General features: G+C 41.4%; 1 protein-coding gene across 3 annotated transcripts; it reads left to right on the top strand.

The window, feature by feature from the left end:
• Nucleotides 1–34,677: 34,677 nt before the first annotated feature.
• Nucleotides 34,678–143,443, top strand: pdzrn3b (PDZ domain containing RING finger 3b). Of its 3 annotated transcripts, none has more exons than XM_083892877.1 (10): nt 34,678–35,425; nt 45,415–45,495; nt 47,519–47,626; nt 135,857–136,110; nt 137,711–137,798; nt 139,696–139,794; nt 139,964–140,026; nt 140,156–140,257; nt 140,663–140,779; nt 141,381–143,443. In XM_083892877.1, exons 1-10 carry the CDS (start codon nt 34,712–34,714, stop codon nt 142,890–142,892), a joined length of 3,138 nt encoding a protein of 1,045 aa, XP_083749003.1. In that variant the 5' UTR covers nt 34,678–34,711; the 3' UTR covers nt 142,893–143,443. The 3 variants fall into 3 exon arrangements, with proteins under 3 accessions (XP_083749003.1, XP_083749002.1, XP_083749001.1); XM_083892876.1 differs by having other exon boundaries at nt 45,415–45,498; XM_083892875.1 differs by having other exon boundaries at nt 45,415–45,501.
• The last annotated feature ends 736 nt before the right edge of the window (nt 143,444–144,179 follow it).

Here is a 144,179-nt window from a genome sequence, read left to right as displayed (position 1 = left end):
AAACAACTACGTTTCAATAACAACACCAGGGACAGCAGATACAACGGAAATAAAATAGGCCCCAGAATGGAGCCTTGGGGTACTCCATGTACCGACAGTAACCAAATCTGAATGTTTTTTGGTTTGGAAGCCAGTATACCAGGAGAGAACCCACATGGAGTGGACTCCATGGAAAGTTGTGCCTATTTAGAGTCCAAGATACAAAACGTCATCCTTGTGAGTGACAGCTAGTACCACCCAATAATTGACTGGCTGCATATGTAGGAAGACATGCAGTGGATGAGCTCCCCTAATATTGTTGCTTGTTTAAAAAACCCAAGATGATACTGACGCAAAATTGGAGATGTTGGAGAATCCAGCAGAGGACAGTTAAACTGTCAACTGGTGCTGAACAATTTTGGGAAACTATCTCTTTACAATTATTCTGATAGTTATTGGAATTGTGATTTAAATATGTGCTCCCATTTCTTACAATTGAGCTTCCGTTTAATATTTACTCCATACAATTTTGCATGTGGTGAGCATATTAGCTGCTCCATATTCTTAAAGATATTGTTCAAGAAATGTAAATATTTCATTTTCAGTTTTCTAAATTATTGCAGCCTTTGCAGTTTACTGTTTGCATTGTTTCAAATTGCAATTTTGGAAAAGAATGAACTGTATGGTCCTATCAACCAGTGGGTGATGTGACAGTGGGCTGAAACTAAATGTTAGCTGATCTCCCGACCTTTTCTTGTTCTGTCACAAAATTGTCTTTTATGCAGCATCTGTATCTGACATAGTTAATTATGTGAGCATGACCTTTCAATATAATTGCCCTGACATACCTGAGTACAACCTGAATATTCCCTAATGAGACGTTAGATGAGGTTATATGACATTACAGATCCCTGTGTCTTTATCCCCTCACCATCATCTCAGCTGATTGTTGTAATACTGGTAATCATCATCATTGTCCTCATTATCCTAATCAGTGATTTTAATCACCACCACTGCCATGGCCTCCACCTCTGCAGTCACACTACAATTATTATCACAACTGCAATTGTCATCACCCTGTCATTAGCATCATCAATATCTTTCCAAACAATGCTAAATCTCCAGAGCGGCTTCTGAAAACAGCAGCAAACTGAGTTTGCTTATGACTTAAGTGTTTGTTGTTGTTCTTTCTCGCATGGACGGTCATGAAACCAGTCTTGCAATCAGCTTTTTTAGGAAGTTGCAAAAGTAAATAGATGGTAATGCGCTGTCATTAGTGTCACTGATGGGGAAGGTTTCCCTCTTGTTTAACTGCGCAGACCTGATTTTAATTTGGAGGAACAACAAAATAGCTGGCTGAGTGCCAGAAGCAGGCTTTCATTCTCTGTGCCTCCTCGTCTTCATCATCCCTGAGGCTTCTTGTCAATGTAACCTGGCCCAGATAAGATTGAGAGTGCGTTTGTCGACTTCAGTTTGAATGCACAAGCGGATGCTCCCCTTTTAAAAAAAAACCATTGTCTTCTCACTTAACATTTCTCCATTGTGTTGAGCTGTATCACTTATATCGTCTTTATTGCAGCCCTGAGGCAAGAGACACCTCTACAACAACTGTGTGTCTTTACCTCGAACACTCCAACTGCTGTTCAAACATGTTGCTATTATCTGTCTCTATGCTGGATGTGTGCATTAAGAGATTCCAGCATTCCTCACAATCCTTCCTCTTTTTTTTTTCCTCCTCTACTTTTATGGATTCCGCCTTCCTGTTCACTGGGTTTTTCTGCCCAGACTTAGGTCAGAGAGATGGATGTTGTGTAATGAGTGTAATTGCTCTAATCCTTCCGTTTTCACAGCACTTTAATTTGTTCATGCTGTTACCTAATCTTTATAGGGCCATAATTTGTATTCTGTATATGATTACATTTCCTCTTCCAGTGGTTTTGGCAATTATGGGGCTTGCGCTTTCATGCTGCCTTGTGCGAAAACTTGTTGTTACTTTGACACCAACTTGTAAATAACAACATGAAGGTGAAAACCTGTGCATAGGATCCATGTTAACAAGCAAATGTGGCCATTCCAGATGTTCCCCTTTTTAACACTCAAAGTTTTTCAGCTACTAACCTCCACTCACACATTTAATTGAGCGGTGTGACGTTCAATTATTTGGTGCCTGCTTGTCTCAGACTCAACATTTGGATGATTTTTCACTCACAACACATTCACGTCGTCCAGCAGAGGAAATATTCGCCATGTACTTCTGCTTTGGCTTTGTCTTGTACTGTCTGTGAAAGCCAAAGGAGTGATTTTAGGTCAGTACTTGTTTATTTTGAGGACTTTCAGACGGGGAGAAAACAAGCTCCATCACTATCACATAACATTTCCTGATAAGCTTCACTTACCATTGTGTCTTTTTTTCTTTCACCCTCCTCTGCATTTCAGATGTGCTAATAATGTCTTAGAGGTGTCAGCCTCATCCTGTTTGAGTCCAAGTCAATATGTTTTCCCATGCACAGTTACCGATATATTATGTAATATCCAAACACTACTGGTTAGCCACTGTGCTGACTTTTTATTGTGTGAATTAGTCACTTATAGGTTATGGCAACTTATCACTGCCAAAGATCTCCCCTGACATCTATTCCCATGATTCCATGCTGCTAATTGGTCTACTCTCCTCAGTGTCTCAGTGTTCAAGCAAGTGATTTATTGAGTAAAATGTGTCTGCCTCTGCTACACTTGGTAGCGATACGCCCCCTTTTCTACTTGTCAATATTAGGTGTTTTCCAGTTGACCTATTACATAACAGACCAAAATAAATTTGGCTGGCGGCTTGTTGTTAACATGTCATGTACCACTCTGTCTTCCTACCATTGACTTCAAAATGTTGTGGGGTCCGGTTAAAAGTCCAGTCTAGTTTTGACTCTCAACCGCAGTATCTGGTTGTATTTTTCCAAGTTTGATTTAGTTCTGTCACACAAACATGTTATGTCTTTTGAAAGTCCTGTTTTAGTCCAGACTAAAACAATAATTAGAACATAATGCCTGACTGATTCACAGAGATGTCTCTGCGCTCAGCTCGTTTTTGCAGCACAAGTAGCAGCATGACTCCATCATGATACAGTTTTGATCCCCTCGCGACTCTGTCAGCACCATTTGAGGAGGCAATGCGGCAGCGAGGGTGTAGTGGATGCCCTGTTAGACTCATTATCATCAGAGGCACATTTTTTTCCCTCAGTCACACTGGCTTCAGAACCACAAATCCGCTCCATCGGAATTCTCTGACTCCTCATTTCCTTGCTGATCCTGCAAGGAAAGTCCCTACACCACTATCTGCAAGCTCTAATTTAGCTGTCGTCCCTCTGTCCAGTCTCTGGTCAAACGCTCAGGCCACATGGCTGGAGCCCTGATTAGCGGAATTGCTTGACCTGGGTGTCCATGTACAAGCCTTGGTTGGGTAACAACAGTTAATCTTCTTTGATTAAGGAGCTCAGTTTATTAAAAGCCCTTCAAAGAGTTTCTCATAAATGCGTCTGTTCGGCTCATTAAGAAAGCTTATTTGTCTCAAATGTGCATTCATGCTGTATATGAAAACCATGTTAACATAGATTGAAGCCAGCCTTCCACAGATTATCATGTTACAAAATACGACATGTACTAAACACAGTGGCTTTCATCCACCTCCCTGTAGCATGTCAGAAAGTCAGTGAGGACACAGACCAGGTGGCGTCTGAGAAGGAGTTGTCCTTTTTTGAGATGCGCATGGCAGAATCAGTCCCCAAAGTCAAGGGCAGATGCATTTTAGAGTCCATCACCCTGGGACTTTCTTTTTTTTCCCTCCTGCTGCCACTGACTCATCAGCAGTGTGACCTGCAGTTAAACGTGTCAGGTCAGACTAAGCCAAAGAGGCATTTTGGGCCACGGTCACTGCAGTTTCTGAAGTAATTTCACTCATTGTTATGCTCCCAGTGGGTAGGATAACTGACCTGAAGTGCGAGCGATACAGAATGACATTTCCACACATGACCACAAAATAACAGAAAAGCAGTTTGCATTAGTGTTTTACCCATTTGATTCCTGAGAGGCCAAACCAGTGTGTGTGTTGACAACTAGAATATCGTGCAGCAGGGACCAGAGTAGTAGTTCAGTGTGGTTAAGAGCTTTTAAAACAAAGCATGAGTGTAACCCTTAATATTGTCTGTCAGACTTAGAGAGCCTGCTTTCAAAAGAGGAAAAAATAGAAATCTAATCCCTTGCAGTCAGGTAATAGCTGAATGTAAATGCTCACATTCTCTGACCTCATTGAAACCTGAAATGTGATATAAAACAATGGTCTGGAGCTGTAAAAGTAGCCAGCAGTCTGATACTGCTGCTGCTGCTGCTGCTGCTGCTGCTGCTGCGAGCCAGCTAGTGTTGATGCTAAACAGGAACAGATGCTGAGGAGCTGATGCAGGAAGCAGAGTCATACTGGTGTTAATCCCAAGGGGATCACATCACCTTGCATGGGTAAAGCTGCCCAGTCGGGGTCAACACCCTCAGCATCTGGTCTCCGATGTTTCACACTTAAAAGCAAGGTCAGTTCATTTTTAGGATGATTCTCTGCTTAGTGCACATCAAAGAAACTCTTTAACATATAGATCCCGGTTCTTCATTCATACATACATACTCTTTTCAGGTGAAACACACATGCACACCACATCTAATACAGTGTACAGTAGACTGATAAGGTTACACGAGTAATGCTGTCCTGAGAGGTTCCAAAGTTAACTGTGGAACTGGTAAAGGTATTACAGTGAGCAACTGACAGGCATTTCAAAGACAATTTTTCTCAGAGCAAGATTGCAAACAATTTAAGTTTACAGTCCATCTAGAGTAAATAATATATAGTGAAAAGATTCAGGGAGTCAGGGGAAATCTCAGTTCAGCATGGCCAAGCGCAGAAAAAAGTGCTTAATGTGCATGAACATTGAGCCCTCAGGCAGTACTGTATGCGAAACAATTATGCTACAGTGATGGACATAATCGCATGGCAAAATGTTAAATGTTCCTCGATGGTTCTCGACATTCAGTCAAATACAAGCGGTCAAATACAGGTTGCAAACCATTAGTGGTTGAGAGAACTCAATGTTAACCCCCACCAGTAATATTAGACATTTCTTTAGATTGAACTGTCATCATGGTTGATTATATTAACTGTCATTTTACATATTTTGGTATTAGCAATATGTCATGAAACAATAAATTGGCCCTTTTTATGGTTAAAATAAGCCAAAAAGTCTAGACGGACATTTTGATGCTAAGTTGTTAAAGGGTTAATTAATAAGAGGAAAAAAAACTCAGGACACATCATCAGTATTGCACCCCATGATTACATGTCCTCGCCTGAGGACAAGTAATGTGTGCTATCGTGGTACCATTGATGAAGTGTGTAAAACCTAGATTACAATGCATGCTGGGAGGCTTTACCCAAAGCAAGGTTTACATGACATGATTATTACATGATTATTTTACATTGTGCATTACATCCTTCATACACATTTCCTCCGTGTCTTTGTTTGCATGTAATTACGCCTTCACTGCGTTTTACTGCCACCAACTGTTTTGTCAGCAGAATTAATGGGCAGATTTGTAATTGGCTTTTGCTTTCATACGTGATGCAAGAAGAGCCTCTTAGAAAAACATTGCTTCACAGTGTTACTCGTGGTCAAAAAAACCCGCAAGGCACCTTTGAGTCTATAATAAACAGAGCAAACATGTCAAGTGCCCATAATTAGAGAGTGGAAGAAAAAGTGATGAGAGTAAAGGGAAGACACCTCGTGGTTGGCTTCACTGTTCACAATCTATGAGCGATTTTAGCCATTTTAAAAGTAAAGGAGTAAAATGGAACAGTTTTTGAACAATGTTACAGCAGTCAGCATCCACAGAAGGCTTACAGAATATTTTTGGAGAGTGTCCATATACATTTGTAGAATTATTTTCCAGCCTTTTCCCTTTTGCTATATCTGCAGTAAATCCTCTGATCCACACGGGGGAGCTTGTTCATTTTTCATCATTGGTTTCTGCCATAATAATCCACTATTCAGCAACCATGTGTTAAGACTTATGATTAATTGATCAAAAATAGATCTCTTGGAATACGAAATAGGAAATAGCTGCTTTAAAATAATATTGGGTGTTACAGAGCTGGCAGTAAAAATAGACAGAAACATTATAGTATGCACACAATTAGCTCCTGTCACAAGACATATTGTGAACTGGGTTGTGGAAAGTTTGAAAAACACTGCTGTAGAGATCATCTGCTTTTGCTTTTGTAAACTTAGTTTACTCCATCAAGACAGTGTTCAAAAGCAGCCAAAATAACACCCATGTGTATATTTAATTAACTGAAAATACTCCCCAACAACAACAACAACAATGTTTCATTGGTACATGTCCTAATATTTATGTAGTCGACTAAATAACATCGTAATGCCTGGTTAAAATAGTCATGTTTGAATGATGGGTTATGCTCCACATGAGGGTCGCAGGATAACTGGAGCCAATCCCGCAAGTCCATCGCAGGGCAGACAAACAAAGACACACAGTAGATTAACTGATGAATATCCATGCAATTGAGTGACTGGAAAAACATGTAAAGCAATTTGAGTGGTTTTCAGTACTAGAAAGGCAGTACTGTGCATTCTGTATATACAGATAAAGATACGATACGATTAGATATTGTGGGAGAGGAAGAAGTCAAACACTTCACAAACCAAACTCACTACATCTGTTTTCCATCCGTTGTCTTCTTTCTCTTCTGACACAGGAGATTTTGTTTGCATTTGTGATGTTAGTTGCACGCTGTTAGAGTTATGGATTTTGGAGGAGACTGATTGGGACAGGTCCAAAATAGAAAAAGGAAACAGTTGAAGAGCTGACCAAAAAGAATGTTTTTTTATAAGCATAAAAAGATTGATTTTCTTTTTGCTGGCTTCCATCCTTCACCTCACCTTTTACTGTATCTTGCATGTGTACAATGGTTGAATAGACTTTACATGTTGAGGTCAAGAAATATGAGCTGTGTGACCCACAAGACGTTATTGCAGAAATCAGAAGGCAAAAAAAAAGAGGTTGTCTGGCAAATACTCAACATTTTTTTCTAGAGGCGAAGTTGATGTGTGCTCCTGCTGTGCAACACAATCTGTGAGATGAGTGTGTCGCCTATGCAAATCTGAATGAAGGATTAAGAAAGGTCACAAAATAACTAATTTGAAGTCACAAATGGAGACATAAGGAGGATTTTTATTAGGAGAGACTTTTGTTAAGTTCCTGAAATGTGTTTTTGGCAGCCATTTTTACACCACGGCACACTTAAAAACTATCCCTCTGATTTTCATTGTGTTGATCTCTCATGGCCACCATTATTTTAAGTTTAAAAAAACTCTGCTTTGTTGATGATAGAGAATTCTCTGTAAGGAGGTCAAGTGGGGGGGACTGGAAATGGCTTGTCCAATTTTACATGGAAGCTAACATCCTTTTCCATAATTGTTATCACTGTAGAAAAGTACAGCTGAGTTCAAAGTAAAAAAAGAAATCCCCAACAAACACTCTGTCAGTGTCCCTGCTATTTGTATGTGGACCAGCTCCAGGTTTTGTCTCACAGATAACAGCCTGGGCTTTCTGGTTTCTAATTTATGGAGTGAGTTGTTTATTTTGTAAAGCATTGAGTGGAAAAGGAAAAATAACAATCGTGACTTGTTGAAAGAGCAACTGCAAATGTGAGTTGTGCCCAAATGTGCCTCTGGGGATAATGTGAGACATAATGCAAACGGCACAATGTCATATGCAAATGTTAAATTACGGTGCTGTTGGACAATACAATCAGCAGAAAAAAACACATTTCCCAACTATAGCTCTATCATTCGTGTCCATAATGTTCGATAATGTATAAAATAAACATTTCCATTCAAAATGTGAACATAGCTCACATTATTATATGTACTACAAGGCCAGCCAAACAGGTCAGTGACACTGAACATTATTCATCATTCATGTGAGTGACACGTCTCTGGAGCAGAAAAGTCTCATTAGGCAGGTCAGGACCTGAATGATGGCTCCTTGTTTCCCCACATCTCTCTTACCTGACAAGCAGCTCTCAGGCTGCAGGAGCAGACGTGCCTCAGTTGTCCCGCATACATCCATCCCTGCATCTGTGTGTGGATAGTGTACAGCCAACACACAGATAAGACATTTGATTTTCTGGCTTGGGAACAAGAGAGTGTTGATCTTTTTGAAAAAAAACAAAAAAAAAAACTTGCTGCGATAAGAAGACATGATAACAAGCAGCCAGATTTAAAAAAAAAAAAAAAACTAATAGATTCCTCTCCATCATGCTGCTTTCACCTGAGGTTGACGACATCCCGAGGTTAAGATCTTGCGTCACCCTGTGAACCTGTTTGGATCTGGATGGGAAATCTGCTTTTGACATGAAAGCTCATCTAACCATGTAAATAGCTCCCAGATAAAGATAAAGAGATAAATGTGTACCTGCATAAATTCACATTTTAATGAGAGGCTGCTTGACTAGAAAGACAAGTTTGTACTTTCAAGCAGCTGAAAGTTTCCAGGGATATGTAGACAATGCTTAAATTCTGATGTTTAACAGCTCCACTTTCATCATGTTCAACATCTTGACAGTCCAGCATGATAACATTTGCTATTTTAGCATTAGTCTTTCAAAAGAAAATGTATTCTTTAATCCTAGACAAGTAAAAGATGGATTTACAACACATGACTTAGCAAAGTACTGTAGAAACAACATCAGAAGACAGCATCACCTTTGTCTATGTGTGTGTGTGTGTGTGTGTATGTGTGTGTGTGTGTGTGTGAGAGAGAGAGAGAGAGAGAGTGGGTGACGCAGGTGAAAGAAAACTGGGCCATATAGAGTCTACAGGGACGATAGCGGTTCAGCAATGTAGCTTTAAAGGTGCATTATGTAATAAATCTAAAGCAATGGCCATAAAATCCTCCTAATATGTCACAGAGACTCAGGAATAATATTCATATAACAAACTGAACTCACCAACAACAACAGTACAGACAAAATATTCACATTAAAAAAAAATGTTTATGTTTTGAAATCATGTTTTGACATGTGGCGCCACCTACTGCCGTCTACCAATCATTGCACTCAGTAGAGTCTCAGCTGCCAAGCAACCACGGGTTGCCAGTTACGTCAAAAAACGAAACCTAAAAGACCTCAGTATTTTTAATTTGAATGTAGTAACCGTTTTTGGCCACATTCTTTCATATGGCACCTTTGATGATGGCTCCCATCAGTTCATATGAGTCAGGACAGTGTGAAAGTGAACCAGCGACTTTTTTTTCCTTCCATGCATATTAAACAGAATTTTTGTGGCCAAAGAAAGAAAAATGATGGGGCTACTTTGTAGTTTAGGGTTTTAATATTATGTCACCAAAGTCACTTGGTTAAGTTTGAAGAAAGATCCTGAGTAAAAACATGTTTACTGTTATGGTTGTGGGGTTATACGTTTTGAAATGGTAGCCATCCTTTGAATACAAAAAAAAGAAAAAGAAAGCGTTGGTAGAAATCAATATTTGAGACAAATTTCTGCGAATCACCTGTCCACCCTGCATCCTTTTCTCTGACCCCTATGTTGTCCTCTTGTCTTCTTCATAGTTGGTATCAACAAAACGATAAATATGGCATTTGAGACAAGTTCAATTTGTGATTTAGAGATGGATGACCTAAGATATTTAACCTTATATAAAAGTCCTCCTGGTGGAAATAGGTATTCATTCATTCATTCATTCATTCATTCATCCATCCATTGTCTACAGCTGTATCCTCCACATAAGGGTCGAGGGGCCACTGGAGCCAATCCCAGCTGGGACAGGTCACCAGTCCATCGCAGGGCAAATGGGAATATGCATGTCTTTGTCCATTTTCATGACAGTCCATTAGTTAAAGATATTTCACTCAAAGCCAGAAATATAAAACGTGTAGCAGTTGAGGAAATGTCAACAGATTCAAAGAATTCACTAAGATCTGGGGAACTGTGAATGTCTGTATGAAATTTCATCATAGTCTGTTATTGAGATGTTTTCGACTGGACCTCAATGACTGAAGCATTGAAATCCCAGTCTACAAATATAATAATAATTTACCAGACTGAAAATGTGTTCTTGACACATCTGTGATACAAGTGTGGCTAAAAAATATGAATCCTGGCTGAAATTGCAACTATTAAACCTTTACATGGAAATATAAATAAAACATACCGAGAAATCATTTCATGTATATTGTTATGTTCACTTTATATTATTTTGTCTGGACGTTGATTTATGTGCATATTTTATTTCTCCTGCTTTTACCGTCCAGTAAAATGTTACCAAATGGTCAACACCTGTGCATTACTTTGATTTCCTTTCATTTTTATAACATAGTTTGTGCTCTTTGAAGCTGCTTTTGTTATTTTACAGTACTACAAACACATTTGAATTGTCCCTTTTTTATCATTACATATTCCCATCCATCATTTCCAACTTGGCAATAGGCTCAAATGACGCCGTTATTTGACTTAAGTCCCCTGGCAGTTGCCTTCAGCAGGGCTAAGTGAGGTAAGCTTTTGAAATACACTCTGCAAAAAGGAATGCTCTGTTTGAACATTACTTGTACTTAATCTACAAACTCAGCGGCATGCAAGGCAATAGGTCACAACGTCAGGGAAGAGAAGCAACGGGGCAAAACTTCAGATGTGACTTTGATACACTGTAAGAGCGCAGCACGAGGAGAAGAATGCTCTCCCCAGTGTAGAGATCCCATTTCCACATAATCTCGGGCCTGTTAGCGGGGGTCCTGCAGCTCCCTACCAGACTTCCTCAGGACAACAGAGAGGTTTACTGACCCATCCATCAGGCCTGTTTACATTCCATCCTGTAAACTCTCAACTAATTCTGTCTCAACTGCCTGACTCTCTCCTTTGAATTCCTCGCATTGGTGGTGGTACCCATCCCCCCGGCACAGCTCTTTGTTTATGTATTCCATAGTTGTTCCAGATGTTGGAAATGATTGAGAGTCAGTGTTCTGAGAAATCACTTGCAGCTCAGTTATGTGAGGAGCTTTCATCAATGACACAGATCATTACAGTTTCACTTTTCTACTGTGTCAGAGGCGGTAGTGGAGGCAGTCGACTAAAAAGGCATAAAATGGTAAATTAGATAATGATGATGGATCAGGATATACCGCAATGATTCTCTCCTGCTGGGTCCTAATGGTATTTATTATCAGGAGAAGTTGAATGTGACTTTCTTGGGGAACTCTTCAAAGGGTAAGAACATCAGCTAATTCTGACCACATCAGAACAGCGAAGAGATTATCTAGAAGATATGCTGTCTCTTCGCTCGTGTGTCCTAATTGCAGATTTAAGACCAAAGCGACAATCCAGATCTATTCTGCTATCACCTTAAAAACTCAACATGGTTCAGCTCAAGTGTGAGACTGGGTGAAAATTGAAGAGAGGGTGGAAATAGTTTTGAAAGAGTTTTTCTTTTTAAGTTAATTATTTTTATATACATATATATAAGGTGAAGGTCAAAAGAAGACGCGGTCTTACTGCTTGTCACTGGCACCAAACATTTCAAACCACCCAACCAGTAAAACACAGGACTGAACAACTTGCCAGCCACAATTAGACTGTGATATATACAAAAGTCTACTGAGACTCTCTTCCTCCAAGTACAGAAATCGATATCTTAAAAAAGTAAGCACCTAAACAACATCAAAAGTGTAATTCATCACTTTCACTGCAGCTACGTCTAGTTACCAGGAGTAGTGTTTGCTAATCAGTGCTGCCCTTCTGTAGCTTGACTCTCTTTCTCCTAATTTGACCCAAAAGGAACATTAGCTTTCATCAATCAGACAACACCCAAAGCCCAACAATCTATGCAACCTTAACCTCAGTGTTGGGCAGGTATTGCTAATGGTCCACAGCCTTTTAAAGATAGCCTTGTCTTCTGCTGCACTGCACGCTTCACATAATAGATAGGACACACACACAGGAGAAAGTGAGTTATTCTTTCTAACAGTTGTATTGAAGCAAAAGTTTACTTTCCGACACAGAGATTCCCCAAGAGTGGGCAGTAAAAGTAAAACAGGGGCAGTGGTGGAGCTAAACTTTTATCTTTGGGGTGGCCATGGGGTGACCAAGGCTATTTCAGGGGGTTAGGGTCATTTGGCAACCACCATTAAAACTTACTTGAGAACGAAGATTTCACTGTCCATCAAAGCTGTTCATTCTTCTTCTTCTTCTGTAGCGATTCTTCTTCTTCTTCCTAGTAAGGCGGATAACAACTCTTTCCAGGAGGATTCGAAATGCAACTGGCTCCTTTCGACAAGACGTGCGTTGCTGTGACATGTCAATCGACTGCTGTGGCACCTGGGGTGGCCAATCAGATTTCAGGGGGGGTCCAGTGCCACCTCTGCCTCCCCTCTAGCTCCGCCACTGTACAGGGGGGTATAGGTTATTCATTATCAAAATTTTGCAAATAGCTACACTCATGTGGATTAATTCCAAGAGAGCGCTGCATACAGATCGAAGAACGACTGAAAACTGTCACGAGGCGTCGAGTCTGTTACTGTTTATTTGTATAAGTCAGTTATTTGTGTTTAGTTTATGTTAAAAGTCACGTTAAATTCATGTCACTTTTGGTGTTGGGTTTTGATTTTCATTTCCCCTTTTATTTTGGTAAATGTTCAGGGTTTCCTGTTATACTGACACTTCATCCAGCTTGACACATCTCACCTCATAATTCCCTCATGAGCTTCACCTGGTGATCCTTAGTCAATCACTCACACCTGCCCTTGATTCCCTCGCCCTTATATAGTGTTCCCAGTATCCCTTGTCAGTTGCCAGTGCGTCGTTTTTGCTACCGGAGGTTATGTCAGTGCTCTTGTCTGAATTACTCCAAGTTTGTTTCATTACTAGTATAGTTGCTCCTTAAGCTTTGTTTTTGTTTTGCCTTCTCTAGAAGAAGTGATTTTGTTCTTTGCCTTCTTTAGAAGAAGTGATTTTGTTTTGGCCCTAGACGGCTCTCTTAAAGTGTAGTTAGACCACCTGCTAATTTTGTTTTGTGCTTTCCTTCTCGTTGAGAAGTGATTTTGATTTGTTGCCTGGCAAAACATTCAACGTGCCTTCTGTCTCGTGCACTTGGATCCAAGCAGTATACCCGCATTCTTAACAAAAACACAAAGAAGCACAAAGTTTCAGAAGTGGTCTACTGCTCAAAAAAACTTGTCTTTCTGCGGTTTGACTGGATAAATGCTTCTCGTCTCTTGTCTGTCCCTGAGCTGCCGCTGCGTATTGCCCCATCATTTCTGTTCACAAAGACCGAAGAGGCAGAATAATGACAACATCAACAATACAAGTCACCAAAAGTAACACACTGCGGCTTCAAGTTTGTAAATGGCTGTTCTACAAATACATAATAATTCATGAGTTCTCTCCTTGTGTTGGAAAACATGGTGCCGAAGGGTTAACAATCAACACAGGAAATGTATCGACCAAATGCTTTGTTGCAGTGACACAATTGTGCAGTTTGAGATTTGCCACAGGTGAAAGAGAAGGATATCAAGCTAAAAGACAAGGTTACGTGGTTCAAGTGCTGCGGTGGGAGGAGCCAAAACTGATCAACAGAAGAGAGGACATCTTTGGATTGAGCTCTCAATGAAGTCACTAAAACAAATACCCCACTTGTTTTGGGGCAGAGTCACCAATTTTTGTAAGTGGTCATATTTTTAAGTGTTTGCTCAATTTATGTAGTTTGTTTTATTATTATTATTTTTTTTATGTCCCAGTGAGCATCAAACGTGAAGTTATGGTTCTCTGCACATTGATTTAGATTGGAGTCTGGTCTTGTTTGTCCAAAATAGCTGCCTGGGTGCCTTAGCAAGATGGCTGCCAAGTGGCAAAACTTTTCGTAAAAAGGACTTTTGTTATTGCAGCTCACAAGGTAGTGGCTGAACGTGGTTCCATTTGTTTTCATTTTGTTGTATTTTTCTCTCAAAACAATTCCAACTTTCTTCACTTCTACACAAACCATCGCATTGTGAAATTGAATGTGTATGTGCAACAGACCAAAACAGCTATGGGAATGCGAAAAAAAAATAATATATATATATATTTGTGTGTGCGTGGGTGTGTGTGAAACAGAAAGAGACAGCAAGTGTCAATGTTGTTTTTGTTTAAAGGTAAGAAAAAAAAAAAAAATTGTCCAAAAATCAGCCATTCCGCATTGTTAGTCATTTACGTGCTGTCAGTGTCTTTTCTTTCTTCATTTCCTTTGACAATCCACCAAAAGCTGTGTTTGGAAAGTAATAACAATTAAGTGTTTTGACATTCAAACATCAGAAATGAGAATGGTAAGAACATTAATTGATTTTCTATATGTTTTTCTTTTTGCTGTTGAAAGACAAAACTATTGATTCAACTTAAACTGTCAGCTTACATCATGAAGAACAAAAATGCTCTTCGCTCTTCTGCATCTGTGTGGCATTTAAAAGGCACCAAAACATTGGGCCTACGTCTGTTTTTAGACACAGATAATGGCAATCAGACCACCGGGGCTGCGACACAGTCTGGGAGCTGATATGGTTGATGTCAGTCAGATGGGATCTGTTCCTGCCTCAAGTCCAGTTGTCACTGTTACGCAAAACAGAACTTTTGTGGCTTTTCGTGAAATGAATAGTTCATAAAAGCAGAAATCTGATATATTCCCCATGAAACCCAACGATGATGGATTTACTGCAAGAAGCTGAGAAATTTCATATTGAACATCAAGGAGGAATTTGCCTATTTTAGGGAGCTGTTTTTTTTTTTTTTTTTTTTTTAAGCACTGTATGAGCCTTGTATTTTACAGAGACATCTTACCATATTTATTATGACTTTGGCTCTAATTAATCCTGCAGCCACCAAGTGTGGTAGTTTAAGTGGTTGAAATATGACCTGTTTTTTGCCTCCCAGTCCAGCCTCTAACTAAGACATTCTTTAGATAAATAGCTTCTCAAAGAAAGCTCCCCTTTCTTGCGGTACATGTAGCAGCCCCCCCTCCCCCTCCTGTCTGTGACAACTTTGATGGTCAATTATATTTAATAAACAGTTAGGGCACGGAAATAAATCAATTTCAGGAGGGCCTAATCCTCCTTCTCAAGCAGACTGTGAAGCCGCAAGTCCTGAAGAAATGTTTGAAAATGAACTGTAATGGAACACATATGTCATGCAGCGAAGGTCCCTGCATGGTAGCCCCACATCCCCACATCCCGTAGCCTGCCGCTGCCTCCATACCAGCCCCTTCATCAAGGAGTTACATGCAAAGCAAAGGCGCTGTTCCTCATCCATTCAGTGTATTTTTCCAACAGATTTGTGGATGATATTTGGAACCGATGTCATCTGTTCATCAGGGCCCCTTTTAATTATGCTATCACCCTGGGGCTTTACACATGACAGGGCCCAACTTTCTGCAGCAGATGCCCAGCTCCACACGTGTGGTTGGGATAGTTTACAAACTCTCGGGCTGGAGGTTTGCTGCTTTCACCAGTCTGGTTAACCCGGAGTATATCTGAGAGACACTCCAGATGCTGCTGGTGGGACTGCACTTACACAAACAAGTCGTTTCTGACTACCATTTTAAAGAAATGACTGTTTGGAAAGTGCCTCTTGCTTAATGACTTGAGCACATACACATCAGCGGCAGCTGCTCTAAGATGTTTGGCCTTGACAGTTCTTTATTAATTTAACTCTTTAAACATCTCACTCAAAAGCCTTCTTGGTTATAAAAGATCTCGTGGAGCTGCTCGATCGCAAATTTGGGACCAGCTCCTGTTATTGAGTTGTGCGTCTGTTTTGAGCAGCTCATTGTCCATCGCCTAGCAACAGTGGACAGTTGGGGTGGCGATCAGTTGTTGCTGGTGCTGCTCCAGAAGGTTAATGATGACCACGGGGACGCCACATGTTTCCTGCTCATCCTCCATGGTTTGGTGGTTTCAGCAAGCAAGAAAATGAGGGGCTGGTGGGGTGTAACCACACATCTGCTAAATCAAAAAAAAAAAGAAAAGAAGAAGAAGAAGATTCCTGTAAGAATATTACAGTGATTGCAGAAATCCTGTCCACAGCTTGATTGAGGTGTGAGTGAAGTGTGGAAATAAGTCATTTTCTGACTTTTATATGATAATAATAATAACAGCAATGAAACTGCTGTTGATGTTTGAATGGAGGGGGTTGTTAAAAGAGTGGATCTGTTGACGGTCTGTTGCATCTGTTTTACCACAGGCATGTTCAACATGTACCAATTTACTATTAATAGATTTCCATATTAATAGATTTTCATGTGTCCCATGTGTGGAAATGTGTAAATAATGTTTATGGCCTAATTAGGATTCTGCAAAGTGAATCCTCGCTGGTGCAAGGAAACACTGATTTGCATCCTGCAGGTATACAGTAGGAGACAGACTGCAAATCCTACAGGGAGGAGTGTGCTTAGGTCAGGCTCACATTCATTTATATCATGTAATGAGAGGCTTTATTCAGGCTTGTGAATGTCTTCATATCTGTGTCCTAAGCTGAGCTGAGCTTAACGCTCTCTGCAGGGAATCAGTAAAAGCCTGAAATCACTGGAAAAAAAACATCATCCCTTGGTTCTGGCACTGAAACGCAAACATCATATGATATCTCACTTGCATTGCTTACTCTATCACATACAGATGTGTCTTCTCTATGTTTTTGGTCAGCTCATCTATTTGTATTGATGATAGTTTGTGTGGTGCATTTGATTATGACTCCTTTTTTCTGTCAGAGGCACAGAAGTTTATCTAAACAGTGCTGGAGTAATCACAGCCACAGTTTGTGATGAGTAATATTAGATTTTCTTTGGAAGAGACTTAGTTTGTGCAAGTGAGGTTGATTTTTGCCACATCAGCTGCTTTTTTTCACTTTTTAACCTCATGAGGTTGGAGACATTTTCACAACGACACACAGTATAACCACGTTTGACTATGCTTTCTTTGTGCAATGTATTAATTGTAATTGTTATAAACATACATGGATGTATGGTGCTATCTGTTTTAGGTATTTTCCTTAGCAAATGCATATTACGTATCTCAACTACTAGTTAGTTACTATTTTACTGTTTTCTTCTGTTTTTATTGATTTTATGTGTTATACCTTTTACGCCTCTGTGCCTTTAAATCTGTAAAGCACGTTGGTCAACCTGGCTGTTTTTTGGTTTTTTTTGACATGTTTAATGACCAATCCACAATTTTCATGTCGAACCAGAGTCCACCAAGACTGCATGTAAAAAAATACAAAACAATTCTTCCATAGCTGTTGAGACATTTCATTTTGAAGTGAAATTATTTTCCTGCAAATCAGAGATGAAACCTCAAGCTCTGGGTTAATCACACCAAAAATTCAGTTACCAAAGCCACCGTTATGTATTGTAGAAATGGTGACATTTCCACCTGCAGCATTTAACAGTGGGTTGTTTGTGTTCTTGTGGATGAAGATGAGTAGGAAAATACCCACCTACTTGTTGACTAGACCAGGTCAACTTTATTCTGATATTTTGTCCTTAAACTGAGGAGATTCAAATAACAAGGATATCAGGTGGGCTATTTTCTCAGACATTACCCAACTGTTTCTACAGGTAGCGCTTCAAAATCTGTGTACTGCTCCTTTAATCTGATGTTCTAGTCTCATCATAGCGTCATCATATTTGCACCCCCACAAAAAGGTCACAAATATGATTTGCTAAGAGGCTAACTCGTCACCTATTATACTGGTCAGTCATGATGATTTAATGATGTGAAAACTTTCCATCTTATATGGGCCCGATAATTCAAATTTATTACAGCTGTTGTTGATTTTTTTTAGCACAGCAAGTGGTTCTCTGCTGCTCTACTCGAAGAACAAAGTCAATGAACTTAAGCAGATTTGTAAGGAGAAATGGGAAACTGTTCTGCTCTGTAAGAGAAAACGTGGTTTTATGTCAGAGCCATGCCTTTCTTGAGGTTTTCGCTGTGTTCTCATGAGCAATGACGCTGACATGGCTCTTTATAACAAACGCTCGTCTGGCCGCAACACTGAGAAGCATGACATCACGGACTAACTTTGAGCTATGCTGGAGAACATCCAGATAAAAGTGGCAGGATATGCAAGCTATTTAAGCCCCATCTGGTATGCGGACTGTGTTCGCAGCCTCAGAGCTTTATTACATGTGGCATGAAAGGATTACAGCACAACGCCTTATTTAGTCTCCCTTGAAGATCACTGACTTGGACTCGCTGCATAGTCAACATTTGACCCGGAGGGCATCAGGGCAGCCAGATGGACAGCTCACACAGACCAGAAGACACATCGCTGCTGTGTATAAACTGCTAATTCTTGGCTTCCACAAAGTAACAGCGCATCAGATGTTCCGCATATCATGTCACTTCACAGATAAAAACAAGGCAAGTTAAAAAAAACATCATGAATATGAATGTGTTGGTAGCACAACCGAGATTAAAACAAAAAGAAGTCAGATGGAACTTTAATTTCAGGTGCACAGAATGCAAAGAAAAATTCTCCTTAAGAGTAGAGATTGTTTCCATCAATGATTAATATCAATCTCATTACATGCCTGTAATGATTCTTACAAAAACAAAACCACTGGAGTCTGTCCACACAGGTGTCATCTATATTAAAGTGTCATGAATACTGTTATCGATCAAAAGGCACGCACATCATTTTGAAATAAAAAAGGGCTGGTTTTGATAAGCATCACCGTATGCGAGCTGCCATTCTCAGAGTTACTAATGATGTCCTGATGGACCTGTGATTGCGTGAGAACGCATTAGTTCTGCTTGAGTTCAACATTCATTAATCTGACACTCACATATCTCCACTCCCAAACAAACTTTTATTAAATGTACCACTTGTCCTTCATTTGCATACCAGTAAAAATTGATTAACCCAAATTTGAAAAGAAATAATTTCACCTGGACTAGTTTCCTGTTTGAGATTTGAAGGTCCAGTGTGTTTTGGATATTCCAAAGAAAGCACTATTAACAGTTTAGCTTGGACAGTTTCTTCTGGAAAGTTTGCACAGGAAGGTGTGCAGTATTAAAGTAGTATCGATTCTGAGGCAATAAAAAAGCACTTTCCAACTTTTTTAAAACTGTCATTCCTCATTTTTTTCTTTCAGGAACACACGTACATTATAATGCGCATGACCATGTTGACACTAGTGACCCTTTCAACTTTTCACATCAGTAAGCTTGTATTTAAATAGCTGAGAAGCATTCAACAAATCAAAAGCATGAGGAATAAAACAACATTTCTTATGATACATATTAGGTCATGGGCCAAATATCATAATTTTAAGATACAGGTCATCGCTGTTTGAAAAGATGGATGTACAATGACGTACCAGACTTAATTATGCTTTCACTTCTTCCATCATGGGATATATTAATGTCACCTGGATTGTGGATTATTATTATTATTGGAGTATTGAATGACTTGTGTAAATAACCATTTAGGGGTCATGAATGCATAATGGCATGTTTTTATGTGTTCATTGGACAAGTTCAGTCAAAAAGCTCCCTGATCTTTGAGTAAATATTAGAAGTGTGTCCAATATAAGCAGTATGACTATTTTCTGTTTAGATTAAACTTGAAATGTTTTTGTTTATACCTTGAAGGGATAGGTTAGGTTATTTGAAATGTCACTGTATGACACACTGACACATTGTCAGCTTGCTGTCACTGAAAACATGGCTGGAAGCCACGAACAAAATGAAAACCAAATATAGCCATTTAGCAGAAGGCTTAACTAATAAAATCAATACCTGTTTTATGTCTATGAGATCCTAAGAATATGTTTGCCACCTTATCTGGCAGTTGGAAAGCCTGGAAAACTGACATTATGTAAACCTCTCACTCTCCAGTACCAAAGTCCACAGAGTCACATGAGCTGCTGGCAGTGCATCAGCAACTCCTGTGTACCATGATGTTGAATATTGCAGTGAAATTTTGTGTGGAAGTGAATCTTTGCTTAAAGATTACACATTGGTTTTCACCTAGATACATGTTTTCATGAAAACAACTTATTCTACAACTGTGTAATCCCTGACATTACTAACAAAATCAGTGGTAGCTTCATGGTCATTGGGAAGGACTTCACAACTCTCTGAAGTTGAGCGGGTCAATGGGAATGAATGGAAAAGATGATCAATTTTGTTATGTTAATGTTTAGTGTTTCACGTTTTGTCATGTCTTGATTATAGTTTATAGTACCTTTGTGTGATTTTTTCCCTCCATTGAGATTGCAAACCCCGCCCCCTCATTGGTTTCACCTGTGTTCACCGACCTCATGTCATCGCCTTGTGTCAGTTCGTTTTTGTCTGTCTTGCTTCACAGTCCTGTCATCCAAGAACCACGTCAGCAAGTAAAAGTTAGCAGTATAGATTCTGATCCTCCATGTGAGCGCATGTTTGTTCTTCTTTTGCCTTCTTCCTTGAGCGTGTCTTTTTTTGTGGAATAAATTCAATTTTTTGCCCTCGGAGTTGAGCATCTGAGTCCTCCTTGTTGCATTTAAAGCCATAACAAATTTATCGATTTGACCTATTTGATGTTGTGAGACAGTTGCCTCACTACTGTTTGTAAAGCACTTTGTGATATTTACATTACATACTGTCACTGAACAGCATTTGAATGAGATGTATACTATCTACAGAGAGAGAAACCAGGACGCTTTACGATTTACATTTCCATATTATTTTACAGGTTATCCAAACCATGCTCATTTGTGCGTAACAAGTAGGTCAGAAACCAGAATGCACAATAGGATATTTGTGTTATGTACAATGCATTAACATATTTTTGCACATAATATTTTGAACCAAAGCTGCACTGTGTTATTTTGGGCCCAGCCCACACACTGCTCCTTTGTGAGATTTATCACAGACCATGATCCACAGAAGAGCAACCAGCATCTAAAATATCCAAATAGGGAGTGGGCACATTTTTTTTGTGTGTTATGAACAGTGTTTACAGGAAGCTTGTCCTCAGCTGTGGAGTGGAGATGTTTGCTTTCACATAGCTCCAGAGAACATAAGCAGTGATGTTATCTCCATTCCCATCTGATCTGTCCAGGTAGAGCAGCAGCAGCAGCAGCAGCAGCATTGGCAGGCAAATGTTCCTCTGGACCAAATGAAGTTGAGGTATTTACCTCTCAGGCATGTGAAGTAGGACAGTGGGAGGTGTGTGAGCAGCACTGCAAAAAATGTGAGCGTGACAGGGTCTCTCACACACACATATATATACAGTACAGTCATTTTCTTAGGTGGATTTTCCTCAGAAAACTCCCCTTTTTGCATGTGCAGGTGTGCATTTGTTTGTTTATGACTGCAAATACAGCGTTTTCTTTGATGAGAATAAACAAAGGAACGACTGCTGCGGCCATATGTGCTTCTGTGGTTAAGATCAGCTGCTCTTAATTGTTGAAAAATCACAGCTGAAGCTCACAGGGGATCAGGCTTTTACAGTTGCAGCCCCTGAGAAATCTCTTCTAAAGACTTCTCCTTTCCAATTGAGACAGTGTCTGTTGTTCTGCATTTTCTACTCACATGCACGTTGGTCAACTGCTGTTGTATATCACTGTGACAGCATGAGTCGGCTCTTCTTTCTGTTTCTTTCTTACTCACCTTTAGGGAAGTTAAATAAAGTTGTAGAGCATCCTGCATGTTTTTGTATTGAGGGAAGACTCGTTTGTGGGACAAAGACATTATCAGTTAGCTCGCAAATCAAAGGCAGTAGTATAAGTGCAGGTGCAGTATTTCACATGTGAACAGAGGGTTGAGGGTTTCTCTCCTATTATAGCACTTGAGGTGCAGATATGCCCATTATAGCTCCAGTGCATCATCAATTAGAGTTTTTTTCTGCAGTAGTTTGGTAAGTTATGCGTTCTGTCTTTTACTGTCATATTATTCATCAAGATTGCATCCAGAGTGAAAGTTGGAACTGTGCGGTGGTAGCGCGTGAGGCAGATTAGCACTCGCAGACATATTGTCAGGCATAAGTATCGGAAGATCAATTTTTTGTCATGCGATTGTGAAGTTCGACTGAACGTCAAGGTATATGTTTAGCTGCAGGATCCACTTCTGAAACTTGTTGGGGCCGCTAATTGCTATTTCCAGCCATATGAACCTGTCTCACTTCGCGCTGTATGCTGTTATGTTTCGTGGAAAAGTCACCTGAGACATGAAAGCAAAACACCATTAGAATGAGAAACACTGAGAGAGGGGAGCTGACAGACTTAATCAGCATTGTGTGAACTCATTTGACAATAGTTTGAATGTACCAGACATTTGTTTGTATAAGTTACGCACTGCAGCTGTTTTAATTGAGGCAGAAGACTGTGTGTTCCACATCGCTCATAGGAAAAGACTTTTTGGGAAAATGGGTTCTTGGGGCCTTTTAAAGAGCTTAATTGCTTAAAAACTCACAGGGTTTTTTTTTTCAAAGCTGAAAATATTAATTGCCTCACAGCTGATCCCTCAAATTACTGCAGATACACTTACGCTAGAGACAGAGGACGGAGCAAAAAAAAAACCCCACAATAATTAACAAAGATTTGTATTCATAAAACTGACGTGACAATCCATAACATCTGAGAGAATGACAACAGTCACTTGATTATAGGGACATCTGTTCAGATGAGGACTGCAATTAAAACATTGAGTCTAAAAATATCTCAATTCAGCAACTGTTCAAATTGAGTCAAACGCAGAACAGTGCTCTCTGTACGGGAAAGCAATAACTATGACCTCAGTCTGTTATTTTGGTAATGGCTAATTAGAGGGGGCTTGTTTCCGATTAGCTCCTAATGTTACTTACACAGACCATTGCCTTGTTTCCGTGTATATTGAGTTATCCCTCAGTGAGCCCCTCGCACTGCTGCACTGCTTGAATAACTGGTTTGGTGTTTCCAATCAGACTGTTTATTTTTTGTCCTTGATCACATACGCCTGTCATGACACTGTAGGTCCATTATTCTCGGTGGTTTTTAATCCCAGCATTTGTCACCTAATGTGTGTTTAAATAATCACTAGTGTGAACAAGGACTGAGAGAAACAGCCTGGAGAAACAACTGATATTTAGAGGAATGGTTTTAATTATTCTCAGAAGACGTGTCTGTGGTCACACTTGCTGACCTCCCTGAATGATGGAGTGTGTAATTTCACTGATTTCCTCTCATCATGTTTTGTTTTATTAATAAGGATTAAAGGATACTCATTGTGTTCCTAGAATGATGACAGTGGACTGTTTATAAGGGATAAAAATCAATGCAGCAGAACCAGCGATATGGATTTTTTCTTTCATTGCATTTTCTTGGGTTCTCGATTATCCACAGCGCAAACTAACATAAATGTACACCTGATGTCTTTATTGCCTTCTAGTTTTACACTTGTCCCCAGAATTGCCCTCACACTGTCAGGGGCTACGTTGACAATGCTGTTGTTTTATTTAAAAACACATGAAATCTGCTATGGATTAGCCTGCCTTCCACTGGATGACGGCATTTTCGAGCCGTCATCAGAATTGAAAATTCTGCTGGCTATGTTTTTTTTTTTTTTTTTACAGTATATAGCTTTGCTATGGATTTAAATGAATTCTTATATTTGTGGATTGTTGTGTGACTTTAGGCTCTTAATGAGATTATCATTGCTTGCATGGATGTAGCCATAGAATCAAAGAGGCAGCAAAGTTACTTGAAAGTAATCTAAGTTTCAATGATTCATTTAGGGGAATTCTTGTCATGATCCGGTCTTTTCTGTGTGGAGTTTGCACATTCTCCCAATGTGTCTTGGTTTCCTCCGAGTACACCAGGGCACCCCCAAAGTCCAAAGACGGTAGATTAAGTTAATTGGAGAGTCTTAATTGATCGTAGGTGTGAATGGTTGTATGTTGGTTCTGTGACAGGCTAGTGACTTGTCCACGACTGTATGAATAACTGAATGATCACTCATTGAAAATGACAAAACAACACACAGGCTGAAAATATTCTATGAATTATATGTAAGAGAGCACAAACGATAATCCTGAGCTCAACTATTTTGAATATGAATATGAAAGTGTTGCAGGTGAAAGTTGTTGTTATTTTTATCTCATTGCATAGTCAAATGCAGTGTCATTCATATGATGAGTCACTTTCAGGCTTATAAATAAAATAATGGCAAAAATAACGTTGACAGTCATGTGTAATTACCTTCAGATTTTGACCATGTTTGCTGAGGGAGAAAAAATGCAAGGCAGAGCTGAAAGAAAAAAGAGGAAAAAAAAAAGACAATCAATGTTGTCTGCTTTGCAGAGAGGATCTACTGTCAAATTCATCGACAGTTGCACTCATATGATGTGACACAAATGTAGGCAGAGTGCCCACTGAACAGCTTGTGGCAAGTGAGTGGCATAGAAATGTTACTTCCTGTGCAGTCAAATCATCTGTTTCTGTTGAGTTGCAACCCAGCTTTGCTTCCTGCACGAGCTCATGAAAACCTTTCTGGGTCACTTAAATGTGCTGATAAGAATTCCACTCTCATCACAGAAGACACAACAAATACGAAGATTAATTGAATGTGATGTGTATCTCGACTACCTGGATTTGTGTGTAAAACTGTAGTGCATGTTAAATGTCTGTTTGATTCAAATGTCAAATGTTCAGTGTTTAGATTTTGTGTTGCCCAGCAACATTCCTGCACTGTATACAGGGAGTGATTTGTTTTAGACAGACAAAGGCAACATTGCACGAATAAAGCAAGACGACTGCAAACTGGTTGGAGTATGACTGAGGATGAAAGAGGTGTATTCTACTCCTCAAACCATTCAGCAGTTTGACCAGATAAACACCTCGTCACCTCTGGGAGTCGACAGTGAGCATCCCTGTCTGAAGCTGCTTCTCAGCATAACGGGCATGCCCAGTGTAGTAATGAAGAAACTCATACAACCAAACTTAAAAAAAGAAAACATATATAAGCAATCAACTGTGGTTTGGTTGTGTTTCCAGAAGTGAAAGGACTCAAGCTCCTATCGCCCTCATGTGCAAGCCTGAACCATGGCTCTTGGATAAGCTGTCAGCACTATTGTCACAGCTTGCCGGTTCATCGCTGCTCTCATTTTCAACAAGCTTTCATCATAGCAGCTTTTATCTGCAGTTCCAATCCTGCTGTCACCCTGCTTCAGGTGTTAGACAAGAGCAAAAAAACAACTTCTCCAACACCTCTGACTGTTCACTGAAGAGGTAGGAGCTGTTCAAACAAAAAGCCCAATATGATGATAGAGAATCAGAGTGCACCGTTCACATAGATGTAAAGATCCAATTAAAGCTGCCACACTGGATTGTGTTTGGCCACATGGGGAATCAAAAATAAGTTGTGAACATATCTTTGCCTTTTTTAGAATAATATTGTGAACTTGATAGCGTGCAGTTTCTTATTTGCATATGCAGCAGCTACATTAAAATTCATTTGGAGTCACAATTTTTGCTGACTTGCACCATAGTTATTATTCACTCTCTGTTTAGATCTTTTCTTGCTTTCCATGAAGTGTGAAAATTATTTGATTGATTAGCAAAGTTCTCCATTCTGTGCAGTTTTAACTGTCTTTTGTGCAGGGGTGAAAGTTGTTTTGCATTCTTGCTGATTCTACTACCACAACCTTTATCATCTTATATATCCATCAGATTCATGCATTCTTGAAATAAAGTAAATATTGGAATACTGAAAATATTAACAGGAAGCTAAAGCAGCAACGATATTCTTAACCCTTTAACACCAAGCATATCGCACACCCTACGTTTGCACATGCAAACACTGCATTACCATAATTACGCAACAGTTTGTGCTATTGGAAAAATTCCAATGGGTTCTGAAAGCTGAGAAGTTGCATGTCCAAGCCAACAACTATGAGTCTTTATTACCAGAGTGGAAAAAAAAAGTCAATTTTTCCAATTTTTGGCCTGTTTTTGGACATTGAGACAAAAACAATTTTCTAAATTTCAAATATGTGCTTTTCTGTTAAACACAAAATATGGTGTTTGTGTACTACAGTGTTTTTACTCAATAAAACGTTTTGTTTTTCTTTTTTTAAATTATTAATACATCATCTGTATTTGCATAATGTAGTAAATTGTAAATAACTGTCAGATATTGAAAGTTATTCTGGAAAAATGGGTAAAAGCACTTGTGTTAAGTAACACTGACAGTCATGTTTTTCGTGAGCACAAGGCTCTTGGTGCTTCCTATGGCCCCTTCAGACCTGGTATTAACATCCGCCCTGAGTGATGCGGTAACATACAGACATCAGATACAGATCCGATCACAAGAACCACATGCGGAGGTGGTTTGGGAATGTGTGTGGCCACATTCTTGAGCATGAATGAGTACAGTCCATCCTCGGGATGAATTAGAGAGACTGCCTTCTCAGCTGTCGTCCTCTAACCTGCTGAAGTTTCAAAGTGAACTGATTTTTTTTTTTCACGCTAATCAGCGCTGTTACATTATTTTCTGTCCGTGTGTTTGAATACAGTGCGCGTAAAGGAAACGAAAGGTTCTTTATTGTGATTACACAACTGAAATTGCAAGGTCAAATGGAGGGTTGATCAGAGCCACTGCCTCTAAGCACGCCACCGCAAGGGACCAACCTGACCCAATGTGTGTCTAACATTTATACATGATTTGATGGTGGAAGGAAACAGGAGAGCCTGGAGGAGACACACGGGAGAACATGCAAACTCCACACAGAGCGGTCCCAAACTGGGAATTTAACCTAGCATCTTCTTGCTGTGAGGCAACAGTGCTAACCTCTACTCCAACGTGAAGCCAGATGCATTCAGAGTGCATTTTAATGCTAGATAGGAACCGTTGCACTATCCACTTTTGATGGATGGATGTTACACCAGCTCTCAATAGAGCCTCTGTGACAACCACACTTGAAAAAAAAACTGAACTTTCCCTTGGCATTGACCTTTGTGTGGCTAATGGGTCACATGTCTCATGCTAGTCTAACCATGAAAAACACATGGCAAAATTGTGAATCATCATGTTAGTTCTGCCGAGCCTGGCATACAGCTATAAAAAATAAAATGAGACAAACAGTGTATAAATAAAAGGTATTAAGCATGAAATGTGCCTTTTATGAATGAGGAGATGAAACACTTCCATATGGTTTATCTTTAAATTTCTCTCGCTCAATGTTTTTTTCTTTCATAAGCCTCAGAGATAAGATGTGCCAAGTATGGAGGTTATTTATGGAGCCAGTGAGAACTGAGCTTCTAGAAAATCAGCAGCTTCACAGGCTTCAGAGAGAAACTTTTGATTGGAGATTTTCAAGTGCTTTCCTCCCTTCCTCCACCCCTCCCTCCGTCCCCCTCCTACAGAGAGAATCATCTGTTCCTAATATTACACACTTGTGCCTTGAAAACCTCTGTAACGAATGCATTGTGCTTGTCCATCCAAAAAAAAATGCTGAAGTTCTTTGTACAAGCTCTGAAGCACACCACAACCTGCTGTTAGTTTCAGGTGGAAAATGCTTTATTTTTTTATTTATTTGAGCATACGGTGTCAGACACTGCTTATCACAGTGAGCAGTTACTCAACCATGAGCCGTAGTCTTTTGGTCATAATTGTTCCATCAGGTCCATATGTTTTGTTCTTTTAAGAATAAAACGGATTTAGCAGCGCTGTGGGACAGATGTGATCAATAGATTCTTCACACAGAAGAAAAAAAAAAACAGTGAGTCACTTTATTTATGGATGAGTCAGCTGTTGGCAAAAGTAGAAGCTGCTCCAAGAGGCTAAAGCTGTGTCATATGTACTGGGCTTTCCTGCACTTTATCATTCAAAACACATGATTATCTCCAGTAGACTTATGAAAACTCATGCAGAGTTTCAAAATAAACTATGAAATGAAACAGTTATGCTTTCCATCCAGGGGCTATGCAGTGTATATAAATACAATACACGTTACAAAAATAATAAGTCAGTCATTCATTATCTTATACAAATTGTTGACTGTGTTTTTCTTGTTTTCATCACTGTCCTGGAAATGCCTTTACACATCACTTAAGTGAAACAATGATGCTCCAGTTCAGTCGGGAAGACTGATTTATGCTTTAATCATATTTTCATTCTCATGCAAGTGCTGTGTCACATTTTCACTGCAGTGTTAATTCTGGGATCAGCTGGTTTGATCTGCCCCCATCGTGCTGCAGACACACTTAACTCGTTATCCAATTGACTCTTTGCTGCCTTTGTAATTACATATATCCCATTCCCACTGTCAAAAGAACAGTTTAATCCCGGTTTCACTGATGTTTAATCAGCATCCACTCCAAAGTTAAATAACTGCAATGCACATGGGTTTTTATCAGCTCCAGCTCCAATCAGAATTTGTGAGTAAACATGACATTGGTGAACGTGGTGATATCTTCTTTTGTCAGCTTAATTTTTGGTTGACATGCATTCATTTTCCATCCATTAGCCATGAAAGTGAATTTGTCATTCTTGCACACACACACCAATTAGTTATAGTGAATTTGTCCTCTGCATTTAACCCATCATTATTACACAACTCACACAAGCTGGGCACAGGAACAGTGGGAGCAATGGGAGATTGGGTGCCTTTCTCAGGGGCATTGGCCCGTCCCAGGGTTGAACAAGCAACCTTCTGATTAGCCCAATTCCTTTCGTCTGACGTTTTCTTCACACCTTAGAATTGCTCCCCTGCGAATTTGAATGAGGGACAGAAGGAAAATATACAAAATAGTAACAGCTTCAACATTGTAACTGAGCTGATTTGTATTTTTGTTGCAGTTTTGTTCTTCCTTCAAATAATTTTGTTTGGCAACAGAGTAACCAGCTGGCAATGGTGGTGGTGTTAATCGCCTTTCTGATGGGTTCACAAAGGTTAAAAACAATCCTGGATATACTGTATTTGCTAATTTTAATATTTAGGCGCATCCTGTCACAGTTAATTAACTCTCCTGTCATGCGTGCAACATTGTTCAATTTGTTATAATTTCATTTTCAGCCACTAGTCGCTCCTGATTCAAATGGCAAATATCAAATGACCATGAATAACCCTGAGACAATATGTGTTGTGAACCAAACAGTCAGACAATAAAATAAAACAATGGGAACTATTTCACCACCCAAAAAGGCACATTTTAAGTTGAAATTTGAGTCAATTGAAAAGAGGGGAGCTCAATGGAAGACACACTGAATGTTTGATTTAACTAATTCAAAACAATAGTGGAAAATCTAAGAGTCCACCCTCCTTTGCAGCTTTTGGTTTTGTCCATTTCCTGTGGCTCTGTACTTGACCAAACTCCACCTTTAGACACATTTATGGCTAAACCAGGAAGGAGAACTGGACTGTAGCATACACGTTCATGCAAAGACAAAGAGATAATGTATAATGAATACACCAAATAAAGACCAAACGCCGTGTATAGTGTCGAATGTGGCAGTAAACAAACACTAAAACAAATAGCCAGTCAGTGTAAAGTTGTGCCTGCAAGAAAATTAATTTTTAAAAAAAAGGATAATAATTATGTCAGGGTGTGAAGCCATGAAGTTCACATAGTGTGAGGTTAAGGACAGTGAACATTCCTGTTTATGTTGATTGTGTGGCTGTATCTATGACCATCGTCCATGCAAAACCAACCACACTTACAACTAAACGGCACCTACATAATAATTAAGAACTGACAAGTTCATTCATGCTTAAACCAAGAAACAAATGGCGACAGACAGGTTCTCTCACAATAATTATTATAATAACAGCAGCAACAGCAGCAGCAGTGGTAGAACCAGCTATAAAAACTTGAAATAATAATAATTATTATTTTTCCTTTGGTCCAAAAGATCACTTCAGCCAGAGGGCAGAGGCACGGTGTCTGCGCGTCTGTACCATGAAGATTTCATTAGCTACTGGATGTGACTTGAGATTTAGGTCAAATTTAGTTCTGAGACTTTGACTTAAAATTGATAATTGTGCACTTTTGCTTTTGGGTAAATGCAACTTCCACAAAAGAATCTAATGTGGGAAGTGAAAAAAAAAAATATATATTTATTGACTTTTCTCCAGGGAGGTTTATGATCATAATCTTCTTAGCAACTGCAAATATTTTTTTTGCACATCACTTCCTCTGTTGTGGATCTGTTTTGTGTTTTCTGAAATTGATTATCAATTGTGTTAAGCCAGACGCTGCTCTCGTGGCACAGTGCGATCGGATTGGTCTGCATTTCAACAACACCGTGCACAGATTGCACTTGCATGTTCACGCCTGCGAGTATGTTTTGATGGTTGAGTTACTGTTCTCTGTCATAACAATCTGACAAGGCCAGACATGGTTGTTTGGATTACACCATCTGTCAGCTGTGAGGGCAAATGTGGTGCCATTGCTCGTCCGTAAGGTCACTCAGAGACCTTTACCAAAATAGCCTGTAAAGTTACTTATTCATTAAAGCCGCAAATCAGCAGCTCTCCCTGTGTGAAGGGCATGGTAAGTTACTGATGTTTGTAAGAAAAACAAACTATGCTTTTGGCGTATAAATCATTTTTGGTCGAGACTCAGTTTTGACAATATTACTGACTCCCAAGGGACTTGCAGGCACATGGGAAACCACAGCGAGATGGATAGTGTATTCCTTTTGTAAGTACATCATGTTTCAGCACAACATGAAAGGGCGTCCCGAGGAGCAATAACTCATCTTTGCAGTTTCCCACATGGCCCTCATGTCTTTGACATATCTAAAGAAGAGTGGTGATGATTACTAAATGGCCCAACTCCAAGGCCTTATAGCCGCACAAAACACCCTCATCACACACACTGAAACCGAGATCTCTCTGTTGCTTTACAACAAAGGCTTCAAGTCTAAAGGTTCAGCAATAAAAGCCAGAGACGCATATCTCTTATAGAAAACCTTCTGCTCAACTATTTTTGATTTTATTTATTTAATTGTGGCCATTTTAATTTAAAGGTCTACTTTGGTATTTTGGGAAATAGTAAGTTTTCAGAATGGCATATGTCTTTATAAGAAATAGAGGGCGACATCCAGCAGTCTATTAGCGTAGCTTAGGATAAAGATGTGAAGCAATGTTAGTGTCAATATCAACTCTCACAGACTCAGATTTTATATATAACTGTGAGGAATTAGGCCTGTCTTACTCTGAAATTATCAAGGGTGTTAGGGTGCTCTTGTGGCCAATTTTAACAGTATTTTAATAAGGTAATATACTCGACTCACGAATAAATCAGTCCGTTATATACAAATCACTGTCAAATGAATTCACACAATGCTTGATTGTTTATCAATTCTACACTCAATTCAAATTCAAATCAATTCTATTATACTATTTCTGTGTTTCTCACTATAGCACTGTTTAGATCGCCCGGGGACATTCCCGTACTGCACAGAGGAAGTGAATTCTATTGCACAAAAAAACAGGCGAAGACATATTATTTTTTTCTTTTTTTTTTTTTTTTTTTTAAACAAACATGGATTTTCGTGTGCAGTCCACACGAAAACCAACCTGAAAAGTCCAGAAAATCACTGCATTGAAGAAGCCAATACAAATATCTTATTTATATACATTACATGACTGACAGGACACATATAGATTAATGAATTTAAGAACATGCCTTGAGGGTGTTTTATCCCCCCCCCCCCCCAGTCAGGCTAAGGTTCCCCTTGATTCGAGGCTTTTTGGAACAAAGCAAATGAAAAAGTAAAAGTTTATTTGAAGAAGCATGTTCCAAAATGTCAGGCTTTTCCATCAAATATCAGCTGGAGCCACAAAGCCACTGGAGGCTTAAATTCTTGGATGGAAATTATCTTCAGATGTTACTTTGACCTGTCGGGCTGGTCGGAGCATTTAAATCCTGTCTGTCTTGATCCTTCACTCACAGTTTAGGTTGGAGAAGAGGGATTAACTCTTATCTCCCGTGGGACGTTGTCTGTCTTTTTTGCCGGACCCAACATGGACTCATCTAAGCTGTCGCGATCTGTTGCCACTTAACCCAGCCTCATGGAAAACATACCTAAACAAAGAATTTGTGTAGATACCATATCACTTTAACTCAACGTACACTGTACCATAAACATCCAAATACATTCAGACTCATATACCTTCCCACTTGCTATGGCTCTCACCCAGCCTTCTAAAACAACAGCTTATTTATTCTGACTCCGTTTTGAGAGTAAACATTTCTCCATCTCTGCCAGACCAAACAAGCGACTCTCATAGTAAACAGCCTTGCACAGACAGGCATGCTTGTTTGTTCTCAGACTGGAATCATAAATCACAGGCAGCAGGTTGGTCCAGAGGTCGAGAGGCTGAGTGTCCTGCAGCACTGACCACACATACTATTCCAGCGTTGAAAAAACAAAAAAAAACTTATAAAGTGACCTGCTATGAAAATATAACATAAAAAGTAATCACCTCCTGGAAACTGGTAGAAACAGGTGTTCAAGGAAAACGGCAGGGCTCCCTTTCATTTTATATTTGTTAATTTTTTTTCCTCCATCTGTCTAAATGTTTCTTGGCACATCACATGTGTTAACTGTGTTAAGGAAGCCATGACCTAGAAAGTGCCCTCAAGGAAAAATATGTAATCATACAAATCTCAGTATGAAATGGGCTCCAAACAGAACAAGGACCTTTGACGTGACTGCACTGGGAGGTTTTTATTCTTTCCACCCAAAGACATCCCATAACATCAGTATAAGATTACCCGCAAGCTCAGCTGTTCTTTGTCACACTTTGTTCATGGAGTCTTTGATAAGCCCTTGTATTTAGTTCTGGATAATGCACACATGGAAAGGTTTTATTGAGCATAGCATTGCATAAAACTTGGATTTCCGACAGAGGAGGCAACTGGTAGGAGCAGGTATCTACTGAGGACGGGGTCAAAGCCAACAGGAGTGGGTTCTGTCTAGGGCAGAGAGCAGGAAACCATACAGTTTCATTTACAATTGAAATGTGTTCAACACTGCTGGGCCTCAGAATGCGACCAAATCAAAGTGTTAAAGTGGGAAAAGAGAGTTATAGCACACTTTATTCACATCAAATGAGCAGTGACAGGTAAATATTAATTTCCTTATCACACATTTGTGATCTGAGTCAGTTTTCTTCAACTTTCACCTGATCACCTTCCTCACACAATGTGTGTTGCTGGGTTCTGCAAAGTCTCACTTGTGTCCTCCTCAGGTTGCTTGTTTTTATAAGAGTACTAAATGCTCACCTAAAGTTACAATTTGTAACTTATGGCCATGTCCACTTGCCAAACATTCAGGTCTACAGTATGTACTCAACTTTAGCAGTATATCACTTATAAATACTTCTGTGGGGGATTTAATGCACAACACTGCAGTTTTGCATTGTGAAAGAATATTATATTACATTCAATTATATTATATAGACAAACTGCCTCCTGGGAAAATGCTCTGTATTACTGAGGCAGCACATTAGTCAACAGTTTAGCACTTACAGGCAGAGAGGCTTCCAGCTCTGCGACATTCAAAACACATCTGAAGATGTGGCCGAGGACAAGCCAGGGTCTGTGGACAAGTGACAGAGACAATGTGCAATGATGGACAGTGCAGATGTTGTTATTTTGGATCTATTTGTGTTTGTACTGTGTGCCTGTGTTAAACATCTATATTACTGTGTATATTCATGTTTTATGCATAGGGAATGCAGAGTGGCTACAATCTGGCACATTTACGTATGAGAGGTCATTAATGTCCCTAGAAACAAAACAAAAAACAACTAACACTGAGTCAAATTCTCACAGTCACATTAATTGAAAACACAAAAAAAAGTTTACATATGTTTCACATTTTTACTTTGAATTTTTATATTTTGAGTAAATGACAACCATAGAGTGTTCAGTGCCTCCAAATACTCAGCCAAATATCAACAATCTTAAAATAAATGAATTTGTTTTATTGATTAATCTATTAACTTACCTAATTACTTAGACAGCCAATACAGTCTATCCAGAGGTTAGACTGTAACCTCTGGACAGCGTGTGCGCACTTGGTAGAGTCGTTACGGTAGCGAATCCCTTCACACTTTCGCCCAAAGAAGTGATGCCTTCACTGACCGCAAGAAATGCTGCTTTTACTCCCTTGCAGGCACGAGAAGAACATGATTTGGATATTTTTGGTACAACAATAACCACGACTGCAGAACATGATCATTAGAGAAACAGTGCATTGCATGTTGAAGCATAAATAACCACTGTCATCTTTCACTTTTAACTTCAATTCTTAATGTATTAAGTTTCATAAAACTTTTCCGTATTTTAACTTTCTTCCGGATTATGACTTTGTTTGTTCCAAAGTTCTTTACAAAGGCTGTACTTGAAAAGTTAATTAAAAGTCATTCTTTTAAGACTTCAAAACTTTTCCTCAACTTTTATTTACGAGGCGCACCTGAAGGCACCAAGAGTCTCGGTCAATTAGTGGAGTTGAGACAGTGAAGAGAGCCTGTAGTCAGTGAGTGTGTTTGTGTGTGAGAGAGAGTGTGTGTGAGCTGTGAACACTCCACCAATGACCAGCTGAAAACGCCCCACTGCTCCGACTCAGACCTGCGGGGGTGGGGAGCGCACAAAGTTTGGATCGGGACTTTTGAGAACCATGGGATTCGAGCTGGACCGATTTAAGGGGACCGTGGACCCGGATTTCAAATGCAACCTGTGCAATAAAGTCCTGGAGGACCCACTAACGACTCCGTGTGGCCACGTCTTCTGCTCCGGCTGCGTGTTGCCGTGGGTCGTCCAGCAGAGCAGCTGCCCCGTCAAATGTCAGCGGATCTCCACCAAAGAGCTGAACCACGTCCTGCCGCTGAAGAACCTCATCCTGAAGCTGGAGATCAAATGTGACAACCACGCGCGGGGCTGCGATGCCGTGGTGAAGTTACAGCATCTGGCCGAGCACGCAGAGATGTGCGAGTACTCCCCGGCCAAGTGCCGCAACCGAGGATGCAGCGAGGTGCTTAGCCTGCGGGACATGGATGCTCATGTGCGGGAGACGTGCGACTACAGGCCGGTGGGGATCTGCGAGAGCGGCTGCGGCTTGACGCTCAGCCACAAGGAGCAAAAGTCCAATGGCCACTGCTGCGTGAGAGCGCTGAAGGCGCACAACAGCGCGCTGCACCACAAGATCATGAGCCTGGACAGAGAGCTGAAGACGCAGACCATTAAAGCCAACAAGAGGGAGAAGTCGCTGCTGGCGCAACTTTCCGCCGTGCACAGTGAGCTGCAGATGACTGCGCTGAAATATCAGAAGAAATTCACTGAATACAGCGAGAGGATCGACTCCCTCACCAAAAGTGTGGCTATCTCTTGCAAGGTAAAAAATCACTCACCAGAACCCCCATCCCACTGGTTTCTCCCCGTCACTCAAGTAGAACTAAACTAATGTCTATGCAGTGTTTATATAAACAAATTAAACCAGTAAAACTCACCTACCATATCTCAAAATGTGTCTTGGAATAACTTTTAAAAGTTATCTCTGGCACTTTTTCTCCTTAAAGCTCCAGTGTGTAACATTTAGGAAAGAAATGGAATACTCTACTCACAAGTATGTTTGTCTAAGTACATATTATGTGCACATTTCTGCATTAAAATATTGAAATAGAAATCTAAATAACACGAGACTATGTAGTGCACTTACTTCAGCCAAAATGTTTCCAACACTCTGACTTTGCTCCGCTCTGCTATAACGTTTGGATAAATCTTAAAACTCTGAATCGTGAGGAAGGAAATATTCAGTATTTTGTGTTTTCGTGTTATTGAGTGTTGTCTCTTGATTTCTATTTTATTTTGTGTATTTGTCCTGACAGCTCATTACTGTTTTCCACGAGTACTGTAAGACAACAACTTCATGATCAATTCCTGTGCGTCCTGACATCATCAAACTTAGGTCTTTTGTTATTGTTTTGACTGAGAGACCCCTAGTGGCAGAAATTAGACTTTTATATGTACATAATCCAAGGGTCGTGCTTCAATGAAGTCTACCATTTTGCGCTGGCTTATTTCTACAACAGCTCGAATTGAGAAACAAGCATGTGGGTTTTGCATTTTTAAAATAGAAGCATGCTTCTTAAACATAAACAAAGGTCCTGCTAGGACAAACCCAATGCTCTGACCAATTTAAACATCTTTATCTCTCGGGAACCTCATCAGCTGACTGACAACGTGGCATGCTTGTCGACAATGATATCCTTTCTGGTATGCCAAGGCCACCATAGTTCTCTGACACCCTTGGACAGGGGAGAAGTTTTTTGGGAACTGCAGTGTCACCTTTTAGATGTCGCTAATTCTTGCAGACTGGACCTTTTAATCGTATATCATCTCATTTTGACCTACAGTGACATGCTGCTGTACAAATTTAAACTTTATAGGCTTTTAAAAATGTCCTGCTCTCCAGGTTTGCTTGCATTCTGGGACTTGGTATCTCCGTTTTATTGGGCCTCCATGTTGTTTTGGCTCAGTTTAACTCATCGCAGATGGAAATGGAAGTCGAACTGTTTTTTCTTTTCCTTTTTTCTTTGTTCTGACTGTTCTCCCTCGTGGAGGAGCAACTTCCCAGGAGTTTGTTTCCTCGCTGTCTGCTTTGAGACACAGATGTCAGCTGTGCCTCTGGCCAGCTGGCAGTCATTGGGGGAGGGCCAAATATTTACTGCAGTTCTGTACACAACAAGAGCCAGTTTCCACTCACTCTAATGTCCTGTTTCGCAGCGTGCATGTTTCGAGGAGCTAAGTTCATCCATTTTTCCTTGGGAGCGTCATAACAAATTAAAAAATGGTGGATGTAGTAATGACACCAAAGCTAATGTGGTGGAAGTATATTGACTTTCAACAGGAGCCTCAAGAACTGCGTTAAGGACTTCTGAGCTGCTGACAGGCCTTTAAAAGACAGAAGTATTCAGGACATTAACAACACTTTTCCACTGTACAGTTCTAGCATGATTTGGCTTGACTCTTGCTTTTCCATTAGGGATAGTACCTGGTACCTGGAATTTTTTTTAAGTACCTGCTCTGGCGAGTTTCCAAGCTTGCTGAGCCGATACTAACATGTGAACACTGATTGGTCAGAGAGTGCCGTCACTGGAAGAGTTATGAGTGTGACACATACACTGGAGGAAATAAGTATTCGGTCCCTCGCTGATTTTGTAAGATCATCCACTAACGAAGAAATGAACGGTCTATAATTTTAATGGTAGGTTTATTTTAACAGGGAGAGACAGAATATCAAGAAGAAAATACAGAAAATCACATAAAACAAAAGATATTAATTATTTTGCTATTCATTAAGTGAAATAAGTATTTGACCCCCTATCAAAACATTACTTAGTACTTGGTGGTGGAGAAACCCTTGTTGGCAAGTACAGAGGTCAGACGTTTCCTGTAGTTCATCACCAGGTTTGTACACATCTCAGGAGGAATTTTGGACCACTCCTCTTTGCAGATCCTCTCCATCATGGGCAAGACCAAATAACTTTCTAAGGACATCAGGGACAAGATTTTAGACCTGCACAAGGCTGGAATGGGCTACAAGACCATTGGCAAGAAGCTGGGTGTGAAGGAGACAACTGTTGGTGCTATTTTAGAATATGGAAGAAACATAAAATGACTGTCAATCTCCGTCGGTCTGGGGCTCCAAGCAATATTTCACCTTGTGGGGTATCAATGATCATGAGAAAGGTGAGGGATCAGCCCAGAACTACATGGGAGGAGCTTCTTAATGATCTCAAGGCAGCTGGGACCACAGTCACAAAGAAAACCATTGGTAACACACTACACCGTAATGGATTAAAATCCAGCAGTGCCCTAAGATCCCCCTGCTCAAGAAGGCACATGCACAGGCCTGTTTGAAGTTTGCCATTGAACACCTGAATGATTGGGAGAAGGTGATGTGGTCAGATGAGACCAAAATTGAGCTCTTTGGAATTAATTCAACTCAACGCTCTCTGTTATGGGGACAGGTCAACTTCACCACATTGAGGGAAAGATGGATAGGGCCTTGTACCATGAAATCATTAGTCAGGAAACGTAAATTGGATGTGTCTTCCAGCACAACAATGACCCAAAACATACAGCCAAGACAACGAAGGAGTGGCTCAAGATCATGGAGCGGCCTAGCCAGTCTCCGGACCTAAATTCTATAGAAAATCTGTGGAGGAAGCACAGCCTCGAAACCTTAAGGATTTAGAGAGGATCTGCAAAGAGGAGTGGTCCAAAATTCCCCCTGAGTTGTGTACAAACCTGGTGATAAAATACAAGAAACATCTGACCTCTGTACTTGCCAACAAGGGTTTCTCCACCAAGTACTAAGTAATGTTTTGATAGGGGGTCAAATACTTATTTCACTCAATGAATTGCAAAATAATTTGAATCTTTTGTTTTATGTGATTTTCTGGATTTTCTTTTTGATATTCTGTCACTCCCTGTTGAAATAAACCTACCATTAAAATTATAGACCGTTCATTTCTTTGTCAGTGGATGATCTTACAAAATCAGTGAGGGATCAAATACTTATTTCCTCCACTGCAAATCAAACTCAAATCAAAATCCTGAAAACATGCGTTAATCTCCAGCATTTAGCAAGGACATCTCAATATTTAGCAGAGGAGTCTGGTGTATTTAGTGACAGCACTGCAGAAAGCTGGTGATCCGGTCATGCAGGAAGTACTGAACTAATCTTTTTAATTAACTGATTCTACTGATTCAGTAATCCAAAAATAACTGCTTTGCTTGTCATCCGTTTGTGTGTTTTTGTGTAGCCTACAAAACAATGTCACGGTAGTTTCTTGTTGCCGTGCTATGACAACCCCACCCACGTTGAGGATGTACTAGAGCAATGGAAAACGATGTGCCGGATACCAAACCTTGAGATGAGCCGAGTCGTGCTAGAACTGTATAGTGGAAAAGCACCATTACAGGCACATTAGGCAGGGTGATTTTGGTATAACTGATCAGTAATTTCACAGTGTACAACAGTAAACATTTCTTGAATGTGCATAAACTATATATCAATACATCCTGAAACTAACACCACACAATATACAATATTTTGTAATTGAATTATCACCTAGCACCTATGTGCTTGAATTAAAAACATTCAAATACAGCTGGAACTTTTGTCAAACAAACGGGACCTTCCCCAAATCTTCTAACTCTCTGAGAGACATCATAAAGTCGGTCCTTAAGTGGTAAAGTTTAGGTTTCACTGAAATATCCAGTTAAAAAAGTATGAAAATCAGGCAATAATACAATCCTATGTCTAGAAAAACATGCAACGAGTTGAATGGTGCAAATGACAAAGCCTAATGACCAGTTAATAACATGCAGGGGTTCATCAGTCAGGCCTAATCGTTTGAATTAGGATGGAGTTGGCGTACAGTTGCACTGCTGCTGTGATCAGGAAAGGGGAGTGGTCATTTCAGAGTCAGGCTCAGTTATTTAAGAACAGGAGGAGGAGGGGCTCTCAGTTCACTACAAATTGCACTGATTGAACACACACTGCTGACAGTGAAAGATGAAAGTTACCCGCTGAGCCACATAATCGGTCCACACCATAAACCTGTGGATGAAGGGGAACTTTTCTCGGGCTCATTTCATTTCACACATTTTTGCCAGTGAAATGCCTAAATTGGTTTCAGAAACTCAAAAAGACTTTGCTCTTTTCTCAGTTGTCTCTGTTTTTTTATGCCAGGTGATTTGGTTTGTTCATCGTATGTGGCTCTGTTCCCTGCAAAGATGTGTTTTCCAGTAGACTGGGGAATTGCGCAACAGAAAGCACTGGTGTGGGGAAATGGTGAAATTGCTCACGTTGGTATGAAGAGGCTTGCTGTAGTCTGTAGTACAGCTGGTTATAATTGTTCATTTGACTGTGGCATCAAAGTTATTGCACTGAATATATACAATGAGTGCATTATTCCCAGTGGAATCCAATGTAAACAGAAAGAATGGAGTTCTCTCTGCGGGAACACCTTTAATATACTGTACATAGAAAAGATAGGAGAGGAAGATCAGGTTCGGGGGAGAAGAAATAACATTTAGTGCATGACGAGGTCCGTTTAGAAGCTTTTTCTTACCGAGTCCAGTCAAGCAGTGGATGGATTACTTAGAGGAAGAATCTCAAAGCACACATGGCAATATGAAACGGACCGTCTCGAGTGAGATTAGCTGTGGGAGGCAGGGCAACTCACAGACTGCCACCGGAACTCTCTCAGAGCTCATAGCTGGAGTTCCACTCCTTCCTCAATCGTCTGGGGCTTTCTTACACATGTAGGCTCCAAGGTTATGCCATAAAAATAGCTGTTTTGTCCATGGCATCGACGGACATGGTAACCATGTAGGGACTATCACAACTCTGATTGACAGCTTGTGTTTTCATGTTAACATGTTTCTGATATAAGTTTAAAAGAATATGAGTGAAGCAAAAAAATATTGACACAATACTCACTGGTGCTACAGATAAGAAGAAGTGACAAATCAAAATGCAAAAAAATGGAGGAAAATGTCAATCCCAAACAAAAGCAAAGCAACCAGAACAGTTCATATTTAGAATGAAATCAGAGCTGAAATCAGAGAACTTGTTGATTAATCTATTCAATCATGGCAACCCCACTCAACAGTGGTCACTACTTTATGACTTCATGACTCCTTGTGGTGGCACTTAATCACAGCACTAAGGGTAAGAGATAGACAAGGAGTAGGACTTTGCCAGCATACAGTGGTGAATGTAACCTTCTTCATATCCTGCACTTTATTGTTGTTTATTTTATAAGCTTTTTGTCGTCTTTCGTTGAACAGAATATGTTATGATGTATCATTATATGGTCTGGCAATATGCCTCAGAATCGCTGCATATCCTACTCTGAGTCACTGTGCAATTCCCACATCTAATGAGGAAATACATGTTTTGCCCACCATCATCAAAGGTTTGTATGAATAATTGAATGTAAACATAGCGATTAGAACTCAACCGAGTTCTACAATACACAGTGAAATAACATGACATGTTCCCTGGTTGTGGCCCCAATTCTACAAATGATGGGGTCAGTAATTGGAGAATTGGAGAATTAAGGTTTGATATCAACATCCATCCTGAGACATCTTTTGTTCGATCAAAAAAAAAAAAACCCTAAACACTTTTGCAGGTGTTAAGGAAACACATGCGACTACATTCTTTTGCACGCATGAACACAGTCCATCTTTAGGATACATACATTAACAGACACCTCCTCAGCTGACATTGTTTGACCTGCTGGAGTTTCCCAGTATTTTTACATTTGTCAGAGCCCATATATAAGTAAGTGTTTCTAGTCACAGCTACAGTGGACACATTTGTCTGGTCAGACTTGTTCTCACAGACACGACATCCGTGTTTTTTTGGCAAATCGGGTGATAACAGAAAATCCAGCCAAATGTGGTCACAGGAGATCCAGGAAGCACGTTATCATGGTGTTAACAGTCATCCCTCACACCGTCTACTTTTGATGGGCTCTTTCTGGACGGATGTTAATGCCTATGTGTGTAGTTGAGTAAGAACAAAAACACAGTTAATGCATGGAATACAAAACACCATACAGCGTGATAGTGTTGCTTTGGTGATGTAAATGTATGAAATCTGACTCTGACAATATAAATCAAAACCTATCATATCCCCACTGACACCATCTATTGACGAATTGAAGAATCCAGGTCAGATTAGTTTGAATATATGACCTATTTAACCATATTGCACACGGGGGGGAAGTTCCGGTTTTGACATTAATCATGGCTTTCTTGAAAAGCACAGTGCAGGCACAACTAAACAAAGTGAATCCATGCCCTGCTGTGTTTCATAGTACAAAATATCTTTTGTGAGAGGGATCTCTGGCAGATTTGCTGTGACACATTTATTCCTCGAATCACTGTCAAAGAGGGAACACAAACCCGTCATTTAATGCGACATTTGATGGGCAACCTACTTTAGTTTGTTTTTGAATCTCTTCAGTCACTCCTCAGCGTATGCTTCTTCTGGCAGATGGAGATATTTTTTTCAACTACAACCTATTAAAAATGAGGCAGAGACAGTGAGGGAGATCAATATGGCTCTAGCTATGTGGAATAACTGACTGAAGTTTCCAATTATAGTCCTAAAGACATTTTAAACTTCTTCAGTGAGCATGGAATAGCAGTAAACCAAACAGAACAGCTTAGATCTCACTCTGGTTCACTTAAAGGCTCCTAGAATTGCTATGACACTTTCCATTCAGTGATTGTCTTCTCTTAAACCGAGCTCCTGGTCAGCAGCTACGTGACCCGATGGAGAGTGTTTATCAAAATCACAAGATGTCAGACGCATTGAAGCTCCATTGAATTTTGTTCTGTGTAATGAGGGGTTCAATCTGATTAGGCTAATTGTAGGGCTAATTTTAAAGCATGGAGTCTATGAGATACTTTAATGGATTTTTGTGCTCCATTAGTTAACTCTCATGCACGGGTGTCAATTGGATATGACAGAGATCGCATTAATAAACACATTTCAGGTGTCAAACAAACGAATCCTTCCTTCATTGTTATTTCCTTATTGATTTGAACTCTACCATATCTTCCTGCCTGCGCACAAATGTCCAAAATGACCAGGTCACTGAGTTTTTGCTTCTTGCTTACAGACCAAAATCTCTTGAATCAATATTTCCCTTTTTCGCTCTACATTGAAGTATCTGACGCTGTAATTAGACACACTATGTGAGGAAGAAGTGGAGCCAGTGGGGAAGGCAGTTTGATGGAGGGCAGACTCGGAAACTGTGACTGGACCTGAGGTAGAGGATCACGGCGAGTGTGCCAAGTCACCAGAGAGAAGAAGTCCACTGCTTTTTTTTTTCCCAGTAAGGTTTATGTTAAACAGTTGTCTGCTTAGTATTTGTCACCAAAGTTGACAATGATTGCCATTTTTGTTTTGTTTTATAGACATACCTAATGTTTTAGGAAATGCACAGCCTCCTGAAGGGATTCACTCTATTTTTCATGGATTAGCTCAAGTGTTTGCAGATGTGTGTGTGTGTGTGTGTGTGTGTGTGTGGACGGGGCACACGGTTTAATTACTCTGAGTTCATTGTAATGGCTCTAACCCTCTCACAGATGAAATGTAAAAAACACCTTTAAAACTCTTACCGACTTGTTTTAAAACCTTGGAGATTCTGTCTCACTCACATGAAAGGAGCAGCTTCCTTTACTTTGTTTTTGCCAAATCCTCAGTAATATTCGACTCAACGTTCTCACTAAACAGCCAACTGTCTTCCTGTCAACAATAACGGGTGCAGGCGCTGTAATTCTGAAGAATGTGTCACTAATGTGGCCATGACATGGTGCAGGAGTGAACATTCCAGCATGGCCTGACACGCACATGAGGGTCATTTTAGCCTATATGGCAGTCGGGGCTACTGTACATGCCAATAATATCTGCTTTATATTTAGTCCCACTATGCTGCAGCATACTGGAGTGGCAGCTGAAATTATCTTGCCTCATAACTCCCCTCTAAGTCCTGCTTTAAAAAAAACAGATTAGGAGCTGACTCTGCGATTCTCCCAGAGTTCCTCATGTCATGTTGCTACTGAGTAAGTGGTGCACTGGTGTATTAATTTACACAGGACAACGGTTTGTGAGAGGGAAGGGCTGAAGGTGTGTCTTTGAACTGGTCACTTGTGCCTCTTGGATGAACTAATTATAATTTAAGACCATTTGCTTGTGGAGGAAATCCACAGCTGTCGTTAAATCTTTAATATCCTGCAGCTAATGGCTAATTTTTAATGGTGCAAGTTTAAATTTTAGCTCTCAGCTTAAAGCGCTAGTTTGTAACGCGTTTCTGAGACATAGTTTTATGTTTATGACTGGTGGATAGATAAATATATTAAGACGGACCTTGACCGGAAGTTCCAATTAACGCTGTTTTTTAGTGTGTATCTGCGTCCTTACCTTGTTTAAGAAGCCCTGAAGGATCAACACAAACACTTCAGCCACTGCTGAGAACACTGTGTTTTATTGTAATCTCGGGCTCAGCGAGATCTCTGAAAAAACCCGGTCCGGTTACGTAAACAGCGGTTCTCCGGAACAGCAGATCGTCCTGCTCCGGGCACTAGTCCGGGCACATCCGGTTGCGTACATTGAACCGCAGAAGAAGAATAACGTCCGTTGTGGAGGTGTTTCACGAGCGACAGTGTCTTCTGACTCTGGGTCTGACGCCGGGTCAAAGTCATAAAAGGGACTGCGGTGGGGAGTCGTGACGAAGCTATTTTTTAAACATTGTTTAAACAATGTTTTGATAATGAGGAGCAGTGCATCCACCGTTCCAGAGGGGGGAGCTGCGCTTATGAGAGCGGGTGTACTGAATATGTCACGTCCTGGTATTGGCCAATCACAAGACAGCTGGGAAGGCTCTACGATGGCTGGCCAATCACAACACACTCTGTCTTCTGGGTTTGAGATTTGAGTCTGAAATATCGCGGCTCAGGAGAGCGTCAGAAAATACAGATTTCTATCGGCTCGTTTACAGCAACTAAGAGGTTTTTGATCATAAAAACATGTTAATATATGTAAGTAGACCTCCATAAATAACATTATGTGCAACAGGACCACTCTATGTGAGTTTTAAGTCACCTGAGTAAAAACTGGAACAAGTATTGGGTTGCAGGAGTGTGGAAACGGTTGCAATAGCAGCTCTGAACATCCCACCCTCTCCTTGTCTGCCGTCATCAAAGCTCCACCCTCGAAACACAAACACAAAAGCAACCTTGCCAGTAGACATGACAGTTTGTGACAAATAGGCTAGTGAATCAATCTCTTTGATGTGACACGGCTTCAAACGCCACACAGGATGGATGGATTTTCTTGATGGCTATTGGGACATGAAGAGGATTTCAACAAATTACATAAACAGTGATTTGGAAACTGATGGACTACAGCTGATGGACTGAAGTTGGTGTCTTTTGAGAAGCAGATTCACTCTGAAATAGATCAGCTGTTCAGGCCTAATGAAGACGTGAATAAAGAGGTGTCATTAAGCCTCTAATCTCTTAACTTACACTTTCCCATCACTCCCTAATGTGAAGGGAATGGCATCATTAACTTCCTCCTGCCCCTACACCTTGCTCCATTTGTAATTTTATGTGTTTCTGCCCCTCAGTTATCTACTAACAAGAATATATTTGTCTCTCATCTGTTCTTGCTCTCTATAACCAGCTCAATCATTCTGCCACTCGCTGGGAGTTGATGATAGATTATTAACATGAATAACCTCCTGGCCTGCCTTTGTTCACGTGTCTCTCCTCTGTCTGTCTGTATAGGAAGGTGAGACTAAAAGCACGACGGTTGTCCTTCTCCGCGAGGGTGGATCTCTGGGTTTTAACATCGTAGGAGGAAGGCCATGCGTGGTAGGTTAAAAACCGAGAGTCTCGGAGGTTTCATCTTCCCCGGTGATCAGCCAAGTGTCATATGGCAACTCAGGAATGACTAGCACTTACTTAAAGCACCACAGGCTCTCTCTGTACTGACTGACACCGCTTAAGACAGTGAAGCATGTGTTTTCTACTCTGTGGATAGATGGACCGCATCTATCAAGTTTTATTGTGTTTATATATTGGTCTGGTTTAGTGGATTTGGCATGACAGATTAAAAAAACTGTAATTAGTTTTATGAGAGTTAAATCTGGGATTATGGCTTTGACCGCAGTTGTTTTGTCTCTAATTGAGGGGATTTTGGTGGTGAGGTAAACACAGAGAGGGAAAGGGTCTTTTATCATGCCCAACCTTTCACAGCCACCATGTTTCCTGCCTCGAGGCCCCGAAACGAAAGTCATTAATGATGCCTCGTGCTCTACTGAGTGAAGGGTTGAAAATATCTCAACGCCGGTTGCAATTCAGTCTTCCATACATGGACTGACTTTCTGCAGGTCCCATTGAAACAGGACTGTATTGAACTTTTACAGAGTATTTTTTTACAGCCACAGTGACGTGCTTTTCCATTATCACTATAAAACTGTAAAATATGTTGGTGGAAAATTTGGAAAAGTCTTTTGGTAGCTGACCTCATGATCTTGGAAATTTGCAACCTTTCTTGCTGTTGTGACAGAACCCATGTATCAAACGCAACCATAAGAACGCAGAGATAATACTTGGCTTTTCCTTTGCCCGCTAACCTCAAATCAACAGTCTGTGTTAGAAGCTATTCATTAAAATAGAAATAGCTAATATCCCTGTAGTTTTTGACACGCATGTTTCATGTGGCTGTTATTTTGGCATGGCTTGGTTAGAGCTATCAGCTGCCAGGGTCTGTGGTCTCAAGAATGAGTACTTTGTCCACAGCTCTCAAGATTGTCATAATTGTAAGGTAGAGTAGTGATCATATTGAAGCATTGCTAATTCACTGTACACAATGGCCCTGAGAGAGGAAGCAGGCCATAAATGATTAATTAGAATCAGCACAGTGTCTGAAGTTTCTTTAAGGATCCAATTTAGTCGCTGCTCTGTAGTGCTGTTCTTGTTTTCATACCACTTCTGTGGAATAAAAAAAAATGGAATTAACTTGTTTTGTGTTTTCAGACTATGTCATTTTTTTTCAAAATAGCTTTATTCTATTTATTTCAAATGTCGAGTTGTTTCTCTTGATTTATTCAAATGTCGAGTTGTTTCTCTTCCTATCACATTTAACATAGAAACAATACAATACAATAAAAGCACAATACCTCATAAGTGGTGGGGTATGTCATATAATAATTGTATTATAAAAGTCATCATTAGTCTTAAATGTGGAGATCATCCTGCTCCCCTCATAGCACAGATCCATGTAATGCAAAAAAAAAAATAAGACCTTGATGTCAAATATAGCTTACTTATGAGACTTTACAGGGAAATAAGGGAGTTTTTGACTCTGTTTGTTACAACTCCACATATTTCTATCTCCCTAAGTCCCAAAACATAAACAGTTACCAGTGCTCAATTCAATTCAGTTATGGAGCCAAACTACAATTATTATAGAGTTTTCTGTACTTGTGTGTAAACATCTGTTGTGTAATAATAATGTATTGATGTCTTTTTTATGTAACAGCTTTGTTAAAAATGTTAAAAGTTAAATATGCCACCAGCAACTGTGCAATGGTGTGTTTTAAATGCCGTAAATAGATACAGTAAGTTCACAAACTTGGTTGAGTCTGGATATCCTTGACAGTACATGTCAGCACTGGAAGCAGAGGTGACAATTCAAGTGGCAACTGTGAGTCAAAAAGATTGTGATGATTATTTTTAGAAGATCGCCCACCCTTTGAAACTTTGCTAAATTTAGTGCTGACATCAAAGCACTTGTCAAAAAAGATTCTACACTGCTTCTGTCCTCAACAGTCTAAACACTGTGCTGTGGTTATTTTGGAGCTAATAACTGTCATTTGTTCCACAGGATGATAATGACGGCACTTCAAATGAAGGGATCTTCGTATCTAAGATTGTTGAGAATGGTCCAGCAGACAAAGAAGGTGGCCTTCAACTCCAGGACAGAATAATAGAGGTACGTGGCCTTCCTCAAAGTGTTTCGAAAAGAAACGGAAACTGATGTGCTGTACATGTGGAACTTGGATTACATGACAGCTGCTGCCTGCCCCTATGAGATGATGAGAGCTCAACATTTCTGTTCCAGTGACCCTTGTAAATTTCAGCTCAAGGATGTAACTTGTACATACAGCTCAGGTATCCAGATATACAGTACTTCCAACAATCGACAGTCGGCCAAAGGCTTTGTTGAGAGGGTGATGCCCCTGCAGATATAGGTTGAGATAAACCTGAGGGGAGGATGTCTGTCTTTGATTTTGCTGACTAAGATCATGGCCCTGTGTTCTTTTACTGTAAATCCCCTATGACAGAGCTGCTGCGCAGTGTCCTCCCCCTGCCTTAAAACAGAATCTTGTGTGGAAAACCCAACTCACCCTAAGGTCAACTGGAGGGATGAGTTGAGAAACTCAACAACACAAAGGTTGCTTTTAGGGGACGGTTGTCCGAGACAAACTTGCACAATGGCTGCATTGAACACAGAGGTTTGTGTGGATTACAAGTGTGTATTACCACGTGCCGCGCGGTGACAAATATGGTTTGTTGCTGGGTTTATTGTCAAACCTCAGCGAAATTGCTTTCGAGCTTTATGACCAGCACATTGCACACAGAGATGTTTGTGGAAAATGTTTACAAGTAAAGATGGCTCCGACATCTGGACTGTGTTGATCACCACATTTATGTTGATTCGCTAACAACATAGTGCCACAAGTCCGCTGGCACATGCCTCACCCTGGAGTTTGAAGTAGTATTGTATATACGACGCACACCATTACGTGAGACGTGACATGATAGTCCTCAGTAACACAATCAAGGGTCTGGAAGCTCACTGCAACTTGAGATTTGTCATGAGATCCCTTCACAAAGGACAGGTTGAACCGGCAATACACTTGGATCATGGGGGTTTGAGGTCAAAAGAGTCTGCAAGTGGGCCACAAGCTAGAGGCCACAAGCTTGATGACGAAGTGGAAGTGTATCTTTGCACTCATCTATCTGTTTTTATGAGCTTGCGTGCATGTGTGAGCACAAGACAGTCGGGGAGTCATGTTAATGGGCCAGATGTTGCTGTTACATGAGATGATATCTTGTGTAGGATTTAGTGTTGCGATAGCCACTCGCAGCCATTTATTATGAGTCGACTATTTCGCTTGGGGATCATTTTGCACTTATGTTCGTCTTGTTGTTGAGCTATTGTGAATGAAGTCACAAAATCTTCCGAACAAGACCATATGAGCAGTGAGGATGTGAAGAGCCTTAGGAGGTCGTGAAGCACCCTATTAAGTGACCTGCTCTTTTCAAGAAATGACGGATTACACGACAAAACCCAACAAAATAAATCATTCAGCCATTGAGACAGAAATGCATAGAAAATGCAGAGTAGTGTTTTACATTTGTGCTTTTCAGTGGATAGGAAACCTGATAGTGAAGGTGGTTCATATTTCGAAGACTCTTTGTTGGGTAGTTTCAGCAACAAAAAAAACTTCCATGTCATGTTTTTTTTTAGCCCACAATATGAAATGCAATGTTTGTTGTTTAGCAGGTTGCATCTTTAACCTTAGGTGATTGGATGTATGAACATTCACTTATAGTCTTTTATCAAGGGAATTTAATCCCAAGCACCTGAAGGCAGTTTCATCCCACATGCTGTGCGCTTGTGGGATGAAACTAACCAGTTTGTGACTTCAGTCTACTGAGCATCCTATGTGGGATGAAGTGCTTTAGAAAAACAGATGTCTTCAAATCAGGTTTCACATCACAAACGAAATTTCTTTGCAGGCAAATACTGCCTGACCTCACACAGAGATACATAGACAATAAGAACATTATTATTATTCAAGATATTGATTTCTACCCTGCCTTCTGCCCTATATTATCTGGGATTGGCACAAGCAACCCTCATTTGAAGGATTAAGCGGTAGAAGATGGATGGATGGATATTGATTTCTGAGTATGAATTTTTATCTTGCAGTTTGCCTCAGCCATAACAAATAACATTTGACAGTAGCACTGATTATAAACACTGTACAAGCTGTGTAACACAAGCCCGCTATCAACAAAAGTGAAACATGCCAGGTGGTCCATGTTCGGACACATCCTAAGAATGCCGACCGACACACCTGCACAAAAGGCTTTGGACTTCGCCCTGATAGGATCCAACACATATAGATCCAGAAAAGGAAGACATTGCAAAAACTTACTGAGTCTACTGAAGGCAGACCTGAAAGAAAGAGGACAAGGACCGTTGCAGTCAGAAAGAAACCTACGGGAGCTAAGGAAGCTTGCGACGAACCGGACTCAGTGGAAAAGATTGAAGGAAGACTGATTGCGGCTGCAGGATGTTTATACTACTGCAGCAGCAGAAAACAGTGGACGACGACGACTGATTATATAATAATAATTATCTAGAACCAGTCATTTTATTTTATTTATCAGTCAGTTCATCAGTTGTTTCAGCAGGACTTAGCAATGTGATAGTGAAAAAGCCAGCATCACCAGTATAAGCTTGAAGATTGCGTCATTTCCCCCCCAATCTTCGCCAGTTAAATTTTTCAAATTTACCACTTTGTGATTCTTCTTCTTGTTTTGTCCACAAACCAAAATTATTCAGTTTAATTAATTCTTTGTTAAGTAACAATATGTTCACATTAAAGAAGCTGAAATATCAGAAAGTTTGTTTTAATTCTTGAGAAAAAAAAAAAATCAACCGATTAAACAGATTATCAAAATGTATTAATCAGTCATGGAAAAGGTTTATGTTCATCTGGAACAGGTGAAATGTGGCTCACAAACGTACAGGGGTGAACATTTTGACAGCCTAGTATAATGTTGTTATGGAGATCAACCTCTTTGTCAAAGGACAATCATATTACACGGAGAAGTGAAAAGTGTTTCCACCTAAGCAGACAGAAAAACCACAGCTTTGACAACAGCTACAGAGCTGTTTTCTCTTCCTGTAGTCGAGGTGTTAGTTCCACTAAGTCTATATGGAGGTAACATGTACATGATGATCCACAGCTAGTCCTTCTATAACAGGCTCTTAGCGGGGGAGTGTGATAGCAGATGGCTGTCCTCTAACTGAGCTACAAACTGGTATAATTCAACACATGAATGCCTCCTTGTTCATCCAGACATTTTTCTCTTAAAAAACCCTTGAGCCGTGTTTGCTTTTGCTTCGCATGTTAAAAAGTCTTAGCACTCTTGGTCAGGATCTGTCCACTAAGGTTTGATAAATATGTTCGGATTCATCAGAGGTTCTTGTCTTGAATGAATGACTTTCTTTGTATGTAATCATGTACCCTATAATCATAATTGATTGACTGTGTGTTTTTTAAGAGATGTTTACTGAATATGTGGAAACGTCATCTCAGCGGTTTTGTCTTCTCTCCTGTCTCACACTGAGCAATGCTAGACGTCCAGTAATGTTGTTGCTTAGTATATTTTGTTTTCTCAATATTTTTGCTACAATCTCAGAATGTTCATGTCTGATCTCTCTGGAAGAAAAATAATGCTTCCGTCTTTGTAGAGTTTGTAGAGTTCGAAAATAGGAAGAGAATGGAGATGCCAGGCTGTCGTTGTAAATGTCGGCTTGTAAATCCTCAGCAAACATTTTTAGGTTGCAGAAGGTGACCAACAACAAGTACTTTAAAATAAACTGACATTGGTAGATGGCAGGTTTTAATATGGAGGATGGAGTCATGTGTGTTTTTGGCTTGGACAGGGGCCAGCCAGTAGGAAAGAGTCCTAGCTATGATGATGTCCACGTCGATATTCAAACTGGACGTAATTTGATTTAGAAAGTGGGACTGAATACTGATTTTATTCACTTTCAACCACACAGGGTGTCTCAAAACCTGGGCCAAAAATAGCAGTAATGTTTGTGCTGGCACAGTTCTGTAGCAGATGATGCAAGTCGAATTAACTTACAGTTACATCTGTTTGTTTGAGATGCTTTTTTTCTTTTGGTTGATTACGTTAAGGGAGAGCAGGAGGAATGTGGTGGAAAACAGTTAGGGGTCATAATTAAACGTATTTGCAATGCAAAATAAGCTGCTATAAATCCAGTTACTTCATTGATAGGAAGTATAACCCTAAAGCCCAATTTATACTCCTGCAGAGTCCTCTGCGTCGACGCAGAGCCTGTCGAAGAGCCTCTGCGTCTTCACCGACTGCACTAAATATTTTTTAAGTGTCCGTCACTCCGTCAAGGGACAACGGAGACGGCAAGAGCTGCGATTGGTCCTCAGGACAGGCCGAGCGAAGCTGCTCTGTGCCGGCTCACAGTGCGCACCGAGCGTCCACAGAGGCGGAGCTGATCCCCGCCGAGAACGTCGCTGCCAAACTATAAATACGTCATATCTTAATACACACACGGCACATGTTCAGACTCTAAATGGCCAATTTCTCGCCTCAAATTATCTTAAAACTGCGTTCCGTGACACAGAAAAGTGAGAAACGGCCACTGTTTCAACAACAACAGTCTTTCTCTCTCTTTCTCTCTCAGACGCCATTGCTCACTGTAGCCAAAAGCACAACAACCTTGCGCAGCGACCCCTACTGATCGGGCGGGAAATTGCAGCGTGTATCCGTCACCACGACGCAGAAGTATGAAGGCTCGAGGTGTCGCCGTGGTTACGCAGTCGGAAAACGCATTACGCAGTCGGAGGAGTATAATGTGGCCTTAACCCTAACTCATTAACTTATTTTAAAAAGTTCAGTTTCAGCTGCTATATAAGAGTTGGAAATCTTCAAGGCAGCACTTCTGTAGTTTCTTTCTTGCCATTAGTTGTGTGAGTTGCGAGGTGACCCACGGTGAGCCACTAAACACCTCAAACCTCCCTGCAGTTACTCAAGTATCAAGTCACCAGGCAAGAGACGGCTCAAAAGCCAGTCAGACAGCACTTAGCAGTGACTGACAGACATGCGAAGTGAGCTCTGTTGGAGGTGGGTCTGGAGTGTGCACGTTAATGAGCCTTCACCCCCTCTTTGTTGTCAGGCTCTCCATCCAAGGTGAGAAAGACTGAGGTATTTGAAGAATTTTATGAGAAACGTAAAAAGACAAAGCTGACAATCATTTCAAGATTTTTCCCCCTAATGCGTTCCTTACGATTGGAAGGCTGTACGGTCAAAAAGGGCAGTTTAATGGAGAGCTAGACTGATTAATCAGCCACTTTTTTTTTAACAATGGGCTGATTTCCACTCTTTTGTTTTCGGTAACTTTCACTAAATGCAGCTGCAACTTAATTTGTCATCAACAAATCAATTTTATCAATGTTGTTTTTCTTTTGATAACCTGAATAATTGCATTTTTAGTTTATACATTATTTTTTATCTATAATATGCAAGTTCACTGTAGTGAGGCACAGCATGCAGTTTGAAGAGATGTTAAGCATTTTTTGATTTTGAACTGTTGTATTTTATCAGACGAAGGGAATAAAACAAACCTTTTTCAGCCATCTTCTGAACTGTTTCCAAAGATCTACATTGAGCAGAGAAAAACCCGTCACTGTTGACTTCTAGTTAAATGGTAAATTCAGTAAGGAATCAGGAATGAAATTGGGAGTTACACAACTGTCTAACTGTGTATCCAGTGTCCTATCAGACATGCTGGATTTAATAAAATAAAAATAAAAATAAGTTTCCCAGGTGTTATTTCTGACCCAGAGGGTGATGAGGAAAGTTGTTACCCTAAGGGGGATCACATGTTGTTTGGCATTTCTGAGGCAAAAAGCAGATCTTTGTCTGGTTCTTTATTAAATTTTGGCCCCTTGTGCAGGCAGTGTGTTTTTCCCTATGTGCCTAAGCAGAATGTGGCCCTGCTCTGTTGCTCCTGCCTGACCAAAGACAGGATGAATCCACGAGCCAATCCTTTCAAGCAAGCCACATTCCTATGCCCCGTGGTCCAGCCGAGGCAGGAACGGGACATTAACAACAAATCTTAACTTTAAAAGAGTCCATAATCAGCTTCTGGTGGAAGCTGCTGCCCTTTTGCAGAGTTTGTTGTAAGAAGTTGAGGACAAGGACATCTTTGTTTTGCTGTGCTCCACATGAGGGGGTGGGGGGGGGGTTAAGATGTGGAGTCGTCTCAGTCGAGAGATGGTGTGAGGTGAGCTTACACTTCACTCCAGCCAAAAGGCTGCTTTTGTCTCTCTTCCTCACCGCACACACAGTATATTGTATTTTCCACTCGGGTTCAAATGGCTCGCGTCCTCAAAGCCGTGCCGATGTTTGATGATTTTTTTGGGAGACGTACAGTCTGGGGCTACTGTAAATGTGTTTGCTCAGCTCCAACACGGTCACTGCCGGCTCCTTGTTCGTTGGAGCTTGTGGCTTAATTTATGGCTCCTAAAAGGTTTTTGAAGGGGAGCAGAAATAGACAGGTGTAATTAAGGCTAATTTTCCTGCCAATCAATCACAGGCCTTGTGTAAATGGATCAGCAACAATCGGCTCAGGTTGCTCCGCCAGCTGCTCCTTGTGTCAGCTCCTGACCCCAAAGCACAGACTGCCCACTGACTCCTAATTAACTACCCTCAATTAAACCCTAATAGGCTGATTAACAGACCCTTAGTTGTGCTGTAATGGCCCGTCGTTTCCTCCCAGTGCCCCTCTGAAATGCATCCTGACTGCAGCATGTTAATCACCGCCCACTCTCTCTTTCTCTCTCTCTCTCTCTCTCTCTCTATCACTCTCCATCGCTCTCCCCAACACTCTGTCCCTACCAATGTCTCCCTCCATCTCTCTGTCTACCAGGGCAGAGACTGGTCTCAGCACACTTGAATTCCTGAGACAGAAAGTCAGGCGCCATTTTTAGATAAACAGACTCACAGACAGATAAAGGGAAAATAAATAAATAAGAAGCGCCCGTAACTCTATCACTTTAAGCTTTTCAACAGATTTTCTAACAAAGTTATGACAAGTGCCTGGGAATTTGAACTTACTATTAGGAAAACGGTAACATTGCCTCGTAACCAAGCAAAAGTGCACATTTACTAGCCAAAACATCCTCTAGCATGTGGAGTTAAGCCTTAAATTTCCTTCTTTACCTTGGAAACGGCATTTGGCTCAAGACTCTTACATCCTCCTCCATTCGGTAGCTTTCACTCCTATCTCAATTTTCAGCTTTCAGAAACTCCAGAACAGCTATTAAATCAACAGTCCCTAGTCTGTTACAAAGCTCTTAACTTGTTTGTGGTCTTCTTTTTCACGTGTGCATGTTTTTTTTAGAGATGCAATGATTTGACAACCAGAAAAAATGTAATTTTCAACTAGTGTTTTAATTGGTTTGTAATTATAGATGTCAGTCAAGCACACATCTCAAAGTCTGTTCTAGGTCCAGCTTCTCAAATGTGAAAAAGTTGTGCTTTTCTTTCTCACATCATAGAAACATGTACACCTTTTGACTTTGGAAAATATAATTGGCAGTTGATAAAAAATAATCGGTATTCGCAGCCAAAAGATAACCCATAAAAATCTGCACATGAAATATGTTTTTTGCCAAACTGACAGCAAAGAAATCTGTTAATATTCTGTTCCCTCTGTCTATTAATTTTATGATCACAGCCTGTATTTCACAGGGGAACCCAACAGAAATGAGAAACAGTGGCACAGTCCTAAAACCATCGGCTTTTCATTAGATTTATCCTTCTGTTGCGTCGACCACAGTTTAAAAAGAGTCTTGATCTAAAAAGTTGTAAATCTTTGTATCCTGCTGCAGACGAGACAAAGTTTTCCGGGATTTGTCCCGCTCATCTCATCTGTACTTGAAGGACAGAAATGGCACTCGACAGTAAAATACTGTGGCATTTGATCAAATAAACAGCACTCAGACATTAAGCCTGTATGGAGAAAGTTTACTGTATTCCTGTTAGAGATGATGACAAACATTAAAATTAAACTGGGACTGGTGATAGAGAAAATGCCCCTTGCAGAGAAATTAATTAGGTGGAGAAACAGAATAACTCAACAAATGCTGACAAGCATACAGCTTTGTCTTTTTTTCCCTGTTTGTACTGTTACATAAACTTATTTGTGTATAATTTCAGCCGAGCAAGGCGTACACTTAAATGTCATCTGACTCAACAACTGGATTCTTGCGAGACATGTTTTATGACCAGTGCCAACATCATGAGGATACACGGAGGGACTTTCCTGTTTTACTGCACAGATTCTGTCTCTGACTTGTTGGCAACAGTTTTTTTGTTTTTTTTCTCTTCATGGTAATGTCTAAAGGCCGACAGCAAACGAAACTATGTTTGTGAAGCACTGTGTGAACCAGCATCAGTCCTTCAGTAGATTATAGGTTATAGATTTTGTTCATCTATCAAAATGCCAGTGTACGCTCGTCTCCCTCTCATATGGAACCACTACAGTCACTGCTCCATTGAGATGATGAAGTGGACCTCGTTTCTTTTCCCACTGCTTTGTAGGACTATAATCCCAACTCACTGTTAATCATGTACAGTAGGTTCCAACTCTTTTTTTTTCCTGTGACATCAACAGTCAAACATAAAAGGTTTATGAAATCTGATTCCAGCTCTGAGCTGTAACTCATGTCTGCCCTCAAAATCTCAATAAATCCCACTCTGAAGCACTTTGTCCAAACTTCTAAACTCATTAAACTTCCTCGCAAGTTAAAAAAAAAAAAGAAAAAGTGCAAGGCTGGCCATCTACAAGGGCAGCAGGGTGATTTACATGAGTGCAGGGTCAGAGTTAATTATTTTAGCATTAATGCTTTGAGCTTACTTGAATTAAGGTACTTTACATTCTCAGTGAGGTGAAGGGACGTGCTTCAGGTTGCTGCCCTTGCTTCTGGAGGCAGACAGTGTCACGGTGTGATGAATGTGGCGAGTTATGTGTTACACATCTGCGTTCAGCAGTCTTCTGCGCTAAATCTCAGCTAAATGAATAGCACAGTGCACCCCTTGACTCCTGATATTCAGCCTCCTGTTATGGCGGGGGGGGGGGGGGGGGGGGTGGAATCTTAAAAGCCCATTTTACTTCAACATACACAGCCTAGAAGTCTGAATTGCATTCATATGCTGAACTGAATTATTGAACATTTACTTAAATAAAAAAAACAAAATTTCTGTACATTCTGAACAATAGCGTGACAAAACTGTATCAGAGGTGCCAGCCTGACCTTCAGAGCAAGTGTGAAAATATTCTGAACGCTAATCGGGCTGCAGCACTGAGGTCATATCCGACACTGCTGCCAACAGATGTTAAATTTTATTTGGGCTTAACAGATGCAAAACACACAAGGCTGACATCACTGTACATAATTGTCCCTCCTCTATGTGACAGATGTTCACTAATATCTGAGCTAATTGGACCTCAGGAACTCTTTTACGTATTTAGTTCTGCAGTGTAAAATGGATATGAACACCTGCTGTCTCCCCCCCCCTTTTTTTTTCTTTGCTGACTAATACTGATGACACACCATGCTGTAGAATTGAAGCTCTGAAGCTCCCCTCCATTCAACAGGCATGTAGTGGAACAGTCAGCCGCTGTGCTGCCCTTTCTCATGCAAATGTGTGCAAATAGAAAACATTGTTCATAAGCGTGGTTCTCTGTCTGTTACGCCACCCTGTGTTGGCCTTTCTCTTGTTCCCCTGGGAGAGATGTTTCTTTTTCAACTGTTACCTCTTTGTCTCATTCAAGACTTCCTCTTCCTTTAAAAAAACACATCCTGGAGGAATGGCCAGAGTTGGCTCATTGAGCAAGCTTTTCAGGGAGTGGGAGAGAGAGAGAGGGAGACGTTCTCCAGGCGCCTCCCACAGACATCCTATCCTCAGAGGATGAGTTATTCTGTAGTGGGAAGTAAAGTGTTCTCTCTCCCTTTTACTCCCCTCTCTCTGAGACTATACATGTGCTCTCATTGCAAGACGACACGTCCCACTTTGTTTCTTCATCGCATGAAATTCACAGCTTTTTCTGAATCATCTTTCTGTATTTGTGGATAGAAAAGGTCACTCACTCGAAACTTGCCATGCATCATTTTGATAAGATAATGCTGTGTCACAACATTTATTACAACCCACTGTTGCGTTATTTTTTTTGCCAAGATTTAAGTATGAGGTAATGATTGAGTTGCAGTCTTAGCCTGCACATCCGAAGATACTCATTGGAGGTCAGGTCTGGACTCGGTGGATAGTAATCCACGTGTAACAGCTACAGGTTTCCTGAACCATTCTTTTGTACTTTGAGCTTGGAATATCCTAACATTGTCATCTATGAATATGCCTGGAAAAAATTGTATTCAGTATCATTTAGGTTATCAGCTGACAACATTTTAGGGGCACACAACCTTTTACCTGACCAACTGAAGCAACCCCAGACTGTAACACTGCTCCCCAGGCTTGTACCTTCGGCACTTATCCAAATATTACAAACAGATGTGACTTTTTGTATAACTTGAAAGAAGCTGCCATGACTTTGAATCTCACTATTCAATACCCACTTGTGAATAGGTGTTCAGTTTTGTAGTAAAAACATGGAACGCACTGCTGCGTTTGAGCTTGGTTTTAATAAAAGGACATGTTTAATAACTTGTCTCTTCTGTTTGTGCTGATCTGCTTTGCATTTTGTCCTGCCACCTCGTACCTGGGGTTTAAGAGGTTGTGTCCACACATTCCTCTAGATTAGTACTGTAGTGCTTAGGCAGAGAAAATAACTGTCAGACTCAGGAGAAGCCCGGGACCACCGGCTGAGAGCATAGAGCCCCGTGCCAGGGTCAATGCCAAGGTGTCAATAAAGCTACCTGTGCTCCCCACTAACAGAGGGGTGCATTGATCTGAACCTCAGCAAGAAGACGGCATGTAGCTCTTAATCAGGGAGTAATGCCAGCGGACACAAAATGTCTGCCGTTTTGCTGCATCTTGGAGTGAGAGCCACAAAGATCCCCCCCCCCCCCCTTCTCCACTCTGTGTTCCAGCCTACCACTTGGCCAAATGTGTGATTGATATGTGCAGGTGGTACAGGATATCCCCCTGAGGAAGAAGTTCAAGCTAACTTAAAAGAGAATATTTTCCCTCCTTGCCATCTTGTAAAAACAGTAGCCTGCTGACTGAAGTCGGAGAAGGCCAGGGAAAGAAAAAGGAGTGTAATTTAATGTGTAATGTCTCTAACGTCATGCCTATCCTGGCCGGACAATAGGCCTTTGTAAGTTCTTTGAGGGCTCTTTTTTTTTTTTTAAAACACTCATAACACCATAAGCCCAGCTGCCTTGGGCTCACTTTTAAATACAGGGAAATTAAACCTTTTGTCACTCGAGTTTCCACACTCTCGTCTACTGTGACAGTTTACCTAGAAAATAAATGGAAGGAGGGTGCTGATGCCAAGAGGGAAGATGGAAAATAGTTCTGCAGTGTAAAGCAGAGAGCCTTTTCTTGTGCAGCGTGCTGAAGTGTTCCAATTCGTGTGTGCATCTGTGAGTGCACATAAGCTGGGGAGAAAACTTAGAATCGAAATGCAATCATGTGGCCTACCTGGCGTAAAGATTACGTTTTAAGCTCCAGGTGTGGTCCAAAAGGAAGCAGAATTTGGTTGTGAAAATGTCTAGGTTTTTGTCCGCAGAGGACCTTTCCTATTTTATTTGGACAATTTGTCTGTAGCATTAGGGTTAACACGTGCTGAAAGTTTGATTGCCGCTTTGTCTATCTTTACTGTAGGTCACCACCATCTCTTAGACGTGACCCAGATTTACACACGATACCTATTTTGTCTTTTGTTTTCATATCCTATGGCATCGCCGAGCCTTATACTGCCAGGACATGCACTCGTGGTGATAACGCACAAAAAGGCACATTATGAAAAACAAATATGAGAGCTCAGGAATCCTGCTACCTGAAGCCGGCTTGATGCAGATGAAGGGGAATTTGGCCACACAATTTGGAAATGGCACGTTCACGTTTGCCTTGACATCCCTTCAGTAGATGCTTTAGTTTACAAATATGTACCCAAGAATCTGAAAAAATGGGAATCAAATATTTTTTTTTTGTCTTAGCCATTATGAAAGGCGACAGCCTGTGGACTCTCTTTGAGAGGTAGGGAGCTTGTGAAAGAACAAGGTTGATTTTAACACTGTGGCCTCTCTGCTCCATAGCCATGCTATATCAAGCCAACAGCTGCTGTCTCTCTGTAAAGGCATGCTGACTGCCGGGGCTTGGTTTCCACACTCCGTGGATCTTACACAAGGCCCTTTATTTTTGGGCTTATGACTTAGAGAAAGCACACATACACACAGCTCTGCCTCTACCAGTTTTTATTAGTGATAGACATGAAACGGTTTATTCATGTCTGACGGGAAACCTTTAGTGCCCGGCTAGGCTTTAGTCTTGGCTGTGCTGCATAGCTGCTGTCTCAGTCTGGAGTGGAAGATTTTTTAAACAAGGTTTCTCAGGTAAAGGGTATGCGTTGTGCTCCACTACTCAAATTCCTTGAATTGGAGCCAAAGAAATGTAAGACCTCTCCCAGCTGTCCCCTGGCACATCCAGACAAGGTCTTTATCTGATCTGATCTGATTTCTTGAGAGTTTGAACTGGTGCAGTTTCAGCAGCATTGTTGCAGGTTGGTTCTGTGCACAGGCAGCAGAGAATGAAAGATAATGGTATGGCAACCAGGAACATAGTCCCCTGATTTTATACAATAGGTAAGGGACTTTATATGTAACCACTTGATAAAAGCTACTAAATTTGATTTGCAATTATACACTGACTGGCCAAAATGCAGGATTAAGGAGTTAAGGTCTGGACTCTGAGGTGGCCAGTCCATGGGTGAAAATGATGACTCACGATCCCTGACTCATTCTTTCTCAATTGTATAGTCATCTTGGAAAACCTGAAAAACCCACTCATTCATCATGTCCGTTGACCTTATTTTTTTTGTCACCTAACATTGCTGAATCTAGACCTGACCAACTGAAACAACCCCACATCATAACAATGCCCCTACAAGCTTGTATGGTAGGCACTTAGCCAAATATTCTGATTATGTGACCTTTTATTTGGCAGGGTGGTGTATTTTCAAACATTATCACCATGTGTTAAACTTGCTGGGAAAATAAGAACCACATGTTTGGTTTATTTCTGTTCATATATATATATATATATATATATATATATATATATATATATAAGCGTAGCAAAACTGAAAGCCTCTCTGTCTCATCTGGACCTCCTCCCTGTCCCTTACCTCCAAGTAGCCGCCTCGCTACTGCAGACACATGCCACTTCTGCACATTAGAATACTGACACACTTTCCTGCCCCCAGGAAAAAAACCTTCCTTCTCCGGCAACAAAGATTTCCACTTCCAGAATTCACATAATTCAGAGAATGATAAGGAAATGCTCATGACACCCGACTAACCACTAAGTTCATGATTCAGGTCGAGGTTGGAGAGAGAAGTGGTTCCAGACTGTTAATTTCTGTCACAGCAGAGTCAGAGCCCTGTGATTATTTTGGTGCAAAGGTCTAAATAAACCCAATGTGGGTCATAACCTCACTGATCTGAACCAAATGTGCACCACTGTGTGACCTTTGTTGAAAGACTTGCCATGCTAAGTGGCTGGATATGAGGTGCTATAGACTTTTTTTCCCCCTTGTTCTGCCATCACTGTCTTGTAAACTCTCTGGTAACAACATTCCAACAGTAAGAACAGAGCTGTGCACAAGCTGGCCTGTTTCTGCACTCAGGTTTATTTACACAACATCATTTGTCAAGGAGCCATCAGGCAGGTTTTTAGACAAATACACAAATCCTCACTTGAGCCAGCCTTTGAAGGCTCCATTAAAATGTGTCTAGACCAATGCATTTCTGGTGGATGCCGGTCCATTTCCATCCATTCTTTTGGTTTTAATTTCTTCTGTAGCTCCATTGAAACTATGGACATCAGCATGTACAGTATGTCACATACTTAATTCAAGTAAGCAAACACAGTTCATTATCATGGGATTCCTCAGAAGGCTGAGTGATTCATCAAGTGATGAAAGTTAACACTTTCAAACATGTTCAAAGCCAAAAGGACTCGGTCAAGTGTGCCATAGCCACCTCTCTGTCTTTCTTCTGCAGGAACAATTTACATGGCCCTTCAAATTCAGTCAATATTTATTTTTGTGTGTACACGAGGGACTGGTTGAAAAAGTATGGATCAGACGTCTCTTTGATCTATGGCTTTCTTCTGACGACTCGTAGAAGCTTCTATCCAGGCTGGGGTTAATCAGATGTCAGGCTGGGTGTTCATGGGTGCAGCTTCATACATGTAAGCCAAGGCCAGAGCTTACCTCGTCGACTATCCCCCAATGTTTCACTTCGTCCAGTTAAATTCTTTTTGGTGTAGAGATACAAGAATTGAGGATGGGACGGGAATTGGGAGCACAACTATACCTACAAAGAACACACAATTCTACACAGATCATTTGCAGCTTATTTCTAAATGACATCGAAATGCTTCTGAATCAGTTAATCATCAAGATCGTGTGCTGCCTTTTGCCAAGATTTAGCTTGAATCTTTTTCCATCCTCCTGTAACTCTAACAATCCGTTTATGTGACCATAACGTCACTGAGAATAGCCAAGACTTGGCTCTGCTGGTTTGAAAAAAACAAATCTTCACCTTCTTTTACTGAGAAGAACATGCCAACACGTTGAGGTCAAGGCCTATAAAAACGGCCACCACTGATTCTGCAATGGTGAGGCCCAACTTGAAGATCTCACAGCGAGCTCATATTCGAGTGCTTAATATTTACAGACTAGAAAGGGGATTAGCTTTCCCCCTACAATAACTGGAAATGTTTTCTCAGATGTTTTTGCACTCATTTGTCTGGCAGTAAAAGCACAAAATCACCGTCATTCATAAATGGCGGCTGTGGTTATGTGTCTCCGCCTCTCTCTGCTGTGTTTTGCAGCCCACAAATTAAATTACATGATGCAGAAACTCTAGGGGGCCAGACTGGAGACTCCACTCACTCAGCAGTCAGGGGTGGTGAAATAACACTCCTGCTTTGCCTTTTCCAAGAGCATTCTCTGCCATCTTGCTGAAATGACAAGTTGCTGCCTTTGAAAGCCTCACACACACACACACACACACACACGCACAGACGCACACAAACTCCCTCTCACTCTCCCTCTCCTCAGTGTCTCTTGCACTGTTTGCTCAGATGGTTCTCTCCTCATCTTGACTGCACATTTATTCCCTTTATTCTCCAAACCTCTGATTAATCAAGTATGACTCTCTGAGGAAAAAATGTAACTCGGTGGTTTTGATGCTCCGTTTCTTGTCAGTGTGTCCAAATATGGAATGTTTGGAGCTAAATATTAAGTCTAGATTTTTTGGAGGGGTGGGGGAGTCGATGTCATCCTGTTAGAGCGTCCAACATGAACAGTGTCATTGTAATGTCTTATGCACTTGTGATTTAGAGTAGATTCAGTCAATCAAATTGTGTCGACACATGACATGGAAGTTTAAAAGTATATCTTGTTAATGAAGTGTAGCGTAGTGTGATTTTCCCAGCATGTGTCTTGTGGGCAAACACCTCGAGACTCTCCATAAAGTTCGCAGTTTAACATATTGTGGGAAAGGAAAGACAACTTTTCATGTGGGAGGTTGAAGTGCCAAAAGAGAGGGTTCATGTGAGGAGAAGCAACACTTGGCTGCATATTATTTACATCTCTTAAACAGGGTTTTCACTAATGTTCAACTTAATGCACCTGGTAGTAGTGTCACCCAGCCGCTGCTGTTGTCACATATAGTGTGGAAGATGTTACTCAGGCTTTCACAGCTGACTGAACAGTTTATCCAGCTCCTACACAAGAGTGAAAGTCAACACGGAGAGTAAAACTGCACTCCTCATCCCCGGAACAAGAATCATTCAGGCGAAACCAGAGGAGGAACACTCACCCACAAACAAATGATTCACTTTACTTGGTGAGCGTGTTTGTTCAGCAAAATTTTTTTTGTTTTTTTTACCTCCTCTATAGAAAAATTATTACTGCTGTTCATACCAGAACTTAATCTATAAATAGTCAACAAGCATGTCGTATAGGAAAAGAAACTACGCCCTGACAAAGGAATGAGGCTGTCAACATGTCAGGAGAAACTGATCAAGACTGCTCAAAGCTCAAGAGGATGAAACTTGGAGCTGAGAACCAGCAGCACCTGAGATGAATTATGAATTATTCAGAGTTGAATCAATGATAAAAACACAAAAACTTTTTTCTCTCCCTCATGGCCACATCCCATTTATAGCCCTGCACCATGTTGCCATAAGCCTTGGACTGCGTATATTAAATCAAGGTTTTGCTTTGTTGCCAAGTAAAGGAAAACATCTTTGCATGTCAAGCCTAAGAACTCGTGTGTCCACGTCTCAAACCTTATGGAAATAGTCTGACGAAGCATGCCCGAGGAATGCATCATTTACGTATTTGGTTTTACGAAACTATAAAGAAGCCTGTGTGCTAGGCTCAGGTTTTTAAGATTGAAGGTGAAGGGCGAAAGATTCAGTTTTAAGGGCTTTTCATATGTAGCATCTAAAACATTTTTTTAACCAGGGTGCTTTTGGGGTTGTGCTCCTGTGGCGATCGATGTTACTAAGCATCCAAAAGATGGGAGCTGCTGAGATGACAGCAAAGTTGCAGAAGCCTCACAGAATTAACTAATGAAAACATAAAGAGAAAGTCTATGCATGGAGCACTGCAGTCCTACGTCTATAAAAAATATTACAGTGTTTGGTCAAGGGCTGGGGTGCCCCTGAGCAAGGCATCAAATCCCCTATGCCCTCCAGGTGCTGCCCACTGCTCTTGCACCCAACTTGTGTATGTAGACTAATAGTGTGTAAAAAGGATGGGTTAAATGCAGAGGTCAAATTTGCCATCATTAATTGGTGTGTTTGCAAATTTAAATAATTCTACTTCACTGCGGCTTTGCTATTTTTGTAGAAAAAACAGCACTGTCTGGGTGCATCCTATGTTTGAAATCCAAAATTAGGGGCGAATTTGAATGACTGAGGTCGGGGAAACGCCAATCAACATTCAAATATCTCTGAACTTGTCTTTGTCTGTGCCGAACCAATACTCTTAATTGAGAATTTAATCGGCAGATCAATCAGTTATGAAAATAATAGTATAGCAATAGTTCCAGATAGGACACGTCTGCTTCTGGATCAGTCCGTCAAAAGTGACTTGGAATCGAGATGACGGGAAGTCCAAATAGTATTTCCCTCGCCCTAGTTTTAACCCCAACTAAAAAAAAAAAATGTGAGTGCATGTGGTCGGCCCCCTAAAAAGCACCAATGGAGAAATAGCAAAAAGCTGATTTGTTTAAAAGAAATTGTCAACAAGTTCTTTGTGAACACGTTTAAAGAATGCTGAAGTCTTTGACACTGGTAAATGGAAACAAAGTGAGATGTTACAGCTCACATGCGTTGCAGATTTCTGGCTCGAGATGTTGGCTGTTTGTCAGCAACAGGGTTTTTGTTTTGTTTTAGGTGCAACATTTCTGCTGTGAAGGCTTGTACTTAAAGGGACACTGCGTAGTGTTTATGGGTTTATATGACCCAAAATCAACTTTTGTATACATATTATGTGCTCCTGCATTGTCTAGTCGCTGTATAGTAGTTTTTGTTTCATATTCGTAGTGTTTCAAAAATACCATGGTCGCGGGCCGCTGTTGCATTGCCACGACACCATGTTTCCGGTATAGACAAACGCGAGAGAACAAATCGAGCGCCGAGACGAGGCTGAGAGCGGATCTTTTTGCGCGTTTAGAATGGAGGACCACACATATTTTACAGCGGATGAAGGAACACCAGTACCTGACCGTAAGCCCGCACCACGGAGAAAGACGACTAGGACGACATTTGACCGGCTGAGGATACTGTATCGCTCAGGGAAGGGAGGGGGTGAGCAGATGATCAGTTTGTTGTTGTAAATTTCAGCCTCTCCTCTAGATGTCACTATAAACTACTTACTTCTCCTTTAACAGGCAGGTTTTATGCTGATTATCAAATGTGACCCTGCCATTTTGTCAAGTCTGCGCAAAAGGTCATGTTGAGGCACTGAAAGGAGCTTTGCATACTGTAAAACAAGCAGAGACAAAGGAGCTGGATAATGTATGTCTGGTCACCTTAAAGAAAGCTTGAGAAAACATCTCTGAACAGTTTCCCATGTGGTGCACAGGCAGACAAAAGCTCACACAACCATATTGGTGAAATAAAATATGGAAAAGAAAAAAGAAAAAAGCAGGGGTTGAATTAAAACAGGATCTCACTATTCCTGCTGGTTAATTCAAAACCTGTAGTTCCTGGCAGCTCTCTGTAGGCTGTCTGTCTGCCGCATTGCTCTAACAGGCAGATCCCCCCCAGTTCTGCTTATCTAAGCACATCCAGTCTGGTCCAGTTTTAAACCCACTGCTCACTTTCAGCCCCAATGTTTCCTCCTTTTGAGCTGGATGTGTGGTCCATTGTGAGTGTGGTATAGGGCTGGCAGCACAGAGACCACCAGAGTGAAGAAAATGTTCAGTGGGCTCCATCAGCAAGGGGGGCATCAGTGGGGCCTGTACCAATAATCAACATCTGTTTTGAAAATCATAGGTAATACCATTAATGCACTGAATAATTAAATGTAGCAGTGGAGTTTCCTTTTTTAGGAAATGCCTCCCACCAAAATACAGTATATTATACATATAAGTCACATATCCTGGGCTGCTCGGATACAAAAGTGAGATATTGCTTTTTAAACCACCTACCAAGCTCCATAAGAAGCCGAGGACAAGAAAGGCGTATATTATTATGTCATGCTGTGAAAATTATTGCTTCAGTAATTCGTGGTGAATATGAAAATTTGAATGTGTTTGTATGGAGCCATTGGTAGTTAACCAATGGCTCCATACAATCCACAGAAGAAGCAGCCACCAAACACACCCTGGATGTGAACAATAACAGCATTCTAAACCCGTTTAAACTCAAATATGCTATTTAATAATAGCGTCTGCCTGCACATATGCCTCCTTTGTGTTGATTCTACATGAAGTATTTGATTGAAACATCATTATTACAAGCACGAGTATCACAACTAAAGTCAATCACAACTAAATAATTTGTTATTTCTTCAAATATGTCAGCTTTAATGATTAGAGCAGTGATAATGTTATGAGAATATATACAGTATATTCTTAAAAGAACATCTTTTTAAATGCACCTGGGGTTTATCCAGGTGTAAACAGTTTGTTTATCTTTTTCACATAATATACAGCAAATCTAACAGTGTGAAAGTAACACCAAAAGAGTACATGCAATTCTTTATTATTATTAATATTTGGGAAATACAAACACAGTTGTATTAGATTGTTCTAATGATTTTAAAAAGCAGTCAAGCAGTGTTAAAGTAACACTAATATACTCAATTGAACTCATTATGATTGAATCTCAGTGTTATGTTAACGCTAAATTAAGTCTCTCCTAATCAGAAATGGTGTGATATTGACACATTCGGTGTTACTTTATAAAAAAACAAAAAAACATACTGTTTCGAGGAAGGCAGTGGAATGATAACATCATCCCATTTGAGGTGTAACGCGTGATGTTCCCACATGTTAAATTTCGCAATCGTCCTCTGTGTTTAGCTTCTCGTTACCATAGAAAATGCCGGTTCTGCTTGAGTTCAAAGTCGCACCTATAATTCTTGCTAGGTATCAGGGGTATACTATAGGAATAAGATGGATAGAGAAAAGCCTTGTTAGTTTCTTTCTACATGACTGATTTGATGTGAAAAAAGAAATCAAAAGTGAAATCTCATACAATTATTAAATCATATTTAATTGATAGAAAGTTACACACATAGACATACTTTGTAAAACAGGGGAATTGCATCTACTGCTCAACTGTGAAAGTGAGTAGTAAGTGGTGGTAATGTAGCCTATGCAAAATGCAGTATATCAGTCAGGTAAATGGGGGAGGACTGATCTTTGCAGTTTAAATGTTTAAATGAAAATGTTGCCCTGCTACATGTTATGGGAGCATTTATGTTAATATACTGTACAAACATTGATAATGAACCACGACATTCGCGGATAGTATGTGAGTGTGTGCTACAGCTATAGCGGCCACACCCCCACCGTCTCAGAGCAGATAATGAACCTGAAATGATTTAAAACCTGATTTTTAAGCACGTGGCTACTTTTTTAAATCACTCACATTTTCAGAAATAATATTTTTCTCACTTTAGAGGGACAACTTTGTGTGGATGCATTCACCTCATTGCCAGAACCAGCCATTTTTAAAAGCATAATCTTCCAACAGATATTCTGCTCCCACAAAGAAGAAATAAACAGCCCATTTTTTGCAGTTACTGGTTTTCGTTTTTTCTTATTCTGATTGCTGATCAAGTGATTTTTGATGATGTAACTAACTACAATTCAAAATACTTTGTTACTGTACTTAAGTACACATTTCACGTATCTGTACTTTATCTGTAAATAAAGTACAGACATTTACTTTTACTCTACTACATTTCCTCTAACTGTCTTTGTTACTCGTTACTACCAAATAAAATCAGAAGAAGTAGATTTGGTAATCGTCTGTATTTATATAGAGCTTTTCTAGCCTTGAGCTGCTTTACACTACATTTTTGCCATTCACCCATTCACATGCTTCAACTTGGGGTTAAGTGTCTTGCTCAAGGATACATGTTGACAAGCAGGGGTAGGAATTTAACACACAACCTTCCAGTTGAAAGACGACTCGCCCTACCACTGACTACTACTTCAAAACAGTACATGCCATAAGACTTTTACTTAAGTAATAATATGAAAAAAGTGACTTGAACTTCAACCAAATTAATTTTCTGTTAAAATACGTGTACTTTTACTCAAGTATCCCTTTTAGGTACTTCCTAGAAGACTGCTTATTTCAAACAACTGTCATTTCAGATCCAGACTATTATTTACATTTTGTTGCCGTCACAATGTGCAATTGATGTAGAAATGAGGCTCAGATGTCACTTGACAGCACACTTCGCAGTGTTAACATATGTGTGCAGCTCTGTGTCCCCGCTGTTGGTCATCTTTCACAAAGACACAGTACATGGGATAAAACAAGCAACTACACTATGTGTGACATCCTTTCTTGTTCTTGACGCCTAACATCTGTCAGACTTGGCCATCGTCGGGCTGATGTTATGTCGTGTGATTCTGGCATAAGATGTTTCACAAAGCAAACTTTATCTTTGGTCCAAATGTTCCGCTTCCTTCTTTCCGTCCTTTGAAATAATCGTCAGTGTAAATCACACTGGGGTCTGTTGGAAAAGTCACATCCCTGCAAATGAAAATATGCAGATAAGTTATGCCACATCGTTTAATCCCACAGCCTGAAACTGTCTATGCTTGATTTCAATGATAATGTCGATGCTTGTAGATTCTGGCGATTACTGGATCTTTACATGTCAGCAGAGAACCCTCACCCCCCTGTGCGCTGTACAACAGATCTGCTGCCATGCTCGTTTTCTTCCAACTTGTAGGAAGACTCATCCTCAGCCTCCACAGCGTGAGACGGGAACAGCTGGGAGGCTCGCATGTCACGAACACATGATTAATGTGTATGAGCAGAGCATCACTAACATTGCCAGAAGAATTCTTACTCTTCACTGTGTCCATATCGGGGCTGTCACTTTTTAAAAAATCTTACATTCAGATATCTGCTTGAACCGAAGAGGAAAAAGTTTAAACTTGAACTTAAAAAATGTGTTTGAGTTCAAAATATACATCACCCCATCTGAAGTCATTTGTGCATTGGCCAAAAGAGGACACAATGAGTGCAGCTTGGCCTCAGATCCACTTTGAATCATCAGAAGTCGGTTACAATTATGTTACTTTGTTCTAAGGAATGTGGTTCTTAACCTGAGTTCATATCCTTATATCCATAACTTTTGATTGTTGGAAAGAAAGCGTCATCACCTTTTCAACTAAATAAGCTGCTCTCTGCGTTCATGTTTCACAAGTTTGATGTCAGCGCTTCTTGTTCAAGATCACATGAAACCATGATGTGGAATTTAATTGTCTGTCTGTTTGGAAAAGAAACACCTTGGCTTAAAGTGAAAGGAATTGTTTTAAGTACAAGTTTCTTCAAAAGCGAGCTGTCCTCAGTACTGTGTCCCATTTTGTTTCACTCCAACTGTATCGTTTCGCTGAGCTTTTTCTAGCCACACAAGTGCTTTGGTCACATTGGAACAGCTGTGCACAAGATGCAGCATTGTTTTCAGTTTTCCCGCTGAGTATTTACAAGTGTAGTAATTCAACTTATAATTTAGCTTTGTTTTGTTTCAATTGTTGGTATTTTTCACACAAAGACAGAGAATAATCAAAGACAAAGTTGGTGGTGACTCTGCATGCGCTCCTAAATCAAGTCGTCAACCTCCGAACGCAGTGATGACACGGGCCCATATGACACCATAGCAGCCTCTGATATGCTTTTTGTCCACAGAACAAGAGAGTGTCATTCCACACATTCTTTAGCAGAGCCTCTGTTCTCTCAGGATGACCTTCAACTTATCTCTCCATCAGAGCATGTCTGGGAGAGAGGAGGAGGAGAACAAGAGAAGGGGGTTGGGGTGAAGGGAATGATCACACACACACTAAACTGGTCTAGCTCGTCGGCAAACTAAACCCCAGAGAACTTGTTCATGTTATTCTTTATGTGAGTCTGGTTTGACTGTAAGGAATAAAATCTCTCTGTGTGGTTTGTGAGTGTGTTCTTGGGTTTTAATCTTTGCTAAAGCCCATTTAAGCGTTAGAACTTTGGAGTCTGGAAGTTTTGTAAAGTGAAGTATTTCTTTTGGCTGGTTCTTCCACCTCTCTGAGGTTCTATTTTTGGAGTTAGCCTTGGGTTTAGTGCTTCATTTACATGTAGGTGTACCAGAGAATATGGAATCAATTTAATTATTATTGAGTTTCACAGTTGTTGAGGTTAACATCAGACTAGACAAGCAAACGCTCACACTCTGATGTAAGATTGAGGTCATGAAATGGCTGATGTTGCTGCTGTGGACGACTGGCTCAACTTTCATTTTGGTCTCTCTGGTTTCTCCAGGCTTCCCACAAAGGAAGCCGACTTGAGAATTTGGTAATGCCTGCCAAGCTTGTCTCCGCAGTGATTTTACCACCCTGTTACCCCCCAAGTAGAAGAGGGTCTTGACGAGGGCTGAACTATTTGGGTAAAATATCTAATTGCAATTTTTCTGATATTATGCTCCTGCAATGTGATTATTACCCCTGCCAAGATTTTTGTTTTGCTTGTTAGAAGGCAGCATACATCAAAACCCAAAAAGCAGACATATTTTTGGCAGATTTATTTTATGACTGTAGACTGTGTATGAAAGAATGGATGGAGTCCTTCGGTATCCTGGGCATCCAGGAAGAATATTTGAGTGAACACTAGTGTGATTCACAGCGTGGTTGCAGGTAACGCCGCTGAACTTCCATCAATCAAGATTCTGGAGGCTTAAAAATGGGAATTCTGAATATTTCTGGTTGGCCCACTTGGTTGTAGCCCAAGGTAGAAATGATTGGATTTTGGTGGAAAGCTGCTTTGTGTTCCTTAGGAGGGTGTTCTCTGGTTTGTGATATCATTTGTAAAGTCAAGCTTCAGTTTGGTATTCATTGTGTTGTTGATTTGAAATTGAATAGAGCATTACTACATTACATTTTCAAAATATTAGCTAATATACTCTAAATGAAGTACACAAACTTACAAAAGTGTAAAACGTATGTGTTTAATCCATGCATTATTATTTGTAAAAACTGAATTGAACTGAATTTGTGAACTATATTGCTTCAAGTGTTCAGCCCCAGTCTTTACGCTTGCTTCATGTACTGTTGAAGATCAGGTTCTGGTGGTTTCTGCTTCTCCAAGCAGTTACGATTACATCCGACTGGATATAGGAAACGGTCCAGGATTTTTCCAACTTTCTCTACTTCATGCTTCCACTTTCATAGTCAAAATGTCAGTCTCACTTTATTAAGTCATTTCAGCTCTGTTGCCTTCAAGAGCAGCACTAAACCTGTCACTCGTCTATTATGCAGGCCAAGGATGCACCGAGTTCTGTTGCTAGAATATTACCTCCTGTCACAGTTATGGGGTCCTTTTGAGGAAGCGAATCTAGGTGCGGAGAGGAAACTGCCGCTGGCCTCTGACTTGAGTTTGACTCGCGAAACTGCCATCATGTAGTAAATACTTTTACTGACTTGGTATTAATACATGCTTTACTGCTGCTGCATTAATCCTATATCAGGACAGAAGCACATTACAATTGAAAATGTGAAATGTGGAACTTGGATATAAACGTGTCATCATACCTCTGCTAAGGCCAGTCAGTTCCCCACAGTGTCAATACATTCAAAAGCATCATTCTCATTAGCAAGTTGGCTTTTTAATCACTCTATAGCTAGAGGGTTTTGTGTTTGTAATAAATATGTGTAATAATTAAACCAGGAATATTTTACACTGTAACAAACAATGAGGTACTATTACCTAGAAAGCCTCCCTATTTGGCAGGATTATACATTGTTGTATCTGTGTACGGATCACCTAAAGAAAAATCTAACAATTATTCCTTATATTCCTTATATTCCTTGGATCATAACCTACATCCTCCAAATATGTTCTTTATGTTTGAGTTATGCTGCATACAGACAGACAGACATGCGAACAGAGAAACATGGCTGAAACCATCAAACCTTTGCCACTGGTGATTAACGTCAAAACACAAGGCAAAGCAAAAACCAAGTGGAACATTGAATCCAAGACGGAATAAAAGACCAAAGGAAAACCTGAAACACTTGATCCAGTGAGCAAGACATGATCAACACATTGACACATTTCTTTAACTTGTTTCTATCATCAAAGAAAAAGAAAGAAAAGAGAAAACTAAAATCAGTAAAGCAGTGGATTGAGGTGATGCTAACATCACACCCACCACCACCCTGACTGACAGACTGAATAACGTCACGCTCCCAGTAACAGCTCAGAATTACACAAGAATAGTTCGCATTTTGTTTGTGCAGAAGGATAATAATCGTGCAATGGGCAGTCATGAAACAAACCAAGTGGACAGTATGTACAATACCATATTGCATCTTGAAAGAAAAAAAAATTGCAATATTACCAAGAATATTGTGACAGGAAAATATACAGTCACCATTATCAGCTTAAGGAGGTGGGGGTGGGAGCAGTTAACTAAAGCCTTGTAGGCTTTTCACATAACTCGCTCTTATTGCCCTGTAAAGCCTGATAGCCAAACGCCACAGGACTAATTGGAGAATGTGTGACTCTGTACTTGCCTACAGCCAAGGTCGCGAAGTGTCATAACCCAGCTAATCAACATCAACTGCTGGCAAATTACCAACACATGCTGCCTAGTTAGAGTAGAGAGAGGAGGGTGTAGGCCTGGGGTTGGTGCAGCAGGTGGTGGCTGACTGACTGACATTAAGGGGCCATACACTCAAAAATTAGTTCATATCGGCTTTTTATTCACACATTTTTGGAGCACTGAAATGCTTTTTTTGGAAAACCGGTCCCACATTAGGAAAATCTGCAAACGCCTCGCTTGCATTGTTGATTTATTTCTGTCACAGCTTTACAATGCCACGTACAGGCCTGGTGTATGCACTACAGCCCTTAGAGTCATATTGGGTAATCTGTGTGGATGAGGACTTTCTTGAAATTTTGCCATGTTTATGGAAAATAATGAACAAATAAACAAAAAAGAAAAGGATCATAAAGGAAAAGTTCTGTTTCCTTGTGGCTAGGGCCTTCGATTACATTTTGTGACGACTTTTGGTTGTCTCTTATTTTCATAAATGTTTTTTCATTCATGACGCAGACTGAAATACAGTTGGTCAATGGATATTTTCCCTCTGAACATCAGTGGACTTGAAAGACCTTTTTTTCCTTTTGCTGGACCTGCTGCAGTGCAGATTTAAAGAGTCATCCTTGCCTTGCAGTCGAATAGCAGAGCTAAGAATAAAAAGACGGCCATTATGCATGGATGAGTCCCAGAGCACATTATACATTTGTCAAAGCCATGAACAGCTAGTTGCCCTGCGCTCCCTGTGCAGTGCTCCGCCTGCTGAAAGCTGCCCAGACGACCACTTGACTGTCACCAGGAAATCTGAGTTGGAGATGACTCAGCACTCAAGTTCCAGACGAAGCATAGTGCCCAAGTGACATTGCTGCTCGCTGCTATCCGTGGCAGAGAGAGACTTGTTGTTTGTGGCGACAGGCCTAGTGAAAACTACACAGTCCCCGGACTTGCTCTCCACTGGACTCGTAATTAGCTTCTCGTCGTTTCAGTCATGATTTAGACCTGGAACCCAAAACCCCGCTGCCCCAACAGAGACCATAAATCTGGCTAAAGCCAAACCCAGTCAGAGTGCAAAGCGGCCTGCCGAGCACCATGAACTAAAGCGGCGTTCATGTCCACACAGATGAGCCATTCTTACTTCATTAGTACGCTACACACACACACTCTCCCTCCCCCTCCTCCCATCCACCGATCTGGCTGAAAACATGCAAATGAATTATAGCATCTTCTCAGGAGCGCAGCTGATTTAGAGTGGTTCAGATTGAGGAACTGTAGCAGGCAGTCATGTTAAACTTGGCAGTGTGGGTCTGTGCCAAGCTGTGCTGGGCCAGGGAAGTGGCTGACTGAGTTAAAGCTTGCCTCAGCATCCAGCTGGAGCCGAGCTCATCTCTTTGGTTTGACTCAGGCCTGAGTGAAGCAGCAGATGATGTGTGTGTGGGATTGGCCCAGGCAGAGGTGTATTTACATCATTAATATCTCCCTGTCGTGCGCGGTCACATTGTTGCAGTTGGACATCATCGGTTAGATCAGGAAGAGCAATGTTTCGTGGCTCCAGTAATGACCCAAATTTCTTTTGGTGTTTTGAAAACTGTCCGAATAAATCACGGTCCCAACTGCAAACAACCTTTCAGCATGCCTGGTTTTGCTGCTGCCTTTGGATTTGAATTGGAACTCTTTTGTTAAAACTAACTTATTTAAATGTCTCCTTGTGTAAATAAAAAATGTATGAAGGCTCTTAAAGCACTTTTTCTTTTTTCTTTTTTTAAATCAGCATGTTAATATCAGCGACAGGGCTCCTGGACTGTTTTTGTGTGTCTGTCTGGAGAATAATTTATCTGACAGCACAAAGTAGACCTGCTCGATTTTGGGTATAAACGTCTCACAAATGGGATGTGATCTGAGAGAGAGAAGGAGACTTCTCCACGTAAAGAGAAAACAAGTTTAATAGAGAGCTGTGTCAATATGGGTAAGCTTTCCACAGATGGAGAGTTTGCCTTGGATCATGTGTTGCATATGAACTCAGTGCATCTGTCCGTGCTTATGATGAGACTCAACAGTCAGCAAATCAGCAATCCTGCCTAAATGCAGCTTAAGGTTTTGATTGTTAAATCAAATCAGGAATTACACAGCTCTAAAACAATTATATATTATTTCACCTTGCCAAGTTGACCTAGTTCTAGATCAACCAAAGAAAACTTTGTGTGATTACATTGCGTGTGCAGTTACTGCACTGGCAGGAACTTTCTAGCCCAAAAGAGCTGCCGGCTGCTTCTGTTGGAGGTTCATGACCGTTGAGCATCTGGACTGGAAAACCAGAACACTGAAAGACATGGAAAAAAGTAAAGGCTTAAAGGCTCCATAAAGCTGCACCGTTTATATTAGACAGTCATTAGACCCACTGTTGGTAGAAAAATTGGTTAATAGATTCTAGAGCTGAAATTAGACCTCTTAAGCAAGTTCTTTTTAATGTACTTTTTTTGCTGACACTGGAGGAAGTGAAGTACTTGCAAAAGTAGAGGGTAGTAACATTAGAAAGAAGTTTACTATCATTAGCCATCATAAGTTACTGTGTGTATGGCCATAGCAGCAAACCCTGTGAGTGTACTGAACTGAGCAGCAGTTGTTTTTATTTATTAGAGACTCAATCTTCTCTTGTGCGAATAGTACTGCAGGTAAATAAAAATGTATATATATTTGTATAAATAAGCTTTAGGGCTTTCACACCTATAGTTCGATTGCTTTTGTCCGCACCAGTCAGAAAAATGTTACAATGTAGCAAACAGACGTGGGTACGGTTTTCTTTCACATATGAATAGTTCTAAATGAACCAAAATTGGCCATGAAGACCATCTGCACCGGAACCGGACTAACCCCCGATTTCCACTGGGCGCGTCACCGAGGTTCCGAGGTGCTGACGCGCCCGTTGGAAATCCGGGGTTAACCTGTATCTCATACCCATATTGCATTAAACTAGATCGTTTCGTCCCATTTGGTTTGGTTGCTTTCACACCAGAGAAACCGTACCGTAAGTAGGTCGGATAAAGCGGTCCAAGACCACCCCTTCAGGCAGGTCTCGGACCGGTTGATTTGGTGCGCACCAAAGGACCTAGATTATATTCACACTGTAGGTGCTGAAAGCACCCTTAAATAACTGAAACATCTACAATTTTACTATGTAAAATGGACCAGAAGTAATTCAAAGAACAAAGCCATGGTATTTGAATTATATCTTTATTACATTGCATATGTGGTCCCCTCATATTCATACAGGAACTTATCTCTCCTAGGTTTATAATGTGCTGGTTTTGATCTGATTAATACGATTAAAGGGCAAATCCAAAAGTTTGAATTGGCATTCAGCAGTCTCTCAGCATTCTGAAGTTCAGGAATGGCTGAAATAAAAAAACAATGTTCTGTATTTCAAAAGTTTCTACACTTAAAAAAGTGACATGACATCACCTTTATGCAGTATGTGTCGCATTGGCATCTCTATATGTCTGGTCTGTTTTTGGTGGGACAACACCCTCTTCTTTGGTGCCCACCCGCTAACAGGTGCCACTGCTATTCTCAGTGCGTGTCACTCCATCGTGTTCGCTCTTGTTAATGTATAGTGCTGGGGTCTGTGCCTGGGTGTGTTTTCATAATTTTCCGATGTCAGTTATCTGCTGCAGATCCTGAAATTGCCAGACTGTGGCTTGTTCGCACGCTCGCAGCCTGGCACTGATACCTCGCCTTGAAAGAAGAGTTGTATATCAGCCCTTAATTTGGCACGAACGCGGCCGATCTGTTTTGTCGCCACCCTTGGACAGCACGTAGTGTCAAAGCAATCAGCGTTGGTGGAAACTAATAGCACAGATGAGCCCACGGCCGTGAAACTTCATCTCCATCCTGTACATGCCTTCGAGTGGATTTACCCTGATAACCACCTGCGTAAACTAGTGCGGAGTACATTAAAAAAATATATTTAAGAATCACTGTGACGGCTCATAAACAGTCTTTATTAATAGCCAGCGCTTTCAGATGTCTGAGTTCCCTTTGCACGGCAAGCAACCAGGAGGTATTTTTGCCTCCTAAAACACTAGCAATGCTGTTCACTCCATCCCGTAGACACATAAACCTTCTCTCCTGCCCAGTTTCATGTTTATCCTGGATTAGGTCATTTGTATCCTTACACCTTAAAGGCCTGCTTTTAGCAGCAAAAATGAGGGCTCTGTCTATAAACGTCTGAAGCTTTTTCTCCTCTTGATTGTTCTCGGGTGAAAGACGCGGTGTGTGGTTGCTCCCTCTCCCATCGCAGCTCAAGCTCTACTTGTGAATTGTTTGTTTATGCGATACCCGTGAGTGGCATGTCGCTCACATCCAAACATCCTGTAAATGACATGGGGTTTTAAGTATGAAAAAATTGTAGCTGCCTTTTTGTGTGTGCAAACTGTTTTCCAACTGTGCCTGTGGGTGAAACTGTGTGTGTGTGTGTGTGTATGTGGTTTACTCTTAAAGGTCCACATTCATCCACTGAGGCCTAGTGGTGGCCAGAAAGCTCAGCGAGCTTACAACAGAGCGCCTGTTGTGTGAACGCTATGAAGCTGCGTCAGCTCCTTTGGGAGAGATGTAAAATTTTTAAAAAAATGCCTCAGTCAAGAATCCATTTTCTGTATTCAACATTAAGTTCTCTTTAAACCTGGACTGTGGGCCAACTGAATCAGTCCAGCACATTTTGAAGAACAGACTTGGGCCCTGATCTGATCGCATGTGAATAGCATGTTGTGCAGTTTCCTCAACGCATTCTGGACATTTAAGGCTATGACAAAAGACAGAAAAATACCATGCAACAAACTGTAGACTGCTCTGTTTCTGTCACTCCCTCTTTCTCTCTCTCTGTGTGTATGTGTGACCGGGGTCAAACTAGGTCAAATCAGGACCGCAGTGTTGTGTTAATTACTCCGAGGTCCACAGGGGGCCAATAGCTTTTCCACACTGGACCTTTAACAAGAAGCATTTGTTAGTGCAGCAGAAATGTTTTGTTGTTTGCACTTGCCATGCTGTCAAATGTAAAGCTGAAAAGTTTATCAGGGTGACTTTAATTACATGCACGCCCATGGAAAATCAAGGCGATGCAGTCAAATGTGAGGTGTTTTTAATCAGGTTGTGTTTACACTGATGATAACCTTACATAGATTAAAGCACCAACATGACAATCACTGTAATTGCCTTGAAAATGAAGTGCATAACTACTCTCTAATTTTAGAGAAAAGTTGGCTCCTGTAAACATCACACCATGGCACGCGGCATCATAAACCAAACACTTTTTTCAGCCTTGAAAGTTAGTTTATTTAGAGTCCAGAGAGCGTCTATGTCAACAGAAACACCCCCCCTTACCAGACTCGGTTTACGAGCTCTATAAGTGAAAAAAACATCCATCCATCATCTACTGCTTTATACTCCACCGGAGGGTCACTGTGCCTATGTCAGCTGACGTAGGACTATAGGCGGGGTACACCCTGGACAGTTCGCCAGTCCATCACAGGGCCACATATAGAGAAAAACAACCATTCCCTCACACTCTATGGTCAATTTAGAGTGACCAATTTACCTAATCCCCATATTGCATGTTTTTGGACTGTGGGAGGAAGCCTGAGAACCCAGAGAAAATCCATGCACACACGGGGAGAACATGCAAACTCCTTGCAGAAAGGCCCTTGTTCCGAGAGCGCTAACCACTACCCAAACCGTGGGCCCTGGAAAAAAAACCTTGCAGAGCTAAAATAATGAATGTTTATTTATGTATTGGTTTATTTAGCTGTTGTTGTTTTCCATTCTGGAGCTATTCTCTTCCACATAAACCAGCATACAACTTTAGTTCAAACACATTCTGCCGTGTCAGTCTGCTTCTGTGTCAAGTTAGTTTGCTCAGATTGTTCAAAAGATGGCTGAACTCTGAGGCAGCGAAGACGGAGAGCAGCAGGGGAGAGTGATGGACAAAGGCAAGAGGAAAATAAACAGGGAGAAGAAGTTACAAGCCAGTGCGACTCGCATCATTTGAGCCCTTGCTAATGTGTAAAACCTTATTTGTCTGCCTTCAGAGGTCACATCCTCCAAGTTCCCCCCCATAGAAAATCATTTTAAAAGTGACATTTTCCTTAGTAGTAGTGGAGCCTTTGTTCCCTGGCTGCTAGAAAATCCATAAAATATATGGTGGCACCTTGGGAATGAGGGAATTATCTGACCATTTTCATCGTTTTCAAAGTCAAATTCTGAAACAAACAAAAACAAAGAATGTGAGAACTCTGCCGAACGTTGTTGAAGTGCATATTGGGTTGTTATTTCCGCCAACATATGCATTATTCATAAAAATGTGGCCCCACTCTTTAATCAGATTAACATCAAATGAGTTGAGTACATGCAAACATAATCAGAATGTTATATGCGATGGCTCCCAGTTTTTTCCCGTCTTTGTTGCTGTTTTTACAGGAGCAGACCCTTTTTTTTCCTCCTCATTCTTCTTCCCTCCAGGTCCCTGTAGGTTTGATTTGTATTATATCTCCTAAATCCGCAGTTTGCTACGATAGCATAACTCTTCATGATGGCGGGATTTGGGTTAAAGCTGCTGTCAGAACAGGATATCTTGCTAATGGGTTCAGCAGGCCTTGTCTTGGCACAGGAGAGGACAAGAGACAGAGGGAGAGAGGGGAAGAGAGAAAGTGGCAAAAGAGAACAGAGGGCTAGAATTTAGCAACACACTGATAAAGTCTTTATTGGGCTTAAATTGACAGGAGCGTGGAAGATGAATTTGTGCAAGATGACTGGGCTCTGTATTCTAAGTCAATTGTTCCAGGACAGTCGACCCTCTCTACTGCTCATCCTCTTCCTGTCCACCTTTCTTTCTCTCTTCCTGAGCAAGGGAATGAGCTGGCCTGACAACCATGCACAGCTGCGCCCACAGCTGTGCAACGGCCCACAGCAGACCCTGTGCTTTATCAGCTTGATTGGTCACATCTGGCATCATTATTCTACCTTTATGTTGTCCAGCTTGGAGCAACAGGCTGAAGGGGGAGGGGGGGGGGGCACGGTATTAGTGGACATGGATGGGTTGTGTTTTCCAGTGGGGTTCCTGGGGGCAGTGGTACTGGATAGAAGACTTTAGCAAAAAGCAACATGGCTGTGTTTTCATATGACTTTTGTTTTTGTTCTCCATGTCCCTGAGGTCATCCAGCACACAGGGACAAAACACTGTCTCCGTTGCAGCACTATTTCTTCACTCAGAGGTGTCCCGTCCTGGGTTTGGGTGCACAGTGTGGGAAAGAAATCGGCGTTGGACTTGTTAGGTGATGAAAGCAGTGAGGCTGAGAAATTTCCTTTCGCAATATATATTGGGTGGTATTTCTGGTAGCTATAGGGCTGTGTATCGTTCATATCAGCCAGCTAGAGGGTGTGTTGACATAAATTGCATAGAAAGAAAGAAATATCAAATGTCTGATTAAAATAAAAATAGAAAAAACAAGTGAGTTCTAAGTTTCTGAGAAATATAATTACATTGTGTCCACGTTGGTGATCACAGTTTTGGTGTAGAGGTGGAAAAATTCTAAAAGTCTGGAAGGAGTGACCTTATGTACAACCTTTGTACTTCATTTACTTTTCTACCTTAATTAGGCATGAAAATGCTTGGAAATCTTTTACTTATCTTTGGATTTTTCCCCTGGGTTTATATTTAATAAAGATTTGAAAAAGACCATGTGCAGCACCACTTTGAGTGTACCAAGTTAAACTTTAAATGCCTAACAGTGTCTCAGATTGCAATATTTTTACAGTCCTGATTTAAGTCCCCATCACGCTGACTTTTTTCTACGTTACTGGATTCATGACTTAGACACCAAAATTGATATTTGAGGCTTTTCGCGAGTTGTTTCTAAAAGTTACCCTATAATCAATTCTGATTTTAACTTTTCGCTGGTGCAGTTTTTTTTTTTTTATTCCATTTCAGAGTGTGAGAAATTTATAACCGCTCTCTGGGTTTTGGCAGCGTTCTGTGGGGCAACTGGGAAAATGTACATGAAATAGGGTGCAAGAATAACAAAAGCAAGTGACTACTTGCTTTGTTTATGTTGGAAATTACTTTCCTTTGACACAAGCCTCTGACACGGGCTCCTCTCATCTTTCCTCACACAAGAATGTCTTCATTCCCAGACACAAAACCTCACACCCTTTGAGGCACAAACCCTTTATTTTCCATCAGCTTCATTTCCTCCTTTCCCTCTTTTTACCACTCATAGTTGAAGTTGGCCACCTCGTTCAAGCAGCGTGCTGCTACCGCAGTGGAAGTGGCTTTCACTGGGAGATGCCTAGAAGCAGTTAAATCAAAGCCAGTAGTGACAAATAAGATCAGTACTGTTGTACACATGCAAAGCAGCGTGTTACAGGCTAAATAACAAAGGGGTTTTTAAGCCTCTGAACGCTGCGTAGTCAGAGCTAATTCTCTGCACATGTGCTGAGTAGTACCCCTCCGGCTCTCCAGTTGTGCAGTCATGATCCAGATGCAGATACATTGCTCTGAACTGAGCTGACCTCTCCGTGGCACAAGGATCTACATCGGGGACTCGTGCCCGTCTGATGACGTACTCATCTCAACTCAAAAATACGCACACCTGCACAGACTGCGACTATATGTGAGCCCTCATAGCTGCATGGACGAGTGTTGAGTGAGGAGAACAATTGTTCTGTCTGTAAATCTCTTTTTTTCTCTCTCTGTAAGTACATGAAGTGTAAACCTCCAGCCCCCCCTCCCTTACCCCCCAAGAGGAACCAGCTTCCTGCCATGCCTCCATGGCTGAAATCAGATCCCAGCTCTGCTCAGGCCTTGTTTTTCTTGGCAAGGGCCGCACACAGACACTCACACAGAACTGAGTCTCCCGACCGTTTCCACCCACCACCGCGACCTCTGTATTTTTCCCACTTGCTCCTTCAGACTCGCTCGTCTTCATAAACTCACATGGAAACAAGGCTTTTATCTGCTCTCACATCACCCAGAGAGTGCAAAAGCTGTGTGAGCGGCGGGTCTGGCTGTCTGTTGAAAAAACAAAACAAAAACAAAAAAAACTAAAAACTTGTGATGAGGCAAGATGCTATAGACTCTGCATGTTTCTCCAGCCATTTTTGGGGCTGTAATCTGAGCCCAGCCCATTCAGCCAGCACATATTTTAATGACATTTAAACATCTCCAGATGTAATTTGAAAAGGATCCAAACTAATGCACCATGAGACGTTTGAGATATTTTCTCTCTCTGTTGCAGACTGATGCAACATGTTTTCCATCCTCCTTTGACACCTAAAAACCTCCTCAAAGCCTTGTATTTTGTCTCTTTCACACTGAACCTAGTGGGTGTAACTGTAATGTGTCAATCCGAGATAACCAGCTTACAAAAGGTGATTAACACCATTCCCATTCCCAGTTAATGATCTGGTTTTTTTCTACCCATCCGTCACAAGTGTTAGCAACAGTGTGACACTGGTTACTTTTTTTGTATCCTTTATTTCTGTCCCTCTTTCAATCCATCTTTTCAGTTGAGTATTTAGCATCGTCACAAGTTGTAAAAAAGTCTAGGGAAAAATAGAATTTGGCCAAAAAGATCATAGCATTGTACCAGAAATGACATGGGAGGGTTCATTCAAAAATTAAGCAGGTGAAGAAAAAATTAACATGTTTACTTTTAATTTTTTCTTAGTATTTTGTTCCTACCGATGCTGATTGGAGCCAACCACGGGTGCAATGCAGAGTCAATTGAGTGTTAGCCGATTTGACAAAAACCTGTTCAAACTTGGGTATCAACTGTTGTTTTGACCAGTGGGAATAGATTATTTGTCGAGCAGTGCGGTATTCCACAAGGTTCACATTTGGGATTATATATATATATATATATATATATATATTTTTATAAATTTCCTTCCTCCTGGTTTGGAGCTTTAGTATCCCCTTGTCTTGGCTTAAGTGTAGCTAACTTGACAGAATATGAGTGATGCAAAGTAAGCGTATTGTTTTCCAGCGCAGCTCTGTGGCTTGTGGGAACGAGGCTGTAAAGAGGCTCTGAATGACAGAAGCGTGCACTCTGGTCAGTCTGCTCATTGTCGTCTGGTGTTTACATGCCTTTGGCCCTCGTACCACAGCCATTGCCCTGGGGCAGTTAAAACTGCAAGCCCGTGAGTTAGTGCTGTCTGTTGAAAAGGTGCTCTGTCTCAGGATCCCAGTGGTGCAGAGGAGTGCTGAATGTGTGTGTGTGTGTGTGTGTGTGTGTGTGTGTGTGCTTTTTCATGGCTGGGCGGCTACACAAAGCACACATTCCCACTGCCTGTCTGCTTGTGTTTGTGTAGTTCGATGTGTATATATACATATGAAGGGGAAGGGGGTGTACTACAACAAACTGGACTCATCAGTGACATTAAACAGTCCCATATTTCAGGGGGGAAAGGCAAAGGCAAACTGTCTGTTGCTCTGCATTTGAATTTACTTTATTCCAAGTGCATGCAAGTGCAATTCAGTTTTAGCACTTGAAGGAAGCTTCCGCCCCACAGCACATTAAATCCCAAATCAAACTCATTGTTGCAAGTTTAGTCATCTCAGGCTATTAACTCCAACAGCTCCCTCTGTCCGTCTCTACCCCCTCTTACCTGCAGCACAACAACTCATATGCCAGTCGCACAGTTACTGAATCAAAAAATGGCCCTTATATGCTTATATTTCCATCAATTTGTCATGCAGTGTTTTCCACTGAGGTTCAAGCGAGCTCCACAAAGAGAGAGACGACGGAATATCGAGAAAGAGATTGGAGTGTAGGCCCTTCCTCGTCAGATCCGTGTCACCACTCTTCTCACCCAGCCAGTGACGACATCGCACAATTATGGCTGTTTTAGATACATGATAAACACGTCTTGTTATGTAGTCGATGCACACTGACTACAGGCCGCTGTCCTCAACGCCTGGAGCTGTCACGTGTCTCTGTCCCTCCTCTGTTCATTATGCAGGGACACAGCTGAGCCTCTTTTTCCACTTCTCCTAATTTGATTTCATGCTCAGCTAATTTTGCAGCTTGATTTGCACCATCACTGTCAGAGGTACACTAAGTAATTAGTATGTCTGATTAATAAGGCCAATTTGATTAAATAATAATCCACTGATTCTCAAATGTGTAAGTTTAACTTGTGCATTTTTGTTTTCAGAAACTTTATAAATGCTGTTATTGCTCTAAAACTTTGTTTTTCTTCCAAGAGTTTATGAGACGGAGTTAAATCTTAATTACCTATTTTATGTATTATTTATTTATTTAAGATCTGTTAGTGCACTACAGAGGAGACACACAATGCTTTTTGTATAGCAAGACCCCTTAATGTTGGTCAATAAGTATTTGTTCAAGTTAAACTATTTGAAGAGTAATTGTTATTATCAAATGTTGATGCCAATGCAGATCTTTAAAAATCAGTGTAGCCATAGGCAGATGTATGGTAATTGTTTTTTTGTGGGGTTTCTTGAGGTGTTCAGGATGTTATGGAGCTCAGAAGGTGTTTTGAGAGTTCGGCACTTTTTAAATGGATGCAATTAAATTGGTTTTGGGATCTAATTCCAGATAATGACAGTGATACTGTCTTGATCATTTCAATCATCATCATTATCATAAATACCCAGCCCTAGGCCTGACCTATTAGTCCGTTGTCAGCATCATAAATTGGCCATCGACTGCATTGATTTCTTAACATCAGCAGTGGCCAAAACCCAAAGAGGTGAACCCAATAATCACAGTATGTTGTTGTTGTTGTTGTTGCGGGATGTACAATGTTGTTTTCCCAACTTTCCCATGACTAGTAATTAAAGGCATGCGATGATCTAGCAGGAGGTGGGGGAGATATGGTTGGTGTGGAGGTGATGGAGGGGATGAGGCAGGGGGCTGTCTTCTCCTCAGTCCACCCCACCCGCAGTGTGTGTGTGTGTGTGTGTGTGTGTGTGTGTGGGTGTGTGTGTGTGTCTCCAGCAGAGGCCAAATTAAAAGCCTGTGTAGCTCACATTCACATTCAATTAAAAGCTCCCCCTCTGCGGCCAGAGAGAAACAGCTGCAGAGACTCCATGCTGTCTCTTCTCCTCAGTTGTTGTCGAGAAGGTTGTGGCTCGTCTCCCATCGGAGGTTTACACCCCCTTGACACACACACACACACACACACACACACACACCCACACACACAAACACATTAGACACTGGGAGCGAACAGTAAAGATAACGTGAGCCAAAATGACATCCACATGTTTATACGAGCGCCGGTGTCCCTGTTTCATCGTTCCCTTATCACACTGGTATAATAAGGCGCAATTACAGAACAGATAGCGCAGCGTGGAACACAAGCTGGTTAGAAAGGGAAGTGAGTAATAGCTTGTAAACCGATACTCTCTGGGTCGTATTCTTTGATGGAAAAAGATGTGTACCTCAAAGACCTGAATGAGCCCGTCCACAATTATGCATTATTTACTGATTTGAATGCCAGTCAGACTTTCCACATCAGAAGCTCTGATAGGACACCTCACCATTATCAGCACCCCGGCATGAACCATTGTGTGCTTGCTGCAGAATTGTTCATTGTATTGTGCAATTTTTTTCCACTCGTTTTCAGAGTGAACACAAAGAAAAATTGGCAGTGAAAGCATCATGTGTCTGCTTATGTATACAGTGGAAATTCAGCTGGTGGTCTAGAACGTAAGAGCGTAATGTATACAGCGTGTTAAGATTTTGATTTGTAAGTGGGAAGTACACTCTCAGTTTTCGAACCGCGATGACTCAAAATGACACAGGAGAGTTAAACAGTGCAAATGTCTTAAAACACATATTCATCAGCTGTAAACGGTCCCTAAAGTTCAGGTAATGCTTTTCGCAGGAGAAAATATTGTTTCCCCGTGAATGCACAATGGCACCGCTTATGAAGTGCAGACATTTTGCGTGCTTCAGACTTCAAGTTTAATGTTAGGTGGCTATGTCTGAGCCACACGTATAAGATGGGAGAGACGATGAGTGCGGTCGGTCATGGCTTCCACAAGGTACATGCCAGTTGGCTGTGAGGGCGAAAGCCAAAGTTTCACGTCTGATGCAGCCTAAATTTAAACCTGTGGACAGACAAGTCTAGCCAGCGGCCTCATTCCAGCCGCTGATCATCCCTAGCTTGGAGGGAAGACACACAGAGAGAGAGAGAGAAAGAAAGAGAGATGGCTCTGGGCCTTTTAAGTTTGTCCTCCTACTCCCAACACTCCCTCCTCTGCTCTCCTTCTCTTTCCTCATCTGTTTTCGCCGTCATTTCTTGCTTTGAAATGATACGCAAAAACGTATGTTCTCTGGCTTTCAGACTCAGCAGAAGTGGGTGGAAACTCTGTATATGTTAAGAGTACTACTAGAACTGTTGAGGTGAAATATAGGGCTCCGGCGGGGACTCTTTATTTCCAAAGCCTTTCATGGTGTCTGCTAGCTGTGAAAAATGTTTTTTTTTAACTAATTACCCACAACATTTCCCCGAAGAAAATGCAATACATCTGGCTTCTTTTAGCTTCTGAACACAAAAGATACTTTTGAAAAGTTGTTTTCATTCATTATTTTTTGAACTCATAGGAGGAACATTTCTAAGAAAAAGAAAGAGACAAATCCTCAGGCGCGCACTGGAAAAGATGTGTTTCATAGATTTAACTGGAGCCCAGTTGGTTTGTTTTCACTAAACCAGTTCATAAAATGTGAAGGAACAAAGAGGGACAGATAGACATGATAATGGACTAAAAAGAATATAGTATACTGAGAAGAAAGCACAGCAGTGTTGAGCTCTTCTGGTGACTTGTGTTGTCGACGTTGTTATTATCCTGCCTCTGTTTGGTCATTGTGAACAGAAACGATAATAATTATTTGATCCCGTCAAACTGCTGAAGGAGTAGAATTCACTTGTGAAACTTTCAGATTTAATCTGTTCCCAGTTGTGTTGCTGTTGCCTCTTTTGGCATAAAATAAATCACTTCCCCTGGAATGTCTCCTGACGACATGAACTCTAAACACTGCTATACTGAGGAACACAGAGCGAGTCGTGTGGAGCTAATAGGTGTCATCGCCGTTGTGTGAAATAATACTTCACATTATTGGCTGCTTGATTTCGATGACTCAGTGAATAGAGGGTAGACAGACGCTATGCCCTGGACATACTTGTTTGGGGTTATAATAATAGGAGTGTTTTGTTCTGGAAAATGTTGGCTTCGTCCTCCCTGATGCACTTGAGCCTCTCCTTATCTCCCCGCTGAATACTTTGGCTCCTCAAATCGGGTAATAGATGGGATAATTTAGACGGTCTCAATGTAGGATTGGAAAAAGTTAAAAAAAACAGCACTATACTATTATGCTGCATTTGTCTGCTTGGTTTTTATTGGCGCTCGGAGATTCGGCCTGCCATTTACGTGACAATGGAAAAAGAGCTTTAACCGTGTTCGAGCGTGTGTGTGCCTCATACGCCTCAAATGCAGCAGATTTGAGCAGAGTCCCACATGGCTTATGGCTTGAAGTAGCATCAGCTGGGAGCTCAACAGACCTCCAAGTCAGACAGCTCAGACACAGACGAGATATGTTTCCATTCTGGCTCTGTCCACCTTCCTTCCTTCCTTTCCTCTCTTCTTTCATCCCTGTATTTCCATTCTGTCGGCTCTCTCTCTCGCTCCCTCTCTTGGACTATTCTTCTCCTCCCTGTAATCATGGCTCTTTGAAGTGGGCCACAGAGACGGATTAGAGTGAGACCTGCGGGGTCTTTGACCTGGGGTGAGCATGGGACGAGTAATTAGACAGGGAAATAAGCGGAAGCCCAGCCCCTCTCTGTCTCTCTCATGAATTGTATGCTTCTTTATCCGAACTATTACTTTGCAGAGCTTTAATGTTAGTCATTTGTAGAATGGTTTATTGCAGCAGCATAAGTGCTTTTTATATATTTTTTTTTTCTCAAAACAATGTGTGTACAGTAAATGTGATTACAATTTGGTGCCCCATGGGGCAAGGGCCCCCTCCAGCAACCCAAGTTAAATTCTGGTACTTTGCTGTGTGCGTCTTCCTCATTCTCTTTTACCCCCCTTGCACGCTTCTCTGTCCTCTTTAAGAAAGGCGAAAAAAAAGAATGTGCAGTTTCCATGTGGTTTAGAAGTTATTGTACAGGTTACTGGCATCAGGAATCAACCTCAGCCATGTATAGATTACAGGCCACATTGTTCAAATCTGATTAATGTTACAGATCAGTTGTGAGTGTCTTGCACCTGATTGTGACTGTCTGACTTAAAATGTTTTTTCTGGTATTAAATTGGGAGATACTGTAGGTAAGATAATAAGATGATAAGATAAGATGTACCTTTAATGTTCCCCCCACAAGGGAAATTCAAAAGCGGAAGCTACCGTGGTAAATGTGTGCGTGAGATTTAAGTCTTGACGACGACAAGCTCCTCCATATTTTCTTCGACTTTGCTGCTAGTGGTGGTTGGTGTTGATTACGATGTAGATACTCAGCGCCTGTACTGTATATCAACAAAAAGTGGCATGGATTCTCATGTGACTTTTTCACTCATGTCACATGGCCATATATTTGTGATCCAGCACCACATACTTAAGTGGCACAAAACTTATTTGAAGTTTCATCAGGCGGAGAGGAGCAGATCAAAACAAGGCACTCTTTTAAAATATGACCACTTATATCAAACACAGGTAATGTGAAATAAAACCGACTCCATTTCTCGCCCAAATAAAGCCCTATTAGAGTCTTCAGCTGAGCTTGAAGAACGCTATCCATTAATAAAGTAGCTGACAGCTGGAGCGTGTTGAAGGATTTTCAGCTGGAGTAAATTACCAAGTTGCAGGGATGGGGGAGATTGATCTCCAGTCAATTAAAAACAATGTCCAGATTGGCTCCAGTCTGAAACTTGAGATCAGGATTGGGACATCCCTAGTATAATCAAGGCTGTGATATTGGTATGGGACATGAAAATTATAGTGTCACGCCATCTATATTTATATCCTTCAACTTAAAGATAAATGTGGTCATTACCATGACAGCGAAAGTCATCTAACTTTCCTGAAGGGGAAGATATTGGAAAAGGGAGGACAGATGGAGTTTTTAACATCAGTGGTGTTTCCGTTATACCAGTTTTACCCATTGTTCATGCTTGAGTAACATCCAGATAATTTGCAAAATATAACTGAGTTAACTGTGGAGAGAGAGAGGGGAATAGTACCCAACAGCCCATCCAGCTGAGACGAGGCATTGTCATTAAACACAGACCGTCTATCGCCCACACTTCCAAATATGGCTATTGAGACACCATCTCTGTCTCTTTAAGGGAGAGAAGAAGGAACCCAAATCAACCAAGAGACATGTGACATGAACACTGTGTGCTCAAGAAACTCATTTTAAATTCTGCATCTCTGTGTTCTCTTTTGTTCTGCAGGTAAGAAAGAAATTCCAGTGGTAGAAAACCTGTGATCGCACATGTAAGTACTGTCACAGTGTATGGATCTACACGTTCATCTTTGGTACAAAAAAACTTACCAACCTATCTTTGTGGGGACGTTTTGTCTGTTTCCAAGAACGTTAGAATGCTTTTTTTAGGGTTAGGACCTGATGTTAGGGTTACGGAAAGAATTGGGTTAAGATTAGGGCAAAGGTTTGGGTTAAGCACTTAGTTGTGATAGTGAAGGTCAGGGTAAGGGGCTGGGGAATGCATTATGTCTATGATGCGTCCTCACTAAGATATAAAAACAAGTATAGTATGTGTGTGTGTGTGTGTGTGTGTGTGTGTGTGTGTACCCCCAAGGTACCTGTTGTTGTGACAGGCTCTTGACTCCAGCAGTGTTAGAAGACGGCGTATAAATTGTAGCGTGGAGGCTCCCATTCCTTAACCTGTGTCTTCCTAATAATGCTGCACGTCAGTCAGAGCTGGCCACTCATTACAGACACAAGCTGAGGCCTCCTCTCTTTCTATTGTGCACATGCCACAAAAGGAGTCATTTACCGGTGGTAATTTAGTGCCAGGAGGCAAGTATTGGCTGTGCGATAGTAGAGACTTAACCTGTATTGACTTACTCGTTTTGCATAATCCTTAGGCTAGTGCCGGAGAGTTACTTTGAATTGGGATCTCGTGATTGTGACAGGTTAATAGCACAGATGAGTGACACTGGCTGTAATCCATACTAAAGCTGGAAAATAAATAAGAGAGAAGACGTTGAGTTTCATATTGATTACATTTACATAGATTATAGAATACACTGCCAGGAAAACAGCATTTTCTGATTACCTTAACCAGTAAAGGGCCATATTAAACATACGCAGTAACCAGATTAAAGCTATATTAAAGCAGACAATAGCTCATATGATCACACTCGTGTAAGACACACCATCACCGTAGGACATGTATTTCAGTTCTTAGTCACATTATTTTGACATGTGTACATCTTGTATATGAGATCGTATTACAACGTCAGATTTGAGTTGTGTTTTCTAATCGCTTCTCAGGTAAAGTCCTTTGTGAAAATAATTTATACTTATTGGCCGTGTTGGAGCATTGTTTTTGTCCTGTTATTCTACTCTTTTCTCAAACCACTGTTAGTGCTCTAGAAATGTAATTGTACACGAGGTGGACTGGATAAACGTGTCAAACAGTGTCTGTATCTGTCTATAGAGGACAAGGAGGTATAGAGGGTTTATATGGATGTAAAGAAAACCACAACAAACGGCACCGGCAAAGTTCATCCATCACGACAAAACAAACACACAGACGAACACAAACCTATAACTCTTGCTTACATGACCCGCCTGTCTTTCTTTTTAACCTCAACCACATTGTGGGAGCAACAGGGAGCAGAGGAGGGGTAGATGACAAGGGACTGTTGAAGATAAGAATGTTTACTTTAACATTGTGGGGAAGTTGTAGACATCCTTATCATGAACAATGAACAAAGTCAACAACAGAATGAGCTTAATTTTCGGTCGTCTGCAACTGTTTTCAAGAATCTGACAGGAATGCACAGAAAGACATTAAAAGGGAAGATGTCAAATGATTAAAACAAAGTTTATATAATATATGAAGCTTCGCCTCAATTAAGGTCTGTTTATTGCTGTGTTATATCACTACTGGACAGAGGACAGTTTTTTTTTCATACTTATTGGCAAATAACTGTTTGCACAGTAGCATGGCTGGTCAAGAGGCAAGAATGACGTAGTGGTGTTTCACAGTCGGAGCGGTAAATCCCGATGTTCCATCTATGCTCGACCACAAGAACAGAAGCGGCAATTACTGCGCTCCCATAACCATTACTTTTTTTCTTTTCATTCAAACTACGGGGCCAAGTACAAGCGTAATAGAAATGCACTCTCACTGTCGTGAAGCCTTTTAAGACTCGACCTTTTGTCCCTCTGATGTCACTGTATTTCAAACCCAGGGACATTCACTCATGACTGGACTATGTCCTAGTATTGCCTGTGATGGGTGACATCATCACTGCTTTGCCCATGATGTTTGCATCTCTTGAGAAGAAGCAGCTGCGTCACCTCATAGGCCACGTTGAGGGTGCAGTTTGGTTCCTTCGGTTAATCAGATCAGTTGAACTCTTTTCTCTGGAGGACCTGCCAACCCGACGGCTGTGTTCGGGGGTGCAGAGCGTCTTATGCAGGCTCGCATTCAAACTCATTTCCCTTCCAAACCTTTATCCACTTTGGCCAGACCACACATCCTTTAACGTTGATAGTTGTGCTGGCTCGCTCATATTCTGCCTTGCACACAACCACGCAGTTATGACCTCAGATAGGGATCACATTCAGCCTCGCTTTGCTGCTAACTAACCCCAATTGCAGTGAGGGTTTACAGCCGTGCTGAGATTGAGGTACCCCTCAGTATTTATAAACAGTTATGATCGCATTTGCAAAATGATGTGAAATTAGTATTTTTCTGTTGGGTCAACAAAAACATGGCTGTCAAGCCAACCAAATTTGCACTGTACTTTCCAAGTTCAGGCAGTTAAAGCGGTTTCCTGCTGGCATGGCTGCCAGTAAAATGCACAGTGGATGGGTTGAGCAGAAGGTTACAAAGGGCTGCAGCAGTCATGATAAAACCTCATGTGGGCAGCTGGTAAAGAACATAGCCGGGCTCTTGTAATGAGTAATAAATCCAGGCCTGTTTTGGACGGCTTTGTGCACTGAATAGCAAGGTTTTGGTCAGATCAGTTTACAGCAGGGCTCACCAACGTGGTGACTGCGAGCACCTCACCTGCATGTATCCATATGATCACTCAGTAAAATATCATTGATATTGTTTGTAAAAACAGATAACTGTTAGGAGTGAGCACTAGAATTAATGTGTATGCAATTGAATGCATAATATTTATCATTTAAATGGTAATAAAACAAAAAAAGGTGCATAAAATGTTGATATGGTAGCCCTCAATATTATTATTTACCCTTCAGGTAGTTCTCGGTCTCAAAAAGGCTGGTGACCCCTGGTTTACAGTGATCCTGCTATGTAAGTGGTGTATCTTAAAATTAAGTTGCATCTTGTGCGAGTGAACTTCATGTGAAGACAAAAACTGAGCTCCAAAAAAATTTTTGACATATCCTGCCACTTAATATTCAGACTACAATGACTCTACAATGAATCCTCCAGGGGCCAAGTAAGATTGCAAGAATGAATTGTTGTCTTTCTAATTGGTGTGGGCATAAAAAACATTCATGTGGAGGGGGGGGGGGGGGGGTCAAGGCCCTGCCCTGCGCTGAAGCTGAGAGTGCAGTGCTGGGGTGGGAGGAATGTGCTGTTATCAGACGGAAAGTGAGAGGTACGGGTGGTGATGGAGGATGGAGGGTTGATGTGCCATGTGATGCAGAGAGAGAGGTGATAATGAGCCTTATCTTATGGTTCCACATTCCCAACACTTTCACACTATAGATGCCATCTGCTTAGATTGCGACTCACCTACGCTACCAGTGACTAAAGGCCACATTATACTTCTCCGACTGCGTATGCGTTATCCAACTGCGTCACCACGGAGACGACTCGAGCCTTCATACTTCTGCGTCCTGGTGACGGACATGCGCTGCAATTTCCCGCCCGATCAGTAGGGGTCGCTGCGCAAGGTTGTTGTGCTTCTGGCTACAGTGAGCAATGGCGTCCGAGACAGAGAAAGACTGTTGTTGTTGAAACAGTGACCGTTTCTCACTTTTCTGTGTCACGGAACGCAGTTTTAAGATAATTTGAGGCGAGAAATTGGCCATTTAGAGTCTGAACATGTGCCGTGTGTGTATTAAGATATGACGTATTTATAGTTTGGCAGCGACGTTCTCGGCGGGGATCAGCTCCGCCTCTGTGGACGCTGGGTGCGACTGAGAGCCGACACAAAGCAGCTTCGCTCGGCCTGTCCTAAGGACCAATTGCAGCTCTTGCCATCTCCGTTGTCCCTTGACGGAGTGACGGACACTTAAAAAATATTTTGTGCAGTCGGAGACGACGCAGAGGCTCTATGACAGGCTCTACGTCGACGCAGAGTCTCTGCGTAACCCACGCAGAGCACTTTACGCAGGAGTATAAATTGGGCTTAACTGGCTGCCAGTACTTCCTCTCTGTGAATTAGCATGTGCTCTTCATCAAACTCTCTCTTTATTCTCAGTCTTTATTTCCATGAAATGAGTCCACAGTCGTAATGTAGATACCATTGGGTGGCATTTGCTGATCTGCCGGATTCCGCAGAAAAATGATTACAGCTCTGGTTCTGGATGCTCATCAGCTCACCATCCTTATCTGGGTGAATTATGGCAGCACTTTGGCATGTGCAGTGACAGCTTGTTGTAAGTGGCTGGCAGCATCACTGTCAGATCTGGCTCAAATGCCATTGTACCCTTTGAATGTGTGAAACCCCAGTTACGAAAGTAAAAAAAAAAAAAAAAAGCATCATTAGCTTAAGTCGTTTGGAAATGAATACAAGGTCGGTGACATCCATCATGGGAAAAGAGCATTTGAAAAGGAGCCAAGCAGTTGTTACTAAGAAATCCTGAGTTTAACAAGCGTGCCAACACATCGAGCTGTGTACCATGGCTGTTAATTTAACCTCAGTGGACTGAAGCACAGCTGGAAGGAGCCTTGTTTGGTGGATACAAATCCTATGTTACAGCAATGCCTAACCCCCCCCCCACTGTCAAAGCAACTGGATACATTCTTCTTACTCAGGACAGGGATTGGTTACAGTCCCTCACCCTATTTAAAACCTCCATCTAGCAACCAAACCATTATTTGATCCAGGAAGTAGTTGCTCAGAGAGTAAAAATGCATGTGGTTTGTGAACACCAGAGGTAGTTACAAAATTAAAAAAAATGAAAAACAAAAACTAATTCAAAAAGAATAAAGGCATTTCCAGACCACATTGCTCTTGGGGCGTTTTTGGTTAGTGTCTTGTGTCATACAAGTTTGATTCAAGTATTGTTTGTATTTGTGTTTGGCTTAAAATTGAAGTAGGTTTAACAATAAAACCTTGGTTTGGATGTCCAAAGGCTTTTTTCATCAATTTATTGTTAAACTTTCAAAAGGGAACTCAAGAGAGCGGCAACTGTAGCCGACTCAAATTGTAACCCACTCTAACATCACCCATGTAATTGTGAACTGGTGTTTTGAAGCCTCGAGTTTCCGAGTTTGGTCAGTGCCCATCGTGGTTTATTAAAACAAGAAGAAAACCTTTTATGAAGGGGGGGATAATGTGCAACAGGAAGATATTACTGAGAGCCCTAGAACAGCAGGCCATTGTGCCTTGCTTCTGCTGTCAATCACAGCCCAGCCACACCCTAAATCATCCCCTGCTTTATTGTCAATTTTACTCTAAATGTCGTCATAATTTAGAAACTGGATATGTCGCAGTGGAAGAAAAAGGAACGAGTGAGACAATATGCTTCCCAGGAAAATATATTACAGCTTTTACAGCAGCCATAATGTTGCATTACTGCTTCCTTCTTCTCTTTCCTTTCTTTCTCTTTCTGAGCATGTGTAAGACTTCTACAGTTAGGACTTGCATCCAAAGTGTGTGTTATCCTCATCATTATTTCAGTCAGATTTCAGTCACTTTCACAGATTTCACTTTTCTAACCCAGCAGCATTTATATGTCGTAAAATCTATCGGTGAACTCATCAAAAAAAATGAAGACAACAACAAACTTGTTACAGCATAAATATACATGAGCTAAATGCAGACAATAAAAGGGATTTGATCGGATGAAAACCTTTAGGCTGATAGTGGAATCTAGAATGTGTTTTGGTTTAAGAGATGATGATGGTCATGAATGTGCTGCAGTGTGTACTCGTGTGCTGTGCAGTCCACAGGCTGCTTGTTAGTCCAATGTCAAACATGTCCATCAGTGACATCCCTTGCTGTTCTGCAGGCGAGCCTCCCCCCTGCAGCTCTGACGCACATTTCACCTCTTCTTCCTGTGTTTACCTCCTCAACCTCCTGTTTCTCCGTCTCTGTGCTTGTGGCTTCTTCTTCTCAATTAGCTTCTGAGTTTCTCATTTTCAAGCTCTCCCCTCTTGGCCTGTGTCTGGGCAGCAACTGCGAGTAAAATTTGATTATTAAGCATCACTGGGAATAACTGACTCCGGACATGGTATTTTTTTTTTTTTTAAATAGTCATGCAGCAGCAGCATTTGTTCTGACCTCTTTTTTCCACCTTTGGTCTGATTTGCTGACAAAGTAATGCAGATCATCAATCTACAGAGTTTCTGACCCTTTACCCCCTCATGGAGTTTATCAGCACAGACTGGAAAACTCAGTGTGGAAAAAAAAGAAGACTACTACCATTGTCACCTCTGGCTGCTACTGAGGCAAATTAAATTCACTTAAAGGGTGCAGGGTTAAAAAGACAGTACATGGCTGAGGGAAAGGGAAAGACACACGCAAACTTAAGGGTCACATGGATCTAATCCCGATCCTCCTTATCTGTACTGACCTGTGGGCGGCTGTGTGTTGATATTGACCCTGCGGGGGCGCTTTTGAGGTTGAATCGCCTTTACTCCCCCCATTTGATCGTACTTCAAAGGTGGCGCAGGGAGTGACACCCTTTCTTTCATTACCAGGAGCTTTACGCTAATCTTTAAGGGGGGCAACCTGAAGCCCCTCCTTCCCTGCATCCCACAGAAACCCACACATCCTCCCCTCCTTTTCTTTACGTCACGGGGGGCTAAGTGCTGTGTAATCTAGGTATAAAAGAAGCTTAATCTTGAGCAGTCCACTCATGTTCTTGTCCACACCACTACCTGAAGCCTGAGCTTGTGAGTTTGTTAATCAGAGCCAGGTTGCTGGGAAGACCCAGCAGGGATCAGTGTATGAGCTAAAGAAGTTGTTACTAAAAGGGGAGTTGTACCTACCTACCTGACTAATGCTTCCAGTCATGTATGACACATAGAGATGAATACACACATCTGGGTTTCCATCAGAGAATGATGAACAGAGGTTGTTGTTTGGCCGATATACGGATGCCGATCGTAAGAAATCAGGGCAGCAGATTGCAGATATTGTCAATATTCTGGCCGTTTCTATTTCCTTTCTCCATCTGATCAAATATGACAGTTTAATCATAACAAATGGCAAAGGAAATTGCTTGAAAAAACATTAATTTAACAGCACATGCGGTGATCATACTGTTCAGTATTGAACTTACGTTTAAATAACTTTTTAAAAAAATGATGTACAAACAAAATATATTAAACACATGAAACAGTTGATCGATAAACTAATTGTCAAATAAAGGTTTGGAAGAAAAAATAATGTCTTGGTGCAATCAGTAGCGTTTATCAGCTGCCTGGGAACAAAAATGTGTATCCTTAGACCAATTATTGCGACAAAAAACATGATGGAAGCAGCAAAGATCACACACTTTTTGATCTTGTTTGTGCCACCTACTGCTTGTCAGTTGGGCTACGTTTTAGTGGAAACTAAGGTAACAACCATATGTTAGAAATCGGTTTCATCATTTACTTGATAAAGTTTTGGACTATTGATTATAAAATGTAGGATTAATTATAGCCATAACATGAATACACCAGTTAAACGGTATTCTTGAGATGTTTGTGTCCCAGTCTTTAAATCACTCAAACATGACACATGTTTGCCAAAGGGGCTTTTGTATTATTCACACGGATGTTGTAACTTGTCACTCAAAGTTAAAGAGTAACCCCTAATCAGCGGCTGTTGTAGCATCTTCAGAGATTAATAGCCCTCTTGAGTTATTTTGATGTTTTTCAATATCAGATCAAGTTTTCAAGAGATGGCACTAATTGGCAAACATTGTGTGGTTTGGCCTTTTGTAATATGAAAAAATGAACAAGTAGAAAAACATTAACCACAAAATAACTGACAAATTTAGAATCACAAAACTGGGCAGTTTTCTTCAAGGGACACATTTTTTTGTCACACCCGGTCACATGCACATAAAAAAACAGTTCTATTTTTCCTCACTGCAAGTGACCGACGAGAAGATTTTCACTAACTTCATTTTCAACACTCAGACTCTCAGCAGCATGAGTGCTGATTTGCCAAGGGCCTCTGGAAGAGAACATGAAGTGCTTGGCTTCAGAGTACAGCGCTGGTGTGAACTGCACTACTTACCCCAGGCCTGTTCTCTCTATAATTCCTTCCCTGGGAATCTGTGATAGATAAAGATCGATGTCAGTATTGGAAACATGGCCCCTTGCTCCAACCTTTTTGCATCAGCCCTGATGCCCCTTTTTTCATCCTGGTCATCTGCCTCTTCCCTTTCTCTAAATCCCAATTCATCTTCTTATGACTAGGCGGTAATTGCAGCAGCTCCTCAACCCTGCCATCGGAATAAGCTGTTTTTTTTTTGGGCCGGGCCACTTGCCCCTGGCTGCTGTGGCCCGGCCTCTCATCCCCTCAGTGAACCCAGGAGGAGCAAGGAAGCCCATCAGGCCCACAACAACCACGATGTAATTAATATAACTAGGGCTGCAACCAACAGTCATTTTTGGTAGTTTATCACTACCTTATTAGTGCAAATGAAACAGAAAGCTGAAGAATACGATGCAACAACAACAATAATAATAGAGAAAACAGATTCAACCCACAGATCACTCTATGATCATTTTAATTTTCCTGGCTTGGTTGGCCCACGGTTGGTGTAGTGGTTAGCACTCTTGCCTTTGCAGCAAGAACACCCGGGTTCCTGGGTTCGAGCCCCGTTTGGAACAACTTTGGAACAAGGGTCTTTCTGCAAGGAGTTTGCATGATCTCCCCGTGTGTGCGTGGGTTTTCTCCGGGTTCTCCGGCTTCCTCCCACAGTCCAAAAACATGCGATATGGGGATTAGGTGAATTGACCACTCTAAATTGACCGTAGGTGTGTGAGTGTGAGTGAATGGTTGTTTGTCTATATGTGGCCCTGCGATGGACTGGCGAACTGTCCAGGGCGTACCCCGCCTATCGCCCAATGTCTGCTGAGATAGGCACAGCACCCCCCGTGACCCTCTGGTGGAAGAAAAAGCGGTAGATAATGGATGGATGGATGGATGGTTGGCTGTTTCCGCAATTGTATACATTGTAATATATACAATATTCAAATTAAGCTCATTACATCTGTTTCCTCCTCTTTCTAGTATGGTTTTAGTGGAAATCGGCACGTCTCAAAGCCTGGCAGTGGTACCGCATGCTGTTTTCAATGCCTGAGGGTTGAAACAGAATGAAAGAGTGTACTACTCCCCCTTGCCACTGCTTTGTAGAGCGGAGTTGTGTTTGTTTACACACAGGAGGGCAGGGAGTGCTGTTTAGAGCTGCAAAAGACCAAGCTGATGATGTGTTGTATTGGGTGGGGTCAACCCCCCCCCCAACCCCAAAAAAATCATTTATCGGCCCTTGGACCCAGGTGCTTCCTGTCTGCCTGCTGGAAAAGTACGAAAGCAGCCCATGATGGGCCAAGTCAACCATGAGCTTTGTGCCGTTGCTGCTCCTGTACGGCCCTGTGGGACCAGCAAATGGACATTAAACCTCCAAACAAAAAAAAATCTCTCTCTATTCTCCTGCTTTTCCACATCCCACGCTCTTTGCTGTTCACTTTCACTTCAAGAGATACAGTATTCAAAACATCTGCAGAAAGAGTTAAATGTGATGTATTGTTTCTCTCTCTCTCCCTCCCTCACCTCAGGTATCGCCCTGGTACCCTGGTAAAACAAGCATATTTTATACTTAAGTTCTAAATTAGCCTGACGGTGTGTTGTGCTGTGTTTGCTTTATGTTATTTTTTTCATTGCTCCCTGGAGGAATGCTGGAGTTGTGCTCCAGTAGTAATAATTCCAAGACAAAGGAATATTTCTGGCCAATATTCTCACAAATGAGAAGGGATTTATACGTTTTAGTGCCAGCTGTGGCAGTTCCATAAATTATTTATACGCTCCCTTAAAATATGTATTTAATATGGAACTTGTGCTGTTGTCTTTTTAAAAAAACACAGATCGACCTGGCTGTGCCTTATGTGCGTGTGTGTTTATGTGTATGTGTGTGTATAGGGGCTCAGTTCTGTGAAGCTCATTCTTGACTCATGTCCAGCTGGCTTTGCCCTAATCTGCCAAAAACACAAAACTGGAGGGAGGGACTGACCCCTGGTGGCCACAGTGTACACTTGCAATTTCACAGTCAATTCACTGCTTTTAGCAGCCTGGTAAAGTCCCATAGAGGAAAAGAGCATGTCACTTTTAGTTGTTGTGGATTTTCAGTTTGAAGCCTCTTCACCACAGTCACATTCATCCCCTTCAATTTACAAGCTGACTCACCTCTCCCCACCTGTCATGCTTATGCTTTATGTCTGACACAAAAGCATTTAACCAACAAGCCATTGATTTATGACTCGTCTGAAAGGTGTAATTTGAGGTTTCTGGTGGAAGCTCCGAAGGAATAAAACCTGGGTGTCTCTCTGCTGTCAAATCACGCAGGGACCAGACGACGGTGTGATCATTCGCACCTTTTTTCCCTTCCCAAAAAAAAAAAAAAAACTCCAAAGGTTTAGGCTTCTGTCTGCCTACAGGAAAGTAGAGAGGTGACAGAATATATTAGTAACACCTCTTGTTCTTCTCGTCCTCTCCCTCTCCTGCTCTGTCGCTCGAGTCACCACAGGAGTCTGTGTGAGAGGAGTAAGTGAACGCCAGCAATAACGGACAACCCTGACAAGCAGGGTGAGTATATTAGCTGCTCGTAAAAAGAGCTGATGGCACTCGCTGGCATGCTGTTACCCCATTGTCGGATATTTCATTGCCCGCCCCCCCCTGAGGATATCTCTGTGGTGATGGGTGTAGTTAAGGTGATGTTAATTTCCAGGTATGCCCGTCAGACCAGTCAGACGCCAGTTGTCTGCGTCTGCTGATAAGGCCGAGACTGGCTGGAAACTCAAGGTTAATACCTCCACAGTCTGGGAGACGTTTGCTTTTGCCTCAGGCTAAAGTTGTGCAACTGAAACTTTTATTTTTTTCATTTGTCCAGTACAACCGAAAAGCAAAGGAACTGGATTTCCTCACGGTCTTGTGAGGTAGTTAACAGCCAATGCTGCAACAAGTCATAAAAGTTGAGTCACAAACTACACTTTGCGTTATTAACTTGTCCCCCCCCCCCCCAATTCAAATACAATTGTTCACTGCCAACGATGAAAGAAGAAAGTCTACTCTTTCTTTTGGTAGTTTCAGTGTTTACATAGTCATAGAACACACTGTTTTGTGGGTCTTGGAAAATAGTCAAAATGCTGTAAAACGCTGGTCAGTTCTGTGCTGAAAATGGCTGGCAGCCAATGAGTAAAACAACCATATTTTAGGGCTGGGCAGTAATATATTACAGATTACTCAAAAGCAAAAATAAATTCTATTAATATTTTTTTAAATCTGTTCTGCCAATGGCTGATGAATTATGCAGATGTTCTACTGTTTTTGCCAAACACAAAAAAAACACAACTGTTTTGTTTTTTCCAAAATTACCTAACTCAAAGACACACTTATGGGAACAATTATGGTCTGTCTCTTTGATATTTGCAAAGTGTGTCTGCACTGCAGTACATCTATTTGTTTTAAATAAGAAATTATTTAATTGTGATGACCTAATCATCCTGCCCTATCATATTTTCCTTGTATTTATTAGAGAATAAAAATGTTGTGTGTTTTTTGTTTTATGTTGTAGCCACATAATGCAGCCATTGCTTTCTTTCTAAAAACAGTACTTTAAGGTCAGTGAGGTCACAGCCATTGTGACCCTGAGAGTCAACCCACACCTCTGTGTGAGCAGTGACCTGAGCAGTGACTTGCCAAGGTCAGTCACTGTCCACGTTCGTCCCTGTCCTCCTCACCACCTCCCCCACAAATGACACTCCTTCAGCTTACTTTGACCCGCACTACTTTGAGCTTCATCCAGTTCCGGTGGCATCTTTGCGAGTGAGCCGGTGAATAATTACAGTTGCATTGAGAGAGGAGGGAGCTGTGACCCACTTTTTTAAAGTTGGCCTGAATACCATAACTGACGTATGTGTGACATAGTGCAGAATACATTGACATTTAAGACTTTTAATTTTCCACTTGAATGAGTTGAGGGACTTTTTTTTTTTTTTGGGTTCGGCGCCGGGTCTAGATGTGCTGATAGACGGGTAGAACCCTCCTGGAGCCGGCTGTGGAAACACAAGATAGAGAGCGAGGAAGTGGAAGGGATTTGGTGTGCGGGATCTGCACAGCTCCGCTAAGATGAAAGTTTTCATTTCCTCAGGATAGCGCTTGTTGTTTGAACAGGTGGGCCATTCACCCCACCACCACCACAGGGCTGTTAATGCTCCGGGCTCTTTCATGTTGTCCAGTTTGTGCTCTCTCTTTCTTTCTCTCTCTCTCTCCCGGGTGTTGCATTTTTTCCAGTGGACGGCACAGCAGAGGTGCTCGTGCAGCGATGCCGACTAATCTTTGTTCCCAGCTTTCTTAATATATTGCTATTATGTCGTTATTGTCACAGGCGACAAGATAACATCTTAGATTTTGGTGATTGTCACTTCATGTTAGGCATTTGTAATGCCTTTTACTGATTTTAAAGGCTGTTGCAGGACTGTTATTCAGACATTTATTCAAATCCATGCACAGTACATGCAATTAATGTAAAGAATATAAGAAAACTGTATAACTCTTATTTAAATTCATACAGCAGAATCTGACCATATTTATAGGCAATTTCAATGTTTTGTCCAAAAGTAAATATATTTTATTAAGCATTCAATCACCCATGAAATACACGAGATATCATTTCAAGTTGTATTTTGTGTAATACAGATCAAAACAGCTGAGAATATGGAAATGACTGTTTTATAAGAATTAAAGTATGTGAGTATATGAGATAAACAGTCTGTGTCCAGTATTAAATTGAGTTGTATCTGCATATATTTGGACATAGCCTAAATTCTTCAACATGTATTTTATAAGGAATATTTCCCAGGCCAGACTCTACTCTCATTCTCCCGTCACTGCTGTTGTTGGAGCTCTAAGCAGCCGGGCTGAGAGACACGGAGAATCCTTGTTAAAGGGGGGAAAGTGAGCATCTAAACACTCTGATAACAGAGCAGCAGTGAGGAGGAGGAGGAGGAGAAGTGTGTGTTTTTGCTCCATGTTTTGTGTGTTTTCCCCAGGGGCATGGATTCACCCACACTGAGTCATGCTCGGCTGGAGCCGCGGCTCTGGCTTGCTATGCTCCCATTCCCTGTTTTTCCCTCTTGCCTCTCCTCCCACCGCCGACATAACCAGCTGAAACATCCAAACAGACACACACACTCGCACACACACACTTGCTGGAGAGGCACTTGATGGGAGAGCCGGAGGGAGGGAGGGAGGGAGGAAGGAGTGATGAAATGCCAAAAGTAGTAAGGGCAGGCGGTATGAAGCCCACATTGAGATTGATGCGCTGCTGTAGAATCTAGCAGGTAAACACTAGTATGCCTGCCTCCCTCCCCCACATGACAGCTCTCTGAGACTGCACCACTTGTTGAAGCCATTTCCACAAATTCTCAGTTTGCTAAAAGCTACACGCCCCCTCTTACTCTTACATCATGTTTGTCTACTTGTTTGTGTGTTTTTCTTTCTTCCACTTACTTTTTCCTCCTCACTATCCCCTCTTCTGCACTCTACTGCGCTACTTCTGTGACAGTCATTACACATTTGCCGTGAGTGTTTTGAGGCTGCACAGCGTTAAGGTGTCCATTTACAGTATCACCAGTAGGTGGTGATATGACTCTTTAGAAGCTGTATCAGAGCTGTCTCTCATTAGTAACCTCTCTTCCTTTTCCTGATTTGACCCCCCTGGATCTCAGATACTTTTGTGTTGTCTGTCTTCTTCTAATGAGACAGATGAATATGCATTTGGCTGTAGACACTGTAGAGCATCACATGAGCTCTGGGAGCATGTGAGGGTAAAAGAGAGTTTCCTGTTCACGAGGGAGCCACAGAAGAAGAGACACACTGCAAGAGTGTAGACAAATGATCTGTTTTATCAATAATACACTGAAAAAAGGAAAGGGTTTTTACAAACAAAAGAAATGTCTGGATTGCATTCAAGTTGGAATGTCAAGTCAAGTCAAGTTTATTTATAAAGCACATAAAATACAATATAACCACACACAATATAATAATACATAAAAAACAATAAAGGAATAGAGAGAGCTCAATTTAAAACAAAAACTAAAATTAGAATAAAAAACATAAAAAGTTTGGAAAAAAAGAGATGTCTGGATTGCATTCAAGTTGGAATTGGTGTTACCAATTGAAGTTTTTAAGTAAGTCAAATATCTAGTTTTTTTCAGAGTTCGGGCACATTCTCTTAGGGTGCAATATTTCAGCTATAGCAAAGGGCATTATATTGTAAACGGTTATAAAATATTTTTCTAGAAGAAGAAGCTCTTTGACTTCTTTGAGAACCAACACAGTTTTTTGGGGGCTTTTTTCTTCGTGGAAGATGATAACCTGGTATCTGTCTGCAAAACAGTTATTTTGAAGAATGAAGTTGAAAAACTGGGAGAGTACAGGGGATATTGGATGACAAAGGTCAGTTGCCTGTGCCACAGAGAGGGGATGCTCATCATTATTCAAGTCTATTTCTCTAGTATATTTTCTTGCTGTCTCTGAATAGTCTGCCCTTGTGGATATAACCTGGAGGATATAACCTCAAATTTTATGACCTCTCTCCTGAGCGAGAGAAGATGAAGCGATCGCAGAGGGTTGTTCAATCTCGACTGCTGGTGCTTTTTAGGTTTGGGTGTTGTTCAGTGATGCCAACGCTTACGCAGGGATCCGCTTTCTGCTCGCTCTGCTTCCGTCAAAGGTGTTGAAGTGCTATAAGCTGCGTTAGTGGAAGGTGCAGCAGACCAAAGCACAAAATCAAAGCCTAAACAGTGAAGCTACTCGCCATTGGGGTGTGTGTCTATACATATGTTCACAAAGATGTGCTTCAAATATTGTCATTTATTACTGTGCTCAAAACAACTCTGGCTATAAAACTCCCTCGAATGCGAACCCTAAGTGATACAGGTACTTGTGCTTCTTTTCCTGTGTGGATTCTACAACCCTGATCACAAACACTGTATATTGGTGGAGGTCCGACACTTGGGGCAGATCTGTGATGTAATCGGGAGTTAATCTCTGCCCTTTGTGCTTGCTGATCACCTCCTCTGGGCAACCAACCTAGGCATGCATGTTGACCTCCCACCCCAAACACGTACATATCTGCAACTCTGCCATCCTTCAGCCTCCCTAACTCCCATTTGAACCAATAATCTCATTACCAAAGGGAGCGTGCCGTGAGAACAAAAGCTCCAGTTCACCTGAGCCCTTGTCTCGTTTTCATTACACATCAAGAGCAGCATTAGTGCCTGGTGGACGGAGTAAATCCCATTCTTGGCCTGGCGTGGGTTTCATTACACGACTGTGTACGTAAATGAGCTGCTTGAGAGGCCAACATTTGGACACCAGACCCGTCGATGTAGTTGTGGTTTTACTACAATGTAAGAGGAATGATTTCATGAGTTTGTTGGCTCTTCTTGGCACGTTGTCCAATATTTCAGCATTCAAATTCTTCCCTTGCTAATCGGAAAAGATTATCTCAGATTGTTAAAGAGTTGAAAGGATGGAGTGACCTCAGAGGGCTGTGTGCGTTTGCACAATCTTTAATCGTGGAAATTTCCACACATAATCTCATTGATTCATTAAATTAACTGGAATCATAGCATCATTTTAATTTGAGTCTCACTGAGGTGGACATGAGCGAAATCTTTAACAGTAGGACATCCTCCAAGAGAGCCCTTGACACTTTTGGGATGCAGGTTGCCATGGTGATGTTCAGAAACAGGCTTTTGTTTCCTTGGTGACTACACTGGTCTTGCCCAATGTGTGCATGAGATTCATTGTTGTTAGATGCTGCCCTATGTGTATCTCACAGGTCTGCATTATTTGTCCTGTTAAAACCAAAAATAAATGTCCTGAAGAGACAACAAAACGAAAAAAAATCTTGTCTACATCTTCATCTATTATTCTGAGCTATGGTCTCATTAAGAAGACACTATTAAATGTTTTTTTTCCTGTTCACCTGTGTATTTGGAGCCTCTGTGCAGTGAGGCAAAGGGGGACACAAACAGCATCAAAGCACGGGGGGGTTAGTGAGACATGTTAACCTGTAGCTCTCAATTAGGAGCAGGGGGATTTATTCCCCCAGAATGGGCTAATGACAGCCCACTGGGACATGAGAAAGGGGAGGGAAGCTGCATGTGGGGAGGTTAGGAGATAAATTATGGCATGTTTTTTCCCCCCAGATCGGTTGAGTTAATTTTTAGGCTTTTTGTTGCTCATCGTACTGCACAAATTGATATTTACGTTCAAGTCTCTGATGCACTTACTCTCTGTTTCCTCACCTAGTGAATACACACACACACACACACACTCTGTCTCAAAAAGCTGTTGGCACTTAAGCAATTAAAGTGAATTGAATATTGTGAAGTCTCAAAAGGATTGTTCTCAGCAACAAGAATACAATAAGTCACAGAGTTTCGGTTTTTTCCCCTCCTCTTGGGGTCTTTGTTATCTCTGAGTATCTATGTGGATTTAGCACGTTAGCACAAGTGTTTTCCCCATATGAGGGTTAGGGTTAGGCAACAGACAACTGTTTTGTCCTTACAAGCAGAGCAGCGGAAAGAGCAACAGTAGCAAGATCCTGTAGACGCAGGTATTTATCCTCACTGCCATTTTTGTATTGTGCTGTGTCATGATGAGTTCCCTTGCCGTGAACAACATAATAGAAACCAGGTGCATGCCATCATTGTTTTAGTGCAGTTTCTTTGTACTCAACCACAAATACCCCACAATAACATAGTGAAAGGAAGACTTATAGGGTATCAGTAAAGTGTGGAAGTATGTCATTTTTCTCTATATCCATTACAACCTTTTATAAGGTGGAATATGCAGTATTTGTAGACCCAAACAGAACAGTCATGACAGTGAATGCTTACTTGAGCCAGTCACATTTAACATAAGGTATGCATCAAGTTGATTTCAACGTAATTTTGTCGTCCTTTTGATGCTAAGGGAGCTCTCTGTGGTAGAAACGCCAGCTCAGTATTAACCCTGCTCTTATCTCTTGCCCTTTTTAGCATAAAGAACAAGCTTTCAGTATGCCCCCGATGACCTACTTTCGTCTACTTTAAGTGGAACCTGTGACCTCATCATCATGACATACACGTCGTATACAGGGGATCCTGAAGCTTTCAGAAGACTGAATATGATGTGTTCACATGTACTCTGCATGCTCTTATACAGGATCCAGCAGTTGCAATGACAAATGCAACGGTTTCGCTTCCAATATTGAGAACATTATGCTGGTCTATTGTCTATGGTTAAAGGTTAGATCTTGTCATTGTGTTGTTATGTTCAGCTCTCATGCCGGAATAATCACAGTCCTTTTGTCTCCAGTCAGTGTTTCCTTAGATTTTCTAATTTAAATTTACAATAGCTTGTGTATTCAGCGTTGAGACCCAGGTTTATTAGTGTTACCCAGCAGCCATTTGCTCCAGCTGCCAGCACAGTCAACTGTGACTGGTGCATAATACCAACTCACCTCCACCATTCACCGGAAAATATATAAAATAAAATTTCTTGGCTGAGGCACATCCACTGGCTCGGAAGCAGTTTAAAAGATTGTCGCATTAGCAGAGAGTGTTAGCAGGGAGCGTTAGACAAAGCATTAGTCAGCGGTCGACTGAGTTCTGCATAGTGAACAGAGCAGAACATCGTGAACTTTGACAGAGACGGATGAGGCTAAAAAAGTTTTGAGTGTGAAGCTGAGTGAAAGAAAAACTCATACTCTGAGAGTTGGTTTAACAACAAAGGTAAATGCAATTGCAATATGCAGGACATCTCTTATTATGGACATGCAGCTTGGAGAGTATTTCCAGCTTGAGACACGAGTGCTCACTCTCACTGGAAACATATTTGACAGTGAGGACAGAATGAAAAATAGATTTTTGCTACCAAATAAATGGCTCACACAATAAAAACCCATACCTGCTAGAGTCTAGAACATCTTAAAAATTACGTTTGTTGCTTTATTTTCACATTTGACAGCTTTACGTGAAGTGGCCAAAGTCTGTATTTCTCTGTGTGTCCCTGCTGACAGCCGTGTTTTCAGCGAGAGCAGGCATTTGACAACAAACGCTTAAACTGAGAAACATTTCACACCTCTGAGGTAATCTAACTCACTGTCATTGTGTTTGTGTGATGCATAAACATTAAATACAGAATCTAAAGAGTACAGAAAATTATATTTTGATCATTATTGATTTGCCAAGAGATGCAAACATGCAATGAGAAATGAGAAAAACAAAATTCTAGACAGTTATGGTTTCATAACTCTGGTGCCAAATACTCTTATGAGAAGATTCTGAAAACAAGAGATGTGCTACAACATGAAGTTGCTCAGCAAACAACAATAAGCCATTTTATAATCACAACTGAAGGTTTTTAAGGATCCATGGCGCATGCGTGTCTTCTTTACTGCAGCCACCAGCTGCTCCATCCTGTCCTTTGTTCAGTGAAGTTTTCAAGGCAGAGGGTGGGGGTCACCTGCTGATGGGCAGTCAAGGACCTCTCACCTCGTTTGCTTCTCAAAGTGCCCCCCACCCCCCCCCCCCCCCCCCCCATCCAACGAAACGCTGCTTGTGTCACAGCTTGACTGACAGCTACAAAGTAACAACTGTGTGCACTGAGGCCCTAAACTCACCCCTGTCACTCAGCTGTCCCAGCACAATGCCGGGTTGTCCCACGTCGCCCAGCCGGACTCTTTGTGCCCTTATTGAATTACAGAACAAGTTGTCTCTGTGCACTCCTGGAGTGATCGAAAACGTGATTTTTAAAACACAAATAATAAAATAAACGTGGCGATGTGCACCAGTGAACATGACTTCAACCAACAGAAGCAGTGGGGCAAATGGAGCCCATTAAAAATGATATGTGCCACAATGGCATGTGGCATTCTCATTATGAGGACTTAAATGTTCCCTTTGTAGGTGTTAAAAGCGTAGCCAGGACTTTATAGTGATTGGAGAGATTTTGTCGAGCTCAAGATGAAATCATGTTCTGCTGCAGACAGACCGTAGCCTTTAAACATGGCCTTGTCTGGTTGGCTGCCTGCTGTGACACTGACGGGCTGTTCTACTGTACCTCTGCTTACTGCTGCACAGACTGAAATATGATTAGATAGTCTGCCTGCTCTGCCTCTTTTTATTTATTTAAGATTTCATTGGAATAACTTGATTACCTTTTTATCGTTTGTCTACTTGAAAATCCATAATCCAAACTAAATCGAACACATCACAGATAGTCTTCCAGTTGTGTTTCAGGATTTTTTTCGGCTACACCCACACTACTGCATTTTAATGCAAATAGGATTCAGACATATCAGAAGTAAGCTGCATTTTTATTGGTATAACATGATGTGCAATATAGCAGCAGCTCAGTCTGTTAGCTTTGGTATGGTGTTGTGTCATTTTTGGATATTTTAAGCCAGAAATCCTCACTTCTGGGTGGATGAAATTTGCAAAAGCCATTTTGTACATCTCAGATTTCCACGTTGTGATAATTCAATCCTGTCACCTCGGATTGAAGTGATGTCTCTACCAGTGGAAACATATGTAAGTGGGACAAAGGCTAGGTATTCCATTAACGGGGGGCTGGGGTGATCCTGCGGCACTTACACACATCTATATCTGTCTCTGCAGTGGCCCCCTTCTGTCACGCTGAAGTAAAAACGCCACAGACAAAGATGGTGTGTAGGTTACAGACTCACACACTCAGTGGGGGAGGTGGGGGTAAGGTGCCTAATTATTGCTTTTTGTGGGGGGGAGGGGGGTTCCGGGCTCATCAAAGTGTGCTCTGTTCTCATTACGGCCCTTGATTACCTTAATCCTCTGTCTCCACTTAGGCCTGTCACACACACCGAAGGATCTGAGAGGTCAGAGATCAAACCATCCCCCTTGCTCACGTCAATAAAATCTGTGTCTCCTCATAACACCACAACCATCTCTCTGTCTGTCACTTGAAGGGGGGGGGATTTATTTGGGGAAAATCATTTTGACAGAGACTGCAAATTAAAATTAAAATCATAAGCCTCAGTATTAGATTTAACACAACATTTACCATATGAGATGCCCTCAAATCATTTGTTTATGTTATGCAAGGATTTGAATTGAAAATTGCAGCCTTTGCTAATTACATTGTTGGACATAGTCTTCTTACTTTGCAGTTTTAAGATAATTTGAGGTGAGAAATTGGCCATTTAGAGTCTAAACATGTGCTGTGTGTGTTAAGATATGACGTATTTATAGTTGGGCAGCGACGTTGTCTGCGGTTAACAGCTCCGCCTCTGTGGACGCTCGGTGCGCACTGCGAGCCGGCACAGAGCAGCTTCGCTTGGCCTGTCCTGAGGACCAATCGCAGCTCTTGCTGTCTCCGTTGTCCCTTGACAGAGTGACGGACACTTTAAAAAAATATAAAAATATTTTGTGCAGTCGGAGACGACGCAGAGGCTCCCCGACAGCCTCTCCGTCGACCCAGAGGACTCTGCGTAACCTACGCAGAGCACTTTACGCAGGAGTATAAATTGGGTGTTTACTGGTGTTGTAAATTAAATGAAAAGAAGCCCATATTCCCATAGACTTGACTGGAAAACTACGTCGATTTTTATATACAGTCAATGGTGCAAAATTGTTCGGAAATGTCTTCTGTCTTTGTTTCCACCCAGTCCCCGACATTTTGTTGGCTGCTTTTTTTGTTTCGATCTCCATTTGCTTTCCTTTAAATTTGCTCTCTCGACTGAAGAGCCCTTTTAGCATCACCACATGATCGCTGTGCTCTGAAAGCCAGCATTTTGCTGGTTACTTGCTAAGTAAAGTTGCATCTTGGTGAAAATGACAGTCATTGGTTCCTTGAAAGCCCAAGTCTGTTTTTCTCCCATTCCATTTGGAAGTGAATGGTGTGTAAAGCAAAAGAAGTGCTGGAGGGGTAGGCTGAAATGTGCACTTCTTGCTATTGCCATTCAAGCAAACTCTCTCTGAAGACATGTTGGTAGGAACAGTGCTCGAGAAACTAAATTTAGGTTAATGGTGATGCTCGGAGCATCAAAGCAAAAAAACTGCACTTGAGGGCAATTTTCCAATTCCCCGTTTGATGTGAAATACACTGAGCCCACTGGCTGAATCAGATGTGAAATGTTTTCAACCTGTACCGTCTCATACGCACTAAAATTAGCATTTCTTGGCAGCCAACTGTGTCTGTAATCAGTGTATTTAATGTCTTCCATTTGGAAAGATGTGTATACTAAAACAGAAATGGCAGTCATATGGTAGAAATCTGCTTTATTTGAAAGAAAAAAACAGGGAGAAATCATGATATGAACTGAATGAATTTTCATTAATATTATTATTTTACAGTTTTTGTGGGGTTTATATATTAAACACATTGGCACCTTAAATGTTCTTATTTGCACTATGAGGTTGCATCAAATCTATTGATGTAGGTCACCAATTTATTCCCATTCAGACTAATTGCATTAGTGTTGACTGTGTTAAAAGCCTTGCTGTTTTAGGCAAACAGGACATTTTCTTCTACTGGATTCCAGTGGATAGTTGATAATTAAATTTGCTTCGGGCAAACCTGGTTTGTATTGTCATGGACAGATGTGTCATGGAAGCGTTTGAGAGGAGTTTATTGGCAAAATCTATTTAATTACAGACTGCTCATGAGTGTTTGCATAATGTAAAGCTTTCAAACCGCTTTTGTAGCAGTGGAACAGACCCTCGGCTCGACTTTGTCGTTCTCTTTCTCGAATCTGTCGTCTCTGTTGTGGCCGTCTCCAGAGCTGTGGACCAATTAGGAGCTTAATGAGCAATGAGGACACACCCGGCACAGATGTGTACTATGTTGGACAGATGAGCAAGGAGACATGAGCTGGATTTGTCATACTTGTCTCAAAGTGTCATTGAATTTTGTGTTCGTTGAATATAGAAGGTCTGCTAAATATCAGAGAATGGTTTACAGACAGTTTGCCTCTAGATCACAGTGTCGCCAGCAATTCCATTAATATTACAGGCTTCTAATAACTGGATGTACAATATGTTGGTGTGTTTTCCTCCACTTCAGAGATTATAAAATAAATCATCTCAAACATTATTTCTGTACTCTACTCTTGCATCTTGCTTTGATATTGCTCACTGGCTCAGCTAAAACAACAGGGAGGCTCTGAATGTGGTCTCCATTGGCCATAAGGCCTGTGAGGTCATCGCATCACCCTGACTAATGGGCCACAGGTCGTGTAGTCCAGAGATTTTCTGACTGGTCAAGGCATCCAGTTAGCATCGCTACCAATTTCATCAACTTTCCTGTTGAGTGCTAAGGACAGGAATTCCCCCTCCAGGGCAGTGGGTTCATTTATCACCACTGACTTTGGGCAGTTAAGCCCAGCCATTCGTCCGAGTATCGAGACATCTGAGTGATTTCCACCAACATGTCAGTCACTTACCTCCCAGTGACCTCAGCTCTCACTCAGAGCTTTTCATTTGGAGGAGCACTGTGATGTAATGAGATTGAGCATTGAACGACGACCTTTGACTTGAACCCACTCTTTGGAACCTTTCGCTCACAACAGGTTGACGTATTCCCTCTTTCCGCCACGCGAACTGAACCAAACTTACTGCAGCATGTGGAAGATTCCAAGGAGTCAGCCACTATATCACTTCCACTTCCAGTATTTCCCTTGCTCAACCTTTATATTTCAGCCTCGCTCAGGAGGTGATAATACATTTCAGGTGGCTTCTGTGTGCGCAAGATGTGCTGTCATTTGTGATTGGTGAAGCAACGGTGCCAGAAGCACATCAGGATGAAGTTAGGCTATGTTTGTACTCCAACATTAAAAGCAGTGTCTTCACCACCTGCATCCAAACTGAGTGTTTCACTTCCATATCAGCAGTAATCCACATCCACACTGCCAGAGCAGAAGTTTTTAAACAAAAATAGTGTAGTGATGTGGATGTAGCCTAACACATAAGAGTTCTACCTAAGATAGAGCTATCCCGGGCAAAGGAGTACCTCAAGGCTGCATTCTGGTGTTTTACCATTTTTCACAATGCACTAATAAAATATAAATATTCAATTCAACCTGCTAGTTGTGTAAATATGCTGCTAGTTGGACTTGTGCAGGTTCGTCAAGTCAATGTTTTCTTTACATTGGTGAGCCTTCTACATGGTGTGAAGACAGTCGTTTTAATTAAGTAAGCCTCAGAGGATGATGACGTTATAATAATATAAGGAGTGTTAAATACGTAGGAGCCTTCCAATCCAATCCACTTTAATTGTATTCATAAAAAAATACATGTTTAGCCAATGTTCTGTACTGTCATTAAAAAGCATTGTGTTCAGTTTAAACAATTCTCTTAACTCTCCTGCTCTTTTTCGCTCACCTTCATCAACTCAAACAGACAAGAGCATAATTAGACACCTCACGACATCTGTGCCAATCAACTTACCTGACACTGTCTCTGCTGAGTGCCTGACCAACAAAACACTGCCACGTTATTACTCTGTCATTCAGATATTTAGCTGTAAGAGAAGAAAGTGTACAGTTCCAGAGGATTCTGCGTCAAGTGTCCTGGGGTTATAAAGTACAAACAGAAATCCAGAGAAGAGTGTGCTGCCAAAGCCTCAAAACCTCGGAGAAGCTATGGTTATGAAAGTATAATGGGGCTCAGTAAACTTCAAACAATAAAGTGCATGTCTGATTGTTGAACGGTATCCAAAACTCTCTACTTCAGCTTTTTTTCCTTGACGTCGGAGTTCGGATACAATTTTTAATTTGTAACTTACGCAAAGTTGACAGTCCAACAAGCGCAGTCGCTCGCAGCAGTCAGCGACGTTTGTGGAGAGGAAAGCGCCAACAGTCTGTCTGTTCCTTAATCTTCTCAGATTCATTTGTTTTCAAGATTACAAAGACACAAAGCACAAAATACTGTCACCACCTGCCTTCCACTTACCATTGTCATCTAATATCCATGCCCTGCTTGTTTTAAGCTTAACTAAAGAATGTTCACGGTTTTATGGACCAGAGGGAGCACTTGTAATTCTTTAAAGACGTAGGACTGAACTCTGTATCACTCATGCGATGACTCGTCATGTGGCTGCAAACTTTAATATGTCTTGACTTTACAGTACCCCCTTGTATGATGGGCCAGTCTGCTCTTCTTGTGATGTAGGGCAACATTAGTTGTATTAGACGAGCCAAAAGGATGAATGATCACAGGCCCATATTGTGCGAAGGCACCTGGCATCACTCAGGTGTGTCGCATCAGTTGCTAATCTCTGCACTGGCTCTCCCCTCTCTTGTGTAACATCAGCTCTCAACCTCCAATCTCTTCCTGACACACGGCCAAACCAAAATATTTTGCACAACTGAATACCTCATGTATTTTCTTTTATCCCTGATTAAGCAAAATGACTGAATTTATATTAAATCCAGAGCACATGCTCTCACAAATACGTGGCTGTCCGCTGCAATGCAGAGCACACGTTTGTCCAATGGGCATAAGTGACGATTTATGTCTTTCTCATGGACAATCTGGTGACAGATTTGAGTGACAACTTTAAATTAAAATTTTAATAAAGCTTAGACAACTGTTGTGACAAGGGCCAGAAAATACAGTAAAAAAGAAAAAAAAAAGATGACCACATGTGACAGTGATATTACAGTGCAGATGCATAAATTAAAAAAAGGACAAACACAAGAAACTTAAACTTAAAGTGTACGCTTACACCATAAACTGTGGATGTAAGGTCACCAGGGGCAAATCTGTTTGAACTATCCAGATATACCAGTAAACATTTTCCTGTGTCTCATTAAGTAGTTTCAGGTCAATTTGTGTATGACATCTTCTTTATTTTTTTTTAGCAAATTATGCTCTTAATTTGGAGGAAATGAGACCATAAAGCATGCACACATTCGTGGAAACCAGTGTGTTTGGCAAACGGTATATCACAAATCAAATCACCAACCTCAAGGCTTCAAAACAGGAGTTCAGATTCTCTTTTTACAAAGTAGAATGCTATTACTGCTGTTGGAGTGGCCCAGCAAAACCTGTACATTCTTAAGCCAACTTGCCTTATGGCAGTAATGGCACCTTTCTTACTTCCAGTATTAACTGGCCATTAGGATACATTCTAATTAATAAATAAAGCTTATTATCCTGTATTTTTATTTTTATTTTATTTTTTTATTGAATTGAAAGGCTATAAATGCTGTACAGCCTTTGTCAAACTAATCCGATTGTCTTTATCCAGTTCAGGGCAACTTCCGTTTTTATAAGCTACCTGTTCTGCCTACTGTCTCTGCAGTGTGTGCACACTGGCTTCATCACCCAGTGTAGCTGGAGGTTGTTATTTGGTGACTTTGGCTGCCAACATGCTGTGGCAGCCAGGAGTGATGAAGGCACACAGCTTATGGGGGAATAAGCTGGTGACAGCAACTCTGTGTGGATGCCAGAGTTGGCAGAGTTTTATGCAGAGCCATATATTGCACTGAGACCTGCTCTCAGGTCTAGATGTGGTGAAATACGGATCCTTTTTTTTTTTAATAAACCGAGAACTGTTGACAAGCACCATGAGTTACCTTCTGCAGGAATGTTGTGGCCTTAGGATCATTAGCTGTGAATAGTATTTTACTGTTCCTCACATTCTCAAAGTAGTGCAGACATTTTTATAGCAAGGGTTAGTGGATCATTTTACAAACCCTGTTATTGTTAATTCTAATGCAGTGTCTAAAAATGCTTGAAAACACTTCCAGATAAGTTTTTAACCAAGGCGTTTGTGGGGCTCTGCTTCTGCCTTGTTCACCGTTACTAAGCAACCAAAACCAGGTACCTGCTGATTTGGTGCACCAACTCATTTGAGCTACTTCAGAGACGGTACGAAAAAGTTGAGATATTTTCTTATCAATGTGACATAGACGCACCCAGAAAAACAGGATATACATATAGCAGAATAGGGTTTTTTGTGACTCAGTGTATATAATTTATGTTTGTGTCCAAAAGACACTTAATACAGGCACATAATATTATACTCTTATGGTTGGTGGTGTCGCCAAGTAAAGTACAGTTCTTCACTGAAACTGACTCTTTTACACGTAATCCATCCCTGCATCCACTTGACTCTGTTCGTGGCTCATTTACAAAACTGAGAAATTGTCGCCTGTCCTCTTGTGTGAGTGAAGTGCATTTGGAAGTGGAGAAGTTTTCAGGTTCTGGCAGAGGGACAGAGATGCCACTCTGGAGAACACCGACAAAAACTTGTTTTTCCGTGATGCACCACGGTGACTTCACCTCAATGCCTGAAGCTGTTTTTGTATCGAAATGTCCTAAGAAATTAATATTTATCCTTTTTATTTATTTTTTGGTAGCCCAAAGCTAAATTTATGTGTGTTTAACTGCCAGACAGTTGCCAGGGAACGTCCTTCGGGAGCTTGTAAAAACCACACAGGTTTTCACATTTACATCTTCTGTACAACTAAACGGATACGTTATAAAATATCCAGTTTGCATACACTGGGACTTCCTATGAGTATTGTTAAATATCTCCCCACACTTAAGTCATTTATTTGAAATTATAGTGATGGGATTATTAGTTGCATCAGTCTCCAATTAGACAGTTTTGGTGGCTGTCATTCCTGCTGGCTGTGGTCTCTGTTGGCTCAGGATCTGGCTCACAGAGTAAATAGGAGTACAAAGCTGACAGCTGTCTTATAAATTATGCACAGCCCAATGTTTCAGAGGTAGAACCACACAGGCACACACACACAGCGCTCCTCGAGAGCTTTGGTCCCAGTAGTACAGTTGAGAGAAACTGGAGACTCATTAAACTCCTCCACAAATTTAGTTTCCGTCTCTGCCCCGTTCTGTCCTCTGTGTGTATCTTGTATCCTATCTTCTTCACACCGTCTTTTAACATCCCTGGCTGTGTTTGCTCTCATTCCCTCATGCCGATACTGTTTGCTCAAAAAGCCACAAATTCACGTCCCACTTTGAATTTGAAAGCAAATATTCTGAAGCTAAATCATTCACAGCATAATATGAACCATTAGTATTGCCAGTGCCGAGGAAAGATTTTTAAATGTATTATGTACGTCATCGTGAGGTGTCACCCATCAACTGCAGAGAACATGTTACACTGAGCCAGAGGGGGCTTTTAAAAGATTCAGGGACAACTTTTTTCATTTAAAAATTGATAAATAAAGCTGAATTAAACAACTACATAACTTTTTCAAATAGTGGGAGCCACACATTTGCATCACAGGGTCAGTGCGATTCTCATTACTTGTGGCAAATGACTGAAATACATTATTTAATCGTACCAAATATTATCTTATCCTTGACCATCACCCTATATTTGACATTTTGTGACCCAGTGCAGCTCTCTCCTTTGTTTTTCTCATTGTTATTGCATAGTGTCATGCAGGCTTTTTTCAGTATGTTAGAGGACAGCGGGTCTCGGAGCCCTCTACCTTTTCCAACCTCTAGTCACGTTGATGTAAAATGACAGTAATCCTCTCTGCTGCTGCACAAACCAATGATACTCTGTACGTCTGACAGGCCACTACCACATTTTCCTCATGGATTAACAATATGTATCCAGATAAGTTCTCTTCCTCTCACTCTATCGCTTCACATCTTACTCCCTTACTCCCCCACGTTTACCCCTCATCCTGTCGTCTGGGCAGTGCATTAGAGTCGTGTGAGGGAGACCTGAAAATCATGCTTTTTCCTTGTGTTATCACTCAGTCATCAGTGTCCCGTTTCTTCACGTGTTGCCACGTCGTCACCTTCTGCAGACTCTGTCTCCAAACGAGGTTAAAATCGAATTTCTTAAGTCCTCTCTTCCACTCTTATCGCTTAAGATCGGGCTTCCCATGATGTGGAGATAACAACGTGGCTTATAACATTTCGCCACATGTGGCAGGCTGAATTTATCTGGGAATCTTCGCAGTGTCATTTTAAAGTCTAGGTTGATAGTGGTTTTATTTTGTCTGAGGCTGAAAAGGTTCCTGCCGGTTGTTTGTCATTTGAACCAAGGCCAAAATATAACACCCATGGAGTCATTATCTTTAGATTGTTGGTTTAAGAGGATCTGTACACTCACTTCAGCTGAATCTGTGAATCTAATAGGAGTTGTTGTCCTTGTTTTTTTTTGGAATAAACTAATCAGTTAGTGTATTATGTGGAAATACTGTTTATATTCTGCATACATATTCAGCATGTATAGACCTATGTCATTAATAAGAAGGACAGTAAGCAGGAAGGCAATGTGTCAATTCCTTTTCTGTCATAATTGACTTATTAAATGTGAATGATTTGAGGCATTTTCTGTTTTATATCACTGGATTTTGATTATCTTTCACAAGGAGGTTATAAATGCATTCTGTGCTTTTGTGTTTGCAGTACTATGCAAAAACGACTATTGAATATATTGTTTAAAAAAAACATGGTATGTGTGGTATGGGCCCAAAAGGAACCCATTAAATATTTGGAGCAGCTCAACTTTGGGTGGATACAGGAATGTTTTTGTCTCTTCTGTAACATTGCAAGGATTGGAAAAAATTTTTGGGGATAATGCAGAGCTCCTTGTGGGGGGGGGGGGGGGTCCATCATATGTTTACTGTTTAAATTTGTTGTGGATAATGATCTGAATGTAGCATGGGCGATGAGTATGTTTTTTACAGGACATATGGTCAGACAAAAGAAGCAGCCCATGTTGTAACTGTCAGCTTTGTCCATTCTTGAAATTATGTGAGGGGCACAAAGAGATAAGAGGGAGTCGGAGGACACGACATGTTAGAGAGTTATAAACCATAGGAACAATGCTCCAAGTAGCCAGCGCCACCTGATCCCTGCTGCACTGGCTCGAGTTAAAGCCATGTCTTAAACTGGGCCCAGTGGGACGCAGACACAACACCAGGCTGTGGCCATGAATAAGAATGCTCCAACCAAGCATAGATCAAACACACAAGAACCGAACAGCACATTGCTAATTGGGAGTGGAATTTAGTATCCCCCCAACTCTCTTGTCTCTATTAAAAGGAGAAAGGAAAAACAAAGAAATGCTGGTGTTTATTATAACAAACTGCATGTCATTATTATTCCTCGGTCTTACTCCCCTCTGAGATTAAGCCTGTGTCTAAATCAGTAATGAATAAAAGCAGAAGTGTGTGTGCGTCTGTTTGTCTCTCAAGAAAAGGTGCAACCTTCATTTTGCCTCTGTTCTCTTCATGAACAGAAGGGAGCTTTTGTGTGTATACAGAGGCAGCACAGGGTCGGGTTTGTAGTTAATCCCGTCCAACTGCATTATATGGGTGTGTTTGGGTGACATTGACAAGTTTACAATTTAATTCCGACTAAGATGTTTACATGTATATGGTTTAAAGGTGAATTAAGTAGTTTATAGTGCCATCTAGAGGAGAGGCTGAAATTTACAACAAAGAACTGCTCCTCTGCTCAACCCCTCCCTTCCCTGAGCGCTACGGTATCCTCAGCAGTCAAATGTCATCCTCGTCGTCTTTCTCCGTGTCAGCAGATGAGGTTCGTGAGGCGAGGGAGAGGGCGAGCTACCGCGGCCGTAGAAGACGAAGCGGAGAGAGTGGAGGCGGGACTTCAGCTACAAGTGAAGCGAAGCTTGATTTGCGTCGTGGCAATGCAGTAGCGGCCCGTGACCATGTTATTTTACATGACTTTTTGAAACACTACGAAAATGAAACAAAGAATATTATACAGCGACTAGACAATGCAGGAGCACATAATATGTATAGAAAAGTGGAATTTGGGTTATATAAACCCATAAATACTACACAGTGTCCCTTTAAGTCTGACTAACACAATCATTTGTGTCCTCTTTCTATCACTAGTCACTAGTGATTGACTCATTAGATTTTGAAAATAGTTATGCACAACAGTTTCTCCTGAATAAAGGACAGACACTTCAGCTGCCTCTTGTGGTGGAACAGATCCTCCTGGTTGACTTCTCTGCTCCTTGTCCATACTTCTGCTTAATATTCATTCATACTTACTTTCTTTTTGTTCCCCTGCCACAGCTGCCATAACCTTCAGTGCAGCTGTTCATATCTGTGGGCTGTCTCCGTTTTGACTTAGTGAATAGGATAATCTCAGTGTGAAAGAAAGATTAGTCGAGCAAGAGCACCGGCTAAAAAACTCTCCACTGATCGCTGCCCCGGGCACAACAGCTCAACTAATGTGAGCGGAGAATTAGTTTCCATGCTACAGTGGATGAAAGTCTGAGCCTAAAAACCCAGACAAGCAAAGCCCACAGCAGTGATTATGAACGACCGTTAAGTTCGCACAGGTACGTTTGCAGCTTGCCTCGAGGCAGCTTTCTGCCACCATCACTGCGTCTTCTGATTTAAGAATTTTTTATTTTTAAGATCTGTCTCTCTTTTTTTCCCATATCGTCCACAATTATGTGCAGTTTATGTTGTGGGAAAAGTCAGCGAAGACTTGTTAGATATCAGCTGCACAGAACATAGATTAAATGATTAAATGAGAAAGTGAAATCTTATCAGCCAAATTCCTCTGCTTATGTGAATTAAAGTAAACAGTAACGTCTAATCATATTCTCACAAACCTGCCACAGAGGCAGGAGGGAGTTCTGTCAATATTTAAATGATGCTACAAGTGCATTTTACAAAATGTTAGTTTGTAAAATATTGTGCCTATTTCACTTTTCAATTATGGCCAAAATTGAGTAGACTTAGTATTTCTTATACTTGACCTTTACTCCAGATGTTATGTATTGTTTTTGGTGGCATTTGTAAGCAATGACATAGAATTTTACCTGACATTTGACATTAACACCTTTGAGCCTTTGTGCTAATAATGCTGAAGCAGTGCTGGAACTGCGGAGGTGCTGATAGATAGGGATCAGTGGACACATCTGGCAAGAGGGGAAAATTCACTATCAATAGCAGTCAGCGGTTCTCCCACTAGACTCCCACACCCCCTCTGCCGTGAAAACTATCCAGGTATGTAGCTTATCCTTTGTATTTCACCATGGGGTCACATTATGTCCTGCGCAGAGAGGACCCAGCTCTGTAAGATTTATGAAGCTGCTCCACACCAGGCCAGCAGACTCAGTGAAGGACCAGGAGAACCTCACTGTATATTAGGGTCTGGTGCACATTTTACCACAGTATACGGTGTTATCAAAGGGCTCAGCGTGCGTCTTCCTCCCTAAACTCTTCACTTTGGTCACGGCACCTGCACATGTCTGCGTCCCGGGCAAATCAGTGTCATCACTCTTATATCCTTGTGCATCAACTTGCACAGCTTGGCTTGAATTCCAGCATTTTATTGATTTTGTAAGCCGGGGTGTTTATTCGTCTGACACAGGAACACGAGAAGTGTTGAGTATTTCATGTTTCGCTTGCTGTCTTTCTGTGTCTCACCACATGTGTAAACTTCATTAAATCATTTAATGTCGTCTCTCGTGTCAAACAAACAGTCGAGGAAAAAACATGATACAGAAGTGGCCAAACATAAATATCTTTTTTTCCGTGCTTTCACTGGCTGTGTATTTGTAGAGAAACACATGAGGAAAAGATGCTCAGTGTCTTTTCTGCTGGATTAGTTGCTGAATTTTAACCAGGAGATAGAAAGGCGACACAGAAACAGAGCTGCAGCACATATTTGCACAAATATTAAAGGTCCAGTGTATAATAATTAGTGTCATTTAATGTTGAGAAAACGTTAAATTTCCTGACTTTTTTCAGTCTCTTCTTCTACATTGGATTTATAAGCCCAGTTTCCTCATTTTTTCTGGCTTGAGTAATAAGTGCTGCTTCAAAACGACACATGAGGACAAGACGGTTGCCTTCGCAAAGCAAGAGCCATGCCATGTAAAAGCTTGCTCTAAGGCAGGGGTCTCAATCTCAAATGACCTCTGAGTCACTGAGCATCTCGTCTGGCCAGTAGGGGGCGAGTCTAGTTAAATAAAAATTTGGGGGGAAAGCAACTATTCAGTATGGGGTGGGCGATATGAGCTACAAAATTATATATCATGACATTCTATCATGATAATGCAATGATAGATATTTCACAGAATTTCAAAATAAAAGTGTATTTGTGGTGCAAAATTAATCAGTGGAGGGCCACATGTGGCTGGCAGGCTTCGTGTTTGAGACCTCTGCTATAGGCTACACAGATTTGGTTTTCAAAATAAAAGCAATTAAATAAATCAAAGGAGAAACAAATCACATCATCGGGTAAAAAGCTTTTTCCATCGTTTAGTCTTAACGGCACTACAAAAATCTAATGATGCTTATTGATCAACAAGACTTCATCTTGCATGATGTCAGCCTTCCCCTTTTACGAGTTTTCTCCCCCCATTTCATGAATGATCAATGAGAGGCTGCTTAATAAACATGAGGGGGTGTGCGTGGGGTATATAGCCGAGCTCCAGCTTCAGCCTCCACGAGCTCAGCAGAAGGCTGGAACCAAGAGGGAGGGAGCATGTGAGGCGACGAGGACAGTGGGGGGAAAGAGTGTGTGTATAGGAAAGAGAGAGAGAGAGAAAGCTGAGTGGAGAGACACAGCCACATGCTGGAGAGGGAAGTCTATCCTGTCAACCAAAGTCGCTGTGTGGCAGTGGTGGAAAAGACTGTGAGCTGCTGACAGAAGAAAGGAGTTCAGAAAGAAAGAGGAAAAAGGGAAAAAATATCTACCTCTCTTTTCTTTCTCTCTCTTCCTGCCTGAAGTGGCTGGAGGTAGAGCCTGGATGGTGTGATCTCCTCCACCATGGGATGCAGCCTCTGTACCCTGCAGAAGCCTCGGGAGCAATATAAACTACTCTATGAAGTCTGCCAGGTACTGTGACCAAGCCCGAGGAGGAGTTTTCACACAGAAAACTTCCCCCTCAGTTGTTTGATTGTGTTTTTTTTCTGTCTTTCTTTCTCTTAGTTTGCTTTTGTATGTCATGGGTTGTTTTCAGACTTGTTAAAATGTAGCTGGAGTTTGCTCGTGCTGACATCTCAGAGGGTGGGGGTCGACGCTGGTTAGGAGTGGAGTTCAAAAAAAAAAAAATGTGGAGTGTAGTGTTTGCTGGCTGGAGCTGGTGCAGCTGAGCAGCCTGAACTCTTGGTGGCAGGGGTCAGTGAGAGGTGGTGTGCTGTGCTTAAAGGAGGAGGGGTGGGGGGTGATGAAGAGGTGACAGCTCTCTCAATGCGTCTGCAAGTGTGTGTGTGTGTGTGTGTGTGTGTGTGTGTGTGTGTGTGTGTGTGTGTGTGTGTGTGTGTGTGTGTGTGTGTGTGTGTGTGTGTGTGTGTGTGTGTGTGTGTGTGTGTGTGTGTGTGTGTGTGTGTGTGTGTGTGTGTGTGATTGTGTGAGCTGACCAATGCCCACCTCCTCATTGTCAGCTGAATGCTGACTCTGAGCTTTCCGAGCTTTAACCCCTGTTTGATTTTCACCAAAGTTTATATTTAACATCCTCCTGCCTGTTAAGCACTTTGTCAGAGCAGGCATGTCATAGATGCACCATTAACAAGTAGAGTGAAGATTGTCTTCGTGGGGCAGTTTGCCATGCCTTTACACTTAATTACAACCCTGATTATTGCCCAAAAAAATATATATAACATTTTAAATAGTCACTGTAAATCTTGGGTACCTTAATACAAGCCAAACGTGTTATTATTGACTTGACTTTTAAGTTTTGAAATTCAACAAATGAGTCAAATCTGAATCAAAACATCAAAATAGCAATTATATGTGTTTGTACATTGTACACAAACATGCCATTAATGTGTATTTCACATTTGCTATATTAATAATGAATAGCTTTATATTGTGGTACATATGTTATTGAATTATTGCCAAACTAGAAGTTGTAAATTTGGGTTTTTCAGCATAGTTAAACAAAACTTCCAAACTTCCAACTCATCAGCTTGGATCTTGGTCAACTTTGACTGGCATTTAACAAAAGAAAATTTAATTATGACTACTTTTAAATCCGTTAAGTGATATTAGATTTTTGTTAATAAAGGTATCACGAATCTTGAAAAACCTCTCAACAGCTTCGAAAACAGATGAATAAATTATACAACATAGTCATCGATTGCTGCAGTCCTGAAACTCAAAATACAAACAAGTGCATCCAATGTGTTGCTGAACGTGTTTTTGCTTCAGCCTCTTTGCCCAGAAGCTGCTCATTATTTCAAAGAAAATGAACCATCATCCACCTTCTCTGTCTGGATCCTCTCTGCCCTCAGATGAACTCAGCGTGAACCTTGTGCAGCTCTCAAAATCATCCGTCACTGTCGACTCCAACATAAAAAGAAAACGTGTTTTATATTAAAGTCAGGTCTGAAGTCTTATGTATCCCATCGGTTGAGGAGATTTTGGTGTATCGTTTGCTCTCTGAGTGACATGTGGTGCCCCAGAACCAAAACCTCCAGCATGTTGCCCTTTCTTCTGTTCTTCTCCAGGCTTAGCCACGTTGTCAGCCTTAATTGAGACAACACACTCGCAGAGCACTGCTTTATTCGTGTGTGTGTGTGTGTGTGTGTATGGATTCAAAGGCCAGTTCAGTTTAATGAGTGAAAACAGTGACCTGTCTGACAGTAGAGAAGAGCGTACCACTCTGACACACTGTGCTTGCATGTCTTTGAAGACAGATTTCTGTAATGTGATTATTATAATTTTTTTCATAGTCTCCATCTTTTCATCCATAGTGGAACCTGGCCAAGTGTTATCGTCCTGTCACACAAAATTACCTCTCTTTTTTTGCTGCAGAGGCTGCAGTGTGGCTAGATGCTGGTTAGGATGAATGTAATGATCAAGCTCTCTGTGGATATCACTCATTATTCCCCACTGAAAAAACACCCCCCCTCTAATTGGGGGGAAGATAACAGGGGGTGTCTGTCATTGTGCCTGCAAAGAATTGGGCTTTGATTTTCATGGGGAGAAGAAAAAAAAAGACTTCAGGGTTTTGGCTTGTCTCAAAAGTAAAGATGGCTGTTATGCAGTGGCGTAATAAATGGATTATGAGTGCTAACACTGAGGTCACAAAGCCCACCACTCCTTCATCCTCCAACTGGCCACTAACAGCAAAAACATGGTGTTTGGAAGAGAGCTGTCACTTTCTTTTGTTGTGCCCGTCTCTCTCCGGTCACAGTGTCATCTCGCCTGTCAATTATCCCGCATCCTGTGACCCCTTCTTCTCTCCAACTTCTGTTTCATCTTACAGCGGCTGTACGGGGCTGCTTCGTCTGACGCTGTCAAGAAAATGTGTGTGCGTGCAGGTTTTTTGCTTCACGAGTCGTTTGTCATTGCGCTGCCCTCAGACAGGCCAATCAGCTTGAGCAACCGGTGATTATTTCTGGTGTAACATGGACAAAAAAAATTTTTTCACACTGCATTTTTATCACAAAGCTCAGTGATGTTCGCGGAAGGATGGTCAAAAAAGCATGTGGGATTGTGTCTGCATTCAATAGAAACGCAGGTCTCTGTCGGTTTCGGTTCTGATTGTCATTAGTGGTAGCGAAAGTCACAGAGGAATGGTGTTCATGGCCTTTATAGCAAAAGGTTAGAAAATGTCATTAAACATAGCAAATTGATCGCAGCTACTCAGACAGTTGGTAAACATTCCATGAACTGTTTGTGTATTAAACCAGTTTTATGTGAAACTGTAGGTTGTCCACGCCCCCTTTGGACAATTCTACCACACTGATCTGTTCAACATACATTACACATTACAGAGTGGCTCATCCGGACCGTCTGAAAGCACTTTCTGTGTTTAATCATTATATATGCCCTACGAGAATGTGCAGCCATAGCCGTTAACTACCGTGACCATCACTGGTTAATGATGGCCAAGTTCACACTTATGTTGCCTGCACATTAGCAGTTGTTGCCAATGACTGGGGATGCAGTGGATTTGAAGCAGTTCTTAAGCCTAAATTTATACTTTCTTTCTCAACACTTTCGATGATTGTTGTCCGACAAAACTTTAGGAGATTTCATATTGTGCATCAGTGCTGTCGGCTCGTTTATTTCTATTCATGTCTGTGCTACTTTTTCCTTGTTTTCCTACTGAATTAACTTTTAGTGAGAGGACAACGGGAGAGTGAAAGAAATGGAGGTGGTCAGTGCGTAGGTTGAATTCATTTTGCTGTCAACTCTTTGAATTCCATGTATCTTTTATGCGTCTGGATCTGTTGCTTCACTTTCCTTTTCGCCGAGTATGGTGGAATTTGAGAAAATGTCATATTTCCAAGGTGTAGTGCAGTCACCAGCCAATGAAATCCCACTGTGTAAATACTCAGATGCACAAATAGTGCAATCAAATCACATGCATCAAAAAAAAAAAACACTGTCCACATGGAGCTCTTGGACACAGTTGTAGTTTTCTCCTCATTGCCATGTTTTTTGTTGAGTGCCACCCTCAGTGGCAGACACCACATTGCTTTTTGTGTTTTTTTTCCAAGCATAAACAATCGCAACGGGCCACGTGGTTGATGTAGTGGATAGCACGCTTGCCTTTGCAGCAAGAAGACCTGGGTTCTCTCCGTGTGTGCGTGGGTTTTCCCCCCGGGTTCCACGGCTTCCTCCGTCCAAAAACATGCAGATTTTGGGATTAGGTAAACTGGACACTCTAAATTGAAATTAAATTGACGTAAGTGTGAGAGTGTGAGTGAATGGTCGTTTGTCTCTATATGTGGCCCTGCGATGGACTGGCGAACTGTCCAGGGTGTACCCCGCCGATGTCTGAGATAGGCACAGCACCCCCCGCGGCCCTCAAGTGGAGGATAAAGTGATAGATAATGGATGGATGGATGGATGGAACCAATTACAGCTCTTGTTCTGTCATCTAAAACAATTGCTGCTGTGGTTACTTCAGAAAGCCACCTATTTTGTATGTCCTGTTTTCATCATTTTAATAGCACCAGCACTGGGTGTCACACATCAGGCATGTGCATGATGATGCATGTAAGATACTTGATTTGGTCACACAGAGAGTACATGTTGGGACTTTCTGCACTCATACACAAGCTACAACTCTAGTGAGTATGAGGAGCATTTTTGTGTTTTGTGCTCTTCTGCAGCAAAACTATTTTTTTTTTACAGCAGGGTGGTTTTAATTTTCCTCGCTGATAATACAACCATATGATGAGAGTCTGAGTCTGGCACAGTGCCCTCTCTGCTCCCCATCTCATCCCGTTCAGGACTTATTAATCCATGAACACTTGAAATATTTCCAGTTCATTAAACACAGCAGCTAGCAACTCCCATGTTGGAAGCACGTAAAAATATGGTTTTGTGCTGTTTTATACAAGTTTATACAACAGACTGCACAGCCTTTTTTTTTTAGTTTGGAGGCATTTAATCAGAGCTGACAGAATCACATGAAACACTTGGTTGACTTCAGCAGTCAGTTTAAATGGAGGTAATTAGGAGGCTTTGCTATCTGCATACATTACATTCTCAAAGGAAGCGCGCGCATATTAATTGTTTTCTTGACACCGCTGAATGTAAATATATCCATACTGGAGATAAGGACAGCACATTTCATATGCTGTGCTTAATGGGTTGATAATCAATAGTCGTAACTCGTAATAGAAACAATTTAAAAATGTAAACATTGTAGATTAGTTCTGTGACATTTATGTAATGAGTCATAAACAAAAATAATATATCAGTAAGGCTTTTGCTTTTAAAAAAAAGCTGCTTGTGATGGAAGACTGACTTCTGACTGTGAACGACGTTAGTATTTTAAATTTGTAATACAGTAAACCAACTCATAGCTATATACATTGATCAAATATATTAAATGCACATGATGTCGTTTCTGCAACTGCATGAGTCACTCAAAAACAAAAATTACTTTGATTGAGAAGCAGCATAGGATCATGGGAATTGTTGTCTCGTTTGTATCCCCTGTGACTTTGTGCTTGAAGATAGAATAAAAAGCTTTTATTGAACTAACCCTTGTACAATTCTTCTGAAAATGGGTTCTTACCCAGGACACAATGATAATGAAGTAGTTGTTTAAGGAGAGCTTTGGCTGCAGAACATGCAGCAAACCCCACAGAGTATTCATGATCTATTGGTGACAAATATGCACAATAAAATGGAAAAAAATAAACAAAAGACGACACACTGGCTAACTAGAAGTACAGAATATTTCCTTCCTCCTTGGTTGTTGGTTTATCCCAAAAGTTATGACAGAGACGTATGAAACCTATGACAAATGAGACCAAAACAAAACGGCCCATTACCTTGAATTGGATTACCTTGACATTTCAATGCATAAATATAACATATTATATCTTTAGACAGAGCCAACGCAGCGTTTCCTGACAAGCGCTCACCCTTCACTGTAAGTATTTGAGGCCTGAGCTGTACTGGCCTCGGCGCTCTCTTTTAAACTTGACCCTTCTGACAGCAGTGAACCCCTCGGTCTTTTCTTCAAAGCGAAAGGTAAGCACCATGCGGAGATGTAAGCTCAGCTGCTTTTGTCACCGACTTTAAGGTAGAGGCCTTGGAAACTCTGTTTGACAGTCCTATAGGGCTCTTAATCTCTCCACAAGTACTCTGTAATGGCTCTGGCGCCATGCTGCGGCTCTTACAAGAGCTAGAGTTTAATTAGAGCCTCAGCACAAGCTTGCTATTGAGGGACTGATCCATGCCGAACTGATTGGGCATTGGTCTCTCACTCTCTCTCTCCCTTTCCTCTGTATCTGTCTTTCTCTGTCTATTTTCCTCTCTCTCTCTCCCTGTTTCCTGCAGTGGAGCAACTGCTTAAACCAGAACAATTTGATCTCCTGAGTTAAAGAAGTTCACAAATGAGCCCACTGGAACTTTTCTGGATCCGAGCCTTTACAAGTGCCAAAGCCTAATTAATCATGTTTCTGATTGAAGGCTTCAAAGATGTCATGTGCAGCTCGGGAAACCATGCTGTCATCGAGGCAGATGGTCTCAGTGTGACACTCTGGACAAGACCGAAAGATGAGATGTAAATATTTGTACAAGAGAGTTCCTCACCAGCCAAACTCCTCCTCGCCCTACTGTTAGAAAACGCTGTCTTCAAAGAGGCTGCCAAAAAGAAAAAGGAAAAAAAAAACTACGGATGCCACTCACAGTTCATCTCAACCCCCTGCAATGAGGCTCGACACAGACTATGTATAAGCGGGGATCACCACTGGCCACCATAGCCTGACACTGTGTGTTTTTAATAACGGTCGAGGCCGGCCCTGCATGGTGTGCCGTCACATCTGTTAAACACTGGAGCAGGTGGCGAGCTGCCACAGGGGAAAACTGCCGGGTGCCCGTGTACTAACTGTTGTTAGTCCACGGCAAATGACAGGGAGGGATCACAGCGACAACACATGTTGAGAGCACAAACTGATATAAGAGAGAAAAGATCAATATTAATAATTTGATTGTCAAATGTTTCCACTGAATAATTCAGTGTATTAATTGTATCTGTGAATGAATGACAGGACTCGTTCTCTGGCATCACCGCTCAACAACTAAACCCTAAAATATAACAAATGTGTGTGTGCATTGTGGGATTTTAAGAAAAAAGGACAAGTCAGCACATCTCTGACCCATATTGAAGTCACAGATGTTATTTTTATAATGTGCTGCACAGGCAAAGCATTCTGATCTTTTTACAAGGATGGATGAGCAGGATGATTTCAGCCTTGTGGATCTGGAGACTAAAACCAAACTTTTAAAATTACATGCAAACACGGTAGCCTGACAGAAAAATGGTACGGAGTTTCTCAAAGTCAGAATAACCCACCATGAAAATGCGACGAGAAATCAAATTTGCATTCAGACGAGATTCGGACTCTAGGGGCTCTTGTGAATTGCCAGATAATCAAGCTTTAGTTCACCATGGTAAAGCAGGATGGAGCGTTTCCACATTATTACAGACAATTCAAACTTCATTTAATTCAAACTATTTGTTCCCGGACCATTTGTGTCATGGAGCAGCAATACAGACATTACAGAACATTTTAGAGAACGAGAATTTGTTTGGTCCACAAAATTTCAGAAAAAATGTTCATCAGTGTTTCTCAACCCTCAAAATAATGGCGTTCTCAAATGTCTTATTTTGTCTACTAACGAAAATGAATCAGTTTTGATGATTTCTTTGTTATATGGAGCAAAGAAACCAGAAAATACTGGATAATGAATTTATGAAAACTCCTTGCCACTCCTTAGTGTATTTGTATTAATGATAATCAATTGCAGCTGATGAGTTTTCCTAATAAATCCTTGACATGGAAAAATCATCTCATCCATTTGAGTTTTTATCTCAAAGTAGGTGATAATATAATAGTTATGATCGTATAAAGTCAAATTAAGTTCAACAGCATCCTGAGAAACACTTCATGCCTTCTGTTAGGCTCATTAGACATCCAATGGAAAGTGTAATGGAAGAGATTTGAATTCTTATCTGATCACATCTGGATATGCCCACATGACTTTAGGTGAAAGCTGTGTCTTTTTTAGCAGGTGTTACGTTTTAGCCAGTTGTTTTCTTATCTTCAGTAAGCTCACACACTGCAGTAAATTAAGACTGCTGTGTTTTCAAGACACACATGTTGTCGAGATCTTGGTCTGCTTAAGTAAAAGAACAGTACACATCCACACACACACACACATTGGCAGGTTTTATCTCTTTCTTATGAAAATGTCTTCAAAGTGAAAGAAAAGAGGGATTAACTTTGTTTTCAAGTAGAGCGACCCATATTCAAACTGCCTCTCAAACTTTATATACAGGCCCTCTGAAAATAAGCCATCCAACTCTTCATGCTCTCAATCACGTCAGCGCTCCTCTCCGCTCCAAGATCCCGACTTTGAAGAATGCGTCTTAAGGTTTAGCCGAGCAGAAAGAGTAGGCGAGTGCGCTATAAAAGCGAGGTTTCCGGGGTTTCCTCTGCCTGGCAGTGTTTCCACTCTGTTCACCTCAGTGCATTTCCCTGAGGAACAGAAACAGTGGCTCTGTAATGATGTTCTCCTCTTTATTAAAAGGATTATGTGGTGAGGAAATGGCCGCATTACAGGCTAATTTCATACAACGCAGCCATTGAATCGACTTAATGTCCTTCAAAGACTTTTCTGCATAATAATGATAAGGAGTGTGTGAGTTGTGCTATAGTTTTACAGTTAAACTTTTTATTGTCACCTTGACTTCCTTTTCGTAACTTTTTCTTTTTCTCATTCTAAAATGCAAACGTTTTACATTAGCGACACATGAGTTATCACTAGAAAAAAGAATCACTTGCTTAAAAAAGCTGCTCTCTGATGGCACGGATGTCCCAGGCCGATGCCTGCACAATAAACTAAATGTAAAATACATGAAGCAAATGGTCAGAAAACTCATCTTTGTCACATGAATGTTTGGATGGAAACAAAGTTTTAGTTTAACTGCAGCGTTCATCAAGTTTCTAAGAACAAAACTTGCAAAAATCTACTTTTAAACACTGCTTTGCAGCATGTGAGGTCTAGAGAAATGACACCCCAGGGAATTTGACCCACATGTTTGGATAATTTACTGATACATTTATTTTAATGTGATAAAATTCAAACAGCAATTAATTGACTAACATTAAATCATTAACATCCCCATTGCTTACTGTGTTTAAACCTGGAGACAACACTGCAGCTCTGTTACAGGTGTGCGAGCAGTAACTCACTTCACAGACTGATGAGACTCAGTTTCTCTATTAACGTCCACTGATTGCTGACGGTGTCTCTGGATTCTCATGAATACGAAAGCTCAGTTTCAGTGGAGCCACCTGAAGAGATAATAAAATAGATAAATAAATAATGCCTGAAAAACCAGAGGCAGCAGCAGCGCCATATCTACCTTAATATAGTGATGGTAATGAGAGAGATTGAGTCTCCTGCTTGGCACATAAGCATTTTTGGCAGCAGGTTAGCAATCAATGAGCCCACACACACACTCACACACACTTTTGTTTGTGCAGCTATCCTTTTCAGGACTCGCATTGCCTTCCATTCATTTCAACAGCTGAAACAAATCCATAACCTTAACCAGTTAATGCCTAACCTTTACCCAACCACAATTCGACTTAACCAGTTCCTCAGAAATCAGGTTATGCCTCATTAGGACCAGAGAGGCTCTTTGGTCTCCATGAGGATTACTGGTCCTGACAAGTCAGTGTTTATGCAAGAAAGGGTCATATAGGGGCAACACATACAAGAACACACACATAATAACACACTCCCATGTCAGCGTCTCAATCCAGATGCATTTGCGCTTCAGCGATGAAACCAGCACGGTGCGCCTCGCAGCACCAGTGACCCTTGCTGCCCCTAATTATTACCCAGAGGGCTGAAGACTGACAGAACATAACCATGTGCGACATCGAGGAAAGCTGAAATTTCCAATTGCTCTGAACTGAATTGTCCACAGGGATGTGACAGGTTTCCACTGGGGTCCACTGTTGCTCTCAGGGTCAAATGTGACATTTTAATTGAAGAAGCTATGCCATGAAAAACAACAGCCACAGCTGTGTCAATTCCAGACTTGCGGTGCATTGACATGATGTTTAAAAATGATCAAATATTGTATTAGCCTGAGTAGAACAAGACTTTTAAGTACACGTAAGCATGTAGGTACGACAAAGTCAAGATCTCCAAAAAAGCTCCAGTGCAGAACTTCTATCGTCCACCCTGTGGACTTCTGCCATTTTCATTATATTCCGAAAGTATGTAGCTGTCTAAATAGCAATCAAAATAGTTATACGTTGTTTTGGTCTGTGACGTAAAAAAAAAGGGAAAATACTGCCACCTAGTGTAGTGGAGTTGGACACACTTCATTGATTTTCCACATACAGTGTCTCTATTCTCTGGTCATTAAAATGGATTTGACAGATGAACACCAGAGGTTGACATTTCACCATCGCCGTTGTGCGTCAACATTAACAACAGCTCAAGTGCTTTGTATTCTCAAAGGCGAACCTCGTTTCCGATGACACTTGACGGATGCATTCATCGCGCTGGAACTGTTCGCGTCTCACTTCTGCCGCTCTCGTCTGTTTCTGCCACAAGCAGCTGAGCTGCCGTTTTGTCGAGGCGGAGGGTTAACCTGGCATAGCTGGAGAGCTCAGCGGTGGCGAGGCATTGTGTATTGTGTCGTGGGGAGTGTTGTGTGTTTTCTCTCAATGTGCTGCAAAGGGCTGATCTGTGTCAGAGGTGAGCGCAGTGAATGGGGGCCATGGGAGCCCTCCAAAGCTGGGTGGAGACCCCCCCACACACACACACCATTGAGAGTGATGGGGGTTTAAAGGCTTTGTCTTTGGTTCAGTGCCTTCAAGTGGCTCTGGGATTCCCAGCAACCAGGTTTGACTGCTGGAGCCTGCACGCAGAGAGAGGAGAAGCACAAAGGCGCTTGTATTTCTCAGCTGATGTGCAACAATGACGGCTCGATGTGGGAAACAAACATGGTCAGAGATGTTAGGAAGCCTTATTGTTGTTGCCAGTAGTAACAACAAATAAACATTATTTGTTTTTTGCGTCCAAATTATGGCATACGGAATAATTGTAGATTAATAATTGTTGTGTGTTGTATCTTAATTTCAAGCTTTTGGTGCACGTTGTGAATGATATTAATGATCATGTGGAATTATAACAGTGGTGATGCACAGGAAACACTAGTCGGGGATAGTTTTTTCCATTTCTTCTTGGACCATTGGTTTAAATCTCAAAGCTCTTTTGTAATGATATGTACTTTTTATTATCCTGCAATATGAAAACTCACTTTTCTCAGTGTCAAATTATTTGAAGCAAACTGCAAATAGATGAGCTATTCATTTGATGTAGAAGACGTAGAATTTTGAGTCCACTGAGATGATCCAATTATCCCGCTGGCCCGGGATTAGCATTAATCTGCTCTGGTTATTATCTTTTGACTTCTACAGTAACTTACAACTTTTTTCCACCCTTCCTTGTCCTTCCTCTGTCCTTCTGTACACACACATACAGAGAGAGAGGAAGAGAGAGTGCCTCTGGCCTCTATATGTATGCCTTTATAGAAATATGTTCTCAGATGTTAATGTGTCTATCTCAAAGTCAGATTTGTTGTACTGTATATATATATATATATATATATATATATATATATATATATATATATATATATATATATATATATATATATATATTTATATATATATATTTATATATATATATTTATATATATATATATATATATATATATATATATATATATATATATATATATATATATACACATACAACACTAATTCCCTGGAGGTGGTGTAGTAATATTGCTGCTACTCTTGATGTGCAGCACCACAGTCAAGTCTAAGAACTATGGCATGAATTGGAATGAGGCAGCCATAAGCCGGAGGCAGATGCAGCATTCAGCCACATGTTTATCAGAAAATGGACTCTTGCATGTGCTGTATGTTAGATGTCAGAGCAAGGGAGACAGGATGCTGGAGATACAGTATGTGACCTGCAATGCTATATGTAGCACTGGTGCAGGAAAGTGGTTTTATTCCTGGAAGTCTGTGTGTGTGTGCGCATGCAGTGGAGGGGCAAGAGGAGGAGGAGGAGGAAGCATGTGAGCAGTGAGAAGAGCCCCAAGCTGAGATCCTGTCAAAGCTCTCAACACATCCAGGAATCACAAACCAACAAAAGCTTCCGTATGATGTTGTGACTGAAAGGGAAGCAGCAGCTTTTTTTGTATATCCTCAAAAAGCAATTGGGATGCAACATGCGTGCACTTGACTGTTCACAAAGTTCATTAAGCTGCTGCATATTATTTTACATTACAAGCTTTTTCTGTTCCCACCGTTGCCGTTTGGTGAATTTCCAGCAACACATAAGCGTAACGTCCTTGCACAAAACAGACATTTGTGTGCACTTAAGTCTCCTTTATTCAAATATCCGGTGTTTATTGGTATTACATCGATTTAAAAAGTGGTAGCATTGAGCCATCCCTTGATGGTATCATAAAATACATTTTTGCCAATAACTCTCCTAAATGTCACACACTGGAGAGCATGGACTTGAAAGGACCAGCCCTCATCTTTCATCAGCACACAAAGGTGTTAAGGGCCTCTACCAAGCCTAATTAACCTATTCTCTGCAACACACCATGGCTTTTTGCTGAAATTAATCTTCACAGGCTAACGTATACCGCACGTGATCAGCTGTCTCTGATGGGAGGTCGTGTTTGTCTTCCACCGAGAATTAGTTTGCTAAATGAGGGCTCCTCTGCGCAGCCTCAATTAATGACCTTGATTAATTAAGGAGAGACTGGAGCTAATGAAGGTCTTAGTCTGGGTTTGGTCTGACTGTGACCCTGTAAGCAATCAGAGGCAGCGATGAGTAATTTCTCCGCTATGTTTGTTGTGGGCACAGTTCTTCATGTGAGATCTTCATCATTCGTGATGCCAATTACACAGGTTTGGTGAATTGAATATCCTCTTGAGTCCAACAAATCAAAACACCAAATGGAAACACAATATGTCTTCATATTTTGCGTCAGTGTAATGATTTCATTCTTGTCCAACAAAATACACAGACAATGAAAATGGCTTCGTCTGTCCTCAGCTAATGTTCCTGTAACAGACTGGACAGCCGGCTAACATAGTGGATCTCATGAAGACGTAATTTGACTTCTTTAATCATTTTTCTATATGTTCCAGCTAAGTGTAAACACTTAGTTGTCCTTATTCCTCATTTTAGCGTCCCATACTTATGCTTAACTCGTTTAGGATCTCTCCACAGGACATTATTTGGTCCAATAAAATGACATTAAAAAAAAAAATGAAATACAGTGCTCTCACATATCAATTACTTTTAAAGCCAACTTCAGCATTTGACTAAATGTGAAGCAACAGCACTACTAAGATAGCAGCATTTCCAAAAGCTATGTAAAAAAAAATTGTACAAGCGTTTAAAAATATATGCATTTAAATCATACTATGAATAATATAGTGCCTCACAGGCATGCACTCTACGTGCCAGAGCTCCACTAAAGGAAAGTGCTAAACTGCTCGACCATGCAACAAATAACATACACGAGTGGTGAAATTGTCTGCCGAGTCGTATCGTAATGGTTAACACGGTTACTACGTGACTACCCGAATTTGTGTGAATGACCGGCACATGGCTAATCCCTTCGTTTCTGTTTCTCATTCATCCTCCAGGTTAATGGCAAAGACTTGTCCAAGGCCACACACGACCAGGCTGTGGAGGCCTTCCGCACCGCCAAAGAGCCCATCATGGTCCAGGTCCTGCGCCGGGCTCCACTCCCCAAACTGGCCAGCCCCACCGCTGACACCCAGGTGTCGGACACCAGCACTCAGACCGACATCACCCTCCAGCACATTATGGCACTCACCAAGCTGTCCCCTGCTTCACCCCCCATGACGGAGCTGGAGGAGTATCTGCTTACAGATGAGTGAGTACCAGCTCGGTTCATAAAACTCAGAGAGAAACCCCGCTGTAGAAGCGGTCGTGGCAAGTCAGAAAGATGAAATGTTTGTCGATGGAAACGATATTTTAGCGACCAATAGCTCTCGCGTTTCTTATCAAGACGACATCGGCACTGCACACGCAGTCTGTCAAGTGACACATTATTACAGTTATTAACAGACACTGCATTTATAGATCAATTTTAGATTTCAACTGCAAGTCCAGTTGCTCATGATTCAACTTTTGGAGAACAGTGACCTGGATGAATGAGAATCTACACTGACACTATAAAGATCAAGTTCCTGTGCTTTTTTTGTATCCACTAGATTGCAGAAAAGCTAATGACATACAAAACATGGTCACCATGTCATGTTTTTTTCACCAGGAGGAACTCCTGGCGCCTTGTCTCTGAACCATGTGTTGTAAAGATACTGTATAATAGTAATGGATTCAGGACAGGTTGTTATTATGATTCAAATGGTTTGTGGAAAAAGCAAAGAACATGCTCTCTTGACAACTCTAGTCTGAGGTCAGAACATGTCAGTGATTTATGTATTTGCATATTTGAAGAATTAATACAGAGAGTGGGCCTTTGTTGACCAGTTCCAAAATGTGTTGATGAGCGGGAACACTTGCTGGCATCCTGCATGCATGGAAGAACGAAGAATTCAAATTTGAGAATGACTGACCTGAAAATTGTTTAAAAAAATTGTTAAAAAAATAAAATAAATAAATAAATGATGGAGCATCGTCCTGCACCTGAGACTTTTAGCTTTAGAAACTTCACTTTAAATGAGATGGAACCTGTCGAAATCTGGGCTGTCAAACCTCAGCTGTGCTGAAAAGGTCACGTTTCTCTCAGACACATTTCGACCGTTTTCCATAATAGTTAATTAAGAGAGTGACACCTTATCTTCTTCTCCAGACCGCACTGCCACTGTCAGTATCACACCGGCTCTGTCCCCGTCACTTGTGGGAGATGACAGCTCCTGCGGGGCACAGCCACATTAAAAATATGTTTCCTTTCATTTGTATTCACAACTATTCTCTCTCTCTCTCTCTGTGTGTGTGTGTGTGTGTGTGTGTGTGTGTGTGTGTGTGTGTGTGTGTGTGTGTGTGTGTGTGTGTGTGTGTGTGTGTGTGTGTGTGTGTGTGTGTGTGTGTGTGTGTGTGTGTGTGTGTGTGTGTGTGTGTGAGTGTGTGTGTGTGTGTGTGTGTGTGTGTGTGTGTGTGTGTGTGTGTGTGTGTGTGTGTGTGTTAGGCCCTGGAGCTTGGGGAGTCTGTCTCCGTTTTACAATTTGTGGTAGTAGCAGCTGCCCTTTAATGAATAATCGTGATTTCTATAATTGATTTCAGAGTCAAATTAATCACGCAACATGTTAATTTGTGATTAGCCTCGGGGTGTAGCCTCGATATATCTGATCCAAGACTGATTCCTACATTGACTTCCTCGCTAATTCTCATTTATTTTGTAACTCTGGGGCAAAATTAAATGCAGATTGACAAATGTGTCGGTTGTCTCCTTTTTTTTTTTAGGTGTGAATTTTTCGCTCTTTTCCAATTACCCTCTCTTTCTCTTGTCACAGGAATCCTCCGGGATGTGCATACTTTGACCCAAATGACTTCCTGGAGGGAATACAGCAGGACATCGAACGTGAGGAGTTAGAATATGAGGTAAACATCATCTTCGCTGTCTTCTCAATGAATGGTTTTCATTCATTCAGACAGAAACTGCATTATTAGAGTCCATAAGCAGACCTGAGGTCGCCTCTGTGTCTCCACTCCAGCAGCCCAGCTGCTGACCACAGCTCCTGATATATGGTTGTTATTGACAGATTGTTGCACCTACATGCAGACACTGAGATGTCGGCTTGTTCCAGCAGATGGAAAACAGAGACATTGTTACTTATTAGTGACATATAGCTCTTCCTTGGCTGGGGCGCAGTGACGATAATTAGACGGCGCAGATAATAGGCTGGCAGTGATGAATCTTATGGTGCACGCTAACAATGGCGTGATGAGGCAGTGATCAAGCCTCTGTTTTGTTCCCTCTGTGACCTTCAGCCCCATGTACCCCCTCCCAGTAAACACCAACCTGCCAACTGCTTGATTTGAATAATATCCATCATGGCAGAGAGAGCCGATCAAATGTGTCTTGTAAATGATCTAGTTTGGCTGTGTTTGTGTCAGATCACTTGTATTTAATGTCATACCTCAGTGGCTTGTCATTTAGTTAACAGTGTGGATCATAATGTTTCTTTAATGGGACACTGCATAGTATTTATATGACCCAAAATCCACTTTTTTATACACATTATGTGCTCCTGCATTGTCTAGTCGCTGTATAATAGTTTTTGTTTCATTAGTGTTTCAAAAAGTCATGTAAAATAACATGGTCACAGGCCGCTGTTGCATTGCCACTGTTAGCAGCGAGACGCCATGTTTCTACTGGAGCCTGTAAGGACAAACCCGAGAGAATAAATTAAGCGTCGCTTTACTTGTAGCGGAAGTCCCGCCTCCACTCTCTCCGCTTTGTCTGCTACGGCCGCGGTAGCTCGCCCTCTCCCTCGCCGGCTTCTGACAGCTCTACCGCCGCCACGAAGAGCTGTCCCTCGTCCTCTCCCTCTCCCCCTCCCTCTCGTTGTCTGAATAAATACTAGAACCTCATCTGCTGACACGGAGAAAGACTACGAGGATGACATTTGACCGGCTGAGGATACGCTAGCGCTCAGGGAAGGGAGGGGGTGAGCAGAGGAGCAGTTTGTTGTTGTAAATTTCAGCCTCTCCTCTAGATGTCACTATAAACTACTTACTTCACCTTTAAAGAGCATCACTTGACATGATCGAAATAGATGTTGATGTGTGTGAGACAACCAGTAGCAAACATGGCCAAAGCAATTGGATGATGCTTGTGAACCAATTTACCTGTTTTACTTGGCAAAATGTTCTAAACTATGACGTAAATCACTATTTTGCGGTGTCTTAGTGGTCAGTAAGCACCTCAGAAGATTTGACTTCCTTAAACTTGACACAAGAGAGCTTTAAATATGCTGGTTCTTTCCCCAGTGTCTCGTATTTGCATTAACCTAACCATTCACACACACACACACACACACAGTGGCAGTGGTGTGGATCGTCTCATCAAACTCTCTGCAAGAAACCAAACTAAGTTATTTCATAAAATGCCAAACGATACATTTTCTTCCGAGACGACTCATTCTTTATGAATTCGCGGCCTCTGGCCTCAAAGAACACCGTTGCTCGTATCTTCCTCTGTATCTGTGAGATTACAGGTGCTGACAAGTGAAAGACGGGACTCTGCCCGTCTGCTGTTTGCTGCATCATCTGTCATCCTGTCAGTGGGCCTCTGAAAAAGCCAATGGCTTCCCTTAGTCCACCTGAAAGTTTCATTACAGTGATTGATGGATCACTGTTGCTCTGTGATCCCATTACTTAGTCAATATATTCAATCTGTCCAGAAAAAAAAACACATTATCCTCTCAATTTTGACAAAGAAAACAAAATGATTTCAGAGGTGTGGGATATTAATTTGTGCAATTTGTCTCACCAGGAGGTGGATTTGTACCGAGCCAATATCCAGGACAAGCTGGGCCTGACCATCTGTTATAGGACTGATGATGAGGATGAAGCTGGGATCTACATCAGTGAGGTGTGTGATACAGGGAAACTCTCAAATCTATTTCAACAGCGAGTATTGAGCAACATTTAGGACTGAAAGCTGTGATAATTTTAAATATAAAGCACAAATGAACAAAAGTTTAAGTTAAAAATGTAAGACAGACAGAGTTTATGATTGCTTTATTCTCCGTTTTCTTTAGATTGATCCAAACAGCATTGCTGCAAAGGACGGCAGGATTAGAGAAGGGGACAAAATCATCCAGGTAAGATTCCTGTAATTTCTCTATGTAATGTAATGTTTTTACTTGCTTCCACGTCAATTTGAAGTGGTTAACTTCACAACTGCTGTGGGAATTTTGTTTTAAAAGTTGTTTTTTTCTTTGTCTGTCAAGATCAACGGTGTTGAGATCCAGAACAGGGAGGATGCTGTAGTACTGCTGACCAGTGAGAGCAACCAGAATATCTCCCTGCTGGTTGCCAGACCAGAGATGCAGGTAATTAGAAAATGTTTTCACACATGGACTCTAAAATGTTTGGGGAATTGGGTCTGGACATTGCAGTTCATAGAGGGGTCACTTGGGTCGTGCATACAGTGGATAGGATACTTTTCCTGCTGTTATTTTTTACTTTGGTTCATCCTCACACTCATTATCCAGAGTTTTGACTTTGAGTTGCTGGCAGGAGAAGCTCCAGAGAATATCTGCGTTTTCACACACAGCCCTTTCAGACAATCTCTGGCATGTTTGTCCTTCAGTGCGTGTCTGAAAGAAGCTGAGGATTATCATGGATGTGAAAGTGTGTAAAAGTTTATAACAAGGCGGTTCCTGTTTCTAAAAAAAAAAAAAAGAAAGGGAATATTTGCACCTAATGAGGCGTTTCTTCTCTCCGCTGCATCTCAGCTGGATGAAGGTTGGATGGATGATGACAGGAACGACTTCCTGGATGACCTCCACATGGACATGCTGGAGCAGCAGCACCACCAGGCCATGCAGTTCACTGCCAGCATGCTTCAGCAGGTAAAAAATAAATATGTTTGCTTCATACGATATAAATTAGGAAACATTTGTGTTGTATATACATATGTAAATGCTGTTTCATGGACAAAAACCTCCTACCACCAAAAATGTGAAAACCAGTGCTTAGTGACTGTTGTATGTTTATTTGAAATCTGCAATCAAAGCAATATCAATTAAATTCAGCCTTTATTGTCATACTGCATGCAATATTTATAGTACATCAGAATGAAATAGCACAAGGCTGACAAGCAATTCCTGACAATCGCGCAAACCAGTCTCAAAGAAAACCCACACATTTAATCTAATGCTGCAAATTACATTAGTACTTGGAAACACAACAGACCAGAGCAGCAGGCAACATGTCAGTTGACTCAATGTGATTGACAGCTAGTCGCTGGTTGCAGGGGACGTCTGTAGACTTTCAGTCGAACCTTAAACCGAGGCTTTGTTCTGCAACTGGAAGACTATGTCTTTTTTTGTATACAGTCTATAAATGCCCCTGATATTGTTTAATGTGGTTACTGGGTGGCATTAGGTTATGGAGGCCTCTAACATCCATATCTCCACTGTCTCTGAGCTATTTTGTTGTCTCTGTTTACAGAAAAAGCACGAAGAGGACGGAGGCACCACTGACACAGCCACTCTGCTGTCCAACCACCATGAGAAGGATAGCGGAGTCGGCCGCACCGATGAGAGCACACGGAATGACGAGAGCTCAGAGCAGGAGAACGTTGGTGATGACCAGACCACAGCCTCCAACACGCTGGGTAGCTGCAGAAAGCTGACCTACAGCCAGGACACGCTCGGCAGCACCGACCTGCCCTTTAGCAGTGAGTCATTCATCTCTGCAGACTACACCGACACAGACTTCCTAGGCATCCCGGCCGACGACTGTGAGCGCTTCAGGGAACTGCTGGAGCTGAAGTGCCAGATGAGGAGCAGCGCAGCTCAGGGTCTTTTCTACCAGAGCGGAGGAGCAGGAGGTCAAGACCAAGAGGTCGTGGATAAGGAGCTGGAGCTGCTCAACGAGGAGCTGCGCACCATCGAGCTGGAATGCCTCAATATCGTCCGTGCTCACAAGATGCAGCAACTGCGGGAGCAGTGCCGCGAGTCCTGGATGCTCCACAACAGTGGCTTCCGCAACTACAACACGAGCATCGACGCTCGCCGCCATGAGCTCTCAGACATCACAGAGCTTCCTGAGAAGTCAGACAAAGACAGCTCCAGTGCTTATAACACTGGTGAGAGCTGCCGCAGCACCCCGCTGACACTGGAGCTGTCTCCAGACAACTCGCTCCGTCGAGGAGCAGAGAACCAGGGTCAAGCTGGAGCATCCAGCTCCAACAGCAGGATGCCCAAGCCCCTCCTGTCTCCTGTGCAGGAAGTGTGCGGCCCCAGCCGGAGCAGAGGCTCCTCCAAGGATCAAGATGGTGCACTACAGGCAGAAAGCAAAGAGAGGAAGCTGGGTGAGTCCAGCAAATCTGGGCGGAGCTTTTCCCACCCACATTCTCCTTATAAACACGCCCACATCCCCGCTCATGCCCAGCACTACCAGAGCTACATGCAGCTGATCCAGCAGAAGTCAGCAGTGGAGTACGCCCAGAGCCAGATGAGTCTGGTCAGCATGTGCCGGGATCCCATCTCCGCAGGTGACCTGGATCCCAAGATGGAGTGGAAGGTGAAGATCCGCAGCGACGGCACGCGCTACATCACCAAGCGCCCCGTCAGGGACAAGCTGCTGAGGGAGCGCGCCTTGCGAATTCACGAGGAACGCAGCGGCATGACCACAGACGACGACGCCATAAGCGAGCTGAAGATGGGCCGCTACTGGAGCAAGGAGGAGAGGAAGCAGCACGCTGTTCGTGCCAAGGAGCAGAGGCAGCGCCGCGAGTTCATGAAGCAGAGCCGGGCCGACTGTCTGAGAGAGCAGAGCGGTGCCGAGGATAAAAAGGAGCCCAACATCATTGAACTCAGCCACAAAAAGATGATGAAAAAGAGGAATAAGAAAATATTTGACAACTGGATGACAATCCAGGAACTGCTTACCCACGGTACCAAGTCACCAGATGGCACCAGGGTTTACAACTCAATCCTTTCTGTGACCACAGTCTAAGTCCTAGTTTGAGTTCAGCGACAGACAGGGCAAATATTGAGGAGGACAGTACTGACTGTACATAGAACACTACCAGATGGGGTAGAGATTCCTGCCTCGTTCAATGTGGCAACATTTTGTAAATAAGAAATAAGAAATCTGGACGTTTTCTACCACAACGGTGAAGAGAAGGTCCTGTAGATGATGGTTCGACTTGGTGACATTTACTCCACATGGCTACGAGGATGATTTTTGGAAGCATTTTTTTTCAGATTCTCTCAATAATTTTTTTCTACCTTTGTGCTTGCTCTTTTGCATAATTTTGGACATAAAAACACAATATTTGGCTTTTTTGGAAGTTTTCAGAAGTGTGTAAAAAAAAAAAAAGACATCTGCCAGACAGAAACAACCAGCATTTACACTTTTTTACATTATTTTGTTTGTACTATATATCTCTTATCAGTATTTTACTGTTATGCATACATAAGGCTTTTATGGAGACAATGCTATTTTCCTGAAGGTAGAACTCATAATCCTTTTTAAAAGGACTTTTGTAAATTAAAAAAAAATAAAATTTGTAACAAATCCACTTTTTTAGTTTTAATTTTCTCTCTAATGGTGCTGATCTGCCAAAGTTGACACCACCAGCGATAAACCATCTGTTACATCATGAAGAGAACAGCATAACGTGATTATCATTGTGTTTGTACTTTATGTTTAGAGAGAGATGTTTTCTCACATTGTTGATACTGAACTATGTCTGTCTGTTAAAACACACAGTGTAGCCGCTTTTGCTCTCTTAGGGTTGTCATGTATTGAACATAATAACAGCTTAACAAATCCTTAGTTAGCCACACAATTTGATGTCTTGTAAAATGAGATAAATAATAAATTATTGTTTTATATATGATGATGCTTTCAAATGGCGTTGGGTTTTGTCATTTTTTTTAAACGTTGTAGGACTCTTTAGGATTAAACAGCACAAGAGGAGGAAAAACACAAATATACCGTGCAAAAAAAAAATGGAGCTACATAACATGCCAAATTAAAGTTGACATGGACGCTTGCTGTGACTGAAAACATGGCTGCCAGCAGGGACACAAGATACAAACAAATCTAGCCACTGAACTAAAGACTTATTTTAATCATTTGTTTTCTGTTTTTTCTTGCCTTGACCTGACCTGGAACTGAAGTTTGTAAACCGCTCAAGTTCCCTCACCAAAATCCATAGAGAAATCTACAATTTCAGCTCACAAGGACAGGAAAGCTGCTAGTCTTTTGCTGCTTCGTTTAGTGAGTTTGTGTCAA

This window comes from Microchirus variegatus (genome assembly GCF_963457635.1).
Source record: "Microchirus variegatus genome assembly, chromosome: 7".
NCBI classification, from domain to species: Eukaryota; Metazoa; Chordata; class Actinopteri; order Pleuronectiformes; family Soleidae; genus Microchirus; species Microchirus variegatus.
This window is presented reverse-complemented; position numbering and strand designations above follow the sequence as displayed.

Coding starts and splice junctions, on each gene's coding strand:
- pdzrn3b (XM_083892875.1), top strand. CDS start 34,712: ATGGGATTCGAGCTGGACCGATTTAAGGGGACCGTGGACCCGGATTTC. Junction 45,502..47,518: donor TAGGAGGAAGGCCATGCGTG/GTAGGTTAAAAA, acceptor TTTGTTCCACAG/GATGATAATGACGGCACTTC. Junction 140,027..140,155: donor AAGGGGACAAAATCATCCAG/GTAAGATTCCTG, acceptor TTGTCTGTCAAG/ATCAACGGTGTTGAGATCCA.